The sequence below is a fragment of the Rhynchophorus ferrugineus genome, unplaced genomic scaffold, assembly GCF_030347505.1.
Source record: "Rhynchophorus ferrugineus isolate W39M unplaced genomic scaffold, kcgeb_rfMv2 rfM2, whole genome shotgun sequence".
NCBI classification, from domain to species: Eukaryota; Metazoa; Arthropoda; class Insecta; order Coleoptera; family Curculionidae; genus Rhynchophorus; species Rhynchophorus ferrugineus.
This window is the reverse complement of record NW_027472581.1, coordinates 92207858-92309505: the sequence shown is the minus strand read 5'-3', so window position 1 is coordinate 92309505 and position 101648 is coordinate 92207858. Positions and strand designations below refer to the sequence as shown.

Here is a 101648-nt window from a genome sequence, read left to right as displayed (position 1 = left end):
AACCCGATTTTTTGCATCGATATGTGACAATGCATGAAATATGGCTCCATCATTTCACTCCGAAGTCCAATCGACAGTCATCCGAGTGGATTGCACACGATGAACTCGCTCCAAAGCGTGGGAATACGCAACGGTCAGCTGGAAAGATTATGGTGTTTGTATTTTGGGATGCGCATGGAATAATTTCCATGGAATACCTTGAAATGGGAAGAAACATTAACAGCGACTATTACATAGCGTTATTGGACCGTTTGAAGCGTTATTGGATGAAATCGTCGAAAAACCGCCGCATTTGAAGAAAAAGAAAGTGCTGCTTCACCAAGACAATGCACCATGTCACAAGTCAGTGAAAACGATGGCAAAAATCCATGAATTGGGCTTCGAATTGCTTCCTCATCCACCGTATTCTCCAGATCTGGCTCCCAGGGACTATTTCCTGTTCTCAGAACTCAAAAGAATACTCGCTGGGAAGAAATTTTCGTCGAATGAAGAGGTGATCGCCGAAACTGAGTCCCATTTGAAGCAAAGGACAAATCGTACTACAAAAATGGTATCGAAAAGTTGGAAGGTGGCTATAATGAGTTTATCACCCTTGAAGGGAATTTAAAAAATGCTAAATAAAAAAAAATGCCAAAAAATGTGTTTTACTATAGTAGGCCGGGGACTTTTCAATTGACCTTGTTATATATGTAAAAATGAAAAATGATTCAGACCACCGACTATTAGAAGTCAACGAAGACACCGGTGTTACGCCACTGGCCTTTGTTGTTAATAGAAAGAACAAAATATTAATTCCAACCTTACGATTCGGTAGCATAATGTAAAAATAATCTGCACATAGACCGCAGGGTTCGATCGCGGTACTCTCGCATTCGGTGTTCGAAATTTTTGGCGGTAACATGAGTTTTCGAACGTACCAGAGTTTGTTTTTGATTGTGGTGTCTGTTTTCAGCGTGGTTTTGTCCGAGAAATGTGAGTATGACCCTATCTGTTTTATTTTTTTACAATTCGTTCACGATTATCAATAGTTTTTATTTCGGTTTAAATACGATATCACTTAAAATAACCTCCCCCTTATATACAACATTTCCATAATTTCAACAACTATTTTACATCTACACAAATAAAATTCATATTCATAAACATAGAATGAAATATTTTTATTGAATTAAAATAAAAGTAAGACACTCCTATTTTACTTGTTGCTTCTTTATTTTATTCGTTTAATATTTTTGTAGTGTCAAGTATTAGAAATTTTTTATTTTTTATTGTTGAAATTATTCTTTCTTGTATATTATCATTGTATATATAAGCAAAATATATCGAAATCTCATAAAATATATGGTATTTATATTTATTATTTATAAACATAAGTGATATCGATGGACTTTGATGATACGTAATGCCTCCTGGGGTATATTTATCTGAATAATAATTATAAATAAATGTATTATCTGCATAATCCACGTCGTAGAGATCTTGGGAAACAATTTAATAGTTTATTATTTAAAATATTTAAGAATACGTTTACTTCTGTGGTGTCATAAACAAGAAAAAGCATATCAATCATCCACATCATGTTAGTAATAATTAGTTAGATGACTCTTGCTCTATGAATTTTCTTTAATTTTGAAGAAAAATCTGTAGAAATATTCATACATTAGAATAATGACCTGTGAAGAACAAGGGTTTTAAATTGTATTCATTTCATTCATTCATTTGGCATCAATAACAATCAACATGTAAAAATTATTAAATGTTATTTTTGTAAATTATTTGTTATCTATCTTACACCAATTATATTACACAAAGTTTCTTGAAAGAATTTTAAAAATAAATGTCTTGATGTATAACATATTTATACAAAGATTATAAAATTTCACAAAAACTACCTGAGTTATAGAATAAATATGCGAGCACATTGTTGTATAATTATAGAAAAATTATATTAATTTTGAATAATCAAGTAAAACTCAGTAGTTTCATTTATTTGTAATAACATTTTTATAACGTAATTTTCCGTATATATATATATATATATATATATATATATATATATATATATATATATATATATCAAGTATATATATATATATATATATATATATATATATATATATATATATCAAGTATAATATATATATATAGTATATATATATATATATATATATATATATATATATCAAGTATAAATTCTTCTTGGATTTTCAGTAAAAGTAAGTAAATACAATGGCTTTTTTTATTTTGTGATACTAAAAATAAATATGAATAAAAAATTAGACAATATCAATTAATTACCAATCTAGGATATATTATACTATATAATATAATAAATATAGTCTGACTATTTCTAATTATTCTGTTTTAATCGGTTTTAATTACCCTGAATTAGGTAATACTTAGCAACAATTCACCAAACTTTAATTGAAATTTTTGTATGTGACCTACTTTAAATCAATGCTATTAACTAAATAGTAATTATTATATTATAGAACAGCAGAATAGGAGAATTGAATTACGGAACTTAGTATTCACTAGACAAAAGGGAGTATCGAAATGTTTATTAACTACCAAAACCTTGTTTCAATGACAATAATCGAAGTTATTTTGATGTCAGATTGTGACTGATATGAAAAATATGTTAATAATTATGTACTCGCTAAATATAGCTATTTTTGAACAGATTATTCATTTATATGCGAAGACGTCGAGAAATATTTCACAGAATCCATCTGTTGTGTAAAAAAGTGAAAATCAGATCAATTTTATATCCATATAAATAAAATTCATATTCATAAATATAGAATAAAATATTTTTATTGAATTAAAATAAATGTAAAAAATGTCTCTTGTTTATTATATTTGTTTAATATTTTTATGATGTTTTATAAACATGTCAAGTATTATTATTTATTTTTTATTGATTCAAATAATTCTTTCTTGTTTATTATCATTGTATATATAAGTAAAATGCATCGAAATCTCATAAAATATATGGTATTTATATTTATTATTTATAAACATAAGTGATATCGATGTAATTTGATGATACGTTAGGTTTTTTTTTGAAAATGTCTCTTGGGGTATATTTATCTGATAAATGATTATAAATAAATGTGTTACCTGCAAACAAATCGTCTTGTATATACATCAGACAGATAATCTTTAGTTGCAGTATCCACATCTTAGAGATCTTGGGAAACAATTTAATGGTTTATTATTTAAAATATTTAAAAAAACGTTTATTTCTGTGTTGGCATATACAAAAAAAACATATTAATCATCCTTTTCATGTTAGTAGTAATTAGTTTAATGACTCTTGCTCTACGAATTTTCTTTAATTTCGAAGAAAAGATTGTGGAAATATTCATACATTGGAATATTGACCTGTGAAGAATGAGGGTTTTAAATTGTATTCATCAAATGAGATAATATATGAATATAAATTATTAAACGTTATTATTTATTATATATCTTATACTAGTTATATTACACACAAGGTTTATTGAAACAATTTTAATAATGAATGTATTGATGTCTAACATATGTGTATAAATATTATAAAATTTTACAAAAACTACCTGAGTTATAAAATAAATATTTGAGCGCATTGTTGTATAATTATAATATATTACAGCTTAATAACGTTATAATATTTAATTTATTTGTATTAATAATTGTGCTATATGCTACAAATGATAAGAAAAAAATGAAAAAATTACAGAATAATATTTTTAAATAATTAAGTATAACTCAGTAGTTTCATTTATTTGTAATTACATCTATATAACGTAATTTTTCGTACTTTTCTTTATGTACTCGCTAAATATAACTATTTTTTAACAGATTATTCATTTATATTCGAAGACGTCGAGAAATAAATCACAAAATCCATCTGTTGTGTAAAAAAGTGATAATCAGAAGGCGCGAAGTTTGGTAAATACGTTGGGTATTGGATGACTCGCTATGGCTGGGTTTTACCACCAGTTCTTCACACAAAGTGTTAAACGGACGTTGGTATCCCTCAGCAGAAACAGCTTCATATCACTTTAGCAAAGAAGTGATTATCGCTGTGTTGTAGATGGTCTTGTATCATACGATCCATGGTTTTTTACATTTTGTATTGTGAATTATCATTCCCCAGAAAAATTGTTATTTAACTAAACCAAACATTTTTTTGAAGTGTAATAGATTTTTCTTTTCTCTTGGATAACTTCTAGGCTCATACAAATATTTTCCAGTTAGAGTGATACATCAATTTCTGCATTTTCTGTAATATTTTCACGAATTTAAGCTGTATTTATTATTAAATTCCAAAGATTTCTTTGACATTAACATTAAAATTACTATTGGAGCAAAACTCGACAGCTATTACTTTAATTTTCCGTAAATGTTTGTGGATATCTTATCAACGGATTTCTAGATATCACTCGTGGCAAACAAACATAAAAAATATCAAATTTGAACATTTTAACAGTGAAATTTAAATTACATCTAATACATGATATTGAAAAGAATTGTTATTTACATAACCTAAATATTATTGCATATTAATAGTAGTAGTATGAGTAGATAGAAATTTAGCTTCATCCAAGCAACTTTGGTGAAATGTTCCACGACATGCAATATCCCGACAACACTATAGTCTCCTTTTCAATCCATTTTATTGATTTGTTCGAATAGAAGTCTAGGTATTCACAATTATCAATTTGAATCGAGTAAATGTGACTACAGTACAAAAGACTTTAGTACGAAGTCAAATCAATACTGCCCTTGAAATATAAGTAATTAATGTAACTTTTATGTTGATTAATTTATTTAAAAAAATATATTCCAGCTATGCATTCAAATCAATATATTGTAGCTTAAGACTAGATAGTTAGGACTTTTTGGGATACGTTAAACGCATAGTAAGTCAAAATCATACATATCTGAACAAGAATGTTAAAAAAAACTGCTTGATAAGGTTTGTTTAAGGAGCAGTCAAATGCCTTTAGAATAAAATATTTTTCTTAATCAATCAAATTGCTCTAATGGCCATTATAATACCATCTGGTTATTGGATGGTTATTGATGGCCTTTCTGTTACGATATGTTATTAATGAAATAAATATTAAGCGGTAATTTACTATATGATGCTTCACATCACATTATATTATTACCTGTTTTTATTAATTTTTATATGGCCCAAGGTGATTCAATAATACTAAATATGTATTAAATATTATTTAAAATTCATAGTTATTTACCTAAACTTCTAGGATGTTTTCGAAAACATGCTAGATATCAAATAATAGACCTACCAACCAGATAATGATACATATACGTCTCTATAAACATACGTATAAACAATAAATGTAAATATTCTATTTATATACTAATCCGTTACCTCGTTGAAGTAATTAATATTCAGCTTCTGGTAATAAAAAGTAATTATATTGATGCACGCATTGTCTACTGCATTGTCGCATGATATTTTTTATCCCTATATAGCTGTACGCGGAAAATCGCTGCAGGATTCCTGCTGACCTTGTGTTAATTTCCAGTTTCTGTATCATTCATCAAAACGTATTTAATCTTTATCAAACATCACATTATTCTTCGTAACGTCGAAGGTTGCGATTGTAGTTGTAATTATCGTGGATTGTGTTGCATTTTGCGTTATGACAGGACCAATGCTATAAAAATGCTTAATGTATTTACTTGTCTGCCGTTGAGTAAATATACTGGGAAAAAACCGGTTAAAAAACTCGAGTTATTGTTTATCTCTGTAATTATTTTAATTAATGTGATATTAATCAATTTATGTTACAATCCTATCAAATGATTAAAAAATAATGTAATGAATATAATGGGTATTTGCTGTAGATTGCATTTATATTGCTTTATTTTAAATTATGATCCCAAAGCCTGGGAACTCACCAAACGAAATAAATGCCTATAGACAGTAATATCTAAGGTTTTTAAAAAACTCCTGTTGAAAAGAATAAAACTGATCATAGAGAGAAAAAAAAACTAATACCAACACACCAGTTTGGGTTTATTAACAAGCACTCAACAAAGTACCAGGTCCACAGAATAACGGATGTTATTGAAAAAGCCTACGAAAGTAATAAAGTAGGCTCAGCTACTTTATTAATACTAGTAATAAAGTAGTCTTAGATGTAGCACAAGCCTTCGATAAGGTTTGGCATGAAGGCCTTGTTTATAAACTACAGAAAATGTTACCAAAGCAACACACCGAACTATTAAAATCGTACATTACAACCAGAATGTTTAGTGTCAAACAAGAAGAAGTTTATTCTACAATAAAAGAAACTAAAGCAGGTGTATCACAAGGAAGTGTATTGGGGCTAATGCTTATCTACTCTACACTTGTGATATACCACAAATGGAGAATATTACGATGGCTATATTTGCTGATGATGCTGCGAGTATAGCTGTCGGAGACAATAGTGAAGTGAGTAGCCTCACGAAAAATACAAAACGCAAGTGACAATATGCATATTTGGACACAAGCTTGGATAATAAAAATTAACGAAAGTAAATATGTGCATGTGTAGTTTACCTACAATCAGACCGTACAAGTACCAATAACATTAAATAATACTATCATTTCATATAGCAACAACGCTAAATATCTCGGAATGAATATTGATGCAAAACTTCGCTGAAAGGAACATATAAAGAAGAAAAGAAAAGAACTGGAATTGAAATATAAGAAAACATACTGGCTAAATGGAAGAAAGTCACAATTATCAGTACATAATAAATTGCTATTATATAAGCAAATACTGAAACCCATATGGACACACGGAGTTCAATTATGGGGATATTCTGCAAAGAGTAACAAAAATAAAATAAAAAAAATTCAGAACAAAGTCCTGAGAGGTATTGTGGGTGCACCTAAATACTATAGTATATAGATTACCTACATCGAGACCTTCGGATACCCACAGTCAGTCAAGAAATCAATAGAATTACAAGGGGGCATGAGGAAAGACTCCATTCATGAGAATATTGAAGTATTGTAGCTTTTGCATACCACCAGAACAAAATTCGGACTCAAAAGAATCAAATCATCTGATCTTGTGTAGTGTTGTGTAGTGAGGTGCATATAATAAAAAATTTAGCAATGACTGAGATAGGGCCGATGGGTCCTCCTAGTTATATACCTAGATTTAATTTATCATAAAGACAAATTGTAGGTTAGTCGGAAACCAGTAGTAGCAATGTAATAATTAAATAATAAACAAATTAAATTGCCTTCAAAGTTTTATAAAGAATTTTAATATCAATCTATTAATATTAATTAATTATTTACAGTTTGATGAATCATTGCTTTCCCGTGTTCCAACTTTAAAAGCATCACTGCCGTCTTTAAACTGACATCTATTAAGAGACGATTGTGGGATTTTGTGTAAGATTTGTCTTGCAGCAAAAATGCAAAAAAAGGATTAATTATTATTTTTTATTCCATTTTTTTACTCAAACTCAAAACCAAGGAAAGGTTTGTTAAATACCATGGGAAATCTGGACCACCAATTTAAATGGTTAAGAAGATATATATATATATATATATATATATATATATATATATATATATATATATATATTAATGGCACACTGTGTTTCACAAGAGAACGGATGTACACGTGTGCTGTTAACATGACCATCATCCATAAATTGGGCTATCTCATCCAGCATGTTCTCCAGACTTAACCTCTACGACTATTTCCTGTTTCCAACAACTTGAATACTTGAAGACATGATTGGGTGGTAAAAGATCTGGCTGGAATGAATATACTCGTATTTTGAGAACCTTTAGGCAATCTATTATTTGTAAGCAATTAAAAAAAATGTAAAAGCGCTGGACTAACTGTATTGAGTTAAAACATTATGTTGAAGAATAATACGCTTTTCTTGCAGAATAAATATCTTTCATTCAAAAAGTTAATGAATTATCAAATTGCTCTAAATCCATATATATTTATGAAAGAGCTGTGTACATACATACACTATTGATAAAATCAAGTGATAGTTCAGAGGAACCATATTTGGTTAATATAGCGGGTGAGGAGGCAAATAAAATATCATGGGTCATGACTTTAAAATCTTCTTGTTGATTTTCGGTATGCACAATTTCTATAGCATCTCAAGCATCGATACCAATAATCATACCCTTTTACTAATGAAGCTCTACGTTGAATGTTTACATTTTGTAATGAATATAGTTATTAAATTCTTCGATGCAACAATGTGTTGAAATTGTTTACTTAACAAACAAATCCACTTTTGATAATTATTTAGCCGATTTGGCTGGCACAATGGTAAAGGCGACGGGATGGTCCTCTTGCTGTTGCAATAGTTGCAGGTTCAAATACTGCTGGGTCATGGTCGTAAATTTATATTTTTGATTGTCCTTAGGCAAGAGTGCAAAATTCGACAAGAAAAATTATCCCAGTCACGCCGGTAACCAGGATGGGTAAGACCGGATGTCTTCTGGGATGATTTCTAAAGTTGGTCACTCGCCAGTCGGTGGGCTTGATGCTGAGGACCGTGGTTCGGAGCCCACACTGTTATTAAATCAATAATAGTTCTCACATTATTTTTATATTTATTATTACTGTAAAAAATTTAAAATTAATTCATAGTCTCACTATATAGAAATGTTTGAACCAATTGCAAATATATATAGTAATCAATAACAGCAACTTAAACACCTGTAATATAGTGACTATTTGTTTTATCAATCACAATGGTAAGCAATTAAATAAAAATATAAATGTTTTTCAATTATATGAGGAGCATATTTTTAAAGATTTTAAACCTTTTTTTACATATTTTAAAGTCTCCTTTTACCAACTGGTTACCAATGGGTTTATCTGAACTGGACTCATTATTTAACGTGGGCACCGAACCACGATCTTCGGCATTAAGCCTACCTACTGACGAGTGACCAACTTAGAAGATATCATCCCAGAAGACATCCGGTCTTACCCAGCCTGGTTACTTTCGTGACTGGGATCATTTTCCTTATCAGATTTTACACTCTTTTCTAGGACAATCACAAATGTTAAACAATCGAAAAGATAAATTTACGATCATGCCCAAGCAGGATTCGAACCCGCGACTATCGCAACAGCAGGAGGAGAAACGTCCTGTTGCCTTTACCAGTGCGCCACCAAGCCGTCATTTTAAACAATTGACAACTACTTTTAATAAAAGGTTATAAATATTTTACCGATTACACAGTAATATCAAATTTACCGACATTAAGGAAATTCTAGTTCTGCAATTTTTGCAAAAAAAGTAAACAACATTTTACTGAAATTAATCATCTGAAGCAAGGTTTACAGTTTCCCTTTCACTAATTCTTTTAAATAATAAACATATAGTGTTTCAGGTATTCCCGACACATTCAATTTAAACAGCTATTTTTTTAAAATTAATTGCGATTTATGGTGACCCTGACATTTGTACGATTATCCGAATATTTATTGTCAGTATTTTTTTATAAAAATGAAAAAATTTTAATAAGAAAACAATTAAGTGATCTAGCGAGAAACAAAATCACCACTTCCAGTTGATTCAAATGTATCTGTGCACCAGAAAATCGATGACATACACTGCGGGGAATGCGATTTCTTAACCATGCCTGCAAATTTTGATTTGGTGAAATCGAAAACGGTATGCATAGTCTATTCAAAGTTTTTTTATACATATGTCATTAAGATGTTTAATGTATTGCCTGTCGAAATTTGTAAATTCGTTTCAGAATCAGACAATATTTTCCTTCTCATTTTATTCTAGTTAAAATGAGACACAATGCTGTCTGATTAGTTCGATCGCGTAAACGAATGAGCCTGTCAAAGTCGTCCGGTTATCAGACGTATGCAAAATACTTGAAAACATTAGTGATAAGAGGTTATAAGTTAACTCTAACCTATAAACTATTGGCGTTGTATAATTAATTGTAGTTTTTAGATGTACTATAATGTTAAAATAAATTATATTTGATTTTTTTGTTCAATTATTTTATTTAGATTAGAATTTTGTTGTACATCAAAGCCCAACTGAACTAGAACTCAGAGTTGCTGCGGCAACATTAGGACCTTTTGAGGTCATACATTTAGATGACGTATAACGAGTGTGAATTAGTTTTTAATATTTTTTGTCAATTCTAAGCTTATTAAGTTCTTGCAGGTATTCTGATAATTTTTGACTTTAAAATGACATTTATTTCCCATCACAATATTGTGTGAAAAAATCATGTTTAGTAATAATCCCATTTTCAATCCATTTTCGCATTTACTCAGCATCTCGAAACCAGCCAGCCATGTTGTATCGATCCGAACAAATAGTGAGCAGACGGTGCTATGTCTGATGAGTAGGCTGGATGCGATAGAACTTCTCATTTCAACTGTAACGGTGTATCTTTCAACGTGTGACAAATAGTTATGAAAGAGGATGACTTCGTCTGTTAATCGCTACTGATGGTCTTTTTGCAATAGTACGCAGTTAAATTTGTTCATTAAATATATGGTTTTGGTATTCATGCTGGAAACATCATTGGTCCTTATTTTTTTTTAAATCACCAAGGTGTTACAGTTTCTGTTACTGCTGAACGGTATCAAGACATTATTCGAATTTTTTGTGCCTGCAGTGGAAGAGCAAGGACTAGAAGGCGTGTGGTTTCAGCAAGATGGGGCCACAGCACACACCGCTCGTTCAATAATTCAATTGTTGAATGACGTTTTTCCTCGAAGACTAATTTCGCGAAGTGGCGATTTAGCATGACCAGCCAGATCTCCGGAATTAACAGCACCAGACTTTTTCTTATGGGTTGAAATTCAAATGTTCTTGTGAATAAGTTCCAAACGATTCAACATCTTGAAGACATATTCGTCACGAAATTGAAAGTGGCGATTTAGCATGACAAGCCAGATCTTCGGATTTAACAGAAACGAAACGATTCAACATCTTGAAGGCATTATTCGTCACGAAATTGAATAAATTCAGCCTCAAATGTTGTAGGATGTCATGAAGAATGCCCTAAAAAGAGCCGTAGTAGATAAAAAATGAACATGCACCAAAACGTAAAAAACATGCAAGCGCTTAATACATTAGTTGCAATATTATTTTATAGTATTATTTTCAACGTATTTTTTTATTATTACCTACTACCTTTACTATATTTCTAGTTGTACTTTAATACCAATCGAAAAACTTCATCAAAATCAGTATCTCAGTCAGATTTTTTGACACAAACAATAATTATCATCTATTCACAGTTTTAGTTTTAATTTCTAAATATTAGCTACCAATCAAGTTTTCGACCTCAAACTCAATAAAAGCAAAGAAAATTGTATGTAAAATCACACATTTATTTAGCCAAGATCCTGTGAATATGATGACAAAGGACCAGATTTTGGTTTCGTCGATTTTAAAACAGTAATGACAATCCAGATCCAGATATTGGGTGCTATATAGCTAGTTGTAATGTGTCAACAGCAGTCGTGATCGATTAAACAACCTTTTTGCTTCAACTACTCTAAAAAGGGGTTGAAGCACTATAAACTTCATTAAAACATTGAACAAATGAGTGTCATATCAATTACTTAGTTGGTGAATCTTCTTCTGTTGAGAAAGAAACTTATTTCTACACTAAATGAAACATTGGTACTTTTATCTGAAATTGTACTTTATAGCGTGGACCACTTTTTCTCATAGCTAATATTTAAAAATATTGTTTATTTGACATATTACTGGGTTTCCCCAGACATTTACAACAAATTACATCATACCAATCGCAAAATTCGCAAATTCGATCGCGTCATAACTAAGTAAAGATAAAGAAGGTAAGATCACTCTTAAAAAACAGCATCAGACAAGCAAAAGAAACACTTTACAACTGAACAAGGTCAGACGCGAAGAAATTCAAAGCTCAATATTAGCGGCAAGATTATGAAATCATTTTTCTTCGTAACTGCAAAAAAACCTATAATAAAATTCGTTTTTTTTTCTTTGCAGATCGATTATGTTTAGTAGATGGAAAAGGAGAGTACAAAAGATCCGCCAGATATTGCCCGAAGCTTGATGCAACCGATAGCCAAGTTGAATGTATCATTGCCTTAGACAGGTAATTTAGTCTATTTTTAAACTTTTATAAAAAAAATATAACTTCACTCATTAGTTAAAAAAACGGTTTACACAAAATAATACGAGAGCTATATGATAAGTAACTAGTATATGCCAGAGCTGGCTTTGCTAGATGTACCGTTCTGACATAACCTTTTAGTTTATTCAGTAAAAATGTCAAATTATTAAGTCATTTCAAACTATATTATAAAATAGATAGTCTGCAGAGTAGTAACCATTTGAATGGCTCTCTTAGACTAATCCGTAAGTTCTTTCTCTTAAGAATGTCGTAGTAGATTCATCTTTCATCGCCAGTCACAATACACCACTAAACAGTCTCCTTTTCTCGTCTGACAAACAATGAAATAGCGATACTGGAATGATTCGAAATGGCATTTACAGTTAATTAGTGTGGCATCGTATATAAACATTTGAAGACAGTTGGTCCATCAACTTTTAAACTTTCTGAAAGTTCTTGGACATCCTGAGCTGGATTTATGTCCAATAAATCTTACAATTCATTGTCTTTAAACGTATTCAGGCTTTCAAGCCATTTTTTCCTTTAGATAAAAAGACGCTACTTTCAGAACGTTGAAACCAAAACTGATAATTGTAATTTGACGGAAATTGGGTTAACAGGTCAATTAAAAACTACCATAGTAAGACACATTTTTTTGCAAAATTAGTTTTTTTTTATTTAACATAATTGCCTTCAAGGGTGATACACTGATTATAGCTACCCTCCAACTTTTCGATACTATTTTTGTAGTACTATTTGTCCTTTGCTTCCAAATAGGCCTCGGTTTGGGCGATCACCTCTTCATTCGACGAAAATTTCTTGCCAGCGAGCATTCTTTTGAGATCTGAGAACAGGAAATAGTTGCTGGGGGTCAGATCTGGAGAACATGGTGGATGAGGAAGCAATTCGATACCCAATTCATGGATTTTTACCATTGTTTTCAGTGACTTGTGACACGGTGCATTGTCTTGGTGAAGCAGCACTTTCTTTTTCTTCAATTGCGACCGTTTTCGGCGAATTAGTCCTTCGAACGGTCCAATAACGCTATGTAATAGTCACTGTTCATAGTCCTTCCTTTTTTAAGGTAGTCAATGAAAAATATTCCATGCGCATCCCAAAATAAAGACGCCATAACCTTGCCAGCCGACTCTTGCGATTTCCCACGCTTTGGAGTAGGTTCACCGTGTGCAGTCCACTCGGATGACTGTCGATTGGACTTCGGAGTGAAATGATGGAACCATGTTTTATCCATTGTCACATATCGATGCAAAAAATCGGGTTTATTACGTTTGATCACGTCCAAACACTGATCCGAATCATCAACTCGTCGTTGTTTTTGGCCAAAAGTAAGCCCGTGCGGCACCCACTTTGCACAGAGCTTTCTCATACCTAAATATTCGTGAATAATATAATGTACACGTTCAGTTGATATCTTTAGAATGTCTGCTATTTCATTCAATTTTAATTTACGGTCATTCAAAATCATTTTGTGGATTATTTAATGACTTCGGTGCTCATTTCACCACGTCTAAACCTAGCATACTCAACCTTGATGGTTGATTTTCCTGGGGCAGTGTCCGGAAACTCGGCATCAAGCCAAATTTTTGCTTCAACTGTAGTTTTTACCTTCAAAAAGCAATATTTTATCAACACGCGAAATTTCTTTTTAACCATTTAACCTTTTTAACCACAAAACATGCTTCACTCAAAATGCTATAATTCACAAACCAATAATCCGACAGCTGTCAAATTTATACAAGCATCTTTTGAGGGTTAGGGCTAGTTAAAAAATATATGGGTTTAATTCGAGTAGCGCCATCTATGTGTTAGACCGGGGACTTTTCCTCCATTTACCTGTTAGAATCACGTTTTTGGAGAAAATACATAATGTGTCGTATCAAAAAGTCGTAATACTAAAAAATAAAATCTATTTTACACATAAACGGTCACATACATATCATATAACCCTAGTAATATTTTAACAGTACAACAACACCAACAGTCACCGAATAATTAGCATGAGACAATAATTATTAGCATAGACTATTATTACTGGATGATATATAGATATATATTTTTTAGATTAGATTGTCTGAGAAGAATTCATAAAGGAACTGCAGATTTTGCTGTCTTTACACCAGAGGATTTAGTTGCTGCAGCTAATTCTCAAATGGATATACTAGTTACCAATGAACTTAGATACTTTAAAGGTATAAATAAAACTGAACAAATAATTTGAGTGGTTTAATGTTTTTTTTTTAATTACATTGCGAACAAAATATTAAAGAATCACATCAGAATGTTTTATTTGATTTGCAGAACATCAATTTGAATATGAAGTTGTTGCTGTTGTTTCTAATCACGCAAATATTAAGAGCAAACACGATTTAAAGAACAAGAAGTATTGTCATCCTGGGTATGGATATGAAGCTGACTGGACTAGAATATTATCAAACGTAAGTAACAATGTTCCATATTGAACATATTTGTACCAAACATGCTTAATTCCTATTTTTATTCTTAATATTATACTTTTTAAATTCCTTAATTACAAATTGGTGAAGGCACTAGAATACTAAAAAATGTCATTATTTATTTCTGTTTATTACCAAATTAACAAATATTTTCATTTAATCACATATAATTTGAAAAATAAATCATCATTCTAGTTATTGGTAATTTCTATACGTGCTAACTAATATATTAGAGCCTTTTTGTATGTTTATAGTATTTTGAAGCTTCTGTCGTTACACCACAATGTGATTCAGATCTTACCATCACGGAAAACCGAATAAAAGCATCCTCGGATTTCTTTGGTAAAGCCTGCAAAGCTGGTCCTTGGATAAACGATCCTATTTTAGATAGAAAAATGAGTATGTAATATGGTGACATTTTAAACCAAAATGTATTAACAAAAACAATTTTTTAGAGGACAAATATCCAAACCTTTGTGCTTTATGTGACGTCCAAGATAAATGTTCCATGCAAGATAAATACTGGGGACGAAGAGGGTCACTGTTCTGTCTTACTGATGGTGCTGGTGAAGTCAGTTGGGCTCGACTTGATGATGTACAACAACATTTTGGATTGACACCTGGTGGACAGGAAGATAACCCTGATAACTTCAGTTTCTTGTGTCCTGACAACTCACTTATGCCGGTGAACAGCAGCAATCCGTGCGTATGGGTAGTGAAACCATGGTCTGTGGTAGCTAGCACAGGGTAAGATCTATTTTCGAAGTTCTGTTTACGTTTAAGCTAATTTTTTTAAATATTTTTAGGAATAAAGCAGCTGAAATTCAAAAACTGATATCAACACTGGATCATAAAGAACGAAACACTTGGAAATCGAGCTTGTTGAATCTTCTAGAGATCACCTACCTGAATATTGTGACGTTAGAATCTCCACATTCCATTGAAATGTATTTTCATAACGCAAAAGGTACTTTTGACGCATATCTTGTAATCGTGGATCAAGTTAACCAACTCCATTTCTTCAGGCTTCTTGAATGCTAATAGTTTTTCGGGTTGCCATCCACCGAGAACCATTCGTATCTGTACAACGTCCAACATAGAAACTGCGAAATGTTCTTGGTTACGAGAATCGGCAGCTGTTTATGGAATAGAACCTGATCTCGACTGTTTAAAGGCTGATAACACGACGCATTGCATGATGGCTCTTAATGATAATGCAGCAGACATTGTCATGGTATCATCTGATATGGTTCATAAGGCATCAAAGTATGAACAGATTTATCGATGATTATATCATATATTTTAACACTTAAAAATGTTTTTTAGGAAATACAAGTTGAAGACACTGTTTTATGAGACCGTACCGGACACTGAAAAATATATTGTTGTACCTGTAACAAGAAAAGACACTACATTCAAAGATTTAGCAGATATGAAGGGCGCGAAAGCTTGTTTTCCAGTATATGATGGCGTTGCCTGGAATACTGTTAAACAAACTCTACACAAAGAAAAGCTAATTGGTAAGCTTCGAAAATATATTGATATAGAACGATTTTATCATGAAAACTATTTTAGGACAATGCTCACGTGATAAAGATGTAGCTGATTTCTTTGGACCATCATGTGTTCCCAATATACCTAAAACTGAAGAAGAATCTTTATGGAAAAATTGCCAGAGTGATTTTGATGGCGATTTTGGAGCTTTACATTGTCTAAGTAGTGGCGTGGGAGATGTTGCTTTTGTATCAAGAAATTCTATACAGAAATTTGTTGCAAGTAAGTAACAAATATAATGTTCAGTTTGAATCATTAGTTATATCTAAATGTTGAAAAAACGTGTTCTTAACAACATTAATGTTCTAGCACAAAATGTTAATTCTCCAGGATACCGTGAAAAGCTGGATAATTTCAACGTTATATGTAAAGGACAAAATAGTTCGTGCCATCTAAGTTGGGCCCCAGTCAGCCAGGGAATGGTTCGAAGAAACAGCACTGATATGTGGTTAAAAGATACTTTTAATGTGTTTATGCAGCTAGATGGACTATTTGGAAAATATTACAAGGATATAACGAGTTCGTTCACTATGTTTGGAAGGTATATATTGTTATATATGCATATAAGTATCTGTCTCTTTACACACAAATTATTAATGTTGTAGGTATGATGGTGTATCAGACGTACTGTTCCATGATGTGACAGCAAAACTTCGCGAAGTTCCTACAATAAAAAACACCGACCAAATGGACTTGCCCTATAATCAAATTTTGGAAAAAGAAGTCATATGCTACTCATCGAGTGCACATAATGTGATTTCATTTAGCTTTATTATAAGTCTATTTATTCTACAACTATTTATTTGAAAAAAAAACTAACTAACTGAGATTTAAACACACTAATGTTGCCTGTTCAAATAATTTAATATTTATATGAGGTCACTGTATGTTTTTAAATAAGGTAAAACTGAGAAAAATTGTTGAATATACACTCAGAAACTGTGATATAATTATTAGTAATAAAGGACTGTTTATTGTTAATATGTACTGAATCCTAACAATAAAGGTTTTTAATTTACTTTACGGATTTTGATATTTTACTAAAAAAATTTAAATCCCATTTCTTTTTGTACAGTCGCCTTCACCATTTCATTTCCATATCCTTTTTTAGACAGTATAGGAGAAGTGAATATGTAGAACATGTTAAGGTTAACTACTTATTGAACTTTATATTTAATTTAGTCTAATATTAATGAAGTTTTTACACTTTATTTTTGCAAAATAAAACTGCTAAAAACGCCTTCACCATTTTTATATTTTAGATTTTAAATCTTTAATGAAGTAAACTATCCTATTAACTTCAATTAATATAATCTTCAAATCCTACTAAAATACTACTTTTAAGGTTCAAGCAGTTTCCATATTCTTTTTTTTTAATGGTGATTCCTTTCAGTATTATATTTATTCCCATCGCCTTCGCCATTTACAGTTTTTTTGTCAAATTATATTTCTTATTTTTTTTATCAGCTTTGTTGTTTGATTTTCAATCATACAACTTAAGAGTGTAAAAAGAACTCCAGATGTAAGGAGAAGGTTACCAACTTACATAGTTTTATTTCATCATGAGAAATTCCTAAAATAACTGGAAAATTACCCGAAAGGGATAATGTGTAATGTAATGATATGTTAAGGCAACATTAAGGAAAAAATGTATAATAATATCTATATTAATTAATAAACCCAATTAAAAAACCTTACTTATTTTCTATATTATAAAAAAACTCATTTAAATCTTTATATATTGATTAATAAAAAATAATTTTCTTTCATTACAAACCATTTATTTAACCTGCGCATCTGGCGAAACCGTTCGAATCACTAGACCGTGCGAATGGAGACCCTTATCCTATTATTGATTATTTCTGAAATAAATTCAGTCTGCAGTTTGTTGTAAGACAGAATGACATACATATTACTGTCAAAATACACGTCTATGATCTGGTTTTTTGTTTTTAGAAAGTTACTTTAAGTATATCGAAGCTTTATGTCTACAAAATATGTGAGTACTTAACGTGTTGCTCTTTGATTCGATTTTAACTATAATATTTGAGTTCACATAATTTCCAATTAATGCATTTAGTTTTAGTTGTCTAGTTTGAAGTATAAAATAACCTTTACCACATTTTCACTATGTTATAATAATTTATATGAACTATTTTAGAACTTCTCGAAGAAATATTACTATTAAATATTTAAAATTTTGCTGTTAAGTTTTGTATTAAATATGAAGTAGAATTAAACTTTTTTTCTGAAATAATTAATATAAATTAACAAATATTGCAATATTTCTATTATTTAATCAATGCAAAATAATAAATCTACACATTTTGCTAGAAATCTTCTAAAATCGATTGTTCGTTTCCACTGGTTAAAAATACATATTTCTTAGAAACTGAGAGGCAACTTCTTATATCTGACGTGGTATTCTTGATTAATCGTTAATATTATTTCACTAAATAAAATAATAGGCCCTTAACTATGTAATATAATGATTATTTATCTTTAACAATTGAAAATTATTATAATATTTTACTACTAAAACTACAGATTATAATTGATAGGTGTACAACTTTGCTTCCACCTTTTCCCCTCGCACACTGCGAAAGAATTTTGAGTTGATAATATTAGTTTAAGATCTAAATTTTGGTCTAAATTTGGCCACATGTAGAAGATCGCTTCAGTAAGTGATCTGCTGTACAACTGATAATCTAGATCTTATCTAGATGCTATTCTAACTTATTATAAAGTCTCTCCTAACTTATTCTAAGTACTATTCTAACTTATTCTATAGATCATTATATCTCACTCTACGTATCTGTTAATCCGTTCGTATGGTAGTTTACGTTTGAGCCTACGCACTTCACTATCATCGCGCTCATTTAACTGTTTGGCGAGTGTATCTTGATGCACCAACAGTCTTTCAGAGTACTTCCTACTAACAATTCAAATCACACTCGTAAGGGCTTCTAAGGGCATATCGCGCTGAATCAGTTTGTTGGACACGTAATATGGGGCATCGACGATGACTCGCAACACTTTATTCTGGAACCTCTGGAGGATATATATGTTAGATTTGCTAGTAGTGACCCACAGTTCAATACCATAGGTCCAAATAGACCTAAATTGCAATAGTAGCGTTTTTAGAGGTCGGTAGGTCGGCTGTATGCAATATATATATATATATATATATATATATATATATATATATATATATATATATATATATATATATATATATATATATATATATATATATATATATATATATGACTGACAATTCGGATGTGATGGGGCAATTTCACCATACATTTCTAAAAGCCTATTGGCACAATTCTTCTAATCAAATGCCAAAGGTAATGGATGTCGAAAATACAATTTTTAACATTTAATAGCTATAGTCTGAAGATTATAAATAAATAATAAATGGAAAACATTGTTTTATGTAGATAAATGTCAAAACCATCAAATTTAACACTTAAGTTAGGCTGTTTAACAGTGGTCTTTCATAGCATATTCACCAATATATATCGCTGATCAAATTACATGTTAGTAATAAAATAATTTCGTTTCAGGACGCGCCAAGACGGTCGACCACAACATCCAAAAAGACTACACCTAGACCATCACTACGTAAGAAAGAAACCGCATCAGATAAAGGCAACACCACGTCCAAGGAAACCCAGGATAAGGTTCCCTCGAGGACGAAAGCTACGGAGGAAAAGAAATCGATCCTTACGCCAAAATCGAAACTCTCGGACCCGACCAAAACGAGCGCGTCGACAAGGATAAACCCGGATCCTAAACGGGTCAGTGCGAGACCCAAAAAGGACAGTAACAATCGGGATGTCCCTTTAACGCCCCCTAGTAGTAGAGTAAAGAAAACCCAATATTTTCCTACCAAAAATTTGTATTCTAACGCCTTAAAATCGGCGGATATCCAATCGAAACTCTTAGCGATTAAAGAAAGTAATGGCGGTGGCGATACACCGAAGATTAGAAAGCGTAATGAACCAATTAAAACTCGTACGAAGACTGTAACAGACCTAAAACCGAACAGGGAAAAGAAAAAACTCACGGAAGACGCAAAACCAAGAATAGCCATGAGAAAAGAACAAAGTTCCACACAAATAAAGAGAAAAATCACGGAGGATCGAAAACCAGTCAGCAGAACCTCGTCTCCTGACTCCAGCTCGGTATCGGAACGTCCTCGAACAGCTACGCTGAGGAAAGGAAGCATTGTTAACGCGAACATAGCCGGTCCCGAAGCACCACCATCTTTTAAAACAGAACCCGAAGCGGAAGTGGCTTCATCGGTCGGGGAAGCAACATCGAGTCTTGTGATGTCCGACGATGATTATGAAGAAGATTTTGAGTCGTATGAATCAGATTTCGAGGCCTGCTCATCGAGCGGCGACGATTACTCGAATCACCCGTCCAATTGCATTGATAGCTCAGCAAGTAGCAGTGCTGGTGACATGTCCGACAAGGACAACTTACCAGACACTCCACCCACCAAAAGGGTACCATCAGCGGGCACTGATGACGAAAGAAAACTGGACTCGGGTACTTTCGAGCTTCCCGAATTCAAACATATACAAATCCTGGAACATATCAAAGAAAACATAGAAAAGGAATCGAATTCATCGAAAGAACGAACAAATATGGCGTCCCTGTCAGACGAGGGTTTCGAGGACCAGAAATCCTTGCAGTTCATTAACTTTGCTGATGCGAAGAAGAGGTACGAGCAAAGAAAGGCTAGTATAATCCGAAAGAAGCGCGGTCATGATATTCTAAGTATGATTAAATTGGATACAGTAAATTACACATTATTGGACTTGATATCAGTACCCTACGAAGAGTATATAAAGCACTATGGACAGAGTAATTGTGTTCAAACCTCTACCCAGACAGGTGACGATAATTTATCCGAAGAAACTCAAACTGATTCTGTGAATGTGGAGGACAAGTGGTGTCAAGCACCCGCCAAGTTTTCCACGTTTGAAAGTTCATCCGATACCTTCTGGGAAACCTACAAGAATGAGTATAAAGGGGTGGGTGGCACTGATAACGATAACTCACCAAATGGTACGATGACCAAGGATTTTAACGAAAACCGTTTGAATATGTTTCTGAACAAAACATCAGAATTAATCTCGGAGCTGTTAATGCAGGAGAATATACACGTTTTGGATAACATCAGGGTATATCAGAGGGAGTTACCTTTCAGCGATGGGTACCTCGAGTTCAACCTGTCGGATAAAACGCTGGAAAATAGTCGAGTGGTAAATCTTTCTATATTCCCCGGTAATATAAAGAAGATACTCACCATCCACTCGAAACAGAATAGTTTAGAGATCTTAAAATCGGTGATTTGTGTTTGGAACTTATCAAATTTGGATTCTCCAGTGATGTTTTTGACGTCTTATGGACATATACGTTGCGCTACGTTTTCGTCGATAGATAGTAATCATATTTTTGCAGGACAAGAAGATGGGTAAGCAAACTTAAATTTCGACTGAATTTATTGAATAATTAATAGTGATTAATAGTAAAATTATTTTTGGATAATATTTCTTCTTAATTAGGTACTTGCATGTATTTTGATCGGTGATATTTATTGGTGAAAATACGAAGTACTACCCTAACTATAAAATTCACTTACATTGGCACTTGTCAAGATAAAATAAGACATTTTCTTATAATAGTATGTAATTATTCAGTGTATGGAGATGCAAATCACAGCCAGTAAATTATATTTTCTACACCAATATTGCTTTCGTTGTTTAATTTTAAGAAATCTGCTGTTGAAGCCTGTCAAAGATATCAACGTATGATAGAGTTTCTCCCACCAATTTAAAAATGTGAATTTTAATATTAATTATAAAGAACGGTTTAAAGTGGCCAAGTTACCAGAAGGATGGAAAAAAGATGGAATTCAATGTTTTTTCGGAAGGTTTGCTACACTCTATTCATTGCACAGATATTTTAAATTTAGTAATTATTCAGCCCATTTGTACTAATTAAAAACAACAATTTTAAGGCGCATTATTTAGTTATCTTAAATTATGAATGTGATTTGATAAAGTTAACCCATTTATTAACTTTTTAAATAATTTTAATAGTACTTCTTCTTAGTTTATACATTACATTCTAATAAAACAATATTGTTGGCTATTATAGGCATCTTGTTTAGTTCTCAGAAGAATTGTTCTTGAAAAGTTCATGAAAGACTCTAGCTGCGCAAGGACACATGTTTATAGAACATTACTAATTAAGAATATCGGGTTAAAATTAGATTAAGGTGCAATTTTTAAGCTTCAAAATGTAATTATCTTGTTCCATAATCACTATTAGGTAAACTATTAAGTCACACAATTATCCCACTGATTTTCACTATGTTAATTCATATATGAGCCGATGAGTTGAACATATATATGATGTAACAATTATGCATCAGATCTCGCATCTTCCAATCAAAATTGCTTGTTATCATCTGCAAGATGTTGCAGTACTCTTCAAGGGACCTAGTTATAGAACTGTCACTATAATCAGCCTCTAATTGACAATAAATCTCAATAGAAATATTTTTCTGCAATTAAAAATGTGTCCATACTTCTGTTACTCAAAATAAACTGAATAAAATACGTTTACCACCTGATAGAAGACGCTTTTCCGAAGATAATATAATGTACTCTCTAAATATAACGAAGAGTGCATTCTCTATTTTCTAAAATCTAATATACTTGAAATTCCATTAAATATATATCCACAAATATGTACCCAGTTAATATATGTAAAAATATTAAAGGAACATAACTTTTCTTCTACTATCTCTACTGTTAGTTCTACTGATAAACTTTAACAATGATTTTTAGAGCAAAATAAAGCTTATAATAATACTTGAAATAAATAATCTGTTTCAGCACAATATTAGTTTGGGATACCAAGGAAAAAAATAAAAACTATAACATGTTGAGTGGCACCCCAACAATAAGCACTCAGGTTGGTACAGAACATCTATCAAAAATAGTTTCAATACAATGTACGAACCAGAATGGAAAATATAAAGGTCCTTCAGACACCAACGAGGTAATCATTATTTTATATCCATCAGTATCAATCATCTCATACTTTTTATTTTAGTTCTGCAGTTTAGATGAAGAAGGCGTCATAATATTATGGAATTTATACACTGACGTCGTCGACAGAAAATCTACAAGTGACCTGAATTTGATCAAAATAATTACGATAAATTTGCAGAATCAATACCCAGAGTTACTTGATATTTTATGCATTGACCTACTGGTGGACGCTGGACACGCCTTTATTTCGACTAACCGTGGACATATCTTACATCAGGCCCTTGACCAGTCGAAAAATAGTACAGAAAAATATAACACAGGTAATAAAAGTAAAATATGAAATAAATTTTTGTAATACTATATTGTTCTTGTAGTATTTTTATTATTTTTGGTTTTGGTAAAAACAATAGTTTAAAAGGAAATTGATTTCAGTCAAGAGACGAATCCTGAGTCGATAGAACTTGTATTTTATCATTTTTAAAGTTTAATTTTTTTATCAGTACACGTTACCTATATCTAAATCGTTCCTTGTTTTAAGCAAATTAAAATAATTATTTTTAAAAGAAACAAGTCTTTTTCAACAGATTTACTCAACTACTACGTGACTTGACCGACTAAAATGCGATATATTCAATTAATAATTTTCATAATAAAATAGTTCAGTTAAACTCTCTACAAAAACACTTAATACCCGCTCGGTTGGCGTAGTGGTAAAGGCGACACGACGGTCCACCTACTGTTGCGATAATTCTTCTGATTAGCACGTCAGCTCTACAAAGTTATTACTCTTAAACTATACAAAATCTAGATAACCTTATAGGTCTTCTTTATATTTTTCTTTAGAATCTTTTTTTACACCTAGTCGTCCAAACTTCTGTTGTTCCTTCTGATACACTGCAAAATACAATATCATTGATAACTTATTAGTACACCACTGATACAAATTAATGATTGCGTATCTGCATTTTATCATCTGGCATCAATTCGTATATTTTTTATGTATATTTTAAAGTTCCCTTTTTACTAACGAGGGTTTATCTGGACTCGACCTACATTTTAACTTGGGCTGCGAACCACGGTCCTCGGCATTAAGCCTACCGACTGGCCAGTGACTAATTTAGAAACCATCTCAGAAGACATCCGGTCTTACCCAGCCTGGTTACTGGTATGACTGGGATGGTTATTCCTTGTCGGATTTTCCACTGTTGCCTATAAAGGCATTTACAATTCCAATCACAAATATAAAATACAACCATGCCAGAACAGGATAGGAACCGGCGACTAACGCAACCGTAGAAATACCGTCCTGTCGCTCTGAGCACTGCGCCAACGAAGCCGGCAATTCGTATTATTGTTTTCTATTTTAATATTCATTACATTCTACTATATATTTCGCTTCTAACGCGAAGATTCTAACATTCTTCATGATATAGTTTGACTAAAAAATTGGTAACTGACGTACCTCCTGCACTTGTAAATTTCCACGGGAACCAGTAAGAGCAAATGCAAGAATTCAAGTATACGGGATCAGTAATACAAGAGAAGAAAATTGCATCTACTGTCGAAGTAATACGCCTAATCGGCCAATATCCAATTTATATCATAATCCAAGCTTGTATTTATTTATTAGTTGCTTATTTTCAATATTTTTCGACTCACTAACGTGTCTTTTGTTTTAAACATCTTTAGTTAAAACAGGAAAATGTACAATTTTTAGTAAATGGTGTTTTATTAGACCATAATTTAACATTTGCAACGTTGAGAGGCAATAAAATACTAATTTTTCATTAAAGTAACACATAATCAAAAGTAGAATGACAATTATTTTATATTTAAATGAATATATATTTAATTATCTTATATGATTTTTTATTATTTTTTAGAATCATTATCGACCTGCCTAGAGCCATGCCCGTTTTCTGAGCATTACTTCATATCCGGCTGCGAAAATGGAAATGTCAGTTTATACACGAGGACATCAGAAAAGCCATTAATGATTCTTAGAAACAATGACGAAATCGATAACGTTAGCGTGCAAATAGTTCGATGGTCTACGTCCAAACCGTTCGTGTTATACGCTAAGGATTCGAAAAATAACGTTCATATATGGGACCTGAGCAAAAGTGACATGTTCCCCGAATATTCCATACCGTTCAGCGAAAGTATAAGTTGTTTAAAGCTATCGCCGATTATTGATACTGCCAATCAGCAATTGACGTATATGGTAAGTAGTAATTAGCACGTTTTGTACAATATTAACACGTTATTTCCATAACATTGAGTTTGGTATTTAATTTTAAACAATTGCATTTGTATTTCTTTATTTTAATTAATAATTTCAGACAGAAGCAGCAAAAAGAAAAAATAATATTTGCCTATAACCATAAATAATTTAAAAACAAATAATTTCATTGAAATTTAATGTATATTAAATCATTATATTATTTCAGATAATTGGAACAGAAGATGGGAAAGTGTACCTACATTTGTTAAACAAAGAATACGGCCAACAAGATGATGCTATCTACAAGAACAACATGGAGACCTTCTTAAATTATGTTAGTCGTTTATAAAGAAAGTCCGTTTTTACGTTATAAGTTAAAACATTTTATAGCTTCTAGATTTGTTATTTATTACATAACTTATAATTATTAAAATTATATCGTTTATAAATTATAATTTAATTTCTTTATATATGATAAAATACTCATAAAATACTCTGCTCTGACCGTACAGTTGTCCTTGCCAGTTTATTTATTACAGTGTTCATTAATATAAATCTATAACTAATATACTACTTTTGGCGTTGCAAGATATAGTGTAGATTTTGACGAATATTCTTTATCAAAGCCTTGGTGGCCTTGGGCAGTGTTAGTCTACCATTTTCGATCGTTTTATATGATATTGGTCTAGGTCTTTTTTGAAATTCCTCACTGCGACTTCCATCAGAAAGGTCGATTTCGTCACATAAGTTTCTGAGAAAAAAGTTCACATTACATTCGACATCAATTAGTTGCTCAACTATTCGAATTATAATTGCGATCCTGAGGAGAAATACAACTTAGATATTTGCCTTAGACATCGCGTTTAGAAAGATTTAAAGCTTAAAAATATCAAACTGTAACAGTGTCTCACTCTCAAGATACAGAATACAAAAGAAATGGCATGGTAAATGTCCAATATGTGTACAAGAGCAGGCGATCTGTCATTTATCTGTACCATATGCCATATGTCTTTGAAGTTAAAAAATATTAATTTCCTTATAAGCAATATAAAACACAAAAAATAATTATGTTTATCTCGATTTCGATAACCTTCAACCAAGTGACCTATGAATTGACAAATGACCATTGAAAGACCATAGGCAATTTTTATCAGTATTCACTATTAAAGCTCACACGAGATGTTATCAAGGCACCACTTTATGTTATACCACTTGTTTTCCCACACAAGAATAATGTTTGTTGAATGTTGTGATAATTATTTTTAAAAATAAAATATAATTCACATATTGGTTTAAATGTCTAAAATATAATGAGTATATTAACTATAGTAAATAATTCTCCCAAAATGTTTCTTTTCTCAGAGAAAACTGCCAAGAGATCTTCATTATATTTTAAAAATATCTATATACAAATATAAAAAAAAACTTACAAAATATTGGGGAATTTTTTTTACACCAGATTTTAATGCACATATTTTTTTTTCATTTTCCATGTTAAAGATGGACTTTGTCCTGGGTAGCTTATAGTAAAGGTTTGATTAAGTTCTTAAATATACCGAAGTAGTACGACATATTTTACTTTGCGACAACGCTACGAATTATTTACATAAGACTGGATACTAACCGAAGCTAAATAGCTTAGTTCCAAATGAACTTATAGGGGAGAATTAATGGACTAGTTTTCCATGTGTGAATCCGTTGATAATATAGAAAGAAATCGAGCCATTGTTGAAAAGAATTACTATATATAATGAAAGGTTAATCATACATAATAATATTATGCAAAACAATTGGTGACCAAAGTCCGGAAAAACTTAAAATATATGACACTGATAAATATTTCACAACCAACAAAATTGATAATCCTTTGTAACGGTCAAATTATTGATGACAGTAACAGTGACATTTTGTATGCCAAAATATAATTGTTTTTATTATTTTCCTCGAAATCATTTCATATTTTCTTCATATTAGGTCAGCCAAATCGGTTCAGTCGTTCTCGAGTTTTGGCAAAATTAACGAACAACCATTTATTTTTATTTATTATATAAACTAGCGACCCGCCCCGGCTTCGCACGGGTGCAATGCTGATACTAAATTAAATACACTACAGAAAAAATATGAACGTTGTATATAAAAACATAGCGGCCCGCTCCGACTTTGCACGGGCATAAAATATATATGCCTATGTCACTCAATGAAAACATGATTAAAATCGATCCAGTATTTTTGGTTCATTCATTACTGCCCTTGGCCTGCACGCATTAAATTTGGAGTAAAACAATTCCTCTTCCCCTATACTTACTATGAAGATTTCCTGCTATCTTTGGAATATCTAAATTCATACAATTTTTATTACATTACACATTTTTAAACGCAAATTTTAAATTTATAATATCTCCGAAAATATTTGTTTCATTTACATGCTGTAAAGAACCATATTGATCTATATTAATTGCACACTGTATTTAAGGTACTTAATTCGATAAGGATTAATGCCGTATTGCTTAAAATAGCTTCGTAAATAAGCCATTTTCTCACGTAAAAAGTAAACAATAAAAATGGTTAATGTGGGTTATCCCTAAAAGATAAACATATACCATCGCGGACTTTTTTGTAGACCTTTTTATGGTGTACAATACTGTAGTACATTAATTTGATCTAACTCGTAGGGTTAGGCAGCGTTTTTGCTAATTGCTAAATAAGCCTAAAAAAATAGGTTAATTTACGACATCACGTTAGAAACCTCTAAAATTAGCAATGTTGCCTTAGTATATTATGCATGTATTATACATATAAACCTTCCTCTTGAATCACTCTATCTATTGAAAAAAACCGCATCAAAATCCGTTGCGTAGTTTTAAAGATTTAAGCGCACATAGGGATATAGGGACAGAAAAGGCGACTTTGTTTTATACTATGTAGTGATTAATAATTTTCACCATTTTTATATTAACGAAAATTGCAGCAGTGAAAGCAAATGTTTGAAATAATATTACACGTACATGTTTTTAGGTTTTTATTGTTTTTTTAATCGTACATAGTACAACAAAAATTTAAATTATAACATTTTTTTGTGTTTTGTTTGAAATTTTTGCGAATTGTAGCAAAAGCTCGTATCGATACAGTTTATTTTTTATGTCGAAAAGCGGCAAAAGATCGTTATTGTTAAATACATTTTTTAAATACAATTTTTTTGTTATAAAAGAGATTTGGTGGGTTAGTCAGTAACTATTTTAAAATTATCCATACAAAAAAGAGCCCAACACACATCATTTATATTACTATTTGATAAAACAGACATCAGAGATGAATGAGCAGAAACGATGCGGTTGCAACCAAGCAGATCTTCGTTATCCAAAGTTTCTACTTGCTGGATGCCTTCAATCAAGAATTATTTGTTCTTAAAATTAGTTGTTCATAGAAGTATGGGTGTTTCCTAGCAATAAAATTCACAAATCGTCTAAAATAATGCCATCTAATTCGGTATCTAGTTCATTACATTAGTACACATCATAAAATAAAAGTCTTTACAGTTCTCAGATTACACAATTTATACAATCTGATGAATTTTATTACTAAAACTCGAAAAATAAACATTAATAAAGCAAAAATAAAAGAATATCACATGTTTTAACAGATTTATTCCGGCCTAAAGAACTGCGTGCCGGGTGGTATCTTGTAACCGGGGTAAGATGAATTCAACGCGTGTTGCTCGAAGAAGGGCGTGTAGTCCTTATCTTTCCTGAGTGGTCTTACGGCTGGTCCCTTGGCCAGTTCGATGCGTAACCGGTTCTCTTCCGCCATCTGTTGCCTTACGTTCTCTGGAGGCCATTTTAAGTCACCGCGAAGGTGCTTTCCTCCTACAACAACTGTTTAGTATACAGGGTTTTAGAAATGGGGGGTCATAAAACTTTGATTTTCATTGATGGGGTCTAGATAAATGAGACAACGGTGGGGAATCAGTCTGATAATGTTACGTGAAGTGCAGACAAGACGACATGTGACATTAGTCGATTTAGTATTACTTACTTTGATATGTATAGGCTATTCGAAATAATAGTGAACCCACGTCATCAAGATATTTAATATAATGCTTATCGCAATTTGTAAATTAGTTTTTGAATCAGTCTGTATATTCCTTTTCATTTTATTCTAGTTAAAAGGGACACAACGCTATATGATATGTTCGAACATGTAACCGAATCAGATTACCAAAGTTGTGCAGTTGTCAAACGTCTGCAATTTTTTTAAAAACATTGGTTAGAGTAACTAATGTTTATAAACCCGCAAAGGTTGTTTTGGTGCTTTGCTTGTTTTGATATAATTCATATTATTATTACTCTGGTTGAAAATGAGCCATTAAAGAGTCAGAATCAAAAATATATCGTGACTCTAATCAGTTACTTGGAACAGGGATGAGATAATGGAGATCCTCTATTACCAGCAATATACGTTAAGGAGCATTGATACTGTTGAATACGAAGTTAGTACGGTTTTTATTGAAAATATTTTTACCGTGTTGCAGTTACACTGAATGTTAGTATAGGGACAGTTACTGAAATGTGTCTTACATTATCTGAAATGCGAAGTTATCCAAGATTCGCCTTGAAACACGAAAGAAGATTACTAAATCATACTAACGTGGAAGCAATACAACTGCTGGACAGCGCGCAGGATGTCAGGAGATTGAAGCGAACGAAACCATACGAACTTATATAAAGTGTATAGCTTTAGTGTAAACTATAGCTATAAGTTATTATAATTTTATAATTGAGGAATACATATTGATGTATTTATCTCGCACTCGTCTTGCTTGTGAATTAATCCAAGTACAAATGAAAAGGAGTAATAAATTAATTTATAATTAAGCTTATACTAAACGTACTTAATAAAGATGTTATAAAAAAGCGGGTGACAAATCAAAATCACCTTGATGTTAGCTCTATCAGAGATCAAATATACAACATGCATGAAAACAGTGAGTATTTTTGTTTCAATATAAATATTATAAACATTTAGTTCAGGAGAAATATAGAAAACTTAAAAATTTGCAGCTTTTTGAGGGATGTAGAACATGGTGTAAATATTAGGAAGAATTATTATTTTAATTTGCGTACTTAGACGAGAAATGGATATTTCAGAAAGGGACATTGGGTCAGTCTTTTGGCCAAGGAATGCTAACTGTTTTGCAGATATAGCAAATGCAATAAGGGGGGGCGAAGTGATTAAATCTAGTTTTTGTCAAGAAATATCTACACAGGTGGTAAAAGAATAAGCTAAGGAAAAATACATGGATATCAAAATGAATTAACAAGAAAAAACTGCAACACTGAAGGAAACAAGAACTACATGTAAAATGAAAATATGCCCTCTAATGAAAGTAAAACACATTTCTTCGTTACACAATTGTTAATTAACTATATTAGGCCTGTAGGAGGTATTGCTATATAAAAACGCCAATAGAACTATGCCTTATAGTTCTCAACCTCGTAAAACTCTAACTAGAACTCTACATGACCTATAAGCTATAATGACTGTATAATTATTTGTAGCTTAAGTCCAGGGTAATATATGCATTAGATGTACTATAATGTTAAAACAAATAATATTTGATAACATCATTTTTGTTTCATTATTTTATTTAGATTAGAATTCTTATTATAAGTCGAAGCCAAAATGAACTAAAACTTAAGAGATGATGTGACAATTTGCGAAATATTAACGTGATGAATTTAGATGACGTGACTCCACTATTTTATTGAACATGTTACATAAGGTCTAAAATATGCAAAAATAGAGAATTATATATATTTCTCAATCTATTCTACCATAAAAAATAAATTTACTGCAATATTTTGCGTTAAAAGGGGGCCGAAAAATCAAAATTTTATTAACAATTTTTTGTTGAATATCATTTAAGTTTTAATGTATGTGTAAGTGATGGTAGAGTAGGTTTTTGTGTGTGTGTTAATTTTGTAAAGATGTATGCATAGGTTCTTGCTGTTTTACAAGAGATGACTCCACCTGTAATAGTGAATCAAAATTTTTTTTAGAGGACGGATTATATATATAACAATATAAACTCGTATTAGATGCTTACATATATTTTGATCGACATTATTTATTGATGAAAATATAAAACAACCTCACATAACTGTTAAATTTGATGGTTTTCACATATCTCTATATAAAATAATAGTTTTTACTTTTTGTACCTGCTACTGAAGCTCATCAAATATCTCTTTATATTTTCAAACAATATCAAATAGGCAATTGCAAAATAATTGGAAGGAGACCCAATTCAAACCTTAGAAAGAATCTTCAGGCACTTTAGCACGCCAGATGTTTTCATGCGATGCGAAAGATCCAAAAGGAAAGAATATATCTAGCACCCGAATTGATTGAAAATCCCATTCCGAAACCAGAAAGAGGTTCCAGAAAAATATATCTTCTATCATAATCTCAATCGCAAAATATCATTGTTAGTCCAGGAGGGCTATCTACATAGACACCGAAGAGGAACATTTATAACCACAAGGTTTTTTAGGCATATGATGGAATCAGGAAGTCATATAATATTAAGTAACAGACGCAAAGTCACTATCTTGCCTGCCTCTTCTGCCATTCATTCTTTCTACACGGTACCACCATATTACCTTTTAACTGAAAATATAATCACAATTCACGCAAGCATCTAACTTTTTGAATAATATATTTACTCATTCGTAATTATCAGGAATGAACAGCAAGAACTTTTACATACATCTTTGTTAAATTATTTTCTAATTTTAAGTTAACGTATGTGTGTTACCAATTGAAGCAAAAATTTATTTTTTAAATATGAATTATAATAAATTGATATCGATTTTATTAAAAAATTAAATCATGAATATCTAATCTATAGGATAGGTCACCTGGTTCTTTCTTTTTGATAATGCCGTTGACTACATTGTAATACAGGAACTCTCTTGGGCGAATATAATGAGTCTAATAATGATTATTTCGTGGTTGATGCGCCATCTTGTTTAAACCAAAGAATTGCTCAACAATCCACATTAAATAGCCACTGTATCATTGTACACAGTGGTTTTTCTACCACTTGATGGGGGTTACTCCAAAACTAATTAAGATTTTTAGGCATTTATGTAAACAACAGCAGTAGCAAAAATGTACTGAATTAGTAAAAATATCCTGTTTATAGGAATAGCAGTTTTTCGTTTTTCTTGAATTTAGGAAATGTAGCTATGTTTCCTGGAAGATGATGTGGTAGATACAACACAATGAAATCTCTGAAATAAACATCATAGTTTCTCTATAAAACGTAACAGGTCAATTGAAAAGTCCCCGGCCTACCATAGTAAAACACATTCTTTGGCAAAGTTAGTTTTTTTTATTCAACATAATCCCCTTCAAGGGTGATACATTGATTATAACGACCCTCCAAATTTTCGATACCAATTTTGTAGTACGATTTGCCCTTTGCTTCAAAATAGGCCTCAGTTTCGGCGATCACCTCTTCATTCGATTAAAATTTCCTCCCAGCAAGCATTCTTTTGAGATCTGAGAACAGGAAATAGTCGCCGGGGCCAGATCTGGAAAATACGGTGGATCAGGAAGTTTGTAGCCCAATTCATGGATTTTTCACACGGTGCATTGTCTCGGTGAAGCAGCACTTTCTTTTCTTAAAATGCGGCCGTTTTTAGGCGATTTCGTCCTTCAAACAGTCCAATAACGCTATGTAATAGTCGCTGTTGATGGTCCTTCCATTTTCAAGGTAGTCAATGAAGATTATTCCGTGCGCATCCCAAAATACAGACGCCATAACCTTGCCCGCCAACTGTTGCGTTTTCACACGCTTTGGAAGCGGGTTCATCGTCCACTCGGATGACATTGGGCTTCGGAGTGAAATGATGGAGCCATGTTTCACCCATTGACACATATCGACGCAAAATCTTGGGATCATTATGCTTGATCATCTTCAAACACTGCTCCGAATCATCAACCCAACGTTGTTTTTGGTCAAAAGTGAGCTCGCTCGGCACCCACTTTGCACAGAGCTTTCTCATACCCAAATATTCGTGAATAATATGATGTACACGTTCATCTTTAGAGTGTCTATTTCATTCAATTTCAATTTACGGTCATTCAAAATCATTTTGTGGATTTTTTTAATGTTATCTTCGGTAACATCCCCTTTTGAGCGTCCACAGCGTTCCCTGTCTTCGGTACTCAGTTCACCACGTCCAAACTTAGCATAACAATCCTTGATGGTTGATGTTCCTGTGGCAGTATCCGGAAACCCGGCATCAAGTCAGGTTTTTGCTTCAACTGTATATTTTCCCTTCAAAAAGTAATATTTTATCAACACGCGAAATTCCTTTTTATCCATTTTCTTTACAATACCAAAGTTGCTTCGCTCAAAATGCTATAAAACAAACTAGTGATCCGACAGCTGTCAAATTTATAGACGTATTTGAGGGTTAGTGCTAACTAAAAAACATATGGATTTAATTCTAGTAGCGCCATCTATGTGTCAGTCCGGGGACTTTTCAATTGACCTGGTACAGGAACTGAAATACATCTAATTAGGATGCATTTTTCTGTTTCCGCTTATTTTGTTTAATGAGCTTCATTAATTGACAGTTTTCTCTATGTTGCTGATTTAAACAGCAAAGATGATTCAGTATTCCTAAGTGCTCAAGTGCCTTGCTTAAAGATAATTCTTAAAAATAAATAATTAATTCTTAATTTATATTTAAATTTATCAAATTTATAATAGCAAAAGTTATATACGAAATCTATGACAATATCAAGTAAGGTATTGTTACCAACAGATGACCCATGCTATGGGGTATTTGGGGAACATAAAATAGAAATGTCTGGTGTATGATGTAAGAATAACATGTTTTGTGTCAGACATGTCGTTACGAACCTTTTAAGGAAGCCGTGGCTGGTTGTGCTGAATAAACTGGTGCAGGAGTCTGGCTCACTGGAGCCGTTGGCCTAAGAGTGATAGTAGATGGTGGTGGTTCCACTGGCTTAGTTTGTGTTCTTGGTGCTGCTACCTAAAAGGTTACTCATTTCTCATTATTTTGCCACCAAAACAATCGTAATTATTTACGACAAAAGCGAGTAAAGCCTATTTAAAACACATGGCGTGAAAGTTTAATGACAGGCATCAAATACCGAAAATTTGTTCGTTACTTTACTTACAACAATTCATCAATTTATTAAAAGTTTTCAATAAGAAAAATAAAGAACAAATATATCAATATATAAATGTAATCAAAAAAGCGCGACAGTTATCGAAATCGATATCCAAATAACCTAGGAGCATGTCGAAGGACTTAAAGGATGATAACATGAGGTGTATGCTGTATACCAACTCACAAAAAGCCAAAAAAATATCCAAAAAATCCATATAGTAACACAACCCTTTCACTCTCATTCTAAAATTCCTTCCATACCTGATTCTGAGCAGCTACTGGTTGAGATTGAGGAGGAGGTTGGGCGAAGGATTGAGCTTGGTATTGAGGAGGTTGGTATTGCTGTTGAGGAGGTTGGTACTGCTGTTGAGGAGGTTGGTACTGCTGTTGAGGAGGTTGGTACTGCTGTTGAGGAGGTTGGTATTGCTGTTGAGGAGGCTGGTACTGTTGTTGAGGAGGTTGGTATTGCTGTTGTGGTGGTTGGTACTGCTGTTGAGGAGGCTGGTACTGTTGTTGAGGAGGTTGGTACTGCTGTTGTGGTGGTTGATATTGACCACCGTATTGCTGTCCAGGAGCCTGAACTGGCTGGTATGGGGGTTGGGTTTGGGGTGGTGCGCCGAAATACTTTTGACTAGTGGGCGCGGCTACCGGAGAGTGTACGGGAGCCCAACCTCTGGTGGGAGTGGCGGTTCTGAAACCTTGGGGAGTCTGATTGGTCGAAGGGGATGCGAGAGGCGATCCAGCGCCTACGGAACTCACATCCAAGGGTTTCAAAGGGCGGTAGGAAGGTTGTTGGGATTGGTTACTGCGGGCGCTCTGTTGGGGTTGGTAGTTATTCTGTTGCAAACCGGGGCTGGTATATTGAGTTCCGCCCTATCAAAAACAAAAACAATTTTGATTTATATAGCACTCAAATACTTCATGTATGGTTCTTTCAATTAAATAGACGTCCTATAAACATATATAGTAGATAATTTAAAAATATTGCGATTTTTTATTCACATATATCGTCAATTACCATTTGCAGGCTTGGTGGCAAGTCCACATGAAGAGGAAGAAACAAGAGCTCACATAACAAAATTGTAGATGAGGAACTCAAGACATTTTTTGATGAACATTTATCCCAAAATATTCGAAAAACCATTATACACCACAAGGAAACTCCAACTTAATTTCTTCATTTCGCAAAATCCATTTATGATAGGAAATATAGCGTATCGCGACGAATGAGACAACATCTAGTTACTAACTTGTGCTTAAACTGAACCAGATGTATTGGCTATATCTCTTATAATAGGTTAATTGATAGTCTCCGGCCTACAATAGTAAAACAAATTTTTTTGGCAAAATTAGTTTTTTTATTCAAGATAATTCCATTCAAAGGCGATACACTGTTTATAGCGACCCACCAACTATTCGATACTATTTTTGTAGTACGATTTGTCCTTTGCTTCAAACTAGGCCTCAGTTTCGGCGATGACCTCTTCATTCGACGAAAATTTCTTTCTCAGATCTGGAGAATACGCCATCGTTTTCACTGACTTGAGACGCAGTGCATTGTCTTGGTGAAGTAGCACTTTCTTTTCCTTCAAATGGGGCCGTTTTCCGGCGATTTCATCCTTCAAACAGTCCAATAACACTATGTAATAGTAGCTGTTGATGGTCCTTCCATTTTCAAGGTAGTCAATGAAGATTATTGCATCCATGAAGACCATGCGCATCCCAAAATACAGACACCATAACCTTGCCAGCCGACTGTTGCGTTTTTCCACGATTTGGGGCGGGTTCACCGTGTGCAGTCCACTCGGACGACTGTCGATTGGACTTCGAAGTGAAATGATGGAGCTATGTTTCATCCATTGTCACATATCGGCGCAAATCTCGGGTTTATTACGCTAATTATCAACTCGTCGTTGTTTTTGGTCAAATTATGACTATTTCCTTAATAGACGTTTTCCTGTTTACTTGTAGTTTAATCGATTTATTGTTATTTGTAAGTACTTTATATGATGTTTGTATTATTAAAATAAACAAATATCCTGATAATTTATTTTTTATATTTACGCCCACATAATAAAATTCGTTCTACAAATGTTATCCAAAAATCGCAATATTTTTCTTTTATTTTTTATGTCTCACAATTCCAAAAAACTATATAGCAAAAATAACTTATTTTCACTGCATAAAAAGAGGTTAGAATGTTATCCGACCAAATCGAAAATAGATCTCGTTTAGAATCCTGTTTATTAAATTAACGCTCATGCTCATATAAAAGATTTATATCCAACTAATAACCTTCTATCAAAACATATCAGAGGGTTATAAAAATTATGAGTCAGTTAAGTGTCCAAAACACTGCCGAAAATATCTCGTATTTAATGTGAAATCCATGCAGTGCCAAATATCGTTGCGTAAGGGATCGAATATCAACTTACCTGCGCTTGCACGGGAGCTTGTTCAACGACCTCAGCAGGATCTAGTACACCTTCTTGTGGTGGAGGCCAAGCAACTCTCTTCACACCTAAACGTTAAAGAAATACTGCGGTGACTCGTTTGAAAAAAATGGTGTTTATAGACATTGAGTGACGGGTGAATTAATAAACATTGATTGCCTGAAATTCTCCTTTTTTTAAGGAAGAATAATAATTTATGTATGTGTATTGTTACTGAGAATGATTTAGTAATTGTAAAAGGGATGTTAACTTTAGTTATTGATAATATTTATGAGTATATAATAATATGAGTACTTCCTTTATTTTTATCAATTCATTTTGAACTAAAATTGATTTTTTGTATATTTAGGGTTTTGGTTTTGCGTTTTAGGACATTAACTGTGTCTGTGTTAACTGTGTTTAAATACGATTGATGTGATATTTGAACAAATTAACTTGATATAAATATGTGGTCTATTCAAAGTTATTTTGTACATACGTCATCTAAATTTGTGACGTTAAAAAGGTCGCAATGTTGCAGCATCAACTCTGAGTTTTCTTTCAGTTTGGATTTGACATACAACAAAATTCTAATCTAAATAAAATAATTGAACAAACATGTTATCAAATATATTTTATTTTGACATTATAGTACGTCTAAAAACTACAGTTAATTATACAGCCAGAATAGTCTATAGGTGAGAGTTAAAGTCTCTTATCACTATTGCTTTCAAGAACTGAATACGTGTGACAACCGGACGACTTTAACACGGTCATTCCTTCACGCAATCGAACATTCGGCAGGCAGTACGTTAAACATATTGATGACGTATGTACAAAAATACTTTGAATGTATATATACATACATATATAGTCCCTAATAATTATTTTTTAGTGTCAAAATTTAATAATTATTTATAATTTTAGGGAACTAGAATAGAATAAAATAATGAAAAAAATGTGTTCTCTAAATTTTTATACTATTCAAATTTAAAAATATTATTTTAATATTTAATATTATTTGTCTATTAATTTTGTCGTCAATTTATTTCAGTCAATCTTTTCTCCCACTAACCTTTGCTGAAAGTTTATAACATTTTTGAAGAACCTAACCAATAAATTATTTTTCTTTATCTTGTTTCACTCAAGGTTCAGTTCTTTTGCTCAACATTTAACTAAATCCATAGAATAACTGTTATCATTAATTTCTCTTTAGTCATAAATAAAAACGGAGATATCCAATGTAGGTTGTTTAGATCTAACATCTTTCATCTCGAACATATTCCTCAAAAACAGCCATATACCTAAACTTGAAGAAATCCTAATAGGTGCATTAACAGATGACACTATATGTCTAGCAATTGACAAAAATCAAGGTAACATTCAAAACAAGACATTAAACATTAAATGAAACAGCAAGAAACATTTAGTCTTACTTTTCAACACTCGCATAGATAACATAACAAAAAAGATCAGGAATAAATGAGCTCGTGATGATAGCTAAAAGAAGCTATCTACTGGAAAAAATACTTGAAGAATTTATAACAGAAAAACACAAATTGGATTAACAAAGGTAAAGTGAAAGCTAAAAACATAAACCCAGTGAAAAATGAGACATATGAAGAAATAAAAAAGGTGGACAAGTTTAAATAATTACGAAGCATGATGCCAGGGGAAGACAAAAGGATATAAACAAACAATCAAAATATTATGTGTAAAAAAGATAAAAATCTAATAAGACCAATAATGTCATCTAATGTACAAACAATGAAAATAACAAAGCAATTTTTTTCTTATATAAATAATTTCTTATATATATATATATATATAAATAAAGAAATAAATGGAAACAAATTAGGAACTAGAGAAAGAAATATTAAATCTCAAAGAAAAGATAAAGTTACAGAGAGCAAAAAGACTAAGAAATGTTTTGAAGAAATGTTAAGAAATGAAACCAAAATGGAAACAAAATCGCAACAAAATATTACATAAGAAATGACGAATAGATATTCATGTCATTCGAATAACGATCTAGGTAACCCTATGGCTAAAAAAGAGATCAAAAGAATCTCCTGCATCAAGATCTTTCCTTCAGTGATCTAACGTAAAGTGATTGTTGAACAATAGGTTAAATAAATAGTTATATATATATATAGTTAACAAAAATTAAACTGCCCATTGTTGGATCAACTATAAGTAAAAGAATAAAAAACTTTTTAAAAATGTTCCCTAAACTGTACAAAACCAAAGAAATGTATTATGTATAAGTGGAATTATTCTTTATTAACCAACCAAAAATAGATTTTTATGTTTTTATATTTATAGAAGTGATTTTAAATTTAGCTCACTGAAAAAACGAGGTTAGAATAACCATCTTATCCCAAGTAACTTTTACTTAGCAAATATTGTTAGTTTTATAACAGTTACATCAATATATTTTGAAATATGTCGACAATAAAAAGAAACTTTCGTAGTCAGACAACTGTGTCAACAAGCAAGAATCTGAAAATAATCAGTGGCTGAATAAATTTTTATTACCCATGCCCGAACGGAGTTATCTTTATCGACAAAAAACAATTTAATTGGACCAAACAATATTTTTTTAAGTAAAATAAACTATTATAATAAAGAGTGTAACGGATACTAATAGTCTAATAATTCAAAAATGCTATGTTTATACTTGGTAGCCTGACTAAGCGGCCAGCCGAAATATTTGGCTGGGGTTCAAGAAAAAAAATCTGATTCATATCGGTTTTCTGCTCTCATCTACAATATTTCTACGTTACTAAATTTACCATTAAAAACGTATTGTAAACAAGGATTAGTCCTTTTACTAATGAAGTGTCTTGTTAATAATAATAGCGAAAGTGTGCCAAGTGCACTTTTTATCTATGAAAGCTTTCAACGCGTGTAAATAGATTTTATTTTATTCTGACTTAACCTTAACCCATTATATATCCTTCTGTCAGATATCAGAGTATAATTTAATACTGCAATTTGAAACTGCACCGTAAAAAAAGCTAACGCCAACTATAAAAAAATACTAGAGAATCAACGATTTTGTGAAACATAATAACGTACCAAGTATGGCTCTTTTTATCGCACATTAAATATATTTTCCCCACTTTTTAATGGAAACTACATCATAGCAACTCTAAAAAACACTAAGAGTCATAAATATAAAATATAAAGTTAATAGTCAATCAGCCCAATACTATTGGTAATTTGATATTAATATAATAATAAATTAATAAAAAATTAAAATTTATCGATTTCTTCAATAGAAATTCAGTTTAGTTTCTTAAGCAAATAATGTTTTGGAGCAAGTACTTTCTATATTTGTTCGCTGAAACTTATAGTGCCAAGAAATAATGTTGTAATGAAAGTGTTTTGATTTAAGATTATTAAAGTTTATTAAAATCTTTGCCAATTCGGTAGTTACAGTACAAATAAGTCGCGTGACATCGAAAAGCAAATGCGATCGTTGTAGGAATAAATATAATTTTCCAAACACAACATGTTATTTTTTTAATAATTTTTTGCAGTGCTGTTTTAAAAAACATTAAGACAATACTTCTGTTATTCTTTTACTTTAGAACAAGTATTATAAGAACATCCGTAAAATAAAAAGATCAATCAAAAAGTTAAATCAAAAAATAATTTTGCAGAATTTTGTAACATTTAGTTCTCTACACTTTAAAAATATATGGAAAAATTATTAAAAACAATCAATATGACATAAAAGTAGCAATATTCCTGATGAATATATGCAAAACCTACTTCAAAAAAACATCTCAAACAAATTCCAAAAAACAGTTTGTTAAAAAAAATTACACAAAAATACAGAAAGAGAGAACAGAAAGTAAGATAAATGAAAAAAATAAAGCTGATCTACTAATCTACAATGAATACGAAACACTATTTAAACGTTTATGGGTTTCTGTACCATTAATGATGAGTTAGTTACTTATTACACTAATTAATTGAATACCGACAGTCGAGATGAACGCATACTTATTTAGAAACGTTTAGATATACGTAAGGTATACCAGACAAGTAAGAAAGCAAGTGTACACGTTACAGAAATATTACTAAACGGACGTAATTTATATTAAAAACATATCAAAATGACATAAAAGTAGCAATATTCTCGATGAATATATACAAAAACTACTACAAAAATATTTCAAACAGATTTTAAAAAAAGCAGTTTGCAAAAAAAAACTCTAAAATACAGAAAGAGAGAACAAAAAGTAAGATAAATGAAAAAAATAAAGCTGATCTGCTAATCTACAGTGAATACGAAACACTATTTATACGTTTATGGGTTTCTGTACTATTAATGATGAGTTAGTTACTTATTACACTAATTAATTGAATACCGACAGTCGAGATGAACGTATACTTATTTAGAAACGTTTACACATACGTAAGGTATCCCGGACAGGTGAGAAAGCAAGTGTACACGTTACAAAAATATCACTAAACCGACGTAAATTAGCACAGATGTTTCGTACACCGACGTATTATGAAATGTTGCAAATTTGCAGTATAGAGAAAAAGCACATGTTATCGATAGAGTAAAAGCACCTGATTGGACGAAAACTAGCCAGATTCGGGTGGGATGTAACGCGCACACTCGCTAGGCGGTTTACCTGGTGTGACTACGTCTTTAAATGTGGATCGGAGTTGATTTTTGTGTTCGAAATCTGGGGGTGGCCAGGACACGTCGCGAAGACTACTTGGAATGTTATCGCCACTACCTGTATCATTAATTTTACCAATTCGTCATTCGTGACTCATCATTAGGTCAGTTTCGTTACGCTACTGTCATTAGATCACTTTTAGTTCGGTTTTTGTCTGACATTGATGCTCGCAAATATATTAGGTGTTGTTTATTCATTATATTACAATACGTTAAAAATTTATTTAATTAATATTAGCATAGTGATTTTGTCCTAAGCAAATCATAAAATTAGCGTTGGGAACAATCGACTGAAAACAACTATCGACCGTTTAGTAATTAACTACTTTTTACTATTGACTGATTCAGTAACTACTTTCAGTGTCTATTTTCGGATCTACTAGTTTCATTCGACTGATTTTTAACGTTCAGGCCATCCTAGCCGCGACCTTGAAAATAATGTTCCGAAATGATGCTTACATAGATTTATATGTAAAATATATATAGTTTTATGTTTTTTTTTCGGTAGTTTGCTTGTAAATAACAAGATATTGTATATTAATACAGCAGTATTTTGGAACAATATTTTCCAAAATTCTTAATATAATAGGGTAAAAAGATTAAAATTGTGAATAATAAATAGTATAGTACTTTTACTGTTTTTATGGCTATAACAGGTAATATTTCATATAATATGATTACTGTCTCATTTTTTTGTTAAAAATATTTCCATTAATTATTAAATAAGGCATTTACTTTATTTAAAAAAGCTCTAGTAGTTATTGTGCGATTATTTTTAATTATGTTATGATTTAGTATTTATGGTTATTGTACAGCTCTATTTTTAGGTTTTGTTTAAGTTCTATTGTATTGTCTATATTTATTATAGTACATTATTTGAAAATAGCAGTTAATATATTAAACTAGGATAAAATATTTGTGGGGTATTATTCCATTCCATAGAAAAATTTCATTCCTTTTTACAGATCCACAGAACACTCCAATATAAAAGTAATTCTGCTTCATTTTAAATGAAATTATTTAAAAAAAATTAAGTACACCAAAGGGACATTTCAGTTTTTTCTCTTCGACTTTCGGCCCATGTTGTTTTTTGTTCATCTAACTAGTTCTGTCCAGGTGGTTTCCTGAGTTTCTCTGATCCTTCTCCCAATCGTAAACATTTCGTCTAAAAACCTTTCTCTCCTATATTTTTTGTTGTGTTATTTTGGTTCTTTCAGATCCTCTCTCATAGAATTCTACCACCTGTCTGGTCAATCTACTTGATTTTAATTCTTTCTTTTGGATTTTTGCAATGACTCCCTTTTTGTTGAAAATGAGAGCTTTATCTCTCAGTTTTATACAGCATTAGTTAGCATATATAAAGATACATTTAATATAATACATATAATGTATGATTTCTATAGGCTGTAAAACATGTAACACGTCAACTGCCTTGTCTCATTTTTCCCTTGTTCAATATTGAAGTCCTTTCTTACTCCACTACCTCTCATCCAGTTCATCTTTGTTATACCAGTGACTCTTCTGAGGTTTTCATTTCTGCTGTTGGTAACTTACTTTTATCTCTATATGACAATCACGTCTCGGGACAGAACATTATGGTTGGTCTGTAAATTGCTTTGTGAACTTCCATATTAGTTTTGTTTATTATATTAGCGAATTATAAATTTATAAATCATGATTTTATAGTAAGTACTACGTTTTTATCAGAAATTTATGATTTACTGCAAATAAACATCACTTTAAGTCCGAGTAAGCCGTGCGTCATCGATCTAAACAAAGCTAAATTAATACAAATTAATCTGAGCCAAACCTTCCTCCCTGTAGCATTTTCGCGAGGTAAGCAATCAGCCAGAGGTAACTAGGAGCCAGATCTGGATAATTATAAGTGCAGGTTGACCATTGTTGCTTTTTATTCAAATGTCGTTTCATTAAAACCACTGTAATTTATAAATTAAAACCCAGAGTATCATTAAATGTTGACAAGTGACATTTCAGGGCGAAGACCACTAATGGTGCCATCTATATGTCATGTACGAGCCATATTTTCTTTTTTTTTTTAGACATGTATATATGAGTCTGATGTATATATGAGTATTCATTGTCTCAGTTCAGGTTCTCTAAATGTCTTCCATCCTTTCAGAATCCCAACAAATAACGCCTTTTTGGTTGTAAACTTGACATTTAAAAAAGCGACTATTCTACTATTAACAGATATCCAATCTTTAGTTATATAATATTTTACATAACCTACTATTTATATATACTTTAGTTCAAAGGCGGATACTTATTTGTATTTTGACATTTGATGTCACAAATTTAAATGACGCATGTAGAAAATAACTTTGAACAGACTCTATAGATCCTTTACTTTATTTTTATAATAAAAATTCAAAAAACGAATATATTAGGAAACTTATTTTTATTATTATATTTATATTATAATATTTTTTAAGTATTAAAATAAAAAGATAATGAGTCTAAAACAAAGTTACTATGATTTGTCATATTATTATATGTAAATAATATGAACCCGAAATTATAAAAAATGATCATGACTAACATTTAAATATATATCATAAACATTTGATAAATCACACCATGAAACTTAACTGAACTATTATGACAATTAATAAACATCATGTGTCAACAGTGCCAAACTAAAAGGATAAGAATGACCGAGATAATCGTAGTACCTTAATTAATTTAATATTATATATATATATATATATATATATATATATATATATATATATATATATATATATATACAAGTATATATACATATATCCATATTAGTTTTGCATATTTTACTCTACATATTTTATAATTAACAAAGAGTTATTTCTAACACAAACATTTTATTAGCATCAGGGAAAATATGCTACGCGAAAATACTTTTTGTACCATCTATAAATATTCTCTTAAATATCTGGTGTGTATACGGCAGAGAAGGAAATTTGTTAATTACCGGATGTTCTTGATCAAACTCATTTTCAAAAAACCTTTGAAGGTTGCTAAATGAAAAAGAAGACGAAAACTTTCAACTACAATGTATTAATTCTTATTATATTAGATTAATTTTCTCCTATATTTACGACTTGATACATTTCATTACCAATACAAAAATGTATTTTAATATCTACTGTTTAATATCTAATGTTTTTCATATATATAAATATATACAACTATATATATATATATATATATATATATATATATATATATATATATATATATATATATATATATATATATATATATATATATATATATATATATATATATATATATATATATATATATATATATATATATATATATATATATATATATATATATATATATATATATATATATATATAGTTTCGAACTAACACCTGTTTTCTAACAAAACTAAGTTATACAATTCTTTATATTTATATAACAATTTTTAATATTTTCAATTTATATTTAATGTTAAGATATTTAACTCCAAAAATAATAATAGATCAAAAAAATATACAGCAAGATATTGTTTAAAATCTAATTAAAATATATGCCTTTGAGGAAAAATTGTTTTGAAAATATCTTCGACCACTAGATAAATAAAGACTCCAAAACTGGATATAAAATAAACAATAACATGCAATTTTTATTAATTAATAATTTACAGAACTTATTTCATCTAATAAATTATTCAATTTAATAATTTAATTGAATTAAAATTGATTTGATAAAATCAGCATATTTCTTATTATTCACTCTGATTCAACGCTATTTTTAAAAGATTATTCTAAATATAGATAGATTTTGTCGCCGATATATACAGAAATTGGATACCAAATCTTTATAGAATATCATAAAAATATACCTAAACCTTTGCGCTAATTACAATATATTTTTTAATAAGATACATATATAAATTTGATATGTTAAAAAAATTCAAGGAAAAAACACCTTATATATTTGTGGTTAAAAATACGTATTATATCAAAAATAATTTCTGGTATCAAGACAAAAACATCTTTAAAAATTGTAGAAAATAACTAAGAGGGATTCACAATTTCATTGCTTATAATTCATTTCTTTTATATATTTATGTTTCACACATTATACTAATTTTCCAATATATTATTTTTTAATAACTTGGAGAAAGTATTCTTTGTAAATTATGATTTAATATATTCAAATTCTTATTAAGAAATTATCTGTTTATTAAAATATTGTTTAATATGTTTAAATCACCAAAAATATCTGATTGTAACTGGTTTAATTTTAATTATTATATAAAAATGTGTAGTGTAACTATGGAATTATAAGCTAATGAAATATGAAAACATTAATAAGATATTATACAAGCTACCTAGGTTAATTGAACTTACCGACATATCCACTTCTTCGGCTTTCTTCTTCTTCCAGCATTCGCAACACGGCAGAATTTTGCAAATTGGCTGGTTTTCCAACTTGAGGATTGTAAAAATTAACCCTGCAAGAAATCAGTGTTTAGGATATTTGAAAAAGAACATATACGAAAGATTGGATAGGAAACCAATCAACCAAATAAACAAGCTCACGAAACATAAACAACTTAGTTATAGTGTTGATAAATATAATTATGTTAAAGTAAATTTAAACTAGTGTTGATTATTATTCCAGGCTATTAATTATAAACAATTAATTTACCTTTCAATCGCGGGTGCCATTTTTATTTTTTAATTTAACGAATAAAAGAAAAACCAGCTATCACAGACAAAAAAATATACAATAAATTCGATTCGAATGGATCAGATATACTGTACAGAATAAGAATAATATCGAATCAGGTCGAGTTTGGACGTTATGTCTTTCGTTGTCGAATATGTATTAAGCCGATTTTAAGGCTCTACGTATAGGTAGAACGATCACATGGTGTACAGAAAAGTCGGCAAATTTTCATCGGTGAGTTATTTTCGAATTAGTTAGTGATTCACGGGGCCAAAAATAATTATTGTTGCCGATCGGGCTTACTAGCGAAAAAACAACACGCGGGTAATTCGATTTTATTTATCGCGCCAATGAAAAAACACGCCATAACAAAACAATTCCTTTATATCTATTTTGAAAATGTTTATATTGTTATATGCGAGAGTTCAGTAGCATATGAGGTGGACCAGAGGAAATTTCCAATAATATTATATATGCAGGCTTGGTTGGCGCAGTGGTAAAGGCGATGGGACGGTCCTCCTACTGTTTCGATAGCTGCGGGTTCGAATCCTGCTGGGGCATGGTCGAAAATTTAGGTTTATGATTGTCCTAGGCAAGGGTGCAAAATCTGATAAGGAAAATGATCCCAGGCACGCCAGTAATCAGGCTGGATAAGACCGGATGTCTTCTGGAATGATTTCTAAGTTGGTCACTCGCCACTCGATAGGCTTAATGTCGAGGACTGTGGTGAGCCGACCTTAAACTTTAGGTCCAGTCCAGAAAAACCCTTAGTCGATAAAAGGAGACTTTAAAACTTATTAAACAAATAATATTATATCCAAGACTGCAAACTGTGAAAGTCTAAGTGTTTGTAGGTCCGTATACAAACACATATATTGAAAAAAATTATTTTCCTTGTTTGTTTTCGATTTTTATATTCATAACATATTTTTATGTTTTTTTTTAACTGTTACATATCTTTATTATGTATTTTTGTGTTGCTTATATCTTCTGAAAAATTCTCAGTATTATTTATGTCATCGCTAACGTATAGTTCTCTCTATATCACTTTTAATATTTACTGTGCTTTTTATCTTGCTATTGTAATTTGTATGTTGTATTCTAATATATATATATATATATAAATATATACATATATATATATATATATATATATATATGTATATATATATATATATATATATATATATATATATATATATATATGTATATATATATATATATACATACGTGTATATATATATATATATATATATATATATATATATATATATATATATCTATATATATACACGTATGTATATATATGTATATATATATATATATATATATATATATATATATATATATATGTTAGATTAGATTCCAAAACACCGACAAGGATCAGGGGTTTATAATCATATAAAATAAAAACTATGGATTAAATACGGTTCCTTTCGACGGGATAATCTTCTGGTACCAGAAAGAATAAAAGTCTAATTCTCGCAACGCTTGGCAAGCGACGTTGCCAGGTGTTGTAAATTATACGTATATTTGAAGAATATAATATAAATAGAATATTTTTTTATATATTTTAAAGTTTCCTTTATACCAACGTGGATTTAGCATAAAGCCTACCGGCTGGCCGGTGACCAACTTACACAATCCCAGAAGAAATTCAACCTTATCCAGCCTGGTTACTGGCATGACTGGGATAGTTATACTTTGTCAGATTTTCCACTGTTGCCTATAAAAACATCTACAATTACACTCACAAACATAAAGTACATACATGCCTGAAAGTCTCTTAAATGAATTTGATTCCCGAAGAGCTATTTAAAACCTTCAATTTCGTTTTAATATTTTTAGTGAGGTAAAAATGATGTCCTCCAAGTAACTCGTTTCAAGTAAATGTTGCCAAATCAGACGATAAATCAAAATTCTAGGGATTAGGACAATTTCACCATAATATGATTCGAATATTTTATAAAAAAAGTGATGAAGAATCAATGTTATTATAATTTCAACATCTTAAGGTGAATAATTTCAGGCAAACTATGCATAACACTAAACCCATATTTTTTATTGACAGTTTAGCAGAGCTGAAGAAATTCGCAGTGAAGGATACGGTGATTTTTATACCTTACGAGACTTGCTAGGTACTGTAAATTTTTTGCTGAAGCTCGTCACTCGAATTGTTCATTTGTTGAAATTGGTTTTTGAAAATTTGATCAAAATTCATTTCTAGGGGTTTCTTACAGAGCTCCAAGCATGGACTTGTGACTGGATATTGCGTTTTGATTAGTAATGTATAATTATTGTATTTTTTACTTTTGATTATTACAATGTATACATTTGTCTTATAAGTTAAAATATGCCACTGTTCTTGATTTTCAACCTGTCGAGTAAAGAAGTCAATATGACAAGGGTAGTAGCTATTGCTTTTCATTCTAGATCTTCCCAAAGATTTATAAACTTTTGAAAACCAGCTATTTATTCACGAACTACTAACAATACTAGAAAAATCAAATGTTTTCGGCTTACACACACAGAATTTACACGCTTATAACATTTTTCTTACTCTTTTCTATTCATAAAAAAGGCTATATATATATATATATATATATATATATATATATATATATATATATATATATTTATATATATATGTTTGGCAAGCGACGTTGCCAGGTGTTGTAAATTATACGTATATTTGAAGAATATAATATAAATACAATATTTTTTATATATTTTAAAATTTCCTTTATACCAACGTGGATTTACCATAAAGCCTACCGGCTTGAAAATTTGATCAAAATTCATTTCTAGGGGTTTCTTACAGAGCTCTAAGCATGGACTTGTGACTGGATATTGCGTTTTGATTAGTAATGTATAATTATTGTATTTTTTACTTTTGATTATCACAATGTATACATTTGTCTTATAAGTTAAAATATGCCACTGTTATTGATTTTCAACCTATATAGTAAAGAAGTCAATATGATAAGTGTAGTAGCTATTGTTTCTCATTCTAGATCTTTCCAAAGATTTATAAACTTTTGAAAACCAGCTATTTATTCACCAACTACTAGCAACTACTAGAAAAATCAAATGTTTTCGGCTTACACACACACATTTTACACGCTTATAACATTTTTCTTACTATTTTCTATTCACAAAAAAGGCTGTAGAGAACTATAAGTGTTGAGTTGAGTAAAATACAAGTAAAAACGTCAATGAAAGTACACAAAGATGGGCCAAAATGTTATCAAAATGAATGGAGAATTAAATTCTATATAAGTATAAACATTTGAATTTACAAATTGGCTGAAAAGGATAAAAAAGGATAAAATTATATTAAAAAACACATTTACAAATTTAATCACGGATTAAATCGAGAAATATTTGCATTATTGCACATCTATTTTTAATCGTGAAACAACCGTAACCCGACAACACAGAACCGATGCGATTTAAACGGTAACACGTTTATTATTGCAATCATAAAAATATATGCAGTATTATTACAGATGCTCGATATTAAGTCACGTATTCGCTTCAGGAATAATTACGTTTACCCAAAATGTAATTATTAGCAAAAATCCGTGATTCCTCAACTATAAATCTGCGTTTGAAACAATAAACTCTTTATTTCAAAATTAAAAATAACCTGGCAATAACAGGACTTGATTATTTTTAGATTCTGAATATATTATTGCTAATGGGTCATGTAATTATTGCATATATAAAAAATACTGTTTTAGGTGTTATTTAATTATAATAATTAAAATTATAAAAAGAGTTACAAAAATAAAATCAGTCAACCAATAACAAAAGCTGAAGTAACAGTATAATAGTAGATAACTAAACAATGAAGAATAAACCTCACAAATTCAACAACCAAACAAGTGGCAGCCTTGAATTACAATTTAGTACTAATTTGCTAAAATATCCTATATTCAGGAATGACGTTAAATGTCAAAATTAGATGGAAAGAACATGAAAAATATTGTAATATATTGGCATCTTTTAATATAACATCCTAGTCCAGAATTCAATACGAGAGCAATTGAAGGTCAGTGACATTTGGATTTCCCACCCTGAATCTTTAAATGCATCTAATTACCCCCTCAAGCAGCATCATTTAGTTTGTTATTCACACCGATTAACGTCAAGAGAGTCAAACATTCACCGGCAAATATTGTTCAGAACACTTGTACAGATTTTATGCTAATCTGAAACACAAACAACCACATTTTGTGAAGAAAATGAGTTATTCCATCAAGACAATACAATGCATTCAACACGTGTAAACTGCTACCTCATCCAATATATTCTCCAGATTTAGCCCCAATAGGAGATCTGGATATAATGAAGGAGTCATCATTGAAACAAACGTCTATTTAGAGGGCCTTGAGAAAACCTATTATTTAAAAGGATTTAAAAAAATCGAAAAAAACTGTACTGTACTGAGAAAAGAAACATTTTATACCGCAAAAATTATATTTCATTCCAAAAGTCACTGACTTATCAAACTACTCTCGTTCTAAAACTAGTAGTGTTGACATTAGGTGTTAGGTATTAAAATACAGAAGACACAATCCCATAGACTCATCAATCATGTGTAGATAGATGTAGCATCATCAATTATATAGATTCATAAACTGAATCCTTGAAGACAAGTGTAAACTGTTATATCTAAGTGATTGAAAACATAGTGGGTCACTGAGAAGCATGTATAATTAACATAAGCAGAACAAAATTACAACGGCCGGCTTCGTTGGCGCAGTGGTCAAGGCGACAGGACGGTCCTCCTACTGTTTCTACAGTCGCGGGTTCGAATCTTGCTGCGAAATGAATGAACTTAATGTTTGTGATGGTAATTGTAAATGTCTTTATAAGAAACAGTTGACAATCCATCAAGGAATAGCCATCCCAGTCACGACAGTAACCAGGCTGAGATTCACTGGATGTTTCTCGGGATGGTCTCTAAGTTGGTCACTGGCCAGTCCGTAGGCTTAATGCGGAGGACCGTGGTTCGGTGGAACCTACGTTAAACTGTAGATCCAGTCCAGATAAACCCACGTTAGTAAAAAGGAGATTTTAAAATATCTTTAAAAAATTACAACGAATCATTAGAAAATCTCTGGTTTCATTGCTAAACATTCAATCTTTTAACAACAATTCGTTAAACCATTAACTATCTACGTCACTTTTACATAACATTTATTATGTCCTGACCTTGAATAAGATCTTGTCACTTCTGGAGCAACAAAATAAAACAAAACAAAAATAGGACAAGAAAAATATTATTTATCGTAGTTAATGCCTCGTGATATATATATATATATATATATATATATATATATATAAAGGATAGAATGAATCGTTATGTTGCAAAATCATTTATCACTATCGCTAAAAATCATCAAACATGGATGAACAATAATTATTTATTCAAGCTTGTAATATAATAATAACAATCTGTTTTTATAGAGTAACAACAAGGAACAATAATGATTTGTTTTGAATATGATTTTTTCATTGGTGGTATAACGAATATTTTTGAAAAATAAGTTTTTCAAAGAAATATAGCACGCAAACTATTTGGAACGAAACTTAATTGTTTTTACATCATTCGTCGTATTTTATTGGAATCTGGGCAATTTTCTAGGTTCATTACAAAATGTGTTTTTTTTGTATTTTTAGAATACTTTAATACGTTTAATATATTTTTGTTTTACACCATCATAACGTCTAATATCATCTTTTCACAATTTTTATAAACTGTTTTTTTGTTTAGGGCTTTTGTTTATTTAATTAAAATTAGTACCATACATTTATAAATTAATATTGTATTAACGACATACATACCAAAACGTTTAAAAGAAAAATATTAAAGATTGTAGTAATAAAAACTGAAACGGAATCAAAACAGAATAAATACTAGATAGAAATAGATATAATAAAGAAAATAAAACATAAGAGAATAAAGTGGTTGTGATATTGTTATGAACTGACCAAAGATAAATTGAAAATATAGTTACCAAATAGTCTCTAGAAGGAAAAAGAACAAAAAGGAAAAACGTAAGAAGGAGCAAAAGTCGACATATAGGTATATAAATAAATTAAAACAGGATTCCTCGTAGAATACCAAGTATTCAACGTATATACCAAAGTTCCTCAGAAGCGTTGAAGCTTCATCATAAAGTTTCAAACCATTTTGCATTAAAAAAAACTAATATAGCAATAAATCACATATTATTTATATACTATTTGGAACGAAACTTAATTGTTTTTAAATCATTCGTCGTATTTTATTGGAATCTGGGCAATTTTCTAGGTTCATTACAAAATGTGTTTTTTTTTTGTATTTTTAGAATACTTTAATACGTTTAATATATTTTTGTTTTACACCATCATAACGTCTAATATCATCTTTTCACAATTTTTATAAAATGTTTTTTTGTTTAGGCTTTTGTTTATTTAATTAAAATTACTACCATAAATTTATAAATTAATATTGTAATAACGACAGACATACCAAAATGTTTAAAAGAAAAATATTAAAGATTATAGCAATAAAAACTGAACGGAATCAAAATAGAATAAACACTAGATAGAAATAGATATAATTAGGAAAATAAAACATAATAAGAGAATAAAGTGGTTGTGACATTGTTATGAACTGACCAAAGATAAATTGAAAATATAGTTACCAAATAGTCTCTAGAAGGAAAAAGAACAAAAAGGAAAAACGCAAGAAGGAGCAAAAGTCGGGATATTGGTATATATGTAAATTAAAACAGGATTCCTTGTAGAATACCAAGTATTCAACGTATATACCAAAGTTCCTTAGAAGCGTTGACGCTTCATCATAAAGTTTCAAACCATTTTGCATTAAAAAAAAACCTGATATAGAAATAAATCACATATTCACATATAGTTTCATTATCAATAATAATATTTGCAAACTTAAATAAGAAAAGAAATACTTACCCGACAGCCCCATTAGCAAGAATTTGCTGTTCCCTATCGAGGACTTCTCTGATATTCTGATCCGAATAAAGTCCGATAGGTGAGTTGAACTGTTTGTTCACCAATCTTGGTGGATTCGACATATTTCTGTTTTTTTTTTCGCTCCTAAACTACCTACAATAAAAAAAATAACATTGATAATCGAATTAACCGAGTACCTATACATATTTAATATTAAGATCTAATGACTTCTTGCTTGAAAGTTTAACAATAAATAATTTTACTTTTTGTTCTTGAAATTGGAACGAATTATTGTTTCTTACAATGTTAATAAAAGTACTACAAGCAATATTCATAGACAATTTACCTTCTAGCAGCAAGCTAGTTTTAATGATTTCTTCTGATTGGACACAAAGAGATTAGCAGGGAAAGCAGCCATAACACCAAGTCAGTCCTTGTATTAGAGGATTAATGTCAGTATTGTTTATGCTCCTTATATTTTTATTTTAACAACAAAATAATAATACTATTAGTAATATTAACTATTTACCAGAATACAAAAACACTATCCCAGAACACAGTGGAAAGAAAAGGTCGGTTTTGAAACAAAGAACATAATGCCTTATATTTATTTAATATTATCTAGATAAAACAAGATTCCATTGAAACCTCTTAAACTTATGACAAATGAAGACCAGATTTCCTTTCCAGAAGTGAAAAGAAAACTAATTCTCAAAATACATACAGTAGGGACAATGTCGATATCATATTTCGAAATACTGTTGTTCGTGATTGTAAAATTACAGCAAGAACGCAGTAAATAAATTGTGTGTATTTGTTTTTACACTGTGGTATATTTAATTCCTGCTATCTTCAGGATTACTTGTTTTTACTTCTTGTTATACGGCTTGGTTGGCGCAGTGGTAAAGGCGACAAGCCGCGGGTTTAAATCCTATTGGGTCATGGACATAAATTTATTTTTATGATTGTCCTAGGCAAGAGTGTAAAATCTGACAAGGAAAATGATCCCAGTCACACCAGTAACCAGGCTGGGTAGGACCGGATGTCTTTTGGGATGATTTCTAAGTTGGTAACTCGCCAGTCGGTAGGTTTAATGCCGAGGACCGTGGTTCGGTACCTACGTTAAACAGTAGGCCCAGCCAGATAAACCTTCGTTGGTAAAAAGGAGGAAAAGAAATTTCAACAATTTGTATCTTTTTTTTATATGTATATATGTATGTCAAAAAATAACAAAATTTGATACAAAAAAATTAAAAAGTCACAGTTTTTTTACCTTCAATAATATTAAATTACGAAAACATAACTATTTAAAACAATCATTATCTTTAGGTCGAGATTTTTCCAATTGTGTGTCATAAAGTGACCTATGTGTATGTGTGTTATGTGTAGTGGTGGTAGAAAAATCGTTCTGTGATCCGCTAATCACTCTGGAGAATATGAGGTTTATAATTTATTTTGTTCTAATTTCCAGGACCGGCATTTTTATTCTGGTAGAATATTACTATTTTAAAAATATTAGTGAAGATTTTTTCTTTCTGATGGTATCTATAATAAAATATACTTTAAACAAACGAAAAATATTATTTGAATTTACGTGTATAGCTTCACGAAATAAACTTGCAATTAGAAAAATATACATTAAAGTGGTTATAAACGTATGATATATCTAATTTAAAAGGGGTTTATAATTTTTGTGTTTTAGTTTTCACGGCTAGCATTTTTATTGTTGTAGAATATTACTACTTTTAAAAGATCAGTGAAAAATTGTTCTGTCTGATGACATCTCTAATAAAATATACTTTAAACAAACGAAAAATGTAATGTGAATTTACGTATGTAGCTTCACTAAATAAACTTGTAATTAGAAAATATCCATAAAAGTGGTTATAAACGTATGATAGGTCTAGTTTAAAAGGGGTTTATCATTTCTTTTGTTCTAGTTTTTAGGACAAACATTTTTATTGTTCTAGAATATTAAAACTTTAAAAAGATTAATGAAAAATTGTTCTTTCTGATGGTGCCTTTAATAAAATATATTTGTAATTAGAAAAATACATATAAAAGTGCTTATAATTGTATGATACATCTAATTTAAAAGGCGAAAATATTATAATTCCTTTAGTTCTAGTTTCTAGCACCAGCATTTTATTATTGTAGAATATCACTATTTTTAAAAGATTGCTGAAAAATTAGAAATCATCTCAGAAGACATCCGGTCTTAACCAGCCTGGTTACAGGCGTGACTTGGATGATTTACACTTTTACCTAGGACATTCACAAATTTTAAACAATCACAAACATAAATTTACGACCGTGTCCCAGCAGGATTCGAACCCGCGGCTATCGCAACAGTACGAGGACCATCCCATAGCCTTTACCACTGCGCCACGGCAAAACGACCTTTTTAATGTTATCTCTAATAAACTATATATTAAACAAATGAATAATGTGAGGTAAATATACATGTATACCTTCAGTAAATAAATTTGTAATTAGAAAAATATATACAAAAGTGCTTAAAAATGTAATTATGATGATAAATATAATTTAAAAGGGCTGAAAAATCGGTCTTTTTAATGCTACATTTATTAAAATATATTTTCAACAAATTAATAATGTGATGTGAATTTACATGTGCAATGTACAATTTACATTTACATTTGCATATATATATAGTCTATTCAAAGTTTTTTTAGTAATGCGTCGTGGATATTTGCGACGTCGAAACGTTGCAATGTTGCCGCATCAACTCTGAGTTTTAATTCAGTTTGGCTTTGACATACAAAACATTCAAATCTAAATAAAATAGTTGAATAAAAATGTTACCAAATATAATTTATTTTAACATAATACTATATCTAAAAACTACAGTTAATTAAACAGCCACCATTATTTATAGGTAACAGTTAAAAACCTCTTATCACTAATGCTTTCAAGAATTTTGCAAACGTCTGACAACTGGTCGCCGTCCGGTTGTCAAATGTTCGCTAAATTATTTAAAATTTTATTATAGGTAATAATTATTATAGGTTATAAGCCGGCAAACATTATTTTAGCCCTTTATTTTGATAAATTTTAAGTCGCTAACTAATATGTCTTATTACTTTGTTTGAAAATGCCGAAAATAATAGATATTCGGAGTCACAAATTGATTGCGGCTTTAATAGGTTATTTCGAAAAGGAACGAGATAACGGAGGCCCCTGTTTGCTGGTATATTCCGTTAGTGGGGTAATTATTAATGATATTAAATAACATAAGTCCCTCCAATTTTATTGAAAATGTGTTTTAGCGGGTTGCTGTCGTGCTAAATATTACTGTGGGTACTGTGAATAATATTTCTTATAAAATGAAGAATAATACGTTAGATTCACCCAAGAAAACCCATCTACATACATAGTGGGTGACGAATCTTGACCATCTTGATATTGGCACTATACGAGACCAAATATGCGAAATGTATAAGAACAGTAAGTAAAAATAATTTAATAAAATTATTTTAGAGATAATTTTCATATAATTAGGAACATGCAGCTTTTTTGAGGGATGTAAGACATCCTCTCTTACACTCTTACAGAGCATAGGGTTTAAATGGTGTAAAGATAACCCTCGGAGAGGTTTAATGAAACTTCAATTAAAGACATAAAATATTATAAGGAACTTGAATATTTCAAGATGGTTCATTGTGGCACTCTTGGTAAGACAGTAACAAAAAAGTGTAAAGACAATAAAAATTGATGGAAAAAGGTAAAAGTTACAATAGCATTCAATTGGGTTTTGTTGATCATTATATTTATCACTACATAGTATAAAACAAAGTCGCCTTTTCTGTCCCTATATCCCTATGTGCGCTTAAATCTTTAAAACTACGCAACGGATTTTGATGCGGTTTTTTTCAATAGATAGAGTGATTCAAGAGGAAGGTTTATATGTATAATACATGCATAATATACTAAGGCAACATTGCTAATTTTAGAGGTTTCTAACGTGATGTCGTAAATTAACCTATTTTTTTAAGCTTATTTAGCAATTAGCAAAAACGCTGCCTAACCCTACGAGTTAGATCAAATTAATGTACTACAGTATTGTACACCATAAAAAGGTCTACAAAAAAGTCCGCGATGGTATATGTTTATCTTTTAGGGATAACCCACATTAACCATTTTTATTGTTTACTTTTTACGTGAGAAAATGGCTTATTTACGAAGCTATTTTAAGCAATACGGCATTAATCCTTATCGAATTAAGTACCTTAAATACAGTGTGCAATTAATATAGATCAATATGGTTCCTTACAGCATGTAAATTAAACAAATATTTTCGGAGATATTACAAATATAAAATTTGCGTTTAAAAATGTGTAATGTAATAAAAATTGTATGAATTTAGATATTCCAAAGATAGCAGGAAATCTTCATAGTAAGTATAGGGGAAGAGGAATTGTTTTACTCCAAATTTAATGCGTGCAGGCCAAGGGCAGTAATGAATGAACCAAAAATACTGGATCGATTTTAATCATGTTTTCATTGAGTGACATAGGCATATATATTTTATGCCCGTGCAAAGTCGGAGCGGGCCGCTATGTTTTTATATACAACGTTCATATTTTTCTGTAGTGTAATTAATTTAGTATCAGCATTGCACCCGTGCGAAGCCGGGACGGGTCGCTAGTTAATAAATAATTGCAGATATATTGCTAGTTGAGAAGAATATTCCATCAACTGAACAACTGTTTGGATATGTGGAAGGAAGCATTGTCAACCATAACACTTTCGGTTTGGATGAACTCGATAAGACATACAAAGGAAGTAATTGATAAATGGTGAAATCGTGTACATGTTTTAGACAGACTAGAAATTAACAGATTTGTATGCACATATATGATTGTAGTTGTTCAAAATTAAACATAAGCATTAGGTTAGAATGAGGAGAGAATGAATACTAACTGTTTTGTAGATATGATAAACGCTTTAGGCAGAATTCAGTGATAAATTTTATCAAGAGTGCTGTACACAGGTTGTACACATCGTAGTTTTAAGTCCTTCAATGATATATGTAGTAGATGTACTATAATGGTAAAATAAATTATATTTAATAATATTTTTGTTCAATTATTTTATTTAGATTAGAATTTTCTTTTATATCAAAGCCAAACTAATATATAATAATAAAGCCTAAACTAATATATATATATATATATATATATATATATATATATACAAATGTATTATATTTCTAAAATAACAGAAAAAAGTGTGGAAAAATATAGTATTTCATACAGAATGCTAGCAAAAATGTTCACGGCTTCGCCGACCTATTTTTAAACCACAATGGACTAGGTGGACGACGGGCAAACGTATTTATAGGAGCGAAAATACGTAAATACCGCCTAAAACTCAGGTGCCTCGCAAAATTACACTCATCGAAATATTATCGGTGCGTCGAGGTATGCCAAAAAATTTAATTTGAATACTAGGGCGATTATGAATAGAGAATTATTTTTGTTCGGCGCGTAAACAACATTTACATGAAAGACATGTCTGCATGGCAAGCGTTTGGGAATTGGGTGAACCGCTGATAGATATTAAGTCCATCGTTTCAAAACATATGTTGCGGAACGAGCTGGAAGAAGTGAGCCACTCGAATCCGCTCGGCTTGTGTTTACATCACGTGTCAATAAAATTAAATGTTCGCGGCTGTTTGGAGTTCGATGATTACATGTGTTTCGAATAAAAAATGTTAAATCAAATGCATTTGATCTGTAATTATTCCAAAAATTTTAATTACGAACTCGACAGTTTAAAAAATATCTATAAATAGATCTTGTCAGTTTTTTTTCAGTCCACAGACGATATCACCGAACTCTTCTATCAAAAAAATCTCTTAGTTGTTAGAAATTCAGATAAATTAGGTCTAGTCCACTAGGTTTGGCAAAAAGCATGTATTGTTAGATACGAGTAAATTATAGAAAATCCTCTAGAATAGACCACATATTTAGTATAAGTCAATTAGTGTAAAAATTTCAACCAATAAAATACACTGATTGATTTGGAAGAGGCATTTGACAGAGTAGAATAGAACCAGTATTAGTTATATTAGAACAAAGAGCTGTAAGTAACAAAAGAGTAAGAATAATTCAAGAAGTATACGGGATAAGTACTAATGTTGTCATTGCAGGCAATATGGAATCAAACCCAAGCAGAATTAACACAATGCGAAAGTGTGGAATGACAATGAAGGAAAGCTTCGTCTTGCTCTCATGGCCATTCACGGTGATGAGAGAACCAGAAATAATAAATATGCATAATGAGAATGTAAAAGTAAAAGAAATAAATGCATTTAAGTATCACTCAGATAGAAATCGAAAATAATGGAAGCCAAAAGATGAAAATGAACGTCAGGATTAGAAAAACCATTTGTACTTTGCTATAGCAAATTTCATAGCATCAAGCTAAATTAAAATGGATGTGTATAAAGCAATTTACAGACCAACCCTAACTTTTGGTTGCGAGACATATTGGTATTGTCAAGGAGGAATGAAAGTAAAATACAAACAACAAAATAACAAGAAACGAAAAACAACAGAAAATGAGAAGTGGACAGGATGAGAAGCAGAGAAATGAAGAACTCAGTTAGACAAGTAAATAGAATATGGGAAGCAAGGACAGAAAAGAGGAAAACCAGAAGTTGACATACTTCAGAAGGAAGGAAAAAACCCCAGCCGAAGCAAGAAGACTAAGCAGAGAAGACTCAGACTATTCCCTAAACAATCTACATCAAGACATTTAAATATCAGCTTCTACAAAACCGATTAACTTGAAATCTGTATATGAACTTGTATATGTTATATAGCTCCAATAAAAAGGTAATGCCGTCAGGTGACGTTATAGATATAATAAGATTGGAAAGGCAGTTTCAAGAAGTCGCCACTTGTTTTATCCGGTATAGTTCTGAAGTAAAATAGATTTGTTTGTATTTAACCCTACATGTTTCATACATGGTACAATCATTAAGATTCCGGCAAAATCATAAGACTTCAACAAACGGCGATCTTGGAAATTGCTACATATAATATGGAGAGTGTCGAATAAAATATCTATTAAAGGTATACAAAAAAAAGAAAAAGAGACATCATAATTAAATTTATAACATAACATGTCGGCTTCGTTGGCGCAGTGATCACGGCGACAGGACGGTCCTCCTACTGTTGCGATAGTCGCGGGATCGAATTCTGCTGGGCCATAGATGTACTTTATGTTTATGATTGTAATTGTTAATGTCTTAGACAACAGCGGAAAATCCGACAAGGAATAACCATCCCAGTCACGCCAGTAACCTGGCTGGGTTAGACCGGATGGCCCGGCTCAGTCGGTAGGCTTAATGCGGAAGACCGTAGTTTCGAGCCCACGTTAAACTGTAGGTCCAGTCCAGAAAAACCCTCGTAGGTAAAAGGAAACAAATAACTAAAGCTGCTTAATAAAGAAACTGGTCGTGTAACACGTCAACAATAGTCACTAGCCAAAAATAATAAATTAATCAATTCGCATTCGCTGCCAAACATCACTCATCCGCGAATTCTATAACCGCAAGTAATTAATGTTATGCGAATTTATTAGACGTTACACGTAAAACACATCTGATTCAACTCTAATAAAGGCCGTATCAAAAGAAATCCGATATCTTAATTATTCCACGATGCTCGTGAACTGTAAACTTCATAAATCGCTTCAATAGTTTTTGCCAATTTCCACTCAAAATGTGCAAGTAGCGCAGTATACATAAGCCTTAAGCGAACAGCTGCTTAAATTTTATAGTTTTCCATGACAATGTTTCTAAAAAAAGATTTCTAAATAGTTTATTTCGGTCTCTAAATTATACATATTACGCATACCTATCCCGTGTTTTTACACGGTAACAGAAACAAATTACCTTTAATTTTAACTCATTATTTTTTTCAAACCAAACCAACGATAATTTTTATATATCAGGATCACTATAACCAACAATTATGGTTAAAAAAAATGTTGGAAATAAATGTTTTGCTTTGCATTTTATATTAATAGGAAAGAACAAAATTATTTTCTTGCTAGTGCTATTATTTCCGGTATACATAAAGCCTTATACCAAGTAAATCCGTAATTTTTTCCCGATTTTTTATTAAAGAAAACAGGTTATTTACCATAGATAGCTAACATTTATTTATACTAAGTATTGACCATTTGATTCTATACGGTTTCCAAAATAATAACGGTTTTTTCTTTGACCTAAATTAGTGATCGACCCCTATGGACACCAGAGGACGGCAATCGGAGCTAAATCTGGGGAGTACGACTGCAATCAAACTTCCCATCCAACTGACTTCAACACTTTCTTCACTAGCCAAGTCATGACAATTCAATCTTTAATTCCCCCTTAATTTGTTAGGTCTTCATCCAATAATTCCAAATATTTTCGGTCTACTAGAAGGTTCTTTCCTAGAACGTTGAAATCGCCACGTCTAAATTGTCGAAATCACGTTTCACATATTCTTGAGGTTGAACAAAACGAAACAGAAACAAACATGCTATGCTGTCTGAATGTCCTTTGACGGTTTGAGCTAGATTTCAGTCCAAGTATTACAATACATTGTCTTCAAATTTTATTGGTCCTCCAGGCCATTTCGAAGTCACCACTTTTAAATCGCTGAAATCAAAACCGATAATTGGGATACGGTGAAAAATACGATGGAGAAGCAACACCATATGTTTCCAAAGCTGTTTTGTGGTGGGCTCAGGCAGCATATTTATTCAAATTAAAGAACCAAAATAATGAAATTTTGAGCTTCCCACAATGAAAATCTGCATAACTTGAATAATTCAATAATACTAAAAAGAAAACCGTCATTTTATTTAGAAAAATTTCAATACCGTCTTATTTAACAATTATGGCATTTTAACGGTTGTTTACATTGATACAAAATACATACAATAATCTACATCACATGACTGTTGCCAATAGAAACAAGTGGTCTAGTTTCTTGAAACAAGTTAATTAATAATTAATAACGAATGTATTTCAAGGACTTAACATAGTAACAGACAGCCTAAGATGTGTTGGATCATAGTATGTATTCTCTTGTATTTGTAAGCGTTATGAACGTGACCATATACAAGATATGATGTCCGATATATTTGGAACGTTCACTAGAAATTACTGTTTCCAAAATAACCGAAAAAAGTTGTATTTTGAAATAATGTATCTGTAAGTCTAATTCAGATTATATTAAACCTTTTCTATTCTAGAGAATTGATTTTTTTATATTTTAAAGCCTCCTTTTACCAACGAGGGTTTATCTGGACTGGACCTAAAGTTTAACGTGGACTCCCAACCACGGTCCTCGGCATTAAGCCTACCGACTGGCGAGTCGGTAGTAACTTAGAAATTATCCCAGATGACATCCGGTCTTACCCAGCCTGGTTACTGGTCGGATTTTGTACTCTTAACTAGGACAATCACAAATATTAAATAATCACAGACATACATTTAGGACCATGCCCCCAACAGAATTCGAACCCGCGACTATCGCAGCAGTAGGCGGACCGTCCTGTTGCCTTTACTACTGCGCCAACCAAGCCAGCTAAAGAAGTTCTTATTTTATTTATATCCATTGGAGCCTTGCATGATTTTTCACTGTTTTCCAATAGATAGCGCTAAAGCAAATAATCTTACTATTAGTATTAAAATAACCATATAGAATTTGCGAAAAAATGTATTGTACTATAAGTGTAAAATAAAACGTTAAACATCCAAAATTCTTGTTAAAATTAGTGATATATATCTCTATAGGAAATATTAATAAGATATTAGTTAAGATACTTCAAGAACATTAATTTAAACGTTGACCGATAAACTTGTATCAATATTACACTAATAATTTGGAGCACCCTGTATTAATATAATATTACTAAACAATAATGCATCATTTTTATATTTAGAATAAATTATTTTATATTTTAAACGAAATATTATTTTATATACCTTATATTTTAGTCGTTTAAAATATTTTAATATAGGACATTATATATAATATATAATTTTAGGTGCAACATAATTTACAAACAACCAATCGTTAACAGCACGACATTTTTGCCATGCAATTAGATTCACTAAAACACCAAATGTTAATTTTTGGTGAAGGCGTAGTATGATTTTGGCGAATGCGCTACAACAAAACAAATAAAACAAACACAGCGTTACATAATTGTTTTCTTAAACAAGATTTAGATATATAGATAACTCGATACTGTTAATTACATAAATCTTCCCGTACTTACTGGAACCAAATTAACAACCGAATTTATAGGCACATCTATTCGGCTTAGAAAAAATAGATTTTCTGCTAGCCGCGGGAGATTTATCTGGCAAGAAGAGTCGATGGAGAATTTATTATTAACACACCTTAAAAGTTAGGACCAGTCTGGCAGATACGCATAAAAATCATAAATTTATTTAAAAATATATACCCAGAGTGTATTCTAGAAAAAAAAATCGCGCTGGTCTAACGTCCAAATATTTTTTCTTGTTTTTTTTTCACGAAATTTTGAAATTGACGTTATGCCAACTAGAAACGAACATATTCAAAACGCGATAAAATTAGTTTTGTTGCAAAAACTGTGGGCGATTCACAACCCGACGATTGCACATACATATATATGTTGTGTACGTAACGACTTTATTAGAATCTACTTTGGTTTCTAGTTTTCGTCAAAGTCGATTCTAATGAACGGTGGAAACAAAATAACAAGCCGACTTTCGGTACGACAGAAATAAAGTGGCTTAATTTATTATTCTTGGTGGGTTTTCGTTTTTATAAATATCCCAATGGACTTAACGCGTTTGATTTATAGCTTTATTTATTGGAGATTGTCTATTTTAAAGGTTAAACCATCACTGTTACATAAAGAAAATAATAAAATACAACAATATGAATTAATTTTTGGGATATCAATGATTTGTGTCAAAATTAAGTTAATTTTACTGCTATGGAGTATGATAAAGTGTATATATAAAAGGGTATGGCACAGAACCAGAAATGCTATAGACAAAACAATATTTAATATAATTAGTAATCAGACAAATCGGAAGTTTAAAGAATATAAACAGAATTGCTTTCAAAAGTATATAAGTAAATTAGGCCCGGAAGCAGACAAAGATTACTCGCTATGAAAAGCAACTCGTGGACAAAGACTAATTATTAGATTACCGCCTATTAAAAATGATCGAAATGAATGGGTTCGACGCAACGATGATAAAGTTGAATTTTTCGCAGAACATTTAGCTAACGCATTCCAGTTACCAACTCGATACTGTTAATTACATAAATCTTCCCGTACTTACTGAAACCAAATTAACAAACAAAACCAAACCAAACCAAATCCTGTTTATCAGCCAGATGTAGTTGTTTAAATCCGATTTCCCCAATGGAAATTGCCAGAGAAATTGACAACAACCTCAATCCTAAATAGGCTTCTGGAATTGATGATATTTCACCTGAATTAATGAAATAATAGTCAAAATGACAAAAACCCTAACTATATACTTGACGGATACCCGATTCCTCAACCAGAATCAGCGAATCAGAATAAATCTCGATGGTAAGTTAAATCATGTTACACAAAAAACTGGCTAGGCGGGAGATACTCTCAATTTAACCTAAAATCAAAGAGATGGGTTTATCAGTCAATCGTAAAGCAAATCTGGACCTATGCAGTGCAAATATGGGGTTGCACAAAATCACCAAAACAACTAGCAATCTAACGCAATCAAAACAAAGTTCTACGATTAATTACCAATGCTTATCGCTAAGTAACCAACGAAGAGCCGCACTCTTCAAAAAACGGATATACGAACTGATCCAAGATTTCATTTTAAAACATAGCAACAAACATAGCTAAATCACAGCAAGGTGGAATCAAACAGCTACTGGACAACACGCAGGAAATTAGAAGATTGAAGTGAACCAAACCATACGAACTTGTATAGTGTTTAAGGAAAGTTAGCAGCCTAGGTAGTCTAGTTAGTCTAGCAGTTAAGTAGTTTGTACTGGAATTCGATCAAAAAGTGACTCGAAACTTCTGGAGGAAATATTACCCAACAGATAAAGTCCAGTAGTACACTAAAACATTTAATAAACCTTTTCTAGATCATTAGATGCTAGATCATAGATCATTTTCATAGAATAATAGACATCATTAGACCTTCTTTGGAAGATAAACAAAAATTATTTCGATATATAAACTAAACAAAATGCTACCAGAGGATTATATAGAGATATTAACATCTTCTAAAGTTACTTTTACTGCAAACTTCCTAGTATGCACTGGTTGAGGTCATTAATCCCACTTAAGCACTGGAGACAAAATAATAGCATAGAAAGCCATCATTCAACTATGGACCACAGTAAGCAACAACTCAATTCTCAATGTTCATAAGCTCAAAGCTCATACTTTGCAAGAGGTGCATGTATCTAGATCGTAATACGAGTATAAGTTAGCATAGCATACAGGATCAGAAGAAACTTGTGAAACATATAAACGATCTATCATAGTGATAAAAACGACTCAATAGATACATTATATCGATACGATACGAAGACATATTACATACGAAATCTGCTGGGTTGCTGCGCGCACAGATTGACAGTCTCTCAAAAACAAACAAACATGTCATGGGATAGGGAAGGAAAATAAATAACATCTTTTATCTCCAACAAATTCTTTAGAATCAAAGAAGAAGATGAATTTGAAGCTTAAGCAGCAGAGATAATTAAGAGAGTGACTAATATTAACTGTCACTAACCTACTATGTAGTAGTGTCGTATATCAAAACTAGAAGGAATTGCAGTGTACCAAAGGTTTAGGTATGAAATTGGATATTAAACAAAAATGAAACAAACCTATTTAAAGAATAACGAAGAGAAAGAAGAAAATATAAAATATAAATACACAACAAGATTTATTATACTGGCGGATATCAATATGGGACATAAAACATTACGAAACACGAGCCAAGGCTAGATCTTCATAAAATCAAAGAAGCTTTTCAGTTAATAGACGGACAAAATACATAGTTCGTAGAATAGTGGCTAGTTTCAATGATACATTGCCAATAAGACATTGAGCAACGTTGTTATTTACAACCAATCTAGCAAAAATCCAATGTCGCCATCTTTATTTAGGTGCCGAAATGAATGAGATTTCACTGTCTTGTTTATATCTGATCTAAAGCTATTATTTATATTTGTTAGTATTTGTATTATGTATTATTTCCACTTTTATATTACAGAGTATCTATATAGCATTTCCAATCCAACGAAGTACCCAAAAATCGATAGAAATTACGGTTATTTTTAAATAAATAACACATTTTATACAATTACATATCACATATAATATATATATATATATATAAATATTAATACTATGATAAGTATTAATTTATCATAATTAACATAACGAAAATATTTTTACAAACATAAAATCACCTATCGTACAATAATATATACAAATATTCTTCATTAAATTCTTCAATTAAGTAATACTAATACAAATAAATAATACAAAAAGGTTCATTAAATTAACTATGTTTGAGAACTGTTAATTATCAGCATTGATATAAAGTCAGTCGGATATTATCTTAGCCAAATAAAACGTGTTTATATCCAATGAAATTCTGGTTTACCCGATCTAAATTACTACTGAAAAATATTTTAGTTAATTTATCTCTTTGATGAAGAATGAATCAAAAAAGTAGCTTTAAAATAAATATATAACATGTATTTGGCACAAAAGTGTGAAAAAATCTGACAGGTTTATCAACGAAATTTATATATACGTTCGGAGAAGAGTTAAAATTAGTTTTAAACAACGAACTCAATGATTTCAATGACCTACAGGTAATGGTCATACAAAAGAAGCAAATGTCATAGATTTAGCAAAAATAAATCTGCTTTATTATTATAATAATTCTATACTATAGTTGATTGATGTGAAAATAAGATAGATGTGACTAAATACAAACAAATGTTTGTTTTATGAGCCTGCCTTTATGAGTTTTATGATGGATGTTTATTATTGTTTGAACCTTGGCACTAATAAGAGGCAATTTATTAGTTTTATCAAGTTTAGAGTCACTTTAATTAGATTGTGTCTCAGAGAAATAATTAAATTAGCTTCGAATATTTTTGTTGGTTGATTTTTAGGATATTATGTTAAATCTGATAAGATAAGATGACTAAGGTTACCCTAAATATAGTTTGACCATTATATATAAAATATCTGGAAAAGGGTTTATTCTCATAGCATTACCATAGTAAAACGAAAGTATTTTAAAGCACAACAGAGATACTTTCAACAATGTATCTTTTCAAGAAATAAAATTAAACATGATGTATCAAATATAACTTAACAATATCGTATAAATGTGGATTAAATCATAATAAAATCAGATAATGTAGTAAATTTTAAACAATGAGTTTCATAAAATTTCCAAAAAATTAAATTAACCTAAAAAGAAATACATGCAGTACATAAAAGAACTATGGTACATTCAAAAAATGGACTATTTCTTGATATCTGATTGACTTTCTGTAGAAAATAAGAATCTTAAATGTATAATAGAAATAATCAAGATCTATTAAACAATTGTCTATGAAACCATTGCTGATGTATGTCTAATTAACTTCTTAAACGGTTAAATCAGTAACAACAAAGTATAAAAACGTAATTATCCCTAAAACAATTTAACTTCTTATAAAACAATAAAACAAGAAAATTGGCAAATAAACATTTGATGGTTATATGAGACCCGACGAAGTTATATCGATATAAGATTTCTTGGAAACCGCACAATAAACAGTATCGGAATAAGTATAGCCAAACAAAACAAACAGCTAATAAAAGCATTTGTTTATAAACTTTTACGAGTACACGGATTGCTTATGAAACTGTATGATTATAGACCAGAATTCAAAATGTATTTAATACAACAATATTTATATATTCGAATATTAATTATTATTTAAATCGGTTATTTTAAAGTGTCTTGTCTGTAAAATTATTTTTTTAGATTAAATTTTAATACTGATATTTAACCGTCCGGTCACTGACCAAACTTTCACCACTCGTTCAATTATCTATAGCGTGGCAGATGTGCAAGTCATTAGTGTACTGAATAAAAAAAAATTCTGTGTAAACTGGCTATCTGGCATATGAAATAGCTATAGTTTATAGTCCTCATAGAAATAACAATAGCGGAATGCGGTAGAAACATTACAATGGATACTTTCTTCACTACTCTTCCACTGGCAAAACTTCTACTATCTTAAAACTTGACAATTGTTGATACCTTAAAGAAAAATAAAGCATACATTACACCAGCAATGGCTGTATCAAAAACACGAGAAGAATTATCCACTGTGTTTGACTTTCATGAAAAAGTTACCTATGTAGTTATGTGCCAAAAAAAAAAACAAGATAGTAATTATGCTATCATCAATGCATCGTGAAGCTAAAATTAGTGATAGTGCAGAGAAAAAATCAGAAATTATTGAGTTTTATAGCTGGTCTAAAGCTGGAGTAGATACGATGGATAAAATGCTTGGTAGATATACTACAAAAAGATCAACTCAAAGGTGGCCTCTAACATTTTTTAACAATATTAAATTGTTAAAAAATCGTATGAACGACGATTATTTTATCAGCAATTGGACATAGAGCTATGTACTCCATTCGTTGAAAGTCGTTCGAATAATGCACAAATTATGAGGCATTTCTCAACGAAAGTGGCGATTGTATCCCTTCTTGGTCGAGCTCTCAATCCGAATCAGCGAACATCATCTGTATCATTGACACCTCAGACGCAAAAAAAAACAAACTATATTATCTATTATCAACTTAAAAGTCAAATTAACTAAATACTTTAATAAACAGTCTCTGAAGTGTGTATAAACCCATCGTTCATATACATTAATCTTAGTGAAATTTGACGAAAAATGGGTGTCAAATTACTTCAATTTTGGGAGAGAGAAGTTAATATATTTTACCTGCGGATTGAAATGGATACCCAGGTGCCCGGTCATTGACAGGACGGTTAGAACAGTTAACATCATAAATCATAAAACAATTATGTTGTTTTGTTTTATTACAGTACGTTGTCTTGGTTGAGTGAGTTCTGTATTTTAAGTAAAATTTAAGTTGAATCAGTTGTTGTTAAAGGAAAATAAATCAGACAAGGACGTTGATGACGTTGTAAAAATAGCGTAAATAGTTGTAAAAAAACGAATTGAAGGATATGGATTTAAATTCTACTACAAATTATACGAATCACAATTCTAAAATTTGTATGAGATACTGCTAAGCGAATTTCGTACAAATAGGAAACATGGACGGAGAACTATACTGTTATGTTATCCAAACTTGCAAACACTATTCTAGTACTAACTGAAGTTGAAACAAAATACTGTAAAAGAAACACCGGATTGAAATGCAGAATGAAGAAAAATGCAAGAAACTGTATAAAGTTAAACAGTGAATAACGAAAGAAAAGGAAGAAAAAACAGATGAAATTAATAGAATTTAAAATAATATTCATTACCAAAACAAATAGCAATAAATAGATCTCATATTGCAGCTTCAGTTCAAAACTAACTATTTAACATGCTTAAAACTTCAAACGCACTTCCTTATCCTTAATTGTCATTTGATCATTATCACGAAAATTAGTGTTGATCGATTATACGTTATATGATCCAAATAGATTCGATTATTTAAAACTATTGTTTCCAAAACTCCTAGTGAAACAATTCCAAAATATTATACTAAATGTAATTTTAATGACCATCAACTAGACGCAATTTAAGGTTCATACTACTCCATGAAATTTAGTTTATATACATCAAATAGTTTACAAGTAGGACGATGTTTCATAGAAAAATAAGTTTCTGGTGTTACGGTAGTTTTGATGCACCAGTATTTTTGATTTCAGAGAAGCTTTGATGTGTTTGTTATGATGTTATAGTTATTCATCCAAGTTCTACAATAACAGTAAGATAAGGAACACTAATGCGTATTAAAATGTTAAATTTAATCTTAAATCTCACAAGAACAAAATATTTAAAACACAAAAATGAATTTGTGTTGTTCTTTGTGCCAAGGGATCTTATAAAATGTATAATTATTAGTAAAAATTTTTATAACTACTGGTTTCAATCTAAAATACCAGCTGAGTTGAACACTACACCGCACAGAGACAGCTGGACTGGAAGCCTAAACTTAAAAGCAGTAAAAAGTTGTAGCTTAGCTAAGAGTTATCCAAATAACTATTTTCAAGCATTTAAACCAAATAATAAAAAATTAAATACTTTCAATACATGACAATTGACCGGTTTCTTATGAACTAAACTTGGCCCAATTTGGCTATCAATAGTTTGGATCAATGCGGATAAACATTTAAAAATATCTAAATGTTTAAAATAAAAAATGATTAAATTCACTATAATAGATTAACTAAATTCATTAATAATATTATCTCCCAGTTATTTTTTCGATTTCGAGGTTTCTTCAATATTCATATGTTACGTTAAGAATAGCACAATAAAGGTAATTGAAACAGCGGTATATATTTACTGAAAATATATACAAAATAAAACATATACCCAACATTTGTTAATTTAAATGTTGCTATAATGTAAAATAAATTTAATTATTATAATTAAGGCAATATTTCAAAACTGTAAAATATAATTTTATATACCATAATTTTTATATATTTGTTTAAAAACATGACCACTGACTATTTCTGAATAATACTATTGGTATTATATTATAAAAAAAATAACTTGGAAACATATGCATGTTCCAAATATGATACTAAAAGTATTTGTAATATAACGAGAAGAATATTCTCGAATTTAATAGCTTAAAACTGCAATTTTACAACGAAAAGCACGGAATATTTGTTAGAATATCAGAAATCTTGGTACTGCTTATTTACAACACCTTGATAGTTTTACCATATTTTAACTTCTGTAATAAGTGTGTCATAACAAATTAAAGTGTTCTTGGTGAAGCACATTTAATTATATTTCGATTTTTTATAGTAAAATATGAATGGGGGGAACAAGACAGATTATTACTACATGAAATGATTAATTATTAATTTAAATATTGATATAAATTAATTAAAACCTATCTAATGCATATAAATAAATTAAAAGTAGTTAAATATAATATCATTACCTATAAATAAATTTAAAAATTTTATCGTTTTTATTAAAGAACAAAAAATATGATAAAGCTATCAACAACCCCTATATATCCTAACTAATTAAATTATTCTTGGTGAAGGACATGTAATTAAATTTTTATATTATTTAGTAAAATATGAATGGAAGAAACAAGACTGATTGTTTATTATTAATTTAAATGTTACTGATAGTTTATATGGTTCTAACTATTATTAATAAAAAAAAACTTTAAATTGTTAAATATAATACAATGTGTGGTAAAAAAGATGTAAGTTAAAAATATTTAAAGATATTATATGTACACTTTCAAACATATAGTTTATAAGATTATTAGCACTACATATTGCTATTTTCCTAAACAGATTAATAATTTTATTATAAATGTCTCTAAAGTTCCAACTTTATAAACATTATCCTCCAGACTCCAAATATATCGATTTGTTTAAAAAATTGCTGTATTAATAGTTTAAATTCAAATATATTAGGTAGAACAAAAAAATATGTTGCAAAAAATATTTGTGAGATAACGAAAAGAATTGTAACGAAAAAAATTGTAGTTTCTGAATTCATTAACATAAAACTTTACTAAGTTTTAAATATAAAGTGTTCAACAACTAGCGGTAAACATTCTTTAGATCACCATATCAAATAGATCAAAAATCCTGGACTGATCATTTACTACACGTTGATAGCCGTACTACGATTTACGTATTACGATTACGTACGATTTACTACGCGTGATTACCGTATTTTAAAATCTTTAATAAGTATGTCATAACTAATTAAAATATTCTTGATGAAGTACATGTAATTATATTTTGATCTTATTTAGTAAAATATGAATGCAAAGACTATGAGAAAAGACTTAAAAGATTGATTACTAATTTAAATGTCGATAAAATTTAATATGAATCGAACGAACGTAAAGAAATCAATTTGAAATTGTTAAATATAATGCAATGTTGTTTGAAAAGAAATTCAGGAATTTGTAAACTTTTTAGAAATATAATTTATTAGATTATTAGTATTGAATAATTCTGTAAATAGTAAACCTAAATAGATTAATTTTAAAAAAACATGAAGCCTTTTAATATGTGGATTTATGTAAAAATAACCAGTGACTATTTCTGGATTATACTAAGTATCATATTACGTCAAAAGCATCTAAATCCATGTTGCTAAAAATATGTGTAAAAACAATTTAGAATAATTGAATATGATAAAATATATAGCTATCGTCACTGTTGATAGCTTCACCAGATTTTAACTTCTTTAATATCGTAACTAATTAAATTATTCTTGGTGAAGGATAGGTAATTAAATTTCGATATTGTGCAGGAAAATATGAATGGAAGAAACAAGACCGATTATTAAATTTGGAAGACATTAAGCACCTTATTGCACACGGGACCAACTCGTTAGTTCTGTAGGTGTGTAGCAATCCGAGAAAAAATCAAATTTCGACAGGATTTTCGCCATTTTATCGCATTCTAAAAATACCTCCGAATAAATAGAACCGGAGAGAGCCTTGATTATACTCGATGATAATTTTTCGAGAGGCGATAAAGTACCCGGCGATATAGGAACTGTCAATGAAGAGCGTTGATGATCTTTAGCGAGATGTCAGGCCGGATTGATGAGTCACGCCCTCCGAAAATACGAAAATCGGATTTAGTGTTGATGCGGTGAACACGTCAATGCCACACGGACACAGATTGCGCACGTCACATTTTTTTTAGGAAATAATCACTTTGGCGGCAAGAAGCAGACAGCAGCAGTAGCAGCAACAACGGGTACAACAGCAGCAGCAACAGCGGGATAAATTACCTGTAAATTCGAAGCCGCTTTTCGCGATCGCTGGGATATACTGAAAGCGGTCGGCCCGACACCACTTTGCCTATGGACGTCCGAGTCGTAGGCGTCGATATTTTCACGCACTAAATTTTTGGCTAAATAGTATCGGGTGCTTGTGTTTTGATAATTAATCTGCCGCTACCGTTATTTGTAACCGGTGGATGTCTTTGATAAAGGATGAAAATGTCGTCACGACATTCGTTCACGCTTCAGTCTAATTAAAGCGTCGGGGACATCTTCGACATCGCAAATAGAATCAGTGCTAGCAACAACGGCATATATCATAGTTATAGACGACATTAAACACAGGTCTTCAAACAAAATTTTCTAAGAGCTGTTAAAGCTTTGTGACCTAATTTTCAAGTTTTTGAGTGAACTGGATCCAAAAATTACTTTTGTCATAGAACGACATGTTTTCTGACAATTTCTGTAACTAACAGAGCAATTGAAAAGTTCCCGACCTACCATAGTAAAACACTTTTTTTGGCAAAATTAGTTTTTTTTATTCAACATAATTCTCTTCAAGGGTGATACACTGATTATAGCGACCCTCCAACTTTTTGATACCATTTTTGTAGTACGATTTGTCATTTGCTTCAAAATAAGCCTCCGTTTCGGCGATCACCTCTTCATTCGACGAAAATTTCTTTCCAGCGAGCATTCTTTTGAGATCTGAGAAGGGGAAGGCTAGGGGCCAGATCTAGGGAATACGGTGGATGAGGAAGCAATTCGAAGCCCAATTCATGCATTTTTGCCATCGTTTTCACTGACTTGTGACACGGTGCGTTGTCTTGGTGAAGCAGCACTTTCTTTTTCTTCAAATACGGCCGTTTTTGGGCGATTTCGTCCTTCAAACGGTGCAATAACGGTATGTAATAGTCGTTGTTGATGGTCCTTCCTTTTTCAAGGTAGTCAATAAAAATTATTCTATGCGCATTCCAAAATACAGACGCCATAACCTTGCCAGCCGACTGTTGCGTTTTCGGCTTTGGAGCGGGTTCATCGTGTGCAGTCCACTCGGATGACTGTCGACTGGACTTCGGAATGAAATGATGGAGCCATGTTTCATCCATTGTCAGATATCGACTCAAATATTCGGGTTTATTACGCCTGATTATCTTCTGATCTGCTTCACTCAAAATGCTATAATTCATAAACTAATGATCCTACATCTATCTAATTTTCACACGCATCTTTTGAGGGTTAATGCTAACTACAAAACATATGGATTTAATTCTAGTAGCGCTATCTATGTGTCAGGCTGGGGACTTTTCAATTGACCTGTTATGTTAAATGAGTTATTATATCCGAATAAAGAGAATGGACTTAAAAAACTGTATTTTCTAGTGCCACCAATAAAAAAACTAACACACCAAAATTTATAAACTAATAATGTTTCAGCATCAAATTTTTGACTCTGACATAACAAACTAGTAAGGTAAATAAATCTTGTCATTTTGATTTTACTGTATTTCTCTTCAATTTATTCTTTTACTACCTTTATACATCTTTCTTGATCAAACTAGATTTAATCACTGCATTCTCCCTAATGTATTTGCCATATCTGCAAAACGGTTAGTATTTCTTCTCTCTTCATACATTCTAACCAAATTCTTATGTATATTCGGAATAATTACATGATATCTATGCACATAAATCTTTCACACTCTTCAATACGATTTTCTACAGTTATCCTACTTTAATTATATACTCATATTTAGTTGTTTCCGCTCACTCTGACTTGGCTTAAAATTTATCAGCATTAGGCCACAAGCCCACAAGAAAAAAGTTTCTTTCAGTCACTGTCGCCTGATTCACTAGAACGACCGTTCAAATCAATGATCAAATTGTTAATTTCTAATCTATCAAACACTTGTTCACGATTCCATCATTTGTCAATTTCTTCTTCTGTCTGTCTGATGAAGTTTTATATACCGAAGGTGTTATTGTAGACAATGCATATTTCTTCTACACTGTGTATATTTTTCCAAACTTGTTTAAAAAAACTAAACTACATAAAACACATATATTTGAAATATGAAAAAATATTATGATTAACTTTGTTTTTACACTATTAAAAAAATGGTATTCTCTTAAAACCAATGTCTTAAAACTCCATTAGATATCTTCGTTGGTTACCTTTACGTCTTTTAAATGTTTACTGAAAGTGTACGAAAGAATGACTCACATCCTTCAAAGAGCTCTATATCCCCAAGTTTTCTATAGATACTTACCCAGACTAACAGTTTTCTCTGAAATAAATGCGCTAAATTATGTTTATATTGCAAAAAAATTACTGACTTCTTATATATTTCAAAAATTTGATCTCGAATAGAGTCATCAAGTTGATCTTGATTCATACCTGCTTTGTATACGGACGCTTTGATTAATGTTTATGCATCACGCTAAACATATTTCCAATAAAACTGCATCAACTTATTGTTTAATAGTATTAATACTTACTTTTCTGACGCATTTTACTGGCAATAGAGAGCCCCATTATCTCGTGTCTGTTCGAAGTAACTGATACGGAAGAGACTTTGTCTTTTACTAATAAAAAATAATCACAAATGTTAACAAGAATCACAAACAAGGTTGTGTTGAAGTGATATATAACTTCTAATTAGCATCATTAATATTTTGTATAACTTTGCAGACATACGACACATACTGTGATGTTCCGGCATATCAAAGAGCATTCTATCCCTTTCTAATACTATCTAGTAAAATGAGAAGAAAAATCCGCTCTCAGTTTAAAATGAGTTTTATATTTTTAGAAACTGAATTTGGCAGTATATTCAACGTCACTCCTAACGTGCATTGCCTGTTTTATTGGAAGGACTATATTTACAAACAATTAATTATATATATTTGTTTGTCTAATATACTTTAGCTCGCTCTAGAAAAGCAATTTCGGACTTTCACATCCACGAACAAAAGTAGCTGTATCAAGGAGATCAAGAATCAAATAGAATGTATGCTACCAGTTGTAGACATTGATATAAATTACACACGTCTACAAAATCTTTCTAATAGCTGTTAAAATTTATGTTTTGAAAGTCTTTTTCGGACGAGAAACACCCAAAAACGTAAAGATTGCGTCATAAAACCTAAAATAGTATTAATTTTTTTTGAAGACCTGTATCATCTAATATTATAAAGACAATACAGCGATAAAACTTAATACTATTGACTCTAATAAAATTTATCCTGATGCACAAACAGAAGCGATATTATTGACAGAGGAGAATGTCAAAAAGACCAATTTCTTTACGATGCAAATTGATGAAACAATAAAATCAGAATACTATTGCAAATTTTTTAAATAATTCGAGGCAAAACTAAATCTAAAGAAAAATGATTTTCCACCAATATACCGCACCTTTCCATATAATATAATAATATATGATATCTCTCTTAAATTCAAACAGATCCAATAGTTGTTGAAGTGTATAGAAGAGGGTTATTTTCGCTCTTCTTTTCTCAGAGTAATCATCAAAGACTTATATATTAGTATAACACATTACTCAATAATCAACAATCACAAAACTACAACTTCTTGTAGAATGACTTCTCTTAGCTTTCAAAATAGTTTTCAACTTCGACAATCCCTTACTCATTTAAGCCAAAGCTAGAGACACAGTATCATCCTTTTGCCCAAAATATGGGAAAATATAAATATATATTGGACTAACTTCTTGCTAAAAGACTTTAAAGATAACTTCTCAATAAAAGCTTAAAACAAGCACCTAATATTATCGATGGTCTAGTATAAAAATTAACAATCGCGCTTTACTATATAATAAATTCTATAATAATTATACCATTGATAGGTAAGATTATCATTCTATAGACAGTTCTAGGATTCCAATTATCTATTAAAAAATTAATAAAACCCAATTATTATCTGCATACAAGAACGTTGCGATATTTTATTTGATTGACAGCTTCGTGTTAATGAATAATTAAGACTTTTGAAACAAAGACTATATAAAAACTAAAAGCTAGCGACTAAAAGTTCTTGAAGACGATACCTAGGTGAAATAATGGCGACCATATCATACTTTGATTGGGGCGACGTATTTTCATTGAACATTCAAGTTTTTATTTATTGTGGATTTTGGAAATTCGACAATAAATCGACTTGGGCCAGACTATATCCCTTGGCCACCTGTTTCGGTTATCTCATTATGACCTCCTATTTATTATCCCAGATAATGTATATGATTTTGAACAGAAACGATGCGTTAGAAGTGACTTCTGCGATGTACGTTACGTGCACCTTTCTAACCACCTTCACACAAGGTTTAATGGTTTATTACAATCTGGACACAATTAAGGAGTTAATATTGAACATAAGAACCAACCATTTGTTTCAAGTATGTATATTATGTAGTACTGTTTAAATATTGATTGGATTTTTGTATTTGGTTTTGTATACTGTTCTGTATACGTCTTCAACTGTTGTTACAATTTTATTACTTACACCTCTCAGTTCTAATATAATCCACAATGTTTATCTTATATATTAATCAATAAATATTTATTATATGTTCAGAATTTTATATAGTCTGTTCAAAGTTATTTTGTACATACGTCATTTAAATTTGTGACATCAAAACGTCGCGATGTTGCCGCATCAACTCTGAGTTTTAGTTCAGTTTGGCTTTGACATACAGCAAAATCCTAATCTAAATAAAATAATTAAACAAAATTAATGTTATGAAATATAGTTTATTTTAACATTATACTATATCTAAAAAAACACAGTTAATTATACAGCCACAATAGAGAGTTAGAGTTATAACCTCTTATAACTAATGCTTTCAAGAATTTTGTATACGTCTGACATTCGGACAATTTTGACTTTCTAAAACGATTTTACAAATTGCGTCAGGCAATACATTAACCATCTTGATGACGTATATACAAAAAAACTTTGAATAGACTATAACAGGTCAATTGAAATTTTCTCGGCCTACTATAGTAAAACACATTTTTTTGGCAAAATTAGTTTTTTTATTCAACATAATTCCCTTCAAGGGTGATTTTCGATACCAAATTTTTTTTAAATAGGCCTCAGTTTCGGCGATCACCTGTTCATTCGACGAAAATGTCTTCCCAGCGAGAATTCTTTGAGATCTGAGAACCGGAAATGGTCAGCGGTGGCTAGATCTGGAGAATACGGTGGACAAGGAAGCAGTCCAAAGCTCAATTCATGGATTTTTGCCATCGTCCTCACTGACTTGTGACACGGTGCACTGTCTTGGTGAAGCAGCACTTTTTTTTTCTTCAAATGCGGCCGTTTTTCGGCGATTTCACACTGCCCAATAACGTCATGTAATAGTCGCTATTGATGGTCCTTCCTTTTCAAGGTAGTCAGTGAACATTCTTCACAACTCAAAATAGAGACGCCATAACCTTTTTTCCTTGCTTTGGAGCGGGTTCATCGTATACAGTCCACTCGGATGATTGTCGATTGGAATTCGGAGTGAAATAAAGGAGCCATGTTTCATCCATTGTCACATATCTATGCAAAAACCCGGGTTTATTACGCTTGATCATCTTCAAACACTGCTCCGAAACATCAACTCCTCGTTGTTTTTGGTAAAAAGTGAGCTCGCGCGGCACCCACTTTGCACAGAGCTTTCTCATACCGAAATATTCGTTAATGATATGATGTACACGTTCAGCTGATATCTTTAGAGTGTCTGCTATTTCATTCAATTTCAATTTACGGTCATTCAAAATGATTTTGTGGATTTTTTAAATGTTTTCTTCGGTAACATCCACTTTTAGGCGTCCACTGCGTTCACCGCCTTCGGTGCTCATTTCACCACGTCTAAACTTAGCATACCAATCCTTGAAGGTTGATTCTCCTGGGGCAGTGTCCGGAAACTCCACATCAAGCCAAGTTTTTGCTTCAGCTGTATTTTTTCCCTTCAAAAAGCAATTTTTTCGGCATGCGAAATTCCTTTTTATCCATTTTTTTCACAATAACAAAAGTTGCTTTACTCAAAATGTTATAATTCAAAAACTAATGCTCCGATAGCTGTCAAATTTATACGCGCATCTTTTGAGGGCTAGGGTTAATTAAAAACATATGAATTTAATCCTAGTAGCGCCATCTAAGTGTTAGGCCGGGGCTTTTCAATTGACCTGTTATATCGGAAAACATCGACAAAAAAGGTTTACTTATTTGCAATTATTATTACCCAACATGTTGCTAATTATCTGTTTGTAGGTAAAATGCAAAAATCACCTAGTGATAGCTGAAAACACTAAAAAATTACTGAGATGCTTATACAGCATCGCCTTTGTACTTGCTGGTGGAACCCAAACATTTTGGTCCATAAAACCCTATATTCAAGGCACCCGTAGCCTTCCCACCAAAGCGTGGTATCCTTTCGATTATTTTAAATCCCCTTATTTCGACATAACTAGCATTTACCAGACAATAACCAGTGCGTACATGATCGTCCACACAATAAACGTGGATGTTTTAATTGACGACTTTATCATTATTATTGGAGCACAGTGCGATATGCTAAGGTATACACTGCAGAATTTAAATCATTTTGAAAGTATAGATGGAGTTTTGGTCGAACGAGGTGCTAAAATTGACTGCAACGATTCGGGATTTGTTGACGTTATGAGTGAAAATATGAAGATTTGTATTGAGACTTACCACGAAATCAAACTGTAAGTTCTTTATTCTAATTTAAATTATTATTAGGTAGTTATTACCATTAATTGAGCTATACCAGCTTTATAAAGCCGATGACCCAGGCTGGATAGATTTCTAAACATTGTAGGACATGGATTTTACTTTCAGTTAAGGTCCACAAGTTCAGTTATGGTTAAACTATTGTAAAGACAAATTTAATATTCCAAACAATGGGTTTCTAAAACTAAATACAGCTAGATAGTTGATGAAAATGTATTTGTCGATTACAACAAATTCAAAAAGCATAATATAGAGTGAATCCTATTTCTACTTTAAGCGATTTCCCCTTAAAAGGTACCTGGATGGGAATTACACTTAAAATTATTTTAATTTATTTTGATTGTCCTAATATACTACTTTTATTCTGATTGTATTTTATTGTTATATCTATGTTGACTTCCTTATATGAAGTTATTGATTTTTCCCTTGTACTTATATTATAATGAAAGTTAATAGCAGGGCAAAATATATGCATTGCTTCAATTAAAATAGAAATAAGACAATATTATCTCGTATGAATTTATTATACCAAATACAAAATACGAAATCCAATATTTTAGTTAAAATACAAAATGCAGGCAGGTGTTAGATTACGTAAATAGAATAGAACTAATCTAGCTCTGTCTATCAATCAGTAAAAGAAGAATATTCTTGCATTAACATTATATTTTTAGATGTACTGTTAGACAAACTCTTGTAGGGGAATGAATAAAACCTTCTACTATTTTTCAGATACTTTCTTTTAAATTTAGATATCATTAAAAAAAGAATAGCTTTTATAGTTTAGGAAGCTGACTAACTCTAACTCAATTTTTGATATCTTTTTACTACAATTAATTAGTTATAGTACTGCCAAACAATGCTTTTTTTAACAAGGGTGGTAGCATGACGACAATATGGCATTTATTTCAGGTGGCAATTTAAAAGACGTCAAATTTTCTCAGTAAACAGTAAAATTCCTCAAATTACAATCCTACAACCAATCTTATCTGGTTCTTAGAGATATTAGAGTAAGCAGAAGTTTGTGATAATAACAATTATTGCCCTAAATGTAATCTAAAGCTGCAACAATTGGCAATTGGTTACCAGTTAAATTCTTCCCAACATTTTAATGCTATGGTCACGAAAGGTTAGTCTTACCCAACTTATCAAATATTGATTTAATTCTCATAAGCTACTCTATACAGTCGCAAACAGGGTTCAATCTTGAGGGACAAGGATATATTAACTGATTAAAGATAGTCTTTTTTATAGAATTTTGTAGAGGATACATTAAAAATCATCGTGGTCCGGTAGATTGCGCGCGTCTCCAGTGTTGGACATATTTGGATATTCTCAGTATTGCTTGGGACGTCATAAGTAAGGCTGTGTCTTATCTATAACCAAATTTCTGATATCGGCATAGTGTTCGTTTTCGAGGCGTAAAATATACTCTGTATTGGTAATTAAAGTAATGAATAATGTTCATAAGTTTTATATTAAGCTATATATACATGCATTTGTATATATAGAAAAATGACTTATATATTGAAAAAATACAGCTTATTACTAAATTTTTATATTATATTCATTTATATATTTTAAAATTTAATATTAATTTTAGATTATAAATTAGAGGATATAAAAGAATGAACCTTAACTATGCCATAAAGTATTTACTAAATTACCACATATTTGAATATACAGTACTACGAATGTATTATATATAAATAAAATTTTATAACTTTCTTGTAAATAGAGTCCTTTATACTTCTCACACTAATTACTAATTAATTACAATACAATAAAAGTTGCAATAGAACATTTTTTCAAATAAAGGCAAGGTTAATATATTTCATGGAAAAAGGGCTTACCGGTTAAAAAAACACCATAATAATGACCATAATTAATGAAATCAAGGACTCAAGTATCTAAAAACTCGATGTTGTTAATATTTTGTGTTTTATTTTAGTATATACCTTTCAACTATTTTCTTTTATTTCTGCTTAGGTCTGCTGTTCTCTTCTTTGATATTTTGGCGGATTACTTTTCCTTATCAACAAATCTAGCTGTAGCCAGTACAATCCTTTTCTAAATAGCTACCTTTTCAGGATTAATCGTATGCAATATTTTCCTGCACTTCTCCAAAGCCTATAAACTTAATAAACTGGATACTTAAATATATAATTCCCTTATTACCTTGTGAAAATTGAACTGTCGAATATTATTCGATAACTCCTTATACAGTGGTATATAAGCTTCTTGACATTTTGTATTCTACGAAATTCTTTAAAAAATTTTTTTTCTTTTGTCGTCCTGTGGCTTCCAACCTTCAAAGCCTCATAAATTCTTAAAATATAGATTAGATTGTTTAACATCTATGTTATGGATCCGATAAATATGCTGCCGAAATTCAATAGGTATGGATACTAAAATCATTAAATTGGAGACACAGAGAAGGCAGATGATCCTTCTTGTTATCGGCTTTAGTTGTGCAACAAACTCATGGTGAAACCTTTCCTTCTCTTGCTACTAAGTATGTCATATTACAAACTTGACATATTAATTTACTTTCACTGCAAAATTTAAGTCATTTAATTAATTTATCTTATTTGTAACAAATGAAACCTACCTTTTACTCTCCATATTTATAATCCTGTTGAAACGCTGAAATGTTAAACTAAATCCTTCTTTTTAAGTAAAAAGGAACATCACAATATAACTTTAAAAACGCCAAATCAAACCCTTTAATAGTTTAACAAATAAATACCAAACGTTTAATCAAATTAACACGGTACATCGCTATTTCTTTTGAGAAACACTTGGCTTGCAATACCATGCAGTGTTGCCAAACCTAAGGGCAAAACTATATATTCTATTAAATACTAAAAAAACGTATGTACTCTATTATTATTTATTTCAAAACAAAATAAAAAAGTTAATGTCAGAAAGTCTTCTTAAATATATTATTTTTCTAAAATAATATACATCCATAAAACAAATAGCCTAGCTATAAATTTGGCAACATCGAGTAGATTGTGTCGACGAATATACGAATAGTTTCGAAAGTAGCCGAATATTCGGACCACGATGATTTTTAATGTATACTATTTTGGAGGCATATATATTTGAAATACTTATTACAAAATACCTCAGCATCAGCTAATTAAAATACCAATTAGAAGTTATAGTTTTGAGAATCAATTTAGTTGCAAATTCCAGATATATATTTGTATATCAATTACGTATTTTAATTACAACTTATTGAGATACTGGCCGTGATTATAATAAACAAGACAAAAAGAAAACCCATTTGACATTGTTGACAAAATTACGAATTTATATTAAAAGTTTTTTTCGTTAAAGTCGCATAAATCTATTAATATTTATTCAATGAAAGCCAACAGAGCACTTGAAAAGTAAGAGTCCATAAAATATTTTAATATTGAGCTTTGAAACTGGAGATTGAGGAAAATAATTTTCGTCATGTTTTGTTAAGTCGCTTTCAAAAACATATGATTTGTAAATTTGTTTATTCTGGCTTTTTTTGGATTTTACTAAGATTAATAAACCTTAACCAAAGTTGGAGTGAAAACTCTTAATTACACTTTAATTAGATATTTAAAGATTTTAACTGCATGCTAAAAATTACAGGTTGAAATAATTCATTATAATTAAATGATATTTTTAGGTTATCAAAAATCTCTCAGGATATGTTTCACTTAGGACTGTTTATTGTATCCTTAGGTGGTGGTGTAATACTTTGCTGTATATTATTTCAATTACTATATGTAAGTTTTCAAGTTGTAATAATTATATAACGTTAGGCCCAGTAAAAACAAATAGATTATTTTTTCAACACGACAAAACGTATTTGATATATTTGTGAATGGTTGGATCAGTTTGTTTGAACGCTTGATCATTAACTAAAGAGACATCAAATGCGATTTCCCATATATAGAGTAACTAGCGACCCACCCCGGCTTCGCACGGGTGCAATGCTGATACTAAATTAAATACACTACAGAAAAAATATGAACGTTGTATATAAAAACATAGCGGCCCACTCCGACTTTGCACGGGCATAAAATATATATGCCTATGTCACTCAATGAAAACATGATTAAAATCGATCCAGTATTTTTTGGTTCATTCATTACTGCCCTTGGCCTGCACGCATTAAATTTGGAGTAAAACAATTCCTCTTCCCCTATACTTACTATGAAGATTTCCTGCTATCTTTGGAATATTTAAATTCATACAATTTTTATTACATTACACATTTTTAAACGCAAATTTTAAATTTGTAATATCTCCGAAAATATTTGTTTAATTTACATGCTGTAAGGAACCATATTGATCTATATTAATTGCACACTGTATTTAAGGTACTTAATTCGATAAGGATTAATGCCGTATTGCTTAAAATAACTTCGTAAATAAGCCATTTTCTCACGTAAAAAGTAAACAATAAAAATGGTTAATGTGGGTTATCCCTAGAAGATAAACATATACCATCGTGGACTTTTTTGTAGACCTTTTTATGGTGTACAATACTGTAGTACATTAATTTGATCTACCTCGTAGGGTTAGGCAGCGTTTTTGCTAATTGCTAAATAAGCCTAAAAAAATAGGTTAATTTACGACATCACGTTAGAAACCTCTAAAATTAGCAATGTTGCCTTAGTATATTATGCATGTATCATACATATAAACCTTCCTCTTGAATCGCTCTATCTATTGAAAAAAACCGCATCAAAATCCGTTGCGTAGTTTTAAAGATTTAAGCGCACATAGGGATATAGGGACAGAAAAGGCGACTTTGTTTTATACTATGTAGTGATTACAAAAGTTGAGTAAAGAAATAACTTCAGACAAATAAATTTACAGCAGCACAACGATTAAGACAAATAAACAAAGGTGAAAAAATCATTAAAAATATAAAACCCTGAAGAAACAGCAATGCCATCGGCTATAAATTAATAAACATCTAGCAAGAAATTAAATGAAATAAACCGCCTTAACCATCGTCGATCTGATGAAATTTCTCAATGAATTTCATACTAAAATGAGACACGATTTCAGTCAGTTAGCAAACAGGGTAGAAAAATAGGAAAAATCCTAAAACAGGAAAAACAAAAATTAGTAATTCGTTCTTAATAATTATAACGTGGAACGCAAATAAGCTAGATTAACGAGTCCGAAAACTAGAACTATTTCTGAGAACAAATCACGTAGATGCTCATATATTAGAGAATCATTTTCTTAAAAATAACATTAAAACGCGGGGTTATGATGCCTACTAAACAGTACACCCCGGAGAACGTAGTCGGGGTGGAAAAGTTCTAATTAAAAAACAAAATATAGGGCATTTCCAACAAGATACGATTAAAAAAAGAAATATAAGCTACGGTAGTTAGAATTAAAAAGAACGGTTCTGAAATAAACATCGGAGCTCTATACTGTGCACCAAGATACAAAATAGCACAACAACAATACAGACATTTATTTTCAAAATTAGGCCCAAAGTTATCTTTTACTAACTGGGACACGTTTAGCTTATAATACATGAAAGAATCAGCTTAAAATTACTCGAAAGTGTAGATTATATTGAACAGCAAACTCGAAATATAATTGAACAAATTCGCTTTTCTGCAAAATAAACTACCCCAACATCAAGAGACAGATCAGAATATGTGGCAAATTAGGGGATTGATAAAAGAAACAAGAAAAACTAGAAGAGTATGGCAGAGAACCAGAAATACTAAAGAATATAACATAGAAGTAGACAAACATTACTCGCTATGGAACGCAATTCGAAGAATTAAAAGACCAATTATTAGAGTACCGCCTATTGAAAATGATCGAAATGAACGATTTCATGATATAATTATATAATGATATTATATATGATAAATAAAGGAAGCGTCATTCGTTCACTCAGTTGAAAGTTTAAGTATTTTCGTACTCAAGTACTTATGTACAAAGAGTTCAATGCAATTTTGAACAGTTTATTTTTTTTACTTTCATTTCCGTAAAACGAAAAATTCAGCGTAAATTCATCGAAAACGTGGACTCATCAAAAATGTTGTTTGAAGAAGCAAGAAGATAAAAAAAACGCACAAAAAAATACTGTAAATTTAAATCTGTTTAGGACATACATAAGAGTACTCTAGGAGTACTAACTCTAGAGTACTTTAGGGTGTTTTATATGATTTATAAGGTATAGGACATCGAAACCTTGTAGATTACGAATACCTTAAGAAAAAAGTTAAACCCCAGGAAAAGTATAACAATATGGCCCAATTCACAAATTGCCAACACGTTGAGCACACTAAAAACGACAATAATCTAATTCCAAAGAATCCTAGAACGCGAACAAGAATTTGAACTTGCAACGTTGCCAGTTCTTGCAAATTATGCGTACATTTGAAGAAATTTACATTTTAAACTGTGTGGCACGACTATATAATCAACAAGCTCTTATGTTGATCACATATACTCATATGATATCGAATTATATCTATCTCTACTTTTACTTTCGCAGTGTCACCTATTTTTTTTTAAGTTTCACCTATTATGTCGTAACCTAACAATCTATTTTTTAGGTCGACGTTGGGAGCATTGAATTTTTCTACTTAGTGTTCTACTTGTTTAGCATGATATTCCATCAGTGGGTTTTTTGTTTTCTTGGAAATAAGCTAACTAAAAGGGTAATTAAAAAGGAAGGTGGGGATAAAGTAATTTCGATATTTCCTAATAGTCATGGTTTTAATTATTTGCTTATTCAATGAAGTATTCGCCATACCACAGCGTGTCTGAAGGGTGAGAGTCCATAGAACAGTCCACTGATATAAAGGAAGCGTCATTCGTTCATTCAGATGAAAGTTTAAGTACTTTCGTACTCAAGTACTTATGTACAAAGAGTTCAATGCAATTTTGAACAGATTATATTTTTTATTTTCATTTCCGTAAAACGAAAAATTCATCGTGGATTCATCGAAAACGTGGACTCATCGAAAATGTTGTTTGAAGAAGCAAGAAGATAAAAAAACCTCAAAAAAATACTGTACATTTAAATCTGTTTAGGACATACATAAGAGGACTAGAGGCTAACCATCTATAAATTAAACTTCTGCCTAACAGTGATATTAATGTGACAGTAAGGAAAAACATTGCAGATATGTTAAGGACCGTCTAATTGAGGTGAAACAAAATAAATATCAGCAAATAGTCCATTTAACATGAACGAGCGATAGTCCAAAAAACAACAAATATAAATGATAACAACAAAATAAGAACTCTAGGTTTTAACAACCCCAGGAAAAGTATAACAATATGGCCCAATTCACAAATTGCCAACGCGTTGAGCACACTAAAAACGACAATAATCTAATTCCAAAGAATCCTAGAATGCGAACAAGAATTTGAACTTGCAACGTTGCCAGTTCTTGCAAATTATGCGTACATTTGAAGAAATTTAAATTTTAAACTGTGTGGCCCGACTATATAATCAACAAGCTCCTATGTTGATCACATATACTCATATGATATCGAATCATATCTATCTCTACTTTTACTTTCGCTGTATCACCTATTTTTTTAAAGTTTCACCTATTATGTCGTAACTTAACAATCTATTTTTTAGGTCGACGTTGGGAGCATTGAATTTTTCTACTTAGTGTTCTACTTGTTTAGCATGATATTCCATCAGTGGGTTTTTTGTTTTCTTGGAACTGAGCTAACTAAAAGGGTAATTAAAAAGGAAGGTGGGGATAAAGTAATTTCGATATTTTCTAATAGTGATGGTTTTAAATATTTGCATATTCAATGAAGCATTGGCCGTACTACAGCGTGTCTGAAGGGTGAGAGTCCATAGAACAGTCCACTGATATAAAGGAAGCGTCATTCGTTTACTCAGTTGAAAGTTTAAGTAATTTCGTACTCACGTACTTATGTACAAAGAGTTCAATGCAATTTTGAACAGATTGTATTTTTTTGTTTTCATTTCCGTAAAACGAAAGATTCAGCGTGGATTCATCGAAAATGTGGACTCATCGAAAATGTTGTTTGAAGAAGCGAGAAGATAAAAAAACCTCAAAAAAATACTGTAAAATTAAGTCTGTTAGGACATACATAAGAGGACTAGATGCTAACCATCTATAAATTAAACTTCTGCCTAACAGTAATATTAATGTGACAGTAAGGAAAAACAAGAACTGTCTAACTGAGGTGAAACAAAATAAAGATCAGCAAATAGTCATGAACATTTAACAATAGTCAACGATCATTTAACATGAACGAGCGATAGCCCAAAAAACAACAAATATAAATGACAACAACAAAATAAGAACTCTAGGGTGTTTTATATGATTTATAAGGTATAGGACATCGAATACCTGGTGAATTTGAACTTCCAACGTTGCCAGTTCTTGCAAATTATGCGTACATTTGAAGAAATTTAAATTTTAACTGTGTAGCACGACTATATAATCAACAAGCTCTTATGTTGATCACATATACTCATATGATATTGAATCATATCTATCTCTACTTTTACTTTCGCAGGGTCAACTATGCCTAAAATATAATTAATTTGGAAAAGAAGTGAATCAAATTTGCACAATTAAAATTGAAATTGAATAGATACACACCTGGATAAAATGTCCTCATATTTCTGTGCAGACTAAATGTGTTATAATAACTTTTTTGACAATATTCATAAATTGATGATTTATCCGTTACTGCCTACAATTTATAATCAAAATATGAATAGTACAAGAACACAAAAACCAAAATGGCTGTTGTAGTTCATTGGATTGTACTTCTCGAGTGCTTGCATATTGCAACGTCGTAAAATCAGGCGAACACTGTTTGTAATAGAGAATCAGTATAAGTGAAGTGTGGTGGTAAACGTCATACAAATCTAGGCATAAATCTAAGATCAAAGATTTCATCTTCAAAAAAGAGTACTGGATAAAGCGCAGGAAATCACAACATTCAAGCAGATTAAAAAAGCCGAACTTGTATATAATAATGGTTCTGCTATTTCTGGTCATTATCAAAACAGCACATATCATACTAATTACTGTTTTAAATTTAGATGAATAAGAAAACGAAATTGCTTTTCCCTTAGCTAAATAAATGTAGAACTGTAAATAGACTTTATTTACATATATAGTACATGTTGTTTAGTAAATTAAACTTTGCTTGCTATCAATTCTAGCAAAAGTGCATTTATCACATTTATCTGAAATTAAAATACCTTATTATATGATATTTATCTTTTGTAGAGTGAGATGTTACATGAAACAATTCTAAATATACCAAACTGGATAGACTGCGGGGTCACCTTTCAGAAAATGATGATCATGTTTCTAATTTATGTAGAAAAACCGATCATTATATATATTGGGAGAATAATACCATTATCATTAGATGTTATTGTAAATGTAAGTATTTAAATCAAATATTTTTTTAAAAAAATTTTTGTAAACGTAAATATTTATAAAGATTTACACTTTTTTATATGTCATTTCGTCGAAGTGTGAATAAAAATTGTTTGAAAATAAAAGTGCTACCCCACCCCCCGATTCCTTGTTCCTTGTTCCCCCGATTACTACTTATTTCAATATAGTAGTCGTAATCTGTCTGACTAGCACTTCATTTCTTATGAAAATATCAAAAAATGTATCGGTTCGTGGATAGAAACATCGTTCCTTCGAAAGGGAATCCATAAATTACCTGAAAGATCGGAAATAGTAGCGGCTATACTTGAAAAATAAATGGATAAATGAAAAAAAAAGTTTAAAACGAAGTTATAGGTCTAATATAAAATAATAACTGGATATTAGAATAACAGTAATGGCAAAAAATACTAGGTATCAATTCAACAGAAAAAATGTAAAGACTTCTTTATGTAAGTTGGGGAAAAGTCATTTAATTTTTTTTAATCCAAGAAACCAAATATCTACAAGGTGGAAAGCTAGGAAGAAGTTATATATTTGATTTATGTAATATTGGGTACAATAATAATTATAATGTTACTAAAATAACTGTAAATAATTATGTATAATACTCGTCATATATAAAATTATGTTCTTAATAGATAGGTTATTCAATTCAATAAAGTCATGCTTGAAAATAACAGTATTTCATAACAGTGTTTTAGATAATATAATTTATTTGCTTATTCAAAAAATATTGAGCCTTGAAAATGGATTTTGTAATGATATTTGAATAAAATATTATAAATATATATTTATTCTACATATTATTTATTCTATTTTAGATTCTACGTACAGCTTATTCGTACTTTATGTTACTTGTTAACATGCACACTGTTAAAAGCTAAACCGCTATGAGAAAATAGATTTACATGAAAATAGCAAATTAAATTAAAATGTAATGGAAACTTCATGGCCATCGTTTGCAAAATTATAGCTTCATTAGAAACCGTTCTTTAACCACACTTTAACCAATAGAAATCTGTTTAGTGCTAGAAATAAACATGCATTCGAAATATTTCATATTGTTTCATTTTATCCTATAGATATACTACGAAATAAAACTACCATTTATATATTTATTTCTTCCTACATTCATTCTTTCTACTCATATGGACATTTTTTAACATTAATGTGAATAGACATATATCCCTAAAAATTCGTAAATAAATTATAATAATTTATGATGATATTATGATAACATCACATAACAATATTAACCGTACTAAAGATACTAACTCTTTTGAGTGATAAGTGCTAAGGAGAGGAAAAGTTCTCTCCAAATAGCATATACTGAACCCATGTCATCTAAATTATGACGTAAAAAATTCGCATTATATATTTAAAAATTAAATAAATAAACTTAATTAAAAAGTAAATAAAATATAATTGATAAATATAATAATAATAAATATAGTTAACGTTATAGTACATCTAATGCATGTATTGTCGAAATATTTAAACTACAATTAATCAAACAGCCGCAATAGTTTGTAGGTTAGAGTTTGTTTTATTATATTTACATTGAACTCTATTTGAACCCACCTATGGTATCCCCTGGAGGCCTAATCCAGCTAATTAACAATTGTATATCCAAGTAATATATTTTACTCTTATTAGAGAGCCTATTTACCTTTTTATGTTTAATTCTTATTTCTTTCGTTGCTGTATTTCCTTGTCAAGTTATTCTAATACCACCGTATTTCTGATTAGTTTTTTCTCTTACTACCTAGATTTAATCACTAATAATCTCGCTAATGCATTGATAATTAATCAATTTAATATCCCACAATCCACAATGCGATTTTTTACTTCTTCTTTGATACTTTATCACATCTCATAACCATTCAATTTGATGGATTTCATTCAATTTATATGCAATGATAGAGAGGACGATATTACACTCTGTGGTCATATTGTTAATCATATGATCTAATATTCATTCATCTTTTTAAGGCCTATTTCCGAAAAGTAAATTACATAAAAACCAATTAAATATTTGATTTATATTTACCAAGTAACAAATGTATTTTGAAAATTCAATTTATGTTATTCCAGCCACTCCTTAATTACAGCTTTTGTCAACCCACTTGCTGAGACCTTCTCCATCAAGCTCAAATAAATTATTTAAAAAATATCATGATTAAGAAAACCTAATGAAATGTTATAACTTTTACATCTTTCCATCAACTTCTGTGTTTTTTACACTCTTATTAGCATCCATTTTGAAATATTTATTTCTATACACAAATTGCAATAATAAATCTTCTATTATTTTATTATATGCTGTTAAAAATTGCATTCTTTTAAAAGAAATCTCTGGAAGTTCCGTTAAATATCTTCGTGGTTTATCTTAACGTTATTTCAGTCCTGTTTCCTAATATAATAATAAATATATATATATATATATATATATATATAGATAGATATATATGTATATATATATATATAGATATATATGTATATATATATATAGATATAGATATATATGTATATATATATATATATATATATATATATATATATATATATATATATATATATATATATATATACTAACATATAATTTGAGGTCAAAAACGAAGATTTACTCGAAAGAACTAATGAGATTTCTAGAAATGATAAAAATGTTGTACCAGTTATGAACAATAATATAATTGTTTGTTTAAAAATATTTATTGAAATAAAAAGGTAAGTGATAGATCTCTTAAATGAATAATTTTGGTGTCTGATACGAAAAATTGTAATAGATGTTGAATGATTTGTTAGAATATACACATAATTCACAAGAACTAGAAACGTAGCAAATCAAATTTTAGTGCGAAAGCCCCCCATAATAACAACTCTTTCAATAAAATGTTTTTTTGACATTTTTAAAATAAATAATCTATATTTACACAAAAATAGCGGGACCTTATTCAATATCCTAATAATACCTTCGTTGATTTAAAATAATTCAGTTACAATAAGACCTGAGTCAACAACATCATACCTATTATTATTTCAACCAGTTCCCAATTACTTTTCTTTACTATTTAATGTAACATCAACAAAACAAAGTTCATGTATTAACTAAATGATACCTTTTAACATAATTCCGTATGATTAATAGTCATGAATAAAAGAATAAACAGGAAATATTATCACGGAAGACATATAAAAACCAATAGATATGTTAATGCCTTTGTTAGACGTAAAGATGGTGCTGAATCAGGATGATGATATCTTTTCACTAAATATAAAGATGTTCGCCATATGCGGACAATGGAAGTTAGATGGAAAGTCAAAGTGGAGAAAGCCCTATTTGTTCTATACTAGTTTCGTAAATCTTATGATGATTATCTATATTTTACCCCAGATATTGTACATGATAGTAAATAAAGATAATATGATGGAGGTTACTGGTACTATATACATAACATGTACCTTTATAATATCCTTTATTAAATCAGTCATATTTTATAAGAATTTAGATACAATTAATCAATTAGTACTGGATATAAGAAGTAACAAACTATTTCAAGTATAACTGGCAATATTGATGATTAAACCTATGTGTGCGAATAAAATATTTTTCAGGCTAGATGCAGTCATCATTCAACCGTCATAAAAAAGTCAAGAGCCCTCTCTGTATTTTTGGTGATCTTAGGCAACATCCTTGGGGCCACCACGCAAGTCTTCTGGTCGATTAAACCATATTTTGATGATGATTTTCGCTTACCAACGAGGGCCTGGTATCCTTATAATTACACTAAATCTCCTTACTACCACTTAACCAGTATCCAGCAAACGTTGAGCAGTGGATACTTGATCGTCCATACCATCAACCTGGATATCTTTGTTGACAATTTAATTTTAACGATGGGAGCCCAATGCGATATTCTAAGATATAACATGGAGAACTTAACACGATTTGAGGTCAAAAATGAAGTTTTGCTCGAAAGAACTGATGAGATTTCAAGAAATGATAAAAATTTTATACCAGTTATGAACAATAATATAATTGTTTGTTTAAAAACATTTAGTGAAATAAGAAGGTAAGTGATAGGTTTTTTATATGGATAATTTTGGTGTCTGATACGAAAAATTGTAATAAATGTTGAATGATTTGTTAGAATAATTTGGCTTAAAAAGCTTGGTTTAAGTTTTAAATTTCAGTCAACAATGAAAATTGTACTTTCAATTACAACCTGTTGGAATATTAAGGGATGGAAAAAAGAAGGTTAAATGCCTCTCCTAATCACGTGATTTTATCTGAGCAAGTGCCTATCACACTAAATTATCATCCAAGATGTATAATACATCCAATAAAACAGCCAATGCTCGTAATTCATTTTAAACTCAGATCACATTCTTCCTTCTCATTTTTACACTAGATAAAATGAAACAAAATGTTCTCTCGGTACTGGTCGAACCTGTCATGTAAAAGTTCAACATATGAAATATTTTATGCATCATTTCATCACTATCAATAAAACTTCAATATAATGACCATCAGTGATCAATTGCCAAGAAGGTAGATAACATATTGTAGTTAGCCCAGAAGTATACAGCACAGAATCTTTAGTCTTGTGAGTAGCGTGAGAAGTCTACCCAACATCTAAAGCAGATAGAAATGGTCACATCAATAGGTCCTATATACATATCCTGAATATATTATACAGAACTGTATTAAATGATATAAAGAATATTATAACATATAAAACTTATATGCAAATACTCTAGTGAATTAATATAATAGGAATAAAAAGTATAAATAATAAAAGTAGTAAAAACAAGACAAAAATAATAAATACAAGATGAGGAAAATACAGCACACCAGCTTAAAATACTTGACATATAACGATGCAGAAGTTAACAGAATAGACGATATGGAACTGACGAAACGAAGAAACGAAAGTACCCTTCAACATCTTCACTCAGACTCAGCGACTGTTGGATAGTTTCGTATTTAAGGGTTATTAAATAGAACAAAATGTTCCCTCGAAAGAGAAGCCGACCTAGGAGGTTGAAACAAGTGTGGCCCAGATATAATATAATAAATAGAATGAGGCTTCATTCGGAATTCATTCCTTTTTTCAAGAAAAGCCCCATTTAAGCTAATTCAACTACTAGAACAGTTGTCTATTTATTGCTACCACTAGTTCTTAGCTTGAACAGAATCAAAACTTCGTTTAGTTTGTTTCTATTCCATATTGATAATCAAAATAAACTGGTAAAGGATATATAGAGCAATAAATATAAAATAGTTAATAGACATTAGCCAAAAACAAATGTTTTCAATCAAATGTTCCTAATAACATCGCCTTCTAATAATAGGTCAATTGAAAAATCCCCGGCTCACCATAGTAAAACACATTTTTTTTGGCAAAATTAGTTTTTCTTATTCAAAATAATTCCTTTCAATGGTGATACACTGATTATAGCGACCATTCAAATTTCCGATACCATTTTTGTAGTACGATTTGTCCTTTGCTTCAAAATAGGCCTCAGTTTCGGCGATCATCTCTTCGTTCGACGGAAATTTTTCCCCAGCTAGCATTCTTTTGAGAACAATATTTTGAGAATACGGTGGATGGGGAAGCAATTTGAAGTCCAATTCATGAATTTTTGCCATAATTTTCACTGACTTGTGACACGGTGCATTGTCTTGGTGAAGTAGCACTTTCTTTTTTTCTTCAAATGCATCGTTTTTCGTCGATTTCGTCCTTCAAGAGGCCCAATAACGCTATGTAATAATCGCTATTGATGGTCCTTCCTTTTTCAAGGTACTCAATGAAAATTATTCCATGCGCATCCCAAAATACAGGCGCCATAACCCGCGACTATTGCGTTTTCCCACGCTTTGGAGCGGGTGCATCGTGTTCAGTCCACTTGGACGACTGTTGATTGGCCTTCGGAGTGAAATGATGCAGCCATGTTTCATCCATTGTTACATATCGACGAAATTTTTTCTTAAACTGTATTTTTTCCCTTCAAAAATCAATATTTTATTAACACGCCAAATTCCTTTTTATCCATTTTTTCACAATAACAAAAGTTGCTTCACTCAAAATGCTATAATTCACAAACTAATGACCCGCCAGCTGTGAAATTTATACACGCATCTTTTGACGGTTAGGGTTAATTAAATAACATATGGATTTAATTCTAGTAGCGCCATCTATGTGTCAGGCGGAGAACATTTCAATTGACCAGTTGGTTCAGTGTATTCGTCATCATGTTTCACAAAGAAATGTCTGTCAAAGAAAAGTATCTGTGAGATATGACTTTGGTAGTTGAAATTGCGGATAGAGCAGAAGATTTTTCATTGTAACTTTCAATCTGCCACACCTTATTAAAAGCCTGTGATATATCAAGGAATGTAAATGAGCAAAAGCTTTTTCGTTTAAATTTTTAATTATTTGATTGACCAATCTGTGAACTTGCTATATTGTTCTTTGTTTGATAATCAAAATAAACTGATAAAGGACATGTCAATATAAAGCAATAAATATAAAATTGTTAATATACATTAGCCAAACTCAAAGGTATTTAATCAAATATTAACCTTCTAATAACAAAATGTACTCTCGGTATTTACTGTTACTGTTTTAAATCATTAATGAGCCAAAATCATTAGGGGGTATCAAATGGGCATCAATCATATACAATCAAAAATATTACTTTTAAAAATTTTCATTTTATAAGTTTATTACTTTAATCTCTAACCTACTTAATTTTGTTTGACCACAGCTCACAATATATATATATCTCATTCAAAAATGCCTCCAATTTCCTTTCTTTTTCTAGCTTTCTAGCTGTAGTAATCTAGCAAAAAAGGCGTCAATACCTTTTTTTATTGTAAAAATTATTTTATTAATGAATTACCTCCAAAATAGTAAAACAGTATAATCCAGATTATAAATGCGATTAATATAGTTTATTCATGCAAATATATTTACTCATTAACACAACACAACTTAGTGCACTCTCGAAAACCAATTAATAAAAGTACAAATTGTTGTAAAAAAGTATGATGAAACAATTTATCTCAATTTTTCTTATCCAATGAATAAAACACTATTGCAACTTAATTTTTAGATTTACAAAGGCATGTCAGGACATCTTTCATTTTAATATATTCATAGGATATTTAGGAGGTGCAATAATTATTTGTACTATTTTATTTCAATTCTTATATGTAAGTAACGTATTTCGCTACAAAACCGAACTGTTTCTGTATTTGAAATGATAATTCATATTTCCAGGTCGACATCGGTAGCAACAACTTTTTCTATTTAACGTTTTACTTGTTCAGTATGTTATTCGAACAATCAGTCTCTTGTATATTGGGAAGTGGACTGACTATGAAGGTTACAATCAATATTTTATACTTTAGAAAATCAAAATTAGTAAAATATCCACTTTCAGAGTGAAAAATTGTACAACGCCGTTGTGCGTATACCACACTGGATAGATTGCGACATTAAATTTAAGAAAATTATGATAATGTTTCTTATTTATCTGGAAAAACCTATCGTTGTATATATAGGACGTATAATACCATTATCTGTTGCTGTTATTGTGAATGTAAGTCTACCGCTTTTGTGTATTATGTTTTATCTTATTTATTAGGTACGGTACTTAATCATAAAGAATATCTGTACATGATGACCAGAACTTCTATACCTCTGCATAGAATATAATGATAATCTGTAAAATAAAATTATATTCGTTCATGTTCGAATTATTTCGTAAGGTTATTCATATGACTGAAAACAGGCAATAAAGCACATATAACATGTCGATTGAAAAATCCCCGGACTGACTCATAGATGGCGCTACCCTAATTAAATCCATATGTTTTTTAGTTATTTTTATTCTTTAGTTTTATAGTTAGATAAAAAGGAATTTCGTGTATTGATAATATATTGTTTTTTGAAGAGAAAAAATACAGTTGAAGCAGAAAGTTGACTTGATGCCGAGTTTCCGGACACTGCCCCAGGAAAATCAACCATCAAGGATTGGTATGCTAAGTTTAAACATGGTGAAATAAGCACCGAAGACGGTGAACGCAGTGGACGCCCAAAAGAGGTTATTACCGACGAAAACATTTAAAAATCCACAAAATGATTTTGAATGACCGTACATTGAAATTCAATTAAACAGCAAACATTCTAAAGATATCAACTGAACGTGTATATGATATCATTCATGAATATTTATTGGTATCTAGCTTTGTGCAAAGTAGACGCCGCGAGAGCTCACTTTTGACCAATAAAACGAGTTGGTAATTCGGAGCAATGTTTGAAGATGATCAAGCGTAATTAACCCGAGTTTTTGCGTCGATATGTGACATCCATCATTTCACTCCGAAGTCCAACTGACGGTCATCCGAGTGGACTGCACACGAGGAACTCGCTGGGAAAACGCAACAGTCAACTGGCAAGGTTATGGCGTCTGTATTTTGAAATGCGCATGGAATAATTTTCATTGACTACTTTGAAAAAGGAAGAACCATCAACAATGACTGTTACATAGCGTTATTGGACCTTTTAAAGGACGAAATCGCTGAAAAACGGCCGCATTTGAAAAAAAAAAGAAAGTGCTGCTTCACCAGGACAATGTACCGCGTCACAAGTCACTGAAAACGATGGCAAAAATCCATGAATTGGACTTTGAATTGCTTTCTCATCCACCGTATTCTCCAGATCTGCCAACCCCCCCTCCCCAGCGGCTATTTCCTGTTCTCAGATCTCAAAAGAATGCTCGCTGGGAAGAAATTTTCGGCCAATAAAAAGTGATCGCTGAAATTGAGGCTTCTTTTGAAGCAAAGAACAACTCATACTACAAAAATGGTATCAAAAAGTTGGAGGGTCGCTATAATCAGTGTATCACCCTTGAAGGGAATAATGTTGAATAAAAAAAAAACTAATTTTGCCAAAAAATGTGTTTTACTATGTGTTAGGCCGGAGACTTTTCAATTGACCTGTTATAACTATTATGCAAAAAACACAATTTATACATTTTATTAATGGTCTATGTTATTGCATGTGTTAACAAGTAATATTTTGACAACAAAAATGGCATACAAAAAGACAATCCATTTCTACCCACTGTTAAAACCAGTTAGAATTATTACGTCCAAACTTCTAAAAATAACTAGACATCTTAATATAATAACTGAAGAACTATCACGTCAATTTGCAGTGAAAGTTATGTTTTACACAAAAACCACCGACATATTACGCTTTTTTACCTCTTTCGCCACATTCATCAAACATCAGACCTTCTGCTAACCAATAACGATAATCTACCAAAATAAACTTTCACAATCAATCGGTTGAAGACCATTCGCAGAAAACAAAGAGAATTATTTAAAATTAAATACCATATATATTGTTTTCAGTTTTTAATGTCATTTTTTAATTGAATTTTAGGTACTCCGTACTTCTTACTCGTATTTTACCTTACTTGTTAAACTGCAATCTGTACGAAATTAAATAATTGAACACAGAAAATAATTGAGGAGGCACAATAGTGAAGTGCAATATTCAGAATCATTAAGATCACAATTACTTAGCAACTATAACCGTTAAAATGTTATCTTCAGTATTTTTAATAGCATTTAAGAAATTATATTGTATTTATGAAAGTCATTATTAACCCTAATAAAATATAAAATAATGTATAAATAAATTATTTGTTTACCGTAAATTGTTAATTTTCTCTGTTAACTTGTTCATTCTCTACATAATTGTTTAGGACCATTTTTTTTCAATTTTGATATAACAGCTATCTTCTTTTAAATAATTTCAATTAGTTTGAAAAATCAGGAAATGGTTAATTGGTCAATAAGTTACGAATTTGATTTTCTGTATTTTCCATGGATTTTTTTCTAATAACGGCTTCAATTCTTTATTTTTACATTCTGTATAACTGGCTAAAACAACTTTCACCTCGAAATCAACATCTTTAATGTGTTAAACTCGATCTATACAAGCGGTTTCCGATTGAGAGCATATGCCTTGTGAATTCCGACAAAAATACGATAACTTTTGGAAGCATTAAACATTTTTCATTATAAAATTACAACGCAATAAAATTATCTACATATAAGCTTCTTCAAGGACATAAAGACTTTTCATTCTAAACATTTTATCACGAATCAAACTTTAAACATCAAACCTTCAAATATTAAACAAGTTATTATTGGAGAGCAATGTTGTGTTAACAGCTCAAATCAATAATTTATCAACTTTAAAATTTATCAGTTATAAACTATTATTTGGACCTTATTAGTTATGAAAATAATACTTCTGTGATAGGTAGACAATCTGGATTTCATTTTTGCTGTAAGGAATGGAATTTTGCTCTGCTACAACTTTGGGAACCTCCAAAGTAAGATCTCTTCAAAGTGAATTATCAACTTAAGCCACGAAACAACTAACAATGCACAAAAAAATATACATACTCAACAGTGGACTAGCAGCAAATGTGTTAGGTTGAAATAAAATTGACTGAAGCTTGAAGTTAATATGTTATATCTAGGATCTCCCAATGGGTGTCAACACAAATACTATATAGGGTTTTAACACATTAACATTTCCTTAATACTAGTGTACAAAAAATAATATCTTACAAATAATAGTAAATGATATTAAGGTATTGAGTACAACATTATTTCAATATCTTTAAAGCTCTTTCCTTTTGTATCGGGTAATTTGAAATAACAAAACAACATCGCTATTATCAGTATTATACCAAACATTACAAACTCAAACACTCATCCCAGCATATTCTGCCAAATAAGGAAAACAAATTGTAATCACAAACGACATACAATAGTTTCTCAGAATAGCCATAGTGTCTGCTGCCACCTTAACATTAGACGGAAATCCTTCACTTACTACAAAAAAAGGGACTGTGATCAAACCTAAATTATAAGAAAACATATACTTAATTAGACTAGCCAGGGGGAGAATAGACCAATGAACAGATCTTTTATTTCAATTCTTTTTTATCATTTTTTTTATTTTAATTGACAAGAACATCCCTCACGTAAAAATCGACATCTTTGATGTGTCAAAACCAATCTATACAAGCGGTTTCCTGTAGAGTATATGCCTTATGAATTCCCAAAAAAATACGATCACATTTTGAAGCAATAAACACTTTTAATTATAAAATAACAATGCAGTAAAACTGTCTACAAATAAGCTCCTTTAAGAAGATAAAAAGTTTCCAATGTGAACATTTTATCACAAATGGATCCTTCAAACATTAGACAAGCAAAATGTTGAGTTACTAAAATAACAGCATTAAAGATAGATAGAAATTAAATGAAAATTGTGAAGATTAGGATTGTGAACGGTTCGCAGTAATGTAAGGTAAATTTACCACTACTTATTACAAAACTGACGAGAATTTACCGCTGTGATGAGATTGATTATGTTGTTCGACTACGATTTAGAGGGACATTCTGCTTTTGTTACAAGTGTTAAAAGTATTGGAGAGCACTATTGTGTTAAAATTTCAAATATACACTTTTTCAACTTACTATTACTTAGACCTTATTACCTATGAAAATAATACTTCTATGTTAGGACACAATTCCATTTATTTTGTTACTAGCGACCCGTCCCGGCTTCGCACGGGTGCAATGCTGATACTAAATTAAATACACTACAGAAAAAATATGAACGTTGTATATAAAAACATAGCGGCCCGCTCCGACTTTGCACGGGCATAAAATATATATGCCTATGTCACTCAATGAAAACATGATTAAAATCGATCCAGTATTTTTGGTTCATTC

The 101648-nt window shown here is 30.8% G+C and overlaps 4 protein-coding genes across 13 annotated transcripts; 3 read left to right on the top strand and 1 right to left on the bottom strand.

The window, feature by feature from the left end:
- The first annotated feature begins 812 nt into the window (after nucleotides 1-812).
- Tsf3 (Transferrin 3) lies at nucleotides 813-17206 on the top strand. 2 transcript variants are annotated; one of them, XM_076397011.1, is made up of 12 exons: nucleotides 813-972; nucleotides 12034-12142; nucleotides 14243-14370; nucleotides 14480-14616; nucleotides 14889-15033; nucleotides 15090-15381; nucleotides 15441-15601; nucleotides 15660-15900; nucleotides 15961-16154; nucleotides 16210-16410; nucleotides 16519-16729; nucleotides 16794-17206. In XM_076397011.1, the coding sequence occupies exons 1-12, from the start codon at nucleotides 900-902 to the stop codon at nucleotides 16993-16995; spliced, it is 2094 nt and encodes a 697-aa protein (XP_076253126.1). In that variant the 5' UTR covers nucleotides 813-899; the 3' UTR covers nucleotides 16996-17206. The 2 variants fall into 2 exon arrangements, with proteins under 2 accessions (XP_076253126.1, XP_076253125.1); XM_076397010.1 differs by having other exon boundaries at nucleotides 814-972; nucleotides 16498-16729.
- An 847-nt stretch (nucleotides 17207-18053) lies between these two features.
- LOC143190940 (cytoplasmic dynein 2 intermediate chain 1) lies at nucleotides 18054-25949 on the top strand. Its single transcript, XM_076395558.1, has 6 exons — nucleotides 18054-18187; nucleotides 19761-21682; nucleotides 23112-23277; nucleotides 23332-23590; nucleotides 25154-25494; nucleotides 25721-25949. Exons 1-6 carry the CDS (start codon nucleotides 18173-18175, stop codon nucleotides 25841-25843), a joined length of 2826 nt encoding a protein of 941 aa, XP_076251673.1. The 5' UTR covers nucleotides 18054-18172; the 3' UTR covers nucleotides 25844-25949.
- Nucleotides 25950-28498: 2549 nt separating this feature from the next.
- On the bottom strand, nucleotides 28499-73856 carry LOC143191676 (uncharacterized). Of its 8 annotated transcripts, none has more exons than XM_076397027.1 (8): nucleotides 73610-73748; nucleotides 53502-53654; nucleotides 46202-46305; nucleotides 41791-41898; nucleotides 37139-37224; nucleotides 34965-35576; nucleotides 34430-34562; nucleotides 28499-29366 (listed from the first exon to the last, which is right to left on the bottom strand). In XM_076397027.1, exons 2-8 carry the CDS (start codon nucleotides 53621-53623, stop codon nucleotides 29137-29139), a joined length of 1395 nt encoding a protein of 464 aa, XP_076253142.1. In that variant the 5' UTR covers nucleotides 53624-53654; nucleotides 73610-73748; the 3' UTR covers nucleotides 28499-29136. The 8 variants fall into 8 exon arrangements, with proteins under 8 accessions (XP_076253142.1, XP_076253143.1, XP_076253145.1 ...); XM_076397028.1 differs by having other exon boundaries at nucleotides 28499-29357; XM_076397030.1 differs by lacking the exon at nucleotides 41791-41898 and having other exon boundaries at nucleotides 73610-73856.
- A 3822-nt stretch (nucleotides 73857-77678) lies between these two features.
- Nucleotides 77679-99403, top strand: LOC143191664 (uncharacterized). Of its 2 annotated transcripts, XM_076396983.1 has the most exons (8): nucleotides 77679-78015; nucleotides 79881-80188; nucleotides 84034-84133; nucleotides 89636-89794; nucleotides 93428-93885; nucleotides 97149-97203; nucleotides 97262-97420; nucleotides 99271-99403. In XM_076396983.1, exons 1-8 carry the CDS (start codon nucleotides 77683-77685, stop codon nucleotides 99331-99333), a joined length of 1635 nt encoding a protein of 544 aa, XP_076253098.1. In that variant the 5' UTR covers nucleotides 77679-77682; the 3' UTR covers nucleotides 99334-99403. The 2 variants fall into 2 exon arrangements, 1 of the variants encoding a protein (XP_076253098.1); XR_013004582.1 differs by lacking the exons at nucleotides 77679-78015; nucleotides 79881-80188; nucleotides 84034-84133; ... (2 more) ...; nucleotides 97262-97420; nucleotides 99271-99403 and adding exons at nucleotides 87964-88095; nucleotides 90634-90846.
- Nucleotides 99404-101648: the final 2245 nt, after the last annotated feature.

What these genes read in the sequence shown, in the direction of transcription:
- LOC143191664 (XM_076396983.1), top strand. Translation starts at nt 77,683, where the DNA reads ATGGCGACCATATCATACTTTGATTGGGGCGACGTATTTTCATTGAAC. An exon ending in CATTAGATGTTATTGTAAAT is followed by an intron (nt 89,795 to 93,427) that starts GTAAGTATTTAA and finishes AATATTTTTCAG; the next exon opens with GCTAGATGCAGTCATCATTC. An exon ending in ACATTTAGTGAAATAAGAAG is followed by an intron (nt 93,886 to 97,148) that starts GTAAGTGATAGG and finishes TTACTTGTTCAG; the next exon opens with TATGTTATTCGAACAATCAG.
- LOC143191676 (XM_076397027.1), bottom strand. Translation starts at nt 53,623, where the DNA reads ATGTCGAATCCACCAAGATTGGTGAACAAACAGTTCAACTCACCTATC. An exon ending in CTTGCTAATGGGGCTGTCGG is followed by an intron (nt 46,306 to 53,501) that starts GTAAGTATTTCT and finishes GATTTCTTGCAG; the next exon opens with GGTTAATTTTTACAATCCTC. An exon ending in CCGAAGAAGTGGATATGTCG is followed by an intron (nt 41,899 to 46,201) that starts GTAAGTTCAATT and finishes TTAATGATACAG; the next exon opens with GTAGTGGCGATAACATTCCA.
- Tsf3 (XM_076397010.1), top strand. Translation starts at nt 900, where the DNA reads ATGAGTTTTCGAACGTACCAGAGTTTGTTTTTGATTGTGGTGTCTGTT. An exon ending in GGACTAGAATATTATCAAAC is followed by an intron (nt 14,617 to 14,888) that starts GTAAGTAACAAT and finishes GTATGTTTATAG; the next exon opens with TATTTTGAAGCTTCTGTCGT. An exon ending in ACACAAAGAAAAGCTAATTG is followed by an intron (nt 16,155 to 16,209) that starts GTAAGCTTCGAA and finishes AAACTATTTTAG; the next exon opens with GACAATGCTCACGTGATAAA.
- LOC143190940 (XM_076395558.1), top strand. An exon ending in TTTGCAGGACAAGAAGATGG is followed by an intron (nt 21,683 to 23,111) that starts GTAAGCAAACTT and finishes AATCTGTTTCAG; the next exon opens with CACAATATTAGTTTGGGATA. An exon ending in TACAGAAAAATATAACACAG is followed by an intron (nt 23,591 to 25,153) that starts GTAATAAAAGTA and finishes ATTATTTTTTAG; the next exon opens with AATCATTATCGACCTGCCTA.